Raw genomic sequence first — 129,196 nt, forward strand, 5'->3', positions numbered from 1 at the left:
GAACGTACTGTTGCCTTTTAGTTATCGTTTTGATCTTCACTTAACCTCTTTCAAAATGTGCCACGCTTACTTAGCAATACTTTTATTCATGGACTAACCAAAACAGAACACCTGCCTCAGCATTACACATAATGAATTACAGAAGCGTGTGCCCACATTCATAGAGCTTCTGAAAATATGATAGCTAAAGTACATTAATCAATCAATGTCTTTTTAAAGATACCAAATAGTCACCATCACTACAGGAAGTGTAACGGCTATGCGGTGGGAACGCACACACAAGTGTGCACTCGCCGTATTGTGTATTAAACACTGAGCCTAGTCTTTGGTCTTCTTGCTAAGCCAGAGCACATTCCTGGGATTTTGATGGCCAAAACTGATATAAAAGCATTTGGGCAAGGACCGGAATAACTGTATAGAGAGTGGAGAGGGGGTATGGGGCACAGGAGTTACCATGGTGGTCAGAATGTGTAGGGCGAACACCGAGCCATTGAACATTGATTGTGTCCATGGCCTGAATTCTCCCACGCCAGATTTAATTTTTATCAGGTATCAAAACTCAGCACACACTCTCCTACTCTTTTCCACAGGCCTTTGCTGTAAGAAATGAGAAAGGTTGACTGTGGTCAGAAAACCACTCTGTGCTCCGCAACTCCTAGGCTCAGTTTCCTTACCTGAGATAATAGTCACTATAACAAGTTGTCATAAATATTCAATGAGCTAATACATGTAAAGTGCTACACGTAGGACTTGGGATTCCGCAAGCACTCGGTAAAGCAAACTTCAGACACTCACTCTGTGCCTTTTGCTTTTCCATCGTCATAGAACCCCACTGTAATGATTATTTGTAAATGTTTACTTAAGCACCTAACCATTATCATGAAATAGTAGCAGAGGGGAGTTAAAATGTATGGGAGGATTTACTAAACAAATATAAGAGGCAGCGCACCATGAGCTGGAGGTCAGAGTCTGTGTGGAGTCCCTGCTCCCTGAGAGCACAGCCATACAGTGCTACCAGGTGTCTGTCATTACACAGCTTAAGGCAACATTGGGTTGCTTCTGAGGGCTGGTCACAGTGGCGTGGAGAGACAGTAAAGGCCGGTGGTGTGTGGGTTCTCAGGATGGCTGCTCTTCTCTGGGATCAAGAGGCTGGAGGGCATGTTCTTTGGTGAAGGTGGGAGGAGGCGACTTTCACACCTCAGTCCCTGAATAGAGGGTAACAAGCTCTGTGGGCTCTGAAGCAACGGTTCTCTCAGAGTTGTTGAGAGCAAGACAAATTTAGAAAGTAGCTTGGCTCTCCAGAGGCATTTGGATACACTTTCAATAGAAAAGGACCCAGGGGGCTATTTGGGAACCCCTTGTGTACTACTTATTACTCAGACCACTGTCTGCTCTTACTGTGCCCTTCATGAGACCAACTCTCTATGCCTGCAGCTTCTACTTTAGCCACTAAAGTCCTTCCCATTTCCTGACACGTTTTTCTTCTCCATTGACGGAGAACAGGACAGCTTTATCAGCCATTAAGACGCAGATTACCCTGGTCCTGCTTTTCTGCAAGACCCAGGCCAGATTCAGCCCTCAATGGGCAGCCTTCTTCATTCCCTCCACTGGCTGTCTAGTGAGTTCTGTGGTCTCAGGGCTTGTGGACACTATGGCCCTTGCTGGGCTCTCCTGTGTGTCTGTACACCTGGCCTTTTGCTCCTAAGTAAGTTTTCTGTGGATAGAGACCACATTCCATGAGAGAGTTCTTATTGTCATTATGAAACACCACGACCAAGATCAAACTGGGGAGGAAAGAGTTTATTTGGCTTATTCTTCCACATTATACTCCATAATTGAAAGAAATATTGGACAGAAATTCAAACACTGCAGGAACCTGGAGGAAAGAGCTGATGCAGAGACCATGAGGGATGCTTCTTACTGGCTTGCTCTCCATGGCTTGCTCAGCCTACTTTCCATAGGACCCATGTCCACCAGCCCAGGGATGGCACCACCCACAAAGAACTGGGTCCCTCCCCATCAATCACTAAATAAGAAAATACTATACAGGCTTGCCTACAGCCCAATGTTTTAGAGGCAGTTTCTCAATTGAGTTTCTCTTCTCTGCTGACTCTTGCTTGTGTCAAGTTGACATGAAACTATCTGGCAGAGAAACTATTCCTGACACTGCTTGGGTGGCCAAGAACCTGAGACATTAGGGGAAAACCAAAGACTATTGTTCTGCTAAAGGAACATAGCAATGACATGACTCCTAATGACATTATGCTATACCCAGAGTATGGTAAGACACAGGAGTGTCTGACCCAGCCACTATTAGAGAAGTTTCCTCCGCAGCAGATGGGAACTAATACAGAGATCCACAACTGAACAATATGCAGAGAGTGAGAGACCATGGAACACTAAGTCCTGAATGGGATGTTTTCATCAAATCTCTCCTCTCGGGGCTCAGTGAACTATGCAGAAGAGAAGGCAGAAAGATTATAAGAACCAGAGGGGATGGATGACAACAAGCAAACAATGTCTGCCAGATACAACAGGATAACACATATATGAACTCATGGACACTGTGACAGTATGAACAGGGCTTGCACGGGGTTAAGCTAGATGGGATCCCAGCACTGAGAAGAGGAAGTGGATATGACTTTTAGTCCTTGAAACTCTGACAACTGCATTCAAAGAAAAACTTAGTTTCTTACAGTCGAGTCTGTACTGGGTTTATAGACCATACTTAAAAACAGGGCCCATTACCAGCAGTTGATAGCACAAAATGAACTCGGTGGTATTTTCTGTAGAATTTTTTTGTCTCATATTGCTTTGTTTGAACATTTTTTTTTATCTGAATGGTCTTTTGTTTGCATATTATTGTTTCTGATTTTGTGGGTTTTTTTTTTTTTTTTTTTTTTTAGGTTTTGTTTGTATGTGCCTTGTGCTTTTATTTTTGGTATTTTAATGTTTTGTTTTTTTTTTTTAATTTGCCTACTTGTTTTCTAAAGAGAGAGAAAAAGAATAAAAGGTTGGAGTTGGATGGGTGGGGAAGTGGGGAGGATCTAAGAGGAAATGGAGGAAAGGAAACTGATAAGAATATATTATATACATTTTCCATTTAAAAAGTTTTTTCTAAAGAGCTTAAAAATTGTATATGAGCATAGTAACAATAGAACAGCTTCAATTCTTGCTTTTTTGTTGAGTAACTCCATAACTTGGGCCAAATTATGTTTCGTAGTTTAAATTTGGTTTCCTCGCTACCTCCTTAATTTAAGATGCATTCAATAATTTTAAAATGTTTGTTTATTGAACAACCATTAGAAGTCTGACACCATGATGGGTTTCATTTTCTTGGGCATAGCCTATTGATTAAAAGGAAATACAATAATTTAAAAATAATGCAATGCACAGTGAAACTGTCTTTACTAGTAAGATTAATAAGGTGTTGCCATACTTGAAAACATTGCTATTTATTCTGTTTGAGAAGAGACTTTTTACTGTTACTCAATTAGAAATTACTTAAGCTTAAGAGATATTTTAGCCAAGATTTGTCTTTTAATAAAACAACAGAAGAATATAGGGGGAAAATAAGAAGAAAGAGACATTCAGACAGTTAAGGAAGGCTTTGAGGAAGAGAAATATAAAAAAACTATCTAGTGCTTAATAGATGAGTAGAATGGAAATGACATCAAATGCACAAAACCCAGAAATTATGAGGAATTTGTGCTGTCCTAGAACTTAGGAAATGTTTTTAAAGGAGATATCAGCAAACATCTTATACTAACAAAGCCTGTGAATGAAAGTCTTTGTTGGCCCTGACACTCTGCTTCAACTGGCAGGGCCCAAATTTGGCCAGAGTATTCACACAGTACAGACGAAAAACTGCAGGCAGGTGCATAGTCCCAAGAAAGCTCTTCAGGGAGAAGAGTGGCACCAGACAACAGCGAGGAGTTTACTCTCCTCCTCCATCCTTTCCCCTTCTTCCCCCCCTTCCTGACAGACAAGATTAAAACCCCTTTAGAGGGTGTGACGTGGATCTGAGGATGAAGAGGCCATCCAGAGTGAGAGGTCACAGGCAGACATTCATTCTGCAGTAAGAACAAATGCCAGTTCTGAGAGTTAAGTAAAGGAAAAAAGGGAAGAGGCAGGGACCAGAGGCTTTTAGTGGAAAGAAGGGGGAAAAATTAGCCAGGGAAATGAGAGGATTTCTGTCTGAAAACCTCCAAGGTCTCTGGGCAAGATTTGGTTTGGGGGACATAGAAGAACATTTAGAATAATTACAGAAAAGAATGGGAGTGGGGAACAATAAAAATAGTTGAGAGGGATCACGTTGATGGGACATGAAATTCCCCCAGATCAGCTGTGGAGATGCTATCATTGGATGAACTTGGGAACAGCAGGAAGAAGCGGATGAACTGTGCAGTAATAGCAATTTGCCCATTGGGAGGAAAAGATCTGTAGTGTGCACAATGTGCAGATAGGACTTTCCCATAAGAAGTGCTTTCATTAGGAGCAGCTAATGTCAAGGCCACAAAGAAATAAAATTGCTGATTTTGAGATTGGAAAGATTGGCACCATTTGATTATTGGACCCAAGGTTGAAACAGCCCTTGTTCTGAAAACTAGTCAGGAGCAGCCAACTTCTTGTCCAAGTCCATGAACACATTGAGAACATTCAATAGATCCATTCCATTTGTTCTTGTACACAACCTTCGGTGTTCTAAAAATTACTAGATTAATAAGTTCTGGCACATATTCATGGGACATCCAGCAGCAGAGACACTTTTTTACACATACTATATAATGACAGAAGTTTCTTTCTTTCTTTCTTTCTTTCTTTCTTTCTTTCTTTCTTTCTTTCTTTCTTTCTTTCTTTCTTTCTTTCTTTCTTTTTTTTCCTCTGAGAAACGAGATCTGAATTCAGTTGAGGCAAAAGTCAAGGACAAGAGATGAATGAGACACATTGTCCCCTCCCCTAGCTAATCAAACTTCCAGCCATAGAAGTGTCAAGGCAGGAAAGGGCTATGGAGTGCAACAGGAAGGCTATCCAAGCATATGTGGAGAGAGTGTGGATGGCTATCCCTTGCAGTTGTAGTGGTTGTGTAAGCTTTCAGAGGGAGCCCACATGTGAGCCCAGGTGCAGAGATAGTCCCACACAGCCCATGTGACTTTGCGAGTGTCTTGAAACCCTAGTGTGAACTAACAGCTCACCTTTTCTAACTTGTTTTTGCATATCAGCACGGTGTCTTACAGAAGAGTTTTAAAATTTTCATAGAGGAAAGAATGCAGGACTCACAGCAGCATAAGAACACACCTGAGTTTTGCACACAGAGATCACGCTGGGTAACTCACACTTGTGTTGCGGAAATAGGCACTCCAGTCTGGGTCTCCAGCTCTGCCACTTAGCAAGCAGCCTAGGGCTTGGAGAACTAGTTTAGAGTAGTGGCACCTAGTTCATTGGTAAATGAGAATGCTGTTTTCAGTGTTGTAAACATGTTTTATAGATGCAATTAAGTCCTCGACCAATTGACTTTAAGAAGATATTCTAGATAAAATCTGGGGGGAAAATTAAAAAAAAATCTGGGGGAAAGGATTTAAAAACAGGGAAGAAATTTGGCTGAAGAGGAAATTCTATGAACAGCAGCTTTCCCCAGTACCCCAAATCCTCATTTGTCATTCCCATTAACCTCGGTGACAGGTCTCAAACTTTCCTATCCACGTCTTACATCTCATAAACCTACTACCTAAAAACAACAACAGCACACATACACACACACACACTCACACACATGCATACACACACATATGTATCATATTCTGCTTCTTGGGTTGATCTCTGAATTGATACTTCCCTGCTATGCATTGAGAAGGTTAAATGAAATCACATGGGAACGAGCTCACTCAGTGCTAGAAACACAAGAAAGCATTTTAACACCCCCCTCCCCCCGGCTCCTGCCCCGTGCTTGTTCTTATGAGGACTTAGCAAGCACCAGCTTGACGCTCCATCAAGTTGGCTTCTAAGCTTAACTCTTTACCCAACAGATTAATAAGCAGGCTAATGACTAAAGTTCCCGACATGAGCTCCCAACTCTATCACTCATTCAGTGTGACCTAGAATAAGCTTCAATACCAGTTTGCTTCCAACCCTGATGCTCTCTAGGTCAGTTTTGATATAATTGATCAGATTTTTATTAGGTCTTTTCTACTTCCTCCAGCAAGCAGACAAGCTCTATTCCATTACTGCTACAAGCAGGGCTGCTCTTACTAAATGGCCCTCTAATTACTGGGTGGTTTATGGCCTGAGAATGCAAACTAAGCTTAATATTAACCTGGCCAAAGCAACCCTGCCAAGTTAGTCAGTGGTTACAGAGCTCCCGTCTGCCCCAGATGGTGGGCCAGGGAACATAGAAAGAGACATTAACTGTAGTCCCTTCCCTCAGGAACCGTAAGGAGACAGAGAAATCTGACACTACTATGAGAGAGTATGTAATTAAGTCCAAGCGCAAGAGTTGGGACTAAGGAAACAATGAGACTGTTCTGAGCTGGAAAGGTACAACACAGGAGTCAGGAGATGTTCAATATTACGTACATTATGTATTCTAAGAGCCACAGCGAAGATTTGAGGGGCTCTTTAATTGCCTGTTGTCTTTACCAATGTACATGCTGGAGGCCTGGTGATTCTAGGCACTCCCTCTTATTTCCCAGACGGTCTTGCTGTCATTTCTGTGTGCAAAAGCAAGCATGCACCCTGAGCTACTGCATTCACACACGTGTACCTATAGAGGCCAACAGTGTATTTGGGGACCCATATCATGGTTACATTCCATGAAGACAGCTCTTCATGGAATGTTTCTCTCACCCATACTTTGTGTACAGCCTCCTATAAAACAGGCTTTCAGTGAATATTTGTAGGAAAATGGATGAAGGTACCTCTCTCTAATGACACATAGTGGAGCAGTCCTCCTCTGAAGCTTTCAACGGCGTTAAAACTGTAGCAATGGTGACTTTCGGATTCTGCATTTTGTTTCATTTAAATTTTAGCCCACCCCAACCTCCTGCTCCAACTCTGAAGAATGTTTTCTAAGTGCTACTGGCAGGATTTCTCATTCAAAGCCATTGATACAGCCACTGCCAAAACTTGCTGGAGCTGAACAAAAAGCCAGTGGGTGTGGGTAGAGGTGAAGTTATGCTTGGGTAACAAGCAAACACCAGAAGGATTAATTTTACAAACTTACAAATTTGAGATCAGATAAAGGCAGTTTGACCTTTAAAAAAACAGTATTCATTTATATCAGTTTAAGAAACAGCTCTTAGCAACATTGATAGTCATCTTTTAATGGTCAGAGGCTTTTATATAAAGCCTTATTAGAAGTTAAATGTAAACCATTCTCTGATCTTACTTTAGCTAATTGCCACTTTCATGATATTTTGCTAAATTAGTCTAAAAAAATACTTGGTGATATGTGCAAACAAGCCAGAAATCCTCAAGACTGTGGTATAATGAAAGCAAATAAACAGAGTTTACAAAATAATTCGGAACTCTGAAAGAAGCAGTGTTTGAAGCAGTGTAAATATAGATCTCTACAAACAAGAAGCTAATAATCATAAGTCAACACTCATAAGGATCACTGTAAAGACTGCAGAGGAGGAAAGTATCCTCCAGATTCACAAACCCTTGCCAGGCAATTTCAAAATGATCCTGTCCACAGAGTTTCAATGAGATGGTTATTGACATTTTTGTTCCATTAAATTTGTATCAGCATGTATTGAGCACTATTTCTACATAATGAATAGTTCTCAAACATATTGCAATTCTACATGAGCTTCTTGTGTGAGGCACAGCAGGGTTTCAGTTTCAATATGAAAAAGATGAGGGAGATCGCTGGTATTTGACAAGTCCAGCCACTTCATCTCTGGAATAAGTGACATTAGTAATTGCATGAAAGCATCACTACCAGCTGTGGTGGTTTGAATGCGAAATGACCACTACAGATCCATGTATTTTAACACTCGGTTCCCAGCTGGAACTATTTTGGAAGGGTGTGGGGGTGGAGCCTCACTGGAGAGAGTAGGTCACTGGGGAAGGATCTTGGGGTTTTTGTAACTCAGCTCTTCCTCCCTTCTGCTCTCAGCTTCCTGACTAAAGACACAATGGAACATGATGTTCCTACTTCTATGCTTGCCACACTATATTGGACTATATCCCTTCACATATGAGATAAGGCACTGTTTAGCTGACTCAATAGTTAAGGGCACCAGCTGCTCTTTCAGAAGACCTCAGTTTAATTCCCAGTACCTACTTGGCAGGTCACAAAATGTGAGCTAAAATAAACCCTTCTTATCCTTAAGTTGATTTTGGCAAATACATTGATTTTGTACACCAATAAATTCTGTATACAGTTAACTGTAATTTTACAACTGAGGCCAGTTCCAGTTTCTACTTGTTCATGAGGCTTACTTTATTATTATTAATTCTTAAGGAAAGAGTTTTAACATTTAGGGCGGGGGATACCAACCCATGCACAAAACCTTCGGCCCAAAATTTGTTGTGCCTACAAGAAGGATAGGGATAAAGATGGAGCAGAGTTTAAATGAATGGCCAACCAATGACTGACACAACTTGTGACCCATGCCATGGGAAAGAGCCAACCCCTGACACTATTAATGATACTCTGCTATGCTTGCAGATAGGAGCCTAGCATAACTGTCTTCTGAGAGGCTTCATCAGCAGCTGGTGGAAACAGATGCAGTGACCCACAGCCAGACAATAGGTGAAGTTCTGGGAGTCTTATGGAAGAGTGAGGGAAGGATTGAGGGAGCCAGAATGGTCAAGGACACTACAAAAAGACCTACAGAGTAAACTACTTGAGCCCGTGAGGACTCACAGAGAGTGACCCACCAATCAAAGAGCATGCATGAGTTGGACTACTACACATATGTACCAGATGTGCAGCTTGTTCTTCATGTGGGTCTCCTAACAATTGCTACCTTTGGATCCCTTTCCCATAGCTAGCTGGACTGCCTTGTATGGCTTCAGTGTGAGAGAATGCACTTAGTTCTGCTACAACTTGTAAGGCCAGGGTGGGTTGGCTCCCCTTCCCTGAGGAGAGGAGGAGGGGAGTTGTTGGGAGGAAGTGGAAGGGTGGGACTGGGGGAGAGAAAGGAGAGGGCTTCAAACAGGCTGTAAAGTAAAGAAATTAATTAATGAAAATAACGTTTAAGCAAGGGCATGGGGCTTATGGAGACATGTAAAAATAGATAGTAGTACATGCCCTACAGTTGGCATGAGTGTTTCAAGAAAGAGTCACCATGAGGCTCACTTTCTTGATCTTGATTTTTATGATATATTCCAGAAATTTAACTATAGCCACTCAGATTTTCTTGCATTAGTTTGATATGAATTTATATTAGGTGGGAGAAATCCCTAAGGTATTTATTAAAATGGTTTCAAAAGAGATTAGCCATTTCATTAGGGAAGAGGACTTTAATTTGTTCATGAGTAAAGACCATTTGCAGGAGGAAGCAGAGCTGTATTTTGTTTTTTATTAATTTTTTTTCAAAATATCATTGAATAATCCTATTGAAATTCCAACACAATTCTTCAAAGAAACAGTTCTAACTTTATGTGGAAACACACACCACACACACACAAAACACAGGATAGGTAAACCAATCCTAAATAATAAAAAAACTGTTGTAGGTATCACCATTCCAATTTCAAGATGTACTACAGAATTATAGTAATAAAAACAGCATAGTATTGTCATAAAAATGGACGTGTTTATCAGTGGAACCAAATGAAGGTCCAGACACAAGCCCATACACCTAAGGACACCTGATATTTAATAAAGTAGCCAGAAATATACCCTGAAAAAAGGAAGCATTTTTTAACAAATGGGGCATGGTCAACCTGATGTATGCATTAGAAGAATGGAAATATGCAAAGATCCATACTTATCACCTGCATAAAACTCAATTACAAATGAGCCAAAGACCTGAATATAAAACCAGATACACTGACCCTGATGGAAGAGGAAGTGAGGCATAACCTTGAACCCACTGGCACAAGAAAGAACTTTCTGAGAGAACACATAAACACAGGCACCTAAATGGAATCTAAGGAAACTGAAAAGCTTCTCTATGGCAAAGGACATAGTCAAAGCAGTAGAAAAAGCAGACAATGCAGTAGCCTATAGAATCTGGGAAAGATCTTTATCAACTACACATTCAATAGAGAGTTATATATATATATAATATATATTATATATATATATATTCTTTATATATACCTAAAATATATATAAAGAACTAAAGAAAAAAAACAACCTTGGATTTCAAGAAAACAATTAACCCAATTTAAAAACGGGGTGCAGATCTAAACAAAGAGTTCTTAAAGAAATGTTGTACATTCTCAGTCATCAGGGAAATGCAAATCAAAGTTACTTTGATATTCCTCTTACACCAGTTAGAATTGCCAAGAACAATAAATGATAGCTCATACTGGTGAAGATATGAAGTGAGGGGAACACTCATACATGGCTGATAAGTGTGCAAACTTTGCAGCCCCTATGAAAATTAGTGTGGCAGTTCCTCTAGAAGCTGAGAATAGATCTGCTTCAAGATCCAGCTATACCACTTTGGGGAACATACCCAAAGGGCTTTACATCTCACACAGAGATACTTATTCATGCTCATTGCTGCTCTGTTCATAATATTCAGAAACTGGAAACAGCCCAGATGCCTATCAACAGATTTTTAAAAATTAAATTCACAGGTAAATGCATAGAGCTAGAAAAAAAATCATTCTAAATGAAGTAACCCAGACTCCAAAAGATAAATATAGTATGTGTTTGCTTATATGTGATTGTTAGCTTTTAATTTTTCAGTAGAGATGCTTAAGTTTGTATAACCACCAAGGTCAGGTATAGAGTAAGGGATTAGGGGTAGAGGAGGGTCTCTTAAGGGAAAAAGAATGTAAGTTATAGAAGGGCAGGGGGATGACTGAATTGGGAGGATTAAATGGAGAGGGGGAAGGATGAGAAGGATAAAAGAGGAAATACAGGAGGGACAATTAAAATTAAGGGCCATTTGAGGAATCATATGGAAATCTACATATAGGAGCTTCTTAAAATATATACACATATGAAAGAAATGCAAATGGAGTTACCAAATAATATAAGAGCCAAAGCCTCAACTAGACATCCCATTTGTCGATCGTTGGCATAATCTCCCAAGTAACTAAATTTCTATTTAGAAAGTACTTTTCTGTGTTTATTTCTTAAAGCATTACCTCCACTTTTTTCCCTAAAATTTCATATCTTATATTAACTTTTCTGATACATTGGAAGTTGATTTTTTAATACAGGATGAGAGATAGAGATCTAGTTTCATTTGTTCATTTCCCAGCACCATTTGTTCCAGAGGCTGCCTTTTCTCGAGTATATCTTTTTTGCCATCTTTGTTAACCAAATGGTTAGATCTGTGTAAGTTTGCCCCTATTCTATTCTATCAATTTACATGCCTGTTTTGTGCCAGTATCATATTGGTTTTGTTTTTATGGCTCTGTAGTACAACTAGAAATCAGATATGGTGATGGATACCTCAAGCACTACCTTTTTTCTCAAAATTGCTTTGTCTATCAAGGGTATTTTATTTCTATCTTAAATTTAAGATTTTTTTTCTATTTCTATGAAAATTGGTTCTCATGGGGACCAAATTGCCCCTGTAGACCTCTTTTATTTAGTAAAACCATTGTTATAATATTAACTCTTCAAACCCATGAACATTAAGAGGACTGTCCAGCTGAGATGGTGGCACATGCCTGTAATCCCAGCACTCTGGAAAGCAGAGGCAGATGAATCTCTGTGAGTCTGAGGTTGTCCTAATCTACAAAGTGAGTCCAGGTCAGCCAAGAGTACACAGAGAAGCCTTGTCTCAAAAACCAAACAACAACAACAAAAAGAGGACAGTCCATCTTCTAATGTCTTCCTTAGTTTCTTTCTTCAGACTTTGAAAGTTTTCATTGTAGAGGTCTTTCACTTTCTTGATCAGCTTTATTCCATTACTTTTCTAAAAATCAACTGAGTAGATGTCATGTGTATGGCTTATGTTTTGGCAGTGCCATCAATGATGACTACGTTTAATTTCTTATAAGCAATAAAAGAAACATCAATGATGATTATGTTTAGCTCCTCACATGTAATGTATAAAACATAGACAATTATGTCCATCGCATTCATGACATATATGAAACAGAAGGACAAGAGTAAAGTCATCTACCTCCTTTTAATACAGCTAAAAAGTCTTAAGAATCCCATGAGGTCAGCTACTCCCATGAAAAATCTGACCTTAAGTTTTTTTTGAATTAATTCTTTTTTCCCCTATTCTACTGATTTGTAGTATCTTTTTGAAAAATTAAAATTTTGTTGCAAAAAAGATTAAAGACTAGGTGGACACAGGACTCAAGCCTCACCGTTTGTGGAGTGGACACTACCCATTGCGTGGTTCCTTTATTTCTGTTAGCAACTCCCCTCTGGAGAATGCATGGAATAGGCAATGACTGTGAAAAGAGGCCTGGAGTGTGTTTGCTCTACTGGACTTGACGTCTTGGTCTTTTCTGATCACTGTCTTCTGCTCTTAAGGAGAACTAGCCTCGGGGTACCTTCCAAAGCGAGGGGTGTGGTTCCAAAGTGAGAGACTCATGGGACAATTCTCACCTTGTGTCATACCTCAGAGCAGCATTGCTGCAGCTTGTGGGCAAATGGTCTGTCATTGCCGATTATTTACAATTTGTTACAGAGAATTAACACAGCATGAGATAATTAATACAGCTAACAGAGGTTTTTAAAGAACTGAAATTGAGGGGACAAGTGTGGGCCACGTGGACCGTGCCATTAGGGGATCCAACGTGGAACCAGAGCAGGGTGGAGAGGTGTGGAAACCCTGGCAACCTCAGTCTTAGAATGTTTCCTCTCTGTTCTGTGCCAGCACCCACCTCTACAATTCTTGGAGTAGTCACATATCCTGGCACCTGGAATTCCTTTCTATGCAAATGAAGCTTCTCCAGCATCGCAGCCCCACCCAGTGACATGAACCCACTTTGGGAATTCCTTTTCAATCCCCAAGGTTCATATAGCCCCTGTTCACCCCGAATAAAATGTCACCAGCTGTTTCACTGAACATCGTCTAAAAGTTGCTGTCTCACTGGGAGAGCTCTGAGCAAGGCGGGAACACCTGAAGAGGTGCTTTAAACAATGTATTCTGTCTCTGGGCACTCACCGCTGGACCGGACCCTCGGACTGCCTGCCCAGCTAGGCTTCGTTCCTTTGTCTTGTACCTGCAAGTTCAGATACCTGGATATTCCGAAGAGAAGAAGCGACCCAGGCAGCTGTTGCCCAAAAGAGCTGTAAGGCTAAAAACCGGGGAGAAGGACTGCCGGGATGCTCCCCTTCAGACCAAAATTCCTGGGACCCAGCCTCCTGTGCTGCAGAGCCGCATGCCCTGAGGGGCGGAGCAGAGCAAGGAACCACGCACTGGTAGGAGACAAAGTTGAGAGTCCTCTGGATAATGATTTGCTTTATCTAAAAATGAAATTAGAGTACTTCAAGTAACACTCCCATAACTAGAGTCTAATAGAGCAACCCTTATGCTGTACTTGACATCTAGTTTTAATATTTAGTGACAGTATTAAAAACGCAGGCAGTAATTATAGTTCTAGACAAAGTCCAGTAATGGAGAAACTCCTGGTGATGAGACTGAGATATATAATAAGTGTTAGAACTTTTTATATTCTAGGGAAATATATTTATGAAGAATACACAAGATTTAATGACCCACTCATAACTCGGTTTTTCTGATAAAAACTCGAAGGCAATGACCGAAGTAGACAACCAAGGCAAAGACTAATCTTGATTCTTACAAGAGAATACTGAAAAGTTACTCGTTCATCTTTGAAACGATAAGATTGGACCTGTTTAAGCAACTAAAGATAGAGTTAAAACTGCTTTTATAGCAAAATTGTTTGAATCTGCCAGTAATGGTTTAATTAATAGTAGCATTAATAATTATTTTACTTAGATACAAGAAAAATATTTAATCTCATGCTAAAGAATGCATCATATAATAAAATATCAAGAGAACAAAATGACTCAGTCTTATCCATGGAGTTAGTTTAAACGGTACTTGATCTGTGTTCAGTGACTACAGACCACTTTAGCAGGTTTAACTTGTTTGTCTGAGGCACTTTTGTAAAAAGACATTTATTTTTCACTTTTCCTGGCATTAACTGGGGACCCATTTCTACTTTACAAAACTAACAGGAAAGAACACTCAATTTGATGTTCATGTGAAATATAATTACCCACTTTTCTTCCTTTAGGACATGTACTTCAGAGACAGGATGACAGGCCAAGAAGCACATAAATACTGCCTGTCATTAATTGCAAGGACATGCTTTTGAAAGCATTTCACAATGACACTTATTCAAAAAATATCATTTTTTGATTCTTTGACTATTACAGCACCTCAGAAAGGATTGCTTATTTTATAGCAAAGGAATAAAAGGAATTTTTTGAATAAATGAATTCACAGTTTCTATCACAAGTACGTAGTCTACCTACGTTTAGCATCATTTCTTCCCTTGAGTCTCAAAGTTGTTCCTCTGGCATGATAATGCTTATTCTTTTGACAAGAATTTAAAATGAGGCGATCCTTTATCTTGTTTCGTTTTGTTTTTTTTTTTTTTTTTTTAAAAAAACATCTCTAATCCTTCAAGGTTTCTCACAATACTGACAACTGAATGAAAATTGTCTCAAGTATCCCATGCATATGTGACTCTTTTCTCCTTTCCATCCAGTTTGTGTCTCAATAACCTAATAAAGCAAATAGTGCTAAAAATCACAGTTTCCACTGTGCTTTCAGTCATGTGAATGATACATTCGGAGTCTCTTTTCTTCTTTGCAGCACTCCTGCAGAGTCAATACAACTTCCACAGTACAAAGAAACCATGAACAGATTTGAATGATAGTTTTAAATCCAAAAATGATAGCAACACAGCTTTAGTATTTGATTTACCTTTGCAAAGAGTGTGAGATTTGGCCCCCTACCCACTTGGCAAGTTCCTTAGGGTAAGAATCATTATGTAAACAGGTCTACACCCCCACACAGGGTTTTGAATAGAAAGTAGTCAAAAGATACTATATTTCTTGCCATCCAAAAGCAGAGTCCAGTCTTTTAAACTGGAAAATTTCTCAAAGCGATGTCTTGATTTATATGGCAGTATCTCTTTCTTTTCCTAAAGAATGTTACTAGTCCCCAAATGTTTCTGAAGGAATTCCATCTTAAGTCACCACAGAGGCAAACAAGTGTAATTCAATCCAAGCTGCTCCAAGAAAAGACTGTGGAAAGGTAGATTCCATAATGTTTTCCCATTTCTTGGCTGAAGAGAAATTTAGAGGGGATAGTGAAAGAGAAGAAGACTAGATGAGAGACTGTGAAGCCCATGATGCCAAGAGAGGACCTGGTTGGAGTTGTTGGATGCTTTTATAGCTGTAATCCCAACACTGACATGAAATGGCAACAACAGCCAGAAGGAGCACCAGGCTGGCTTGGATAGTCTGTCTTTTAGCTTGAAGGAACTCCTAGAAGACGGCTAGTGATATCATGGAGGAATAAATTAAAGTATTCCTCTGTTCTCTTTGTCTTGCTTGCGAATTTGTTCTGGTTTGAAGGGAGCCACAGTAGGCAATTCTTACCAAGAGGATGGCTTACTCAAGGAAACAGAGAATAAGGGAAGGTTTTTATATGATTTTACAGAAAAAGACCCAGTGCTTGCTTTGCTTGTTTGTTTTTCCTGAGAAAATAGAGGTTGTAGTTGAAATCAGCCTAAAGGGGTAACTGAAGGAGCAATGTCTCTCCAGCAGCTCAGGCATGAGGGGAGGCATCTTGGAAGGGATGCCTTTTTCCCTGTGCTGAAGGACAGAGGCAAGTGTAGGCACCCATGCAGTGCATTCACAACAGTGTGAAATGGGACTGAGAAAGAAAACTGACTGGCTTTTAAGTTCTCTGCTAACGATGAGGATGTGTGCAGGAGAACTGCCATGGGCTGAAGACATAGCTGATATTGGAGACTGTCCTGGTTTGCTTATGTAGCTAGGCATGATTCCCAAGATGGAAGACTATAAGTAATAGAGATATTTTTCATACTCCTAGGGGCTAGGGAGTCTCAGATCAAGGGACCAGGTGGTTGGGTGCATAGTGAGGCTACTTTGTGTTTCCTGTTGCTGTGTCCTCCAGTGAGATTAGAGTCATCACATGGTAGACAAACAGAGGAGAAAAGGAACCAAACATAGTTCCCTCCAACCACCATGAAGGGCATAATTACTTCCCCAAAGGTGCCCTCTCAATACCACTACAATGGAGAATCCAGCTTCACACATGAGTGTTTGGGAAACCTTTAGACCACAGCAGAGACATTTATAAAAGGAATGCTCTATGCAGTGTCCTGAGTTCCTTTTACGGGGGTAACTTGGTAACTCTTTGGGATAATCAAGAGGAGAAAGGGGAAGATTATTCTCATGGGTATTAGAAGTAGGGGAATTTTGGAGAAGATTAATTTGGTGGAAGAGTTAGGCCAGTGGGAATTTCAGTTTGGGGGAATGTAGATGTTCACAGTGTATGTCTCTTGTTTGGTTTAAAGCATTTCCAAAAGACCAGTACAACCTTGTTCCAAATGTCACAGATGGACTCTAGAGCTGAATATAAATATCTCACCATTCCTAAAATGTTTGCGTTCTTTAACTCACATATTATTTTCTATTCTTTAGAGGCTAGCCAGGCGCTATATAGTCATTTTACAGAGTCTATGGGTCATTTATCCCCTACTGATGGCCTAGTGGAAAGTATGTCTCTCTTGGTGATAACCTGAACATTGTATTTCTGTGACCACTTACTATTTTAACCTTTCAAAGCTAATAAGTTAAAAACAGTTAACTCAAATACTTTGGTTTCAAAATGTTTTATTGCAGCATGGCTGACATTATTTCTTAATAATGCCATTACACTGTTAAGAATTAAATCTGTGGTTGAAGAGATGGATGAGTGGGTATAAGAACTAGCTGTGCAGTCATCAAGAAGGTCTAGCACCTGTGTTAAAAATGACAACAAAAAGAACCAGGTATGGCTGGATATAAACAGAATCCCAGCACTCAGGGCCAGGGGCAGGGCCAGGTGGATTCTGGGAGTTCACTGGTTAGCCAACCAGTGAATGCTGAGCTTCAGGCTCACTGAGAAACCCTGTCTCAAGGGAATAAGGCAGCCTCTGGCCTCCATATGCAAGCATATCTTTAACCCCAACTACATACACATTGAATTTTGTTTGAGTGTTAATGCTGCATCTTTGTGGAGGAAATAATGTGATTTTTGTGAGTACATGAGGTGGGACTCACATACTGACCTATGTAGCTTTTGGATTGTACAAGCATGCTTACATTTCTTTTAAGCATAAGTAGTTTTGTTTGGGAAAGGGCCTGGGTTACAATGTACTTCTCAGGATGTTGAGTTTTCGTTACATGATTTAAAAGAGAATCCAGCTTTAGCCTCACAAAGGCTTGATTAAAATCTCAAGTACACAGTTTATTCATATCCATGGCCTGTTTTGTAGGCTGAGCCCTGGTAACTATTGGTGTGCTGTTCAATGGGTCATTGAAGTAAAATTAATAAAAGCATCTAGAAATTAAGGCATCAATTGTGTTTATTTATTAAGTTTTTAACATATCATGCCAGGACAAGCCCAAAGGATGGGAGTATTTACTAGACTAATATTGACATGAACATTATACTAAAGAGTACACAGCATTGGCAGAAACACTGGCAAATTTTTCAGAGAATCTTCTGTCTGAGAGGGAATAGGGTCATTTTTCCTGTAGTTTGGAACTGTTTCCTGGCCTTGTCTCCAAATTCTATCGGTGTAGGTAAGAGGTGGGCTGCTCACTATCTTGTGATGTAGTAAAGTTGTCAAGAGTCACGTTGCAATATAAGGCATCGTGTCACTTGTTCAGGTTTCAAGCATCTAGAGTCTGATTGCTAGAGAATGAGGATTTTGATTTTATTTTTTGAGTTATTATTTATTTACTTACCTACTTTTTTCTCTACATAACATTGTAAAAAGTGCAAAATAAATGGCAAGTGTTCTGTTTAACTTGAGAGAATCTTGAATGGATATACATAGACTACTGTTTTATCAGGAAAATAAAATAATTTGTAGGGAAAAAAACAACTAAAGCATAAGTGGGCTGAAGACACAGCACAGTGATAGGGTACTTGGCCTTGGGTTCAATCTTTGATGCCGCAGAAGTAGGAGGAGGAAGAAGAGAAAGAGGAAGGGAGGGAGAGGATGAGGGAGAGGGAAAGAAGAAAAGAAAACAATGAAAACCTAAACACTTTGAGTAAAGTTCATTACAGAACCAATTGTTTAAGTCTCTAGTCGGTAAAGACTTAGTTTCCTCCAATACATTTCACTGGTCTTGGGAAATGCCTTTAGAACATGTCTAGTATGGTGGATCAAGTGCAGTGGCATTCAAAGTGTGATGTCTAACATCAACCAACATTTTTGTTAAAAATGTACCATCTTGGGAGATGGCCTCTGAGTGCCTACCCTTTAGCTGAAGAGCTATTGGCATTTGATACCTACTGGGGGAGGGAGGGTTACTTTTCTTTGGCTATTCGGCTGTTGGTGAGTTGCTCAAGCCACAGTAGATGACCCCACACCCATTCCCACACTGCCAGCACTAATTGGACTAAAGGGCTTATTAATTATCATCACCATCACCATCATCATCACCATCATCATAAGGATATCACCAAGTCCAGAGAGATAATGTTGGTGGGACCCATGGAGAACTTGGAGGGAGATTGTGGCTTGGATAAGAGCAAAATAAGTTGTATACATCTATACAATTTTCATGAAATTAATAAAATATCAAAAATATGTCCCAGAGCTGGAGTGATGGCTCAGAGCTTAAGAGCACAGTACAGTGCAGAGAGCTGAGTTAAATTCCCAGCACCACATCAGTGGATTAATAACTAGAACTCCAGAGGGATTCAATGCCATGTTAAAAAACACATTCACAGAATTAATAATTTAGAAGTAAATGGATCAGGCGTAGGGGCAAATGCCTTTAATCGTACTAGTCAGAAGGCAGAGACAGGCAGATCTCTGTGAGCTTGAGGCTAGCCTGGTCTACCTTAGCAAGTTCCAGGACAGCTAGAATTACATAATGAGACACTATCTCTAAAAAACAAAACGAAGCCAGGTGAAGTGGCACATGCCTGTATTCCCAGCACTCAGAAAGGCGGAGGCAGGTGAATATCTGTGAGTTTGAGGCCAGCCTGGTCTACAAAGTGAGCCCAGGACAGCCAAAGCTACACAGAGAAACCCTGTCTCAAAAAAACAAAACAAACCAAACTAAAAACAAAAACAAAGCAAAAACCAAAACCAAAGAAACAGAAAACCAAACAAAAAGAAAAGAAGAGAAGGGAAAAGAAGGAAAAAAGTAAAGGAAATAAAAGAAAGGAAAAGAAAAGGAAAAGGAAAGGAAAGGAAAAGGGAAGAAATTCTGATTTGGAGTGCCTTCCTCCAAAACCAGAAATGTTGAAATGTTGATGGCCTGTTTTAATTGTTTCAGCCCTCTTGAAGTGTTGCTCAAACTCTTGGGAACTTCTGGCTAGTTCTTAAGCATTTGTGTTATCAGTATTCACTGGAGAACTTCTCCAGGTAGACAGTTATCCTTCCCATCTGCAAGGGCTTGGTTCCAACATCTCCAAATCCTTAATGTCTCTAGTCCTTTATTTACATGTAACCCCCCCCCTACACACACACACAAGGTGGTTCTTATCTTGGTGGTTTGTAGACAAGCGTGAGAAATTCTTGCTTGAAGTAGGATTTAAGTGTTGGCAAAACTAGCATTTGCCCCACAGAATCTGCCTTCAGGTTGAGCAATTCCCTTTGTTGTCATTCCTCATTTCCTGGAGAAAAGTCAGCTGACAGAAGTGTGAGAGTGTCACCATCCCTCTACCAGAGACTAGGGGTACATCTGTCCCAGGTGGTACTGGGCCAACCTCTGAGACAGGTAATATTTGAGTTGCATTATGGAGGCACATGCTAAACAGAAAAAGTGAGATTCATACTCCACAAAATATAGTTTGGTAGGTGCTCAGTCAAGGTGAGGTACATCTGAGGCTCATGTTTTCCCCCAGAGGTAACAGCTGGATAGAACTACTTTGGAAAAAGGGGCCTTGATCTTTGTACATACTGCTATGAGTACACCTAATCTAAGTAAGTGATTGTTAAAACAAGTTTTAGCAGATTGCTGATTTAGTGCAAGGTAAAGATATATAAACATATCTAGCCAATATAGACACATACTTCATTTCTGCAATGGCCCTTTTATAGATAAGTGATGAAAAGTCTTGTGTTTTAGTACAGAAAGGTCAATTTTTGATGGAAATGAAAGGTAGGTTTTGGGATTTGGTTAAGTCAGATGTATATTTGCAGTTAACTGTTAGGACAAAACTAAGGCATTAATAAACATTCCCTGTGTGTCATTGTACTTGTTTTTAATTTTTTATTTATTTATTACAATTTATTTACTTTGTATCCCTCCCTCAGCCCCTCCCAATCCTGCCCTCCCTTCCTCTTCTCCTCCCATGCTCCTCCCCCAGTCCAGTGATAGGAGAGATCCTCCTCCCCTTCCATCTGACCCTAGCCTATCAGGTCTCATCAGGACTGGCTTCATTGCCTTCCTCAGTAGCCTGGTAAGGCTGACACCCCCCCCCCCCGGGGAAATGTATTTGTTTGTTTTAATTATTATAAGACTTGATCATTGATGCTATAGTTCTGTTATCTAAAATACTTTGTCATTGTTTCCTTACTAAAATATATGAATTAATTTAAAAGAAAATATCAAGTAAACAATGTTTCTGGCAACATTCCAAAGATGGCAAACAATTGGCCAAAGTCCAGGAAACTTTGTTCAAAACAACATTTTCACGAGTTTAGCACATTCATTTTTACCACTTTTCTACTGTGGTCCTTTACTTTTTCTTCTGTTACAAGCAGTGCCTCACAGAACTCTTACATTGAAGGATTGTTCATGTTTATAATGGATCCCTTAGGAGAATTCACAGGTGTGGAATTGAGGTGAAGGGCAGTAATTATATCAGATTAAAGTTTGAAATTAGTATCCATCAACCATTTCTTTGAGTTTTTATGAAGGCATTTAGGAGGTTAGTAAAACAGCATTTCTAACCCATGGGAATGATTTCTTCATTACTTGAAGGGTCACTTAAAGCAGTTGCCTTTAAATATTTTTGGGACCAAATGACAATTCTGACCTAGCGCAAACACTATGTTGGAGAAAGTGCTTGGCTAGAAGATCTGGTTTACAGTTAATGTTAACCTTTCTACTTAATTAGCTTTGTGATCTTGTGCAAGTCATAACCACTTTAAGCTATAATTTTCTCATCCATAAAATTGTACTAAAAATAATATACTACCTCACTGAGATGTGATTAAATGAAATGATATATGTGAAAATGGCTTGTAAGTGTTGAAGCATGATATAAAGTATTAGTTGTTGGTATTACAAAAGTGTGATATAAGTCCCCCCCCCGACTCTCTGAAAGAACAATTCTGTGACTGCAGAGACACAAGTCGTCTCACCCAGTGAAGATAATCCCTTTATCATGCAGGAACTACAAAAAGGAGATGGAGACAGGAACCACACAGTAGAAAAATTGTGTCTTTACTGATATTCCTTTCTAGTAAATACTAGAAACTGATATGTCATTGCAGTAAATATGACTAGTAGCTTTTACTTCGTTATTCATCACCAAATCTGTGAAAATGTCAGTTACTCAGAAGTCACATTACTTGCTATTCTCAGTTTTAGTGGATCAAGATTTCTGAGTCCAGGTTAAGGACAAGCTCTTCCTGGCATCTATAGGTTGTCATAAATGCCACTGGTCTCCTCTATTACAGAGACTGCTCTAGTACTGCATTGGGTGACTTCTTGTCATGGGTGGGTGCAGGTAGTCTCTTGAGCTTCCTGCCAGGAACCCCTGTTGTTGACCAACTCCAGACAAGAGAGCAGGTGTAACTAAATGCAGTGTGTTCAAAAGGGCTAGAACTCAGCAGCGAGAGCCTCTGGGCTTTACTGAGCTCAGACACTTCATCATCCAGGGCCTCGATGTTGTTATTCATAAAGCTGGTGATGTGGATGGTATTCAGGTCTCCCCTGAGATTTCTAGAAAGGTTCTGAGTGATAAAGTAAATGGAAATTGAAAGATTGTCATTGATTTGGGCAGGAAGGTCTCAGCTGGACAGTGTGTGTATAGGGTCTACTCTATGACATCACAATACCCAGGATAGACTGGAGCTTAGCATCTGAGAAGAAAAGGCAACAGAGGTTCAGTTTTTGACAGAGTAGAGGTAGAACACTACTGGAAAGACCCAGAAGGATCAGCCAGCCATGCCTCCAGTTCAGGTAATTGCTAAGCTAATTATAGAACTTGCTAGCGTCTAAAAAAAAGGAGACACCCAGAGGTGAACATGTCTCCAAGCTCAAGAAGAACAGTATGGCTCAGAGCCCAGGCACCTACCATTTCTAAGGAGTGGTAGGACTCCAGAAGGGCTCCCAGCAGAGTCAGAGCTCAGGCACATCATACCTACAGACACCCAGGAGGCCATCAAGCTACAGCACAAAGGCATTTCCAAAGTTCTTAGACTCCCACTGGCATCTGCCCAATTACTGAGAAAATGCAGAAAGCACTGGTATCTATAGCTTAGCTTGTCTTTGCTGCTTTGTGAGTTCTTCTTTCTCCTACTCTTCTCCACCCCTTTTCTTCCACCCTTTCGATCCTTTAACGTTAGATAAGAGAAGAAAAATGGATAGAAAGGAAAGGAAAGAGATCCTTGAGTTCCCTGGGGCAAGTTTGATCTTCTTTGTCGGATATCTAATTTCTTCTTTCTTTGTGCATGACTATTAAAACTGCAACCAACAACCAGCAACCCACGCCCCCTCTCAGGACCCTAGCATTTATATGCCTTCTGAAAAGCCCACAGAATTCCAAACACTTTTGAAGAAATTAGCTGCAGCTGGCAAAATAGTGGCCCAACTAGAACGTGAGGCAGATCAGAGTCAGCTGCTGCAAAGGATCCCCATATCTCCACACCCGGGACTAAACAAAAATATAGCCTTATAATATTTCTTTGTTTTTTAAAGAAACCAGAATTCCAAAATTTTTACTCCGGGTATCTCCAGTGGTCAGTTCATAGTTACTTACTAAAGGAATTTACTCATTTGATGATATTCTTCTGCATAGGTGTTCTTTTGAACGACCTCTCCCAGAACGACAGGGAGGAGTAGATCTTTTAAACATTTAAGTGAAAGAAGCATTTTAATAGAGATAGTTTTTAAAAATTCAATAAAAATTAATATGAGGAAGAGAAAGCTGTGTTATGGGTTAACAAGAGAGATTAACTCCAAAGTCTAGTTGTGAAATTCCAGGACTTCAAAGGCAAAAGGCTACCCTGAGGGACAGTGAAAGAGAAGTCCAGCCTACAGCTCAGCTGGAGCCATCTCAAGGTAGCCCCACCCGACTCTGTCCATGGGATGCTCCAGTGAAATAGTTTCTGGACACGTGAACAGTTCTGTTTTCTTTACCTGGTCTTGGGGTTTTGGCTTCTAAAGTATTTGTTTCTTCCTGGAGGCCCAGAGAGATTCCAAGTGACAGCAAATAGCTGTTCTGTTTAGCAGCAGGGAGGAGCTCAGGGTTGGCGCCAGGCCCTGACTCATCTCTATTTGGACTCCCTTGGGTCTTAACGTAGCAACCTCACAGTCAGAGCCCAGGACTGCTCAGGCAGGCTTTTCTAAGCATGGTTGGTCGGCAAGATCCTTGTTACAGCACTCCACCCAGGGATCTGATGAGGATCAGTTACCCGCAGGGCACACCAGGCGCAATAGACAATAAAAGAGGCCAAGCACACACGGGGCACAGTTTTAACACTCTTTAGCCTCCAAGACATCATAAATAAAGGCATCCCAGCAGTGAGAGCAGTGCCCTGATGTTCTGTGACAGCAGCAGTTACCCTCAGTGTGTAAAACATGGAGGGACCCAGATGAAAGCAGATGTGCTTGCCTGTTCACGATATAGCACACATTCAACTTCTATCTGGAAAGTTACTACGATTTTTCACAACTAAGTTTTGTTCCAGTGTCTTAAGACTCTGAAAATTAAATTTTCATTAGTCAGTGTTTAGACTTCTTTCATTATGCCAACAGGGAGAGACTTAGGCTTAGGCTTTACCTAAACTAATCAGTGGAAAACATCATTTCCTAACTCATCTGTATCTACATTTGTTGACAGTAATGTTCTGTGAACTTTGACACATGGCATGGGATTTTAGAGTTATAGGGGAGATCATCTAGGACATCATCTCAGTAGCTCAGGAGATCAGCACAGAGAGGTTGTGTGCTGGCTAGGAAGCACAGCTCCAGGCTTGTCAGCTAGGTGGCTGGTTCAGCACACGAATTCATGTTCAGTTATTTCATATTTTAACTAACTCTTTGCATTTACAGGTTAAAATATTCTAAAAATGAGAATATCTCACTTTCCCCACCAGTCATTGGTAAATGCAGATGTCTCCAGAGGTGACATCATTCATCCTTCAGCTTCTGCATAACCCCCAGAGAAACAGACCTGTGGTCCAGGCCACACAAAGACCCCAAACCCTTCCAAAACGTTGAGATAATAATGAAAATAAACACATGGAAGTTAAGAAGCTACTTTGTCTTGAAAACTTATTAGATACAACCCAAAGAAAACAAAAAATGGGATGAGGAAATGGCTCAGTCTTAACATGCTTACTGTGCAATCATGAAGGCCAGAGTTTGGATCCCCAGCACTCATGTGAAAAACTGGGCATGTAAGCACAGAGATGGGGATGTGGAAGCAGAAGGATCTCTGGTATTTACTAACTAGCTTAACCTCAAGAGATGATGTTTTGATGATGATGATGGATTTGACTCAGATTTGACTTCTGGCCTCTACATCTTCATGCACACATATGTACATACAAACACAAACATGCACACAGGCACACACTGCAAGTATATGCACTATTAAGCATTTATACGACTTTTATAAGACTTCTTTGTAATAAAATAGTCTTCCTGTGGCTTTGCTTTTACAGTGTAGGCATACCATGTTCGTTTATGAATGTATATATGTAAGCCTGTATGTGTATGAGCAAATATTTTGTATGATGGCTGAGGCTATTACCATAAGTGGTGAGTGACCCATCTTTATTACCCAATATATTTGCTGAGTGAGGCTTCTGGAACATTTCCTATGACATCAGATTTTCTTTGGAATTATCTTGGTAATTTAGATGCTTCTTCAGCCTTATCCAGGGTTTTTCTGTAGCACTACCTATATCTTACATCTCCAATCAGCTTTTAAGTTTTTCATTGGCTCTCTCTGGACACAGGTACTCCAAGTTTCTAACTGAATTATTGTCAACATGTTAATATAGCTATCCAAAGATCTAAATTCCGAATGAAAATGAAGTGAAACCAATAATCATTTAATATAAATAAACCCTAACTGTGATGGTTGTCAGCTTGCTCCATCATTTGAGCTACGTGGCAAATGTTCTTATTGTTATTGGTTAATGAAGATGATTTATATTGTTTTAGAGGCAATTGAAACATCTATCTCCTAAAAGACTTCCATGTACTCTTGGCTTTCCATGCAGACTTGTCTGTGGTAAAGAGAATTATGAACATTCCTTCAGGAAAACAAAACAAAAAGTCCATAGGCTTTGAGCAGGGCCGTGGTCTCTTTCTGCTTCTTAGTTTCAAAATCAGTGTAATATATTGAGTAATTTGCATACACTATGACAGGAGGAAGCTGTTTGTGGGAAACAGGAAGAAAGGAAGGTTAGATTCAGTTTCTGCAGTGTGGTTGTGAAGTCCAAGTTCTCTCTAGTAAACTGAAAGGCAGGTATGCCTGTAAACTTTTGGAATGTTTCCCCTAAAATTACCCAAAAACTTGCAGCTTGGCAAGTGGTTCCTAAAAGCTTCAGAAGGGGATAATAGAAAGAAGTGTAACACCCGAATATCCTGAGACATTGGAAAAGTGAGTCTTGCTACCACCACCTTGGGTGCCATGGCGTCTGGTCACACATAGATCTCTGACACATGCAGGGCACACCCCTGAGCCCAACCCAGCCCCCATCATACCTACTCTTCTAAGGATTGTGCAACAAGGCCTTTGTAACCTGAGACCTGTGAAGTCTGAAAAGGAATGTGACCCAGAGTCAATGGGTGTTGGTGCCACCAAGGACACAAGGAGCTCTCCTGCTGTTTACCCTGTGGCTCTGGGAACCTCAGGAGGGAAAAGATATGCTCTAAAACAAGCTCTCTGCTCATGCTCACCTCCCTAGTAAGCCTGAGCCTCCCACCTTGGACACACTCTTCCTATTCTGTGTTGTACCCTGTCAGAAGCTATGTGTTGGAGGTCTCATGTGCCCCACAGACAGAGGATGTTCCCAGTGAACAGTATGAAAGGGTGTCACCAGTGGTAGAGTGCAAGAAGCTAAAGGCTGGCTGACCAGGGCTCACAAGACAAACCCTTTGTCTTCTCCCTTTCCCCCCACAGACAACTTTCTGCATCTTAGTGAGTCTTGCTGCCACCACCTGGGTGCCTTGGTGTCTGGCCACATATAGATCTCTGACACATTCGGGGTATACTCCTTTAGCCCAACCTATCCCCCATCATACCTTCTCCTCTGAGGATAGTACAACAGGGCCTTTATAACCTGAGGCCCGTGAAGTCCGAAAAGGAAACCATATTCTGGCCACCACAGGTGAGGAATGGTGCTGCAAACTGAGTCATGAATATCCTTCTTTTAAGTTGCCCAAACATCCCCAACAGAGCTCTAACCAAAACTAAGTTGTTTACCTCAAGTCTTGTCATTGTGCTGTGGGTGTCATTTACTATAAATGACAAGTTCTGCACTTTATGAGCCAATATTGTTCACAAACTAAGGGCAACCCCAGGAAATGAACTTTTAATTGTTTGACTAACTTCTTACAGACCTAATCACCAAGCTACACCTCACATAAAACGTTCTTCTATTTTGGGGAATGTTTACAGTGAAAACTCATCATTTTTAAGAGGCTCCTTGTTATATTGGGTTATGTGTTAGGAACTGATAAGCTGGACTTTTTCAAGGTTAAGGATTTAGTTAGCATGATGTGTACACCTGCAAAGAGTTCAAAGGCAAAGAGAAACTCTAACTATGTGAAAAATGTGGTCATTGGACTTCAAAGTGCCCATGGGGCTAAGCAAAGAAGAGGTGAAGTGGTGTGAAGCATTTAGGGAGCATTGAGCCATGGGAAGAATCTTGAGGAAGAGAAACAATATGACTGACTGACCCATGCTTGGGGAAGAAAAACATTTTGTAATGGAAATGTTTACCCATCAGGACCGGTCTTACTCACATGTATTCTTTTACAGCTCCACAAGCACAAAACACAATTTTCATCCCTTGATTGGAACATAGAAAATAGGAGCAATAGAGACATACAGCTACAGGAAAGAATGAAAAGAGTCTGAGCAGGTATAAATTTTTAAGGTGCTGCATACCAGAGCTAGGGCTAGGGCTGAACTAAATCTTGCATGCTGGCTTGGGAGCAAACACCCTACAGTCAGCATACTCCAGATCTAACTCGTTGTCATCCATGAATCTGCTCTCCTTGTAGATCTGCATCTCAACCAGTGATCATATTGGAAGCCCTAGTGTAGGTATCTGGAATATCCTTGGATACATAGGTCTACCAGACTCTCTGCCTTCACCCATCTTGCCTATAAGCTCACAGCTCCACATCTTCAAATCTGTCATTTCCAGTAAGATCTACCTGATATGACTTGGTCCAGTTCTGGTCATCTTTTTCTAAGTTGGCTCATCCCCCTTACTGTACTATTCTGGAACCCACTGGACACTACTTTCTAAAACATGGAGATTGTTACTCCCCAGTTAAAAATACTTGCAAAACAAGGACTTCATTTGTTTGCCTTTCAAAGGCTCTTTATACTTCTAGTTTTGCTCAGCCATCCATTCCGTCATTTCTCCTTCCCATCTTTCAAAAACCAGATGGATCTAGCTTCTTTCAACTTCCTGTCATCCCAGTATTCATCTCTGTGATCTTCACACAGTTTCCTTAGCATTTCTGAAGTTGAATTCCTAACCCATATCCTGTCACTACTTCCTTCTCTCTGCATTTACCACCATTGTTTATGACATTCTTGTTCTGGACAACTCTCTCAAGGTTGAGCCAAGTAATTTGGAAGACACAGAACTCAGAAGACTATTTGAAGACAGGGAATAGCATGTGCAAAGACTCAGTAGAAAGAATCCTGTATTTAAGGAACAGATTGGAGTCTGAGTGGACAGGAAGAAATTGGCAAGAGGTTACCATGAAGAAAGAGGCAGGAGCCAAGTTCTGGGCAGTGCTAAGGGCCTGCATTATTTGCTTAAGTTTAATGAGAAGTTTTAAAGTGTTATGAGCAGAATGATGAGAGAGTGATATTTACATTTTAAAAGAATGGTGAGAGCACAGAAAAGACTGGAATGGAGAGACTGGGGAGGGCTCCAGTTAGAGACTTGCAGGGTAAACCTAAGAGAAGCATCTGGTCTAGGGTAGTAACAGTGGGAAGGCAGTGGAATAGTGGACTTAGAGACCATCAGAACAAACAGTCAGGCCTGACTGATTGATCAAGTGTGGACCAAATAGCAATGAGGCCAATAAGTTTCCATAAAATAGTAAGATATAAAGCATGGTATCACTTCCTCTAATACCTACTCTGGAGACTGGCTTTGTTGTTATTTTATAGAAATCAACAGGTGTTTTGTTGTTGTTGTTGTTGTTGTTGTGAGAGTGTGTGTGTGTGTGTGTGTGTGTGTGTGTGTGTGTGGTTTAGGCAAACAAATTTTTGTGAAAAACAAAAAACAAAAAAACCTTTTTTTTTTTTTTTAACCCATGACAAAAAAAGGGCAGCCATTTAATTTTGAGTAGTTACAAAGTTGAACCTCCCTTTACATCCACTACAGGATTTAACAGTGTTTGGTGTGACATCTACCAAGAATTGGCCTGAGAATGGTGAACTTAAACCAGGCCTGAGCCTACTTGTTGCCTTCCGTTTAAGGCTTGTGTGTGATATGTGTGACACAGAGCTATGATATAGGAGGCCCCCAACCTTCATTAAAAAACATACTTCTCCGCTGGAACCGGAACTGCAAGATGCAGGGCAACCCGTCTTTAGTCAGGCAGGCCAGCATCTTCCAGGAGCCCATCCTTCTTGAGACGTTCTTGCTGAGTAGCAAAGGTTGGCCTCTGAATCATAGCTGTCCTCCTGTCTCAGCTTTCTAAGCACTGAAATTAGAGGTCTGCACTTCACGCTGGGCTACAAAACTATCGTGTTTAAAGAAAACACTGCAAGTGTTGTGGAGTAGACTGGAGAGACTGGTTTTGGCTGTTGAGGTGGGATTTGCTCACTGCTGCCAAAACACGGTGCTTAAAGCAGTGGGCCCATCACTGCTATGGTGTCGTGGTACAAACATGTTTTTCATGGGGGGAAAAAAAAAACTACGTGATTTTGTTGAGAAGTCTATGTTGCAAGGTTTTTCCTCCCAGCTCCAAGCTCCCAGAATAGTCACTCATGAGACTCTCTCTCTCTCTCTCTCTCTCTCTCTCTCTCTCTCTCTCTCTATATATATATATATATATATATATATATATACCTAAATACCTAGGCCATACAGTTAGGCTCAGTCCCTGATTATCTTATAACTTAACCTACGTTATAAGTTCTGCCACGTGGCTGGTGACCTCTGCTCAGGTAACATGCATCTGTCCTCCCTCATGTCTTCCCAGGCAAATCTCCCATGACTGGCTCTATCCCATAAGCCTTTCTGCCTGCTAGACACCTCACTTTCTATTCTACCCTTTCAGTTTTTTAATTGACAGGCAACACATCCATACAATATACAAGATACTCTCTCTACACCTGTATATAGCTTTTAAAAACTGTATTATTTTAATGAAAAAAATTCCTCCCTGCCCCATGACCCAATACACCTCTGTGAAACTTTACATGTTTTATATGTGCTCTAGAAATGTTCTATACATACACAAATGTTTCTAAGACAATAGTTGCACTTGTGTTCTCCAAATGCTGTACATATGCATATATAGAAATCAGTTTTCTTTTCATATGTGACTATACACTCTTCTATGATTAGTTTTAAAAAACTAATTCCTCTATGTGTTTGTTTTTATTGAGGTACAACTTATGTAAAATAAAAAAAAACACTTATTTTCGATGTTCACCGACGTAGGCCTTGATTAATTTATGTACTGTCGTAACTGCTACCCTAATTAAGACCTAAAACATTTCTATCACTGCAGTCAATTTGTTCTGTGTCTCCTTCTATTTAACTACCTAGGCCTTTATGGGTATTTACTAATCATTTAGCCTCTCTAGGTTAATTTTTCCGCACCCAAGGGGGGAAATAGATTTATATGGAATAAAATAAACTATACATTTTCCCCCTTACACAGGATGTTTTTGCAATCTTTGTTTTTGTGTATATTCCTAGTTTCTTGCTGATGGAAAACATCTCTTGTATGGAAATCATTAGATGTCATTATGGTGTGTGACTCTGTGTGTCAGCTTCTTTTTCTACTCTATAAAGATGAAGAAACAGAATAATTAAAATTGATGTGCCAAAATGGAATAGAGGATAGAGGTGGTATGTATTAAGATATTGACAGCATGGAGCAAAACAAACAAACAAACAAACAATAACAGGTTCATTGGTTATGTGTACTTGCTGGTTTTTCCAGAAGAGCCATGTTTAGTTCCTAGAATGCACATGCTAGTTCACAACCATCCTTACCTCAGTTCCAGGGTACCAAATGCCTTGTCTTGAATTCCATGAGCACAGACACACACCTGGTGGCACATACATGCATGCAGGCAAAACACACATACACATAAAATATATCACTAGACATGCTAATATGGCAGGGAGAAAGCTCATGGGGTCTCAGCCCTAGATAAACAGCTACAGGCAACTGGGAAATGTTAAGGGTGGGAGAGATGGTCTTCCCCAGAGAAGAGCCCCAAGTGATTATCCAATACCATAGTCAGCCTTGAGGTATACAATCAGGTAATGCAGATGCATTGTGTGTGTGTGTGTGTGTGTGTGTGTGTGTGTGTGTGTAACAAAGAAATAGAAGCCTTGAATTTAAGAGAGAGTAAGGGAAGGTACATGGGAAGGCTTAGAGGAAGAAAGAAAGAACAGGGAATTTATGTAATTATAATTTCAAAAAATAAAATAATATTTAAAAACAAGATAAATATAATTTTGAAAAGACAGTAACAGCACTCAAAAAAGAGACTTTTGTGAGCAACAAAATACCGTTTTCTGCAGTGAGCTAAGGGTGCCAGGCCATCTGTGCTAACGAGGGCTACAGACTCCTATACTATGACTCTCACATGGGCACTGTGACTGAGGACTGGGTGGTGCCTCCCAGGGTCACTATTGTGACTGTGATCTTTATTTTTCTGACTGTGTTTGCAGGAATTTTGGGTTCTGTGACCCCTGAAGCAAGCACAGTACCACGGGGTATATGTCCATCTATGAAGCTATTTCTTTCTGAAGGTTGTGTTTTGTTTTTCAGTGAATAAGACCTTCAAACCCTCCTGAGTCCTTGAGAATGCTCCTAGAACTTGCCTTTAGCAATGGCTCTCGGAGTCTGACACCAGATCTAGACATGTTTCTATGTTTAGTCCCAATAATCTGTTTTTTTTTAAAAACATGATTATGTTTCTATTGAATCATTGTTATATTAGCTTATATAGATCTGCTTTACTCTTAATCTCTATAATGGACATATATACATTTACTTCACAGCATGAATGTGTAAGCAAAGTATGGTTTTTAAAAGTCCTCTTCTCCTTATCCTGTGTAGAGCTCTCAGATCTTACAGGGCCCAGGACTTCAAACCACTCACTGATTTGAAGTCTTCCTGTCACTCTTAGGAAGGTGCTGCCTTCTTCAGTCACATGACTTTAGCTTTCTTCTTCCTTGAATCACATGGCACTGTAATATCAACTTGTCTTATAAGATCCTTCTTCTTAATACAAGAAATCAGGATGTCTTTTTTCTCTCCAAATATGTGATAAACTCCAAAAATTCCTGTATATATCCAGTTACATCAAGGGCTTAATTATAAACTAAAAACTGCCACAGCCCATCCATCCCTCCTCTAATCCTGCCCTGGCAATCAATGACTAGTTCTTTGTGAATCAGAATTAAACTCCAGAGAAACAAGGATCTCTATTTGTTTTCAGAGATAAAATTTTCAATAGTGCTGATGAAGATATCCTAAGATACCTTGATTTTTAGAACCTCCATCTGATGATACAGAGCCTGAACATCATTTTTTTCTATAGCCTCCAGGACACCCAGGAATCTGGTGAACCTTGGTGGATAAATGACTGCATGTAGTAAACTGTTTTTAAACAGTCTTGCTGCTTTTCCTGGGAAATGTTGGCACCTTCTACCTAATGTCTTTCATAGTATAAGTTGCAATAGTCCACTTTCTTCCCCCTCCAACTCAGATTTCAGTTGAAAGTTGGGAAATGAATCTTTGACTGTCCCAGTCCTCTGATAGTCTTTGTAGACTTCTTAATGCTCCTTGCAGGAGCTCTTTGTTTTTCCGGCCAAGATCATCAATAGGAAATCAGTGAACATGTTGACAATGTGTTCTTAGCACACTGACAGTCAACAGTCCATTTCCCACATCTTCCTTTCTTTGTCAAAGTCATGCCTAGACACACATGAAGAGAAAAGCCCAGGTAAAGTTCCATGGCCTACATTCCTTTTATTCCTTCCTTATAAGGCATTCAAAGCCACCCTTCTAACCTCAAGATACAGTACATCTCGTTAGTGGTATCAAGGATGCACTTGCTCCTCCTCTCCCTGCCCCCAAGGCCCTGCTGATATGTGTATGAACCCTGCCAGTGGGGACTGTCTCCATACTCTCTGTCCCCCTGCCCACCTCTCCTTCTGTGGCTCTTCTCTCTAGAGCTGGGATCCTGTGACTCTCCCTCTTGGGCCATGCTCATGAGCCTTCTTCACTATGTCTACACACTGCAGCAAGAGGCAGCCATAGTAGATTCTTCTCTCTAGCACAACCAGGTTTGCCTTTCAGTGATTTCATCATAACAAATGAATGGTAAAACCACAGCACAAAAATATTATCCTTAAAGTTCGGAGAACTCTACAAAGAGGAAGGAATTAACAATAGAAATCTAAAATGTCTTATTCAGAGCCAGTTTCCCTTTCCACCCTTGCTTTATACATTTTGGGTTTAGACAATCAGATGTACCCACTGGACAGCATAATATAGCCATTTCCCCTGCTTCTTAAACACAGAATTTCAAGTGCCTTTACAAACAGATGTTACTTTCTCCTTGATTTTGAGATTAAAAACAATCATAAAACTCTTTATTTAAAGTACATACTACATTGGTTGGAGTTTCTCAGAGCCAAGAGGATATTTTATAAAATGTATCAATTCTTATGATTTGGAAGCTGACAAATCCTAGGATCCAGAGTAAGCACCAAGGAAAGCAGGCACTTTGGTTTGAGCTGGAAAATAGGGAAAAGCCACATTTCTGTAGTTAAGGCACATCTGCTTTTTACGGGCCTATTGATTGAAATATTAACCTTATCCTTAACACAATCACACACAAACACACACACAAACAGCGATGTTGGACCATTTATCTTGGTACCCTGTAGCCAGGCAAGTTAGCGCATAGACTTAAGCCATCACACCAGAGATGTAAGAACTGCGACAAGGATCCTGAGTGGAGAGCCACACGGTGCATCTGAGGAACCCTGTGCACTGCACCACAACTGTGAGTTTAGAAAAGAGGAAACAGGCTCCGAGAGTTTTTATCTTAGCAGCCTAGCTCGGAAACGGCAGAGCTGGATCCCAACCCTCTTACGTGCCTCAGCTGGGTGTGGGCACTTTCCCATGTGTCCCGGAGTTCCTCCCTCCCTAAGAGAAAGAGCACTGAAGGCGCTAGCTGTTGCTCAGAGCTCAGGGAAAGCGGCGTGAACATGCTGGACTGGGTGCAGCCTGCAGCTTCTAGAAGCGCCCCGTTCTGCTGCTGTGCTTTGAAAGGGCTCCACAGAACATTAACGGTTACCATTTACTGAAAGCCACACCCTCATGCTTTGTTCCGACACCCACTGTTCAGTGTTTACCCCGACTCTGGGCTCTTCCTCTACCCACTCTGCTGTGGAGGGGCAGCATGCCAGGCTGCCACAGGCTGATTCTGAGGCATGCCTTCAAAACTACTGTCCCCGTTGGCCAGTCCAATCTTGTTCCATTCCTCCCCATGTCTTTTATAAACAGCTTAAAATGTTCATGAATCAATCATTGCGTAGGTGCACACTTCCTGCTGATTCACTCAGCATGGGTTTGGCCTTCCTCTATGGAGATGGTTTTTGTTTATTGTCTGACATGCTGCTGCTATTTCCCGTTGTCCAGCCCCCTCCCACTCCACGCTTTAAGCAAACACTGTCCAGTATCAAGCTTAACTAAAAGCCCCCAAACCCACCTTATATATAGACCCCTCTGTACTGTTTTCTTATAGCCCTCTGTGGTTGCTCCTGAGTCTCATCATGACAATAAAATTAGTCCCCACAGAGTTGTTGAGTTGATTTTGACAACAGCAAACACCTCATTTTTACAGAGAGAAATACTGGGACTGAAGAGAGTTCCTTACCCAAGTCCAGTTAAGAGCTACATCTCCTGGGCCCCAGCTGCTGGTGTAGCCTTCAGATAAGAGCTGGGAGGGAGTGGAGTGAAGGGCTCCTCCTGATCTACCCAGTGTGGACAGATCACAGAGCAGGCCACATTTGGGACCGGATTTGTTGGGAAGGCTTGGGTTGGAGGTCAGCATTGTGTCCAACAAGATAGGTGCAGAGCAAAGATGAATTAGAAGAAAAATGGGGACTGAGGAGTACATGTTTTACTGGCAAAGCAGAGCTACATAGTCTTCATGCTTCCAAGGAAAGCCCAGGAAAGAGCTGAGAATTCTCTCTGTCTGGAATTGTGATGGAGGACTCAGTCACATTCTCTATTCCCAGCTTTGCCTTCTTCTGTAAATACCATGTATTTATAGAGCAGATAATCTTTTGAGCGTACAGTCCTTAAGTTTGTGAGATCTCCTTGGCATTGTCACAACCTGTCCTCGTGTGTCCATGCTTCCATGAGAGCTTGGTCTGAATTTCCATATGGGCATTGGTCTCAAAGCTGTGGCCCACATTATTGAGAGCAGACAGTCAGGTCTCAGGCAAGGCCTCTGAAAACAGCAGACCTGGCATACGAGGAAACTCAACCCTTAGTAGGATTTTATGCTTTAAAGGCTGTTCTACCTTTTCTTTTAGACAGGAATAAATGAACCGCAGATGCTTTGCCAACAGTGTAGGCATTGTGGAGAAGTAGCACTCCCTAGAGGTGGGTAAAAATTCTGAGCAGTAGCTGCTCCCTCTGACCAAGGTCTCATTAGAGCCTGTGGACAGAGAACCCTCTTCATAAATGACAGGGATTCTCAGAGTTAGGATGCATATTCCTACCCAGGCTGTGTTAGCAACTGTGATTTCTGTGTGGAAGTGTTCTGGGCCTGGCTTGTGAGAAATTGTCTTAGTTATTGTGTGGGTCAAATGTATCCACATGAAATTGTTTTATTGACAATAGAATTAGTGTTTTTCCCTCAGATAAGAGGTGGCATCTTTTGCTAGAAGCAAGATGGGAATGGTGAGGAGAGTAGTGCTGAGTGGTGAAAGCCTGCATGCATCCGTGGAAAAGTGTGAGCTCTTCCTGGGATGAGAGACCAATCGCGTCTGGTGTGTTCCGTGGGGAGACATATGGTCAAAGGCACAGCTAGCTACACTTGATCTGAGAGTCTTAGCTGAACAGGAAGGTGGTTGAAGAAAGGGGCTCAGCTGACAGATTTGGGGAGCTCAGGAGCGTCCTTGAGTTATAGGTGCAATGACGTATTAGATGGGAGTTGGCTGGTGAGAAAGGTCAAGGTGAGGCCGGGGCTAAAGCCTGAAGAGACTGAAGATACCCAGGACCAGTGTACGGTACAGGACTGTAAGGAGGATGAAGGTGATGGCTCGAGGGACTTGTGATGAATGAGATGGAGAGGGTGAGCTCTATGCCAAGGTTACCCTTGGGGAGATGAAGAACCAGACTGAGGCTGGCTCAATCCGGATGGGAGTCTGTAGGTAGCAGGGATACCAAGAGGCAAAGCATCTGGATGAGCTAGAAGAAGGGTAAGGATGCCCACAATGTAAGGTGGCCTGGATACACACTCAGATTTAAAATTTGATATGAATTACATATAAACAGGTCAGTACACACATAGTTACCATTGTGGCTGCAGAATGTGGAAAGTGGTGATTTGGAGTGAGGAATACCAAGTGAGGTGTCCCAGAAGCAGAAAGACACACAGGGTATATACTTACTTGTAAGTGGATATTAGACATATAATATAGGATAACATACTAAAATCTGTACACCTATAGAAACTAATTAAGAAAGAGGACTCTGGGATGCTCAATTCCCATTCAGAAAGAAAAAAAGGATGGACATCAGAAGAGGGAGAAAATGGAACAGGACAGGAGCCTACCACAGAGGGCCTCTGAAAGGCTCTACCCTGAAGGGTATCAGAGCAGATGCTGAGACTTAAAGCCAAACTTTGGGCAGAGTGCAGGGAATCTTATGAAAGAAGGAGGATTTAGTAAGACCTGGAGAAGACAGGAGCTCCACAAGGATAGCAACAGAACCAAAAAATCTTGGCACAGTGGTCTTTTCTGAGGCTGATACTCCAACCAAGGACCACACATGGAGATAACTAGAAACCCTGCACAGATGTCGCTCATGGCAGTTCAGTGTCCAAGTGGGTTCCATAGTAATGGGAACAGGGACTGTCTCTGACATAAACTGATTGGCTTGCTCTTTCATCACCTCCCCCTGAGAGGGGAGCAGCTTTACCAGGCCACAGAGGAAGACAATGCAGCCACTCCTGATGAAACCTGATAGAGTAGGATCAGAAGAAGGAAAGGAAGACCTTCCCCTATCAGTGGACTTGGGGAGGAGCATGGATGGAGGAAGGAGGGTGGGATCGGGAGGGGAGGAAGGAGGGAGCTACAGGGGGGTTACAAAGTGAATAAGCTGTAATTAATAAAAATAAATAAAAGAAATAAAAACTGTCAAAAAAGGGAAAATTACTGCTTATAGTTCTCTTTCTTAACACTAGAGGGCAACACAGCCACATAGAACGGCAAGTCAACTTCGTGTTTGGCATGAACTGAGTTGTTTATCTGAATACCTTCCTTCAGTTTTTAAGTAAGTTACAGAAAAGGCTTTTTGACAGATGTGCATGCACAGGGGCCCCTGCTGTGGCAGAGAGACAGCTAGATAAGTACACTTAACTATTGCGGTCATGAAATACCATGGCCACTGAAACCAGGGGAGGAAAGGGTTTATTCAGCCTACACTTCCACAGCACTGAAGAAGGAAGTCAGGACAGAAACTCAGCAGGATCCTGGAGGCAGGCGATGATGCAGAAACCTTGGAGGGGCGCAGCTTACCTGGCTTGCTTCCACGGCTTGCTCAGCCTGCTTTCCTATAGATCCCAGGACCACCCTCGATAGGCTGGGCCCTTCTCCATCAACGACTAATTGAGAAAATGCTTTACAGCTGGATCTCATGGAAGCGTTTTTCTCAATTGACGTTTCCTGTTTTCAGAAGACTCTACCTGGGTCAAGATGGCATAAAACTAGCCAGGACATTGTACTACCTTTTCCAGGGGTCCAGGTTTTTACATGTAGGCCTAGTCCTGCACACTTGGCTGTGATATAGCATCTGAAAGTGAGGTCTGATCAGAGAGGCCCTGGGAGAAAAAAAAAACAAACAACTAAGGGAGTGATACTGTGTTATGTCTGCGTATCTGAGGGTTGGTGGTGACAGGAACAGCTAGACAGCCTGCATCTGTGGTGCGGAAAAATCCAGAAAACTTTGTAACATTTCCATAACACTCCAGAAGGAGGAGGAGCAGGGCTTGCAGTGGGTAGCATGTGGCTTGATGGTGACGAGGCAAAGCGCATTTGTCATCCAGGGGATGGAGACCTTCTAGGAAGAACTTGTGTAAGGGAGGCAGAGGGAACCCCAGGAAGAGACACCGTCAGCATAGGAACCCAAGCCATCTTGCGTGTCTGGGACCCAAGGCTGTGCGTGTCACTGTGGAAGAATCGGCAGAATATCACCCACCCTATTCGCCATTCAGCTGCGGTTTCAGAGCTCCAGTTGACACTCAGTCAGACTAAGCTGTAAGCAGCAGGGGTCTATTAACTCCGCAGGCCAGGCCTGGAAGATCAAGGACTGCAGTCACAGGAGGATGCATGCAGTTCAGTGAGTTCTGATGCAGGTTAAACTGTGTTGCTGTGAAGATCCACTGGGGACACTAGAGATTTATGCAGGCCCTCGTGCAGTGGGCCAGGGGACAGACAGAGAACCACTCAGCTTCCCAGGCTAGTGGCTATGGACACGGGAGGCAGATGTGTACCGAAAGAATGGACACATGTTGTCACTTAAAGCTCTCTTAGTCGAGATCAGCTTCTTTAACAAGAATATAGAAATATAATGTGGTAGCTGAATGCTGCAATCCCAGTTCCAGCTTTTAGCCTTTCACCACTGATGTTTGTCCTTGGGAGAAATCATATGACCACAAGTAACCAGATCTCTTTCTTAAGTGGACAGGGAGTCCTAAAATGTTTGTGACTTGAGAAAGAAAGCATTTAGGGAATTAGCAAGTGTGGCGTATGTGTGGTTTATCGTTAGCATTTCCTTCACTTTCCAGGACCATCTGTTACCTAGCTCTATTTGGAAGGAGGGTACAGCTTCAGGGTGGTCCCCGTAAGCCACCACTACAAACACTGTATCTTGGTTTCTGTGCTCTCTTCCTTTTGTAGGTGGCTTGACTAACATTCAGACGACAATTTGCAGAACGATCTTTATAAGTGAAATCTATTAAGAGTGACTTTTGCTCTGAGCAGGTAGTGCTTCCCCTGTTCTTGTAGTTGACTAACAGAGAGTCACTCGAACTAATCTGAACAGGAGACAAGGCCTGCTATGGAGTCACTAGTCAAAGTTCTGTTTACAGACACTGTCAAAGAGGCACATCCGTTGGGCTCAAGCGTCCTTGGTTTATTGCAGCAATTTCTTATCATAAGTAAGCAGCAACGTGTTTAAATTTCACACACATGAAATACATACTGCGTTTCCTAGCAGGTAACAAGACTCCGTCAATATTTTCTCAGTAACACAGTTCTCAGATTAGAGATTTACTTAAGTGAGTGGATGTTGTCCTTGACACAAGATTGCAAGGTTAGTCGTTAGTTCTCTGTTTAAAGCCGTCACGTCTAGCCTTCTTGAGCTCTAGCTCATTCATCACCTGCCTCAGTCACAGGTTCAAAAGAAAGGGAATGGCAAGTCTAGATTCCTTCTCCAATTATAAGCTCTTGAAGCAAAGCTCTTCAGTGAGTTAAACCTGTCTCAGAGCTGGCAAGCCTGTTCTCAAAGCCAAGTTCCCCTGTGTCCTGCCTGGAGGGAGACCTTGGGTAATTTCCTTAACTGCTCCCATCTTTGTCTTCTACTTTAAAACAATAGTATGAAAGGCCTCAATGAATATTTTCTTTTAAAAAGTAGTACAAGCATGCTTTATTCAGTAATAATTATAACAGGAAAAGGGAGTCTCTTATATGGAACTGGTTTCCACTCTGAGTCCAATATAAGCCAGTCAACATGCCTATGCGTGTTGCAGGGGCCAAGTTTGGACCAGCAGATGGAAAAATAAAGAAATTAAAAACAAACAAACAAAAACTAGGAAGGAAACATCAGGAATGGGATGGATTCTGGTGAGGTGGACCTTAGTGTTCTTATTGAAAGTAGCACAGCGTACCAAGTGTGAGGAGTGGGGAGTTTGATAAGATATCGAGGGTTATTGGACATTGAGATGGTAAGAGTCTCTTCTAAGCTTAGGTGCTGGCAAGATGGCTCTGTAGGTAAACATACCTGCTATCTCACAGTCAACCCCTGGAACCTCAACATGGGGAAAAACAGAAGCCCCTCCTGAAGCTGTCTTCTGACCGCCACATTCACAACATGACCCATGGCTGCCAGATAAGTGTAATGAAAAGAAAAAATAGACTGAGCTCTCATCACCGTACCCCTGCCTGGTGCAGGCCAGAACCAGGCACATACTCACACACCAGTTCTGAAGGAAAGGCCTGACTGATCCGTCAGAGAGTTTTGTCAATATTCTTATGAAGGCAATAACGCTGTGACTGACTGAGACAACACTGAGTTTTAGAAATAAGAAAGTATAATTTTTTTACTACTTTTTTTTTTCAGTGAGATAGTCTCATTGATGTCAGCTACTTCCTTGATGGCACTCACTGTCAGATCACCATCATCATGCATTCAGTAAAGTGCCTCGTATGACAGAGCAGGAAGCAGTTTCCACTTGTATAATTTATCCAGTTTAGTGGTGAATTAGAGACAAAATCTTGTTCAAGTTCTTAAAGCACTTCCAGTGTACTAGTTCTGATTAGGGGAGGGACAGTGACCTTCCCTCCCCCACATCCTCTTTTTGCGACACTATCTCTCTACATAGCCTTGGTTGTCCCTGGAAGTCACTATTTAGACCAGGCTAGAGGTCTACCTGCCTCTGCTTCCCGAGTGGCTGAGATTTAAGGCGTGTGCCACCACACCTGACATTATAATTACTTTTGAAATTTTTCATACAATGTTTTCTGATCTCAGTTTCCCTGCTTTCACCTGCTCCCGGATGTTCCCACCCTTTCATCCACCCAACTCCATGCCTGTTTCTCTCTCTCTTTAGGAAACAAACAAACAAAAACCCAAGCGAGGCTAAAAAGGAGAAGGCAACAGAAATGTGCACACACGCATGGCATGCATTCACACACACACACACACACACTTCTTAATCAGCCCAAACTAACCCCAGAGTGCATTGGGTTATAAAAGTCTGTAGTGTGGCTATTGATACTCAGTTTATAGTATGTAATAGTCTTGAGAGGTGTTAAAGAGCTCTTGTCCTATTCCTCTTTTACAGAGGAGACATTTAAAGAGAGCAGCTTGTGTAACTAACTGTAAGAAAACAGGTATATTATTTTTCAACTGCTGGAGCTTGAGCTAAATTCTGTGACACCAAATTTGACTTTGTGTTTAATCACATGGATGCTGTTATCTTCAGCAAATGTTTCCTCAGGAAACATGAGCTGTGGAAAATTCTTCCAGAGGGCACCCGGCCAGCAGGTGTTTTCCACATTACTTAACTGAAGAGCTCTCTCGAGTGTGCTCTCTCTGACATGGGGTCGACAGCAGTTCTCAACTGGGCAGCTCCCTAGACCCACTGGGCTCTTTAAAGCTGCCTGAGCCCAACCACTGTGCAATTTTGCTTTGGATAGTTTGTATGGCCCTAGGCTTGAGCACTTAGGATTGTGGCCAGCCATTCTTGAGGCATCTGAGAGAGCGCTTCTCCTTCAGCCTCCCAAGGGTCTACACTTTCTACATATTTTACCTTTGGCCAAATTAAAATGTCAGCCCCTTTGCAACTTTAAAATTAGATAAAAATATTTTTCAACGTTTCCAGGTGGGAAAAAAAATGGGCCTCAGCTTTGAAGACAGGCTGGTGGGCTTTGTAGATAAAGTTACCCAGAAAAAAAAATTTAAGAACTTATAAATATATGAAACTTAGAAGAATAACAAAGCACACTAGGACATCTAACCTGTTGACTCTGCTCTGACATGTAGCACTTGATTCTAAAGAGTCGTTTGGCAGCTATGCATGAGAACTTGTCACAGTGGTGACTGACAAAAATCTTCGCTTTACAGAATCAAAGGAATGACCTGTATTTTTCTTTCCAAATTCACTTGACATACAGAATCAAAGGAATGACCTGTCTTTTTCTTTCCAAATTCACTCGACACAATGAATTCTGACTAGACTGTTGATCTTTATAAAACTTTCAAGTGAAGGCAAGAGGCTGATATAAAGCCCAGTGACAAAACATTTGCATGCTATATTTGAGATCCTGGCTTCCATCCTGGCATCGTATTCGGATCACAGTTTCAACTCTTTCAACTGCTCCTCCATCTTCCCACCACCTCATCCACCCAACTTCATGCCCGTTTCTCTTTCTCTTTAGAAAACAAAGAAGCCAAGCTAGAATAAAAAAGAAAAGACAACAGAAATATGCATGTGCTCATGCACACAAAGCTCACAATCCGAACCAACAAAACAGCAGCAAAACCAAAGAAAGCAATGGTGGCCTGAGCTCTATCAAAAATAATGATGGTGGTGATGATAATAATGCTAATGATGATAATAGTGATGATAACGACGATGATGATGATAATTGTGAGGGTGACAATGATGAAAGAGTTGTTGCTAGTCAGACTTGTCATCTCTGTGATCTAATAAAAGAACTTAAAGAGGGAAAAGATTATTTTGGTTCATGGTATTCTGTCCATGGTTTTCTGACTCCATGTACTTTGCCAGGACATTGTAGAATCAGTAATATGTGGAAGAGGAGGCTGTTCACCTCAGAGAGGAAAAGGGACTTGGGGTCACACATGACCTTCAAAGCCACATCTCCAGTGAACTACTTCTTCTGTTCTCAAAGTGACAGAACCACCTGGAGATGAAGAGTTCAAAACATGGGACTGTGGCGGACATTTCATAGTCAAACTTTAGCAATGATGTTTAGAAGTAATACAAATTGTAACAGGGACTTGTTGTTACAATTAATACTTTTTGTTACAATTAATGTATTTATTTACAATAAATACATTGCCTTTATTCATGCTGTTAGGAAGCCTTTATATGAAGATGTTTGTTTTGTTTTTTTATTTAAATTTTTGTTTTTAATTTATTCCTTTTCTATCCCAATTGTAGCCCCTACCTTGTCTTTTCCCAGTCTCACCTTCCCTCCTCCCTCCTCCATCCCCCTCACCTAGTCCTCAGAAAGGGGGAGCCCTCTTTCCTTACCATCTGACCCCAGCCTATCAAGTCTCATCAGGACTGGCTGCATCCTCTTTCTCTGTGGCCTGGTAAGGCTGCCTCACCAGGGGGAAGTGATCAAAGAGCTGGCAACAGAGTTCATGATAGAGACAACCCCTGCTCCCCTTACTAGGGAACCCACATGGAGACTGAGCTGCCTATCAGCTATATCTGAACAGGGGATCTAGGTCCTCTCCATGTATGGTGCTTAGTTGGTGCATCATTCTCTGCAGGCCCCCTGGGCCCAGATTTGATGGCTCTGTTCATCTTGTGGTGCTCCTGTCCTCTGCAGGTCCTTCTATCCCCTACTCTCCCATAAGTTTCTGTGAACTCTGCTGAAAGTTAGGCTGTGAGTATCATCATCTGCTTTGACCTCCTGCTGGGTAGAGTCTTTCAGAGGACATCTATGGTAGGTTCCCTTCCTATTCCCTCTTGAAAATGTTTGTTATAGCTGGTGTCACTGCACATCTCATGATTGACACAAATCCTCTGAGATGAGAAATTTAAATGAAAGACCATGTCATGTACTCTCATACTCACATGTGAATTGTTCTAGTTGCATATTAAAGGACTTTGTCTGATGGATGGGCACTGTAGATTCTGTGCTAATGTATTAGCTCTTTCTTCAAATAATCCTAATTGTATGTTTTATTTGAGAACAATATAGAAAAGGTTCTGATGAACCTCTAAGAGAACAGCAAAGACCCTTCAGTAGAACACAGGGGAAATATTAGTGTATTAGTTTATCACAGTGACCAAAATACCTAGCAAACAACCTAGGGAAGGGCTTATTGTGACTCACAGTCTCAGTCAATCGTGGTGGGGAGGGCAGGACAGCAACTTAGTCTGTGGCAGCAAGAAGGTATAACAGAGAGCTGTCCACAGCAAGGCAAGCCCGGAGGTAGATCAATGTAGGACCAGGGATTGGGTATAACTTTCACAGGCTTGTCCAAAGTGACCTACTTTCACCACTTACCCCTACACCTCCTGAATCGCCCACGTGGCACTATTAGCTGGGACCAAGTATCCAAAACATGAACCTATGGGGCATTTTGTGTTCAAACCATGACAATTATCATTTTACACTCCCACCACCAACTCAGTTCTCATTTCAATCTTCCACCTCAAGAAATGTCCCTTTAGTTCCTCTATGGCTTTTCTAAGTCCTCCTTTAAAAAAAAGGGGGAATTATTGTCTTCAATTTCTTTCTTCAGAGACTTGAAGTTTTTTTCATACAGGTCTTTCACTTCCTTGGTTAGAGTCACACCAAGGCACTTTATGTCCTTTGTGGCTTTTGTGAAGGGTGTTGTTTCTATATTGGATGCCAATTTCTTTCTCAGCCCAATTGTCTTTTGTATACAGAAGGGCTACTGATTTTTTTTTTTTTTTTTTTTAGTTAATTTTGTAGCCAGCTACTTTGCTGAAGGTGTTTATCAGCTGTAGGAGTTCCCTGGTAGAATTTTGGGGGTCACTCTTGTATACTATCTTACCATCTGCAAACAGTGATACTCGAACTTTTCCTTTCCAATTTGAATCCCCTTGATCTCCTTTAATTGCCTTACTGCTCTAGCTAGGACTTAAAGAAATATGTGGAAGAGATATGGAAGAGAGTGGGCAGCCTTGCTTTGTCCCTGATTTCAGTGAGATTGATTTATGTTTCTCTCCATTTAGTTTGATGTTAGCTACAGGATTGCTAAATATTGCTTTTACTATGTTTAGGTATGTGCCTTGTATCCCTGATCTCTCCAAAACTTTAAATATGAATGAGTATAGGATTTTATCCAATGCTTTTTCAGTATCTAAGGAGATTGTCATGTGGTTTTTTTCAGTTTGTTTATATGGTGGGATTACATTGGTAGATTTCCATATATTAAACCACCCCCTGCATACCTGGGATGAAGCCTGCTTGGTCATAGTGGATGATATCTTTGATGTGTTCTTGCATTTGGTTTGCTAGTATTTTATTGAGTATTTTTGATTCACTATTCATAAGGGACATTCGCCTGAAATTCTTTTTCTTTGTTGGGTCTTTGTGAGGTTTAGGTATCAAGTTGACTGTGGCCTCATATAATGAAGTTGGTAATGATCCTTCTGTTTCTATGTTGTGGAATATGAAGAATATTAGTGTTAACTCTTTTTTGAAGGTCTAGTAAAATTCTGCACTGAAACCATCTGGCCCTGGCCTTTATTTTGGATGGGAGATTTTGTATGTCTATTTCCTTAAGGGATATAGGACTATTTACTTTATTTACTTTGCCTTGATTAAGCTTTAATAAGTGGAATTGATCAAGGAAATTATCCATTTCATTTAGATTTTCAAATTTTGTGGCATATAGGCTTTTGGCCTAATGATTGTTTGGATTGCTTCAGTGTCTGTTGCTATGTCTCCCTTTTCATATCTCATTTTGTTGATTTGGATAGTGTCTCTCTGCCTTTTAGTTTGGCTAAAGGTTTGTTTATCTTGTTAATTTTCTTAAATAACTAGCTCTTGGTTTCATTGACTCTTTGAATTGTTTTCTTTGTTTCTAATTTATTGATTTCAGCCCTGAGTTTGATTACTTCAAGCCTTCTACTTCTCTTGGGTGTGTCTGCTTCTTCTTCTTTTTTTTTTTTTTCCCTAGGGCTTTCAGGTAAGCCATTAAATTGCTTGTAGGAGATGTTTCGAGTTTCTTTTTGAAGGCACTTAGTGCTATGAACTTTCCTCTTAGCACTGCTTTCATTGTGTACCATAAGTTTGGGTATGTCGTGCTTTCATTTTCATTGAATTCTAGGAAGTCTTTAATTTCTTTCTTTATTTCTTCTTTGACCCAGCTGTCATTGAGTAGGAAGCTGTTCAGTTTTCCATGTGTGAGATGGATCTCCCATGCTCATGGAGGATTAACATAGTAAAAATGGCCATTTTACTAAATCTACAGATTCAGTGCAATTCTTATTACCAACACAATTCTTTACAGACCCTGAAAGAAAAACTCTCAACTTCATACAGAATAACAGGAAATCCAGAATAGCTAAAACAATCCTCTACAATAAAAGATATTCTAGAGGTATCTCCATCCCTGATCTCAAGCTGTACTTTAGAGAAACAGTAATAAAAACTGCATGGTATTGACATAGAATGAGACTGGTGGATCAATGGAATCAAATAGAAGACCCAGAAATAAACCCACACACTTATGGACACCTGATTTTTTGACAAAGATGCCAAAACCATACAATGGAAAAAAGATAGCATCTTCAACAAATGGTGCTGGTCTAACTGGGTATCTACATATAGAAAAATGCAAATAGATCCATATTTATCACCCTGCACAAAAATAAGTCCAAGTGGATCAAAGACTTCAACATAAACCCAGACACACTAAACCTGTTAGAAGAAAAAGAGGGAAAGAACCTTGACCTCCCTAGCATAGGAGACAACTTCCTGAACAGAACACCAACAGCACAGGCTCTAAGATCAACAATCAATAAATGGGACCTCATGAAACTGAAAAGCTTCTATAAAGCAAAGGACACTGTCAACAAAACAAAATGTCAGCCTACAGACTAGGAAAGAGTCTTCACCAACCCTATATCTGACAGAGGGCTAATATCCAGAACATATAAAGAATTCACGAAGTTAAACACTAACAAACCAAGGAATCCAACTAAAAAATGGGGTACAGAGCTAAACAGAATTCTCAACAAAGGAATATCAAATGGCAGAGAAACACTTAAATAAATGCTCAACATCCTTAGTAATCAGGGAGATGCAAATCAAAATGACCCTGAGATTTCACCTTACATTCAACAGAATGGCTAAGATAAAAAACTCAAGTGACAACACATGCCAGAGGGGACGTGGAGAAAGGGGAACCCTCCTCCATTGCTGGTGGGAATGTAAACTTGTACAACCACTTTGGAAATCAATCTGGCACTTTCTCAGACAATTAGGAATAGTGCTACCTCAAGACCCAACTATACCACTCCTGAGCATATATCCAAAAGTTGCTAAACCATACAACAAGGACATTTGCTCAACTATGTTCATAGCAGCTTTATTTGTAATAGCCAGAGTCTGGAAACAACCTAGATGCGCCTCAACGGAAGAATGGATACAGAAAGTGTGGTACACTAAGCAATTAAAAACAAGGAAATCATGAAATTTGCAGACAAATGGTGGGATTTAGAAAAGATCATACTGAGTAAGGTATCCCAGAAATAGAAACACATGGTTTATACTCATAAGTGGATTATCATTATCCTTTATTATTAATAAAGGATAGACATACTAAAATCTGTATACCTAAAGAAGCTAAGCAAGAAGTAAGACCCTGGGTGAGATGCTCAATCCTCATTCAGAAGGGCAAATGGGATAGACATTGCAAGAGAGAGAAAACAGGGAACAGGAGCCTACCACAGAAGGCCTCTGAAAGACTCTACCCAGCTGAGACTCATAATCAAACTTTGGGCAGAGTTCGGGGAATCTTATGAAAAAAGGGGGAGATAGTAAGACCTGGAGCACCACAAGGAGAGCAACAGAACCAAAAAATCGGGACACAGGGGTCTTTTCTGAGACTGATACTCCAACCAAGGACCATTTATGAAGAAGATAACCTAGAACCTCTGTACAGATGTAGCCCATGGCAGCTCAGTGTCCAAGTGAGTTCCCTCGTAATGGGAACAGGGACCTTCTTTGACATGAGTTCAGTGGCTGGCTCTTTGACCACCTCTCTGTGAGGGGGGAGCAACCTTACCAGGCCACAGAGGAAAACAATGCAGCCAGTCCTGATGAGACCTGATAGGTTGTGGTCAGATGGAAAGGGATGAGGATCTCCCCTATCAGTGGACTAGGGGAGGGTCATGGGAGGAGATGAGGGAGGGAGGGCAGGATTGGGAGAGGATTAGGGAGGGGACTACAGCTGAGATACAAAGTGAATAAATTGCAATAAAAAAGAAATGTGAATTATTCACAGCACAATACCTTTAGTTTAGTGCCTCTTACATGAGTTGTTTATGTGCCATCCATCAGTTCTATTAGGAAACTTATAGTTTCTATAGGGAAACTATTCCTTCTAGTAAGTCTCACCAGGCTCTGGCTGTGTACTTTGGTAATGTGTCTTCAACCCTCGGTGTATAGGTGCATGATGGTATCTTATGTATACTCATACATAAGTAAGCACCAGGGCCTTTCAGTATTCTCATCTACCTGTGTGGCATATACCTGCAACTTCTTCATGTGTTTTTTTTTTCTTTCTTTCTTTCTTCATCTGTTTGGTTGTTTTGTTCAGGGAAGTGCTGTCAGACCTGTTTGCTGCGTTAGATGACCTTGCAGCATCTATCCAACAATCTCACTTTTCCATGAATGACTTATGATTTCTGTCTCTTCTGGAAGTTGGTAACTCTGAGACCCACAAAAGTGCTCTTGTTTTTCTCCTTTTAAATCAGCATTTTTCTAGCATTCAGTCCTATGACTGGTATGAAGGAACAGGTAAAAAAGAACACGTGATTTCTGTTTTATTCTATTATTTTTGTTGTTGTTGTTGTTTTATAAAGTACTTCTTTGCTCAAACATAGCTACAATTCCTCTTCACCCAAGAGTTTTACAATACACTTTTAATTATGTAATTAATTATGTAATTATGTAATACTAAAATGTTAGTGACTTAAGAATAACAAGTGTGGAAATAATGAATTTTACTGAAATGCTTACTATTAAGTTGAGTTTGGAACACATACTGTAATTTTTTTTAAGATATACATAACTTGTTAATATAGCAACTATTTTCATTTCTTTAAAGGACATTGTCCTTAGGTTGAAGTGATGCCTGAATTTTAGGATTTAGCTCTTAAATCTTTTTAGAATTGTGCTCTCGTTCCCATTTCTCTGTGTAATGAGTTGCTTCCTAAACTGATGGGATGAGGGAGGACTAGTGAGATTTTTGCTCCTTGGTATCTAAAATACAAACGCCCCCTAGAGGCAGAAAGTGTTCTGCAATGAGCGCACAGAATGGCTTCAGTCTATTGTGCTAGGGAGAAGACTCCACCTTTAAAGCTCAGGAGCACTACAGGCTCCACCTGAGACTGTCATCAGTACGCTGTTCCTCCCACATGACTTTCTTGTGTGAGCGGTTGGGACTGTTTAGACTAGAGATTAAACGGCTGTTAAATGGGTGCTTCTTGACCAAAGTCTCTATGACGCTATGGAGAGAATTGTATCAATACGGTAAGCCATCAAAATGCCTCTTTATTATCCCCCAGTAACTTGAACTGACCCTTAGACCAAACCTTAGACCGTAAAGACAAGGAAATCTGAAAGAGGCCACTCAGCAGGTGAAGAAAACAGAAACACCGTGATGGAAGCACGGGGCCGTTCCACGGTTGAGCTGTCTGAGCCACGCTCCGGTTAACGAAGGGTGGCTGCTGCGTAGGTTCGGTGTCATGACGCTCTGTAATAGCAGACTCTATGGTCATGTATGTTTTATTCGGCCTTTGTTATGTTTTCCAGAGGGATGACCAATTGGCTGATAAAGTAACAAATGAAGAGTAACCCGACCCCACTGACCTGTGCAACCCGCCGGAAGGATGGAAAAGAGGGGCCCTTAGCCTTGCCGCGGCCGGTCGGGTATGGAGTAGAGCTCCTTCCCTCATTGCCTGTCTTCTGCCTCTGCACATCTGTTTCCAGACGTAGTGAAAACAGCAAGTTCTTCTCATCGGAGGACAGAACTGGATAGGAACAGGTACTGTGGGATGCTGAATTGCCTGAATTGCCCCATCTTCAGGTTGGGATTTGTGTAAATACTAATTCAATTTAGAGGCATGTATGTCCAAGTAGCAAATAGATGATTGTGCTAGGGATGGTGATTGTTTTTAAAACATGTTGTGTTTTGAAACACATCATGTGAGGTTTTGGCTCTACTAAATTGAATTCAAATGAAGAAATAGAAGTCACAACAAAATGGCAAGGCCTGTTGGTTTTCCCAGTTACAGCCACTGTAGGGGGGAGGGGCTGTTTATCTGTGTTTAACAAGCTAATCTCCCAGCCCACACTAATTTCTTCAGTTATGAAAGAACTCTGCTAAGAAATGCATAGTTTATTTTATTTTTTTATTTTTTTCCATAATTCACATACTACTCATAGGTGAAGCTTCCGCTTTGAGGAGAAAATCTCACTTTAACATGGAAAAAGAATACTCTTCGATCCCTGGAATTAGAGCTTTGAGAATACTAGTTTTATTGTGACACAATGCCCATCTCCAGTACTGTGCTGAACCTTCTTTCAGTTTTAACTATGACCCAGAAGCAGGTGAGCAGCCTGCAGTTTGGTGACAGTGGTCACTGCTTTGAAGATATCATGATGCTACTAGAATTATAATGTAGCCAGAAAGTAATTTTCAGTTCAGAAGATTAACTATAATACATTGGATGATCAAATGTCAGTTACTTGATGACTTTGCAAGGCAACATTTCTCACATTGGATGGCTTATAGCTAAAGGATTATGAATAAATTGTAAGGGTGTGTATTTTGCATTGGAAAATTAGAATTTAAAAGTATTAAAAACCAATTTATGAAAATCAAAATTACACACAAGATTAACTAATGTTCTGGCCCATTATTTACTTAAGATTGTTTCAGAAGGGGCTTTTCAGGCAATTTTGGCTACTGTTATCTAGTTGGTATCCCCTGGAACACAGTATCTTCATGTTCATATAAGGGTTTCTATGTATTACTCTATCTGAGATGAAGTGACATCTGAATCAATAATGCATGAAGAGTCTGGTTTTGAGCCCAGCAAGGAGATGAAGCTGATGTTGTCTCTGCTTAAGCATGTAAGTGCGCCTTTCAGTCTGCAGAACCAGCCAACTAATAACAGAATATTCAATATAGTGCAAATTCCTCAGGGCATTTCTGAGTATCTTAATTGAGAGACATATTATATGTCTCTTTTGGACATAAGGCAAGAAGGCCTAAAATACAACAAACTCCTCACCACCCATTGTGAATATCAATCAACGTATACCATAAGGCAATAGTCTACTGGATTTGATATAGCAAGAATAAATTATATTGCTAGTCCGGGGAGGACTTGTAGGCTGGCCTTCCTTGCTGCTCACTTTCTGCTTTCTGAGAATGGCCGAATTGTGACCAGCCAGTTTGCTGCTCCTGCCAGCATGCTTTCCCTGCCTGTTGCCATGGCTTCCTAGCCACGAGAGACTGTGTCCCTCTGAAACTGTAAGACAAAATGAATTTGTCCCCCCTTAAGTTGCTTTTGTCAGGGTATTTTATAACAGTAACAAAAAGTAAAACAAAGGCAATGACACTTTTTAAAAACAGCACAAAAGGGAATCTGGTTCTGTCAGTTTTATTATTCAGTTTATCTGCAGTTTCCATCTGGTCTTCAAAGCCCAGGAGACATTTATCTCTTTAAGATAAATTTAAGACAAGGTAGTTCTTCCCAGATCCATCATGCTCCCAGTCTGAATTTCTACAGTCTCCCTCTCTGACATTCTTCAGTGCTAATATCAAAATCAAGTGATATGACTCATGCACAGAAGTCCTTCTGACACACAGAAGATATTCTCTAAATGCTAGTTTCCTGTTCTCCATCCTCTTCTCCCCTGGTTACCTCAAACCAGGGCTGCAAACTTTAAGAAGCACAGAGAACAGTCATGAGGGGAGACTTGTGAGTCACTGAGCACCACAAACACATTGTTCCTGAACCTTCAAGCTGTGAACCTTCAAGGTAAACGTGGCCTCACTGTTTTGTGACTTCTGGGCAGTCTCATCTATACAACCATAAGGCCCCCATCATCATCTCCTGCAAATTCTTCCTGAAGGAGGGGTATGAAGATCCACTCTTCACTCTCATCATCTCCACTAGCATTATCACACCTCATCTAGTTTCTATTTATACTTGGTGTTTTCCTTATTCATACCTAAATTATGTACAACTTGATGCTCCTCCCACCCTCATCCTTCCTGCCTTTTCAGGTGTTACATCTTGTTGGCTTCCAATGCTCTCAAGTATTTCCAAGCATCCCCAGGGATATGACAAATGCCTTCAGAAGTAATATTGGTTCATCTAAGCCCTGTCCTTCTCTGACCAGGCCCAGGGGTGGTGGCAGCAATGCTACCTAACTGTTCTGCCTCTGTTTCCCCTGGAGTGAAACTCATGCCTATGTCTGCCTGCTGCTGTTTCTAACCCTGTGGTGTGGTCTTAACGTTCCAGACCTTTGTCCTCTTTAAATCCTTAACAAATGCATGGGAAACATCTCTTCCATTTCTAACTTCTCTCTCCATAGGAGCTCAGAAATACTTGGGTTAGGTAGGGGACCAGTGTCTAGATTCCATTCTCTCTGAGCTAGGTCCCATTTTGAAGTCGATTCTTAATACATTTTAGCCTCCAAACCCAAAAGTCCTCTTCATGATGGCTTATCCAAATAGATCATCAAGAGAGTCTTTAGGTCTGGGGAGATGGTTCATCAGTTAAAGCACTTGTGTCCAAGCATATGAATTTCCAGAACCCATTTAATGCCAGGTAATTCCAGGGCTCAGAGAGTGGAGATGTCTCTCCTGAGCAGAATGGTTAGGGAGATTAGCTGTGTGGATGATCTCTGGGTTCCACTGAGAAACCTCCTTCCATGAGGAGAGAAGAGAGTGACCAAAAAGACTCTATAGAAAGAGGGTATTAGAGCTCAGGCTTCGCCTTCACTGTGACGGTGTCCTGTAAATGCCCACTGATGTTTACTTGTTCTTGAGTCAAGGACCAGATGTTCTGTCTTGTAATGCTCAGTCTCAAACAGCACATGTCCGAAGCAGAACCACTCCTCTAGAGACTGAACAGGTTGTATTTATGTATTTAAAAATATGTGTATATACATATTTGAATGTAACAATAATTAATGAAAAGGGGGCCATTGTTTGAAAGAGAACAATGAGAAGTATGGAGAGGTTTTGGAGGGAAGAAAGGGAAGGAGGAAATACTATAATTATATTATAATCTTAAAAATATAAAATACTTGTTTAAAAAAGCTAGCTAAGTGTGAGATATGGAGTAAGCCAGTAAGCAGCATTCTCCATGGTTTCTGCTCCAAATTCCTGTGTGAGCTGCTGCCCTGACTCCTCCAATGATGGACAGTGACCTGGAACCATAAACCAAATACACACTTTCCTCCCTTTAGTTGCTTTTGGTCATAGTGTTTTATCACAACAGAACAAACTAGGACACATACCATCCCTCTCGTCTTGAAACAGATGACAAAAAATGCAGACATTTGTTTCTCCCTCAAATTAAAACCGCGTTGAATGCTGACTGTAGAGAAATGTTAATAAAGATGACTGGGCTGGGAAGACGGCTTAGTCAGTACCATGATTCCCTCACAGGGGTGAGGACCTAAGTTCCCAGCACCCACAGGCAAATCCAGGTGTGGCAGCAAACACTCTTAGTCCTAATGTAGGGGAGGCAGAGACAAGTGGATCCTGGGGTTAGCAGGCAAGCCAGATCAAGCTAGATCAGTGAGCTCCAGGTCAAGGAAAGGCCCTGTCTGATAACAGACAAATGGCTTCTTAAAAACAAAACCTGAGTCAGACTTCTGACCTCCCCAAGCACATGGTATATGTGCACTCAAGGATGGACATGTGCGCCCATACATTCACATACATCATACATAAACACACACACACACACACACACACACACACATGATCTGCTATACTTTGAGTTTTCCTTAGTTCTCTTGAATAGTTCAACACAGGCTTCCTTTACCCACACTAATCAGTTTCTCTTATCTATTCCAGTAATATCTACACAACAACCTGGATGTACTTGCTTCAAATATTTTAGTATATCACCTATTTTTTCCCAAAATTATTCTTTACCAAAAATCTGGTGAGTGCCTTCAACTTAAAGAACAGAGATTTAAAAAAAAAAAAATCTACCATAAACTAACCTGGCTGGGAGGAGATTCTCAGAAATTCCCATAGGTGTTTGCCAGTGTAAGGTACTTAGGAGTTGTGCTGGTTTGAATGAAAATGACCCCTGTTAGCTCATAAGAAGTGTCACTATTAGGTGGTGCCTTGTTGGAGGACACATGTCACTGGGGTGGGGTGGGGTGGGGTGGGGTGGGCTTTGGGATTTCAGAAGCCTATGAAAGCTGGGCCAGTGGCTCTCTCTCTGTCTGCCGCCTGCTGATCAAGAACTCTCAGCCACCTCTCCAGAACCATGCTTGCCTGCATGCCACCATGCTTCCTGCTATGACCATAAAGGACTAAACCCCTGAACTGTAAGCTAGCCCCAATTAAATATTTTTTTTTTATATAAAAGATCTGAGCCCAGGGGTTCCTGTAGAGACTAATGTACCAACTGAGGACCGTGCATGGAGAGGACCTAGACCCCCTGCTCAGATGTGGCCTATTGGTTAGTCTCACGTGGATCAGATTAGTCTCCACGTGGATCTCTGAGTGAGGAGCAGGGGCTGCCTCTATCACCAACTCAGTTGACTGCTCTCGGATCACTTGTTGCTGGTGAGGCGGCCTTGCCAGGCCACGGAGGAAGAGGATCCCGGCAGTCCTGATGAGACTTGATAAGCTATGGACAGATGGAATAGTGGAGAACTCCCCCTTTCAGTGGACTAGGGGAAGGGAATGAGGGGAAGAGAGAGGGAGGGTGGAACTGGGGGAGTTGAGGAAGAAGGGGCCTTCAATCGGGATATATAATGGCTACATTGTGAAAAAAAAATTTTTTTAAGTGGCTGTGGTTATGGTGTCTCCTCACAGCAATAACAGGAGTCTTAGTTGACAGTGACCAACCAAAACCTAACTAAAACATGTTCAGAAGAAGGTGGGGGAGTATGTAAATGAGTGAACTGGTATCTATTGGTTCAATCTAGAAAAAGGTTGAATGGCCCTGTCTGGTAAGGACCCAAAGTGTAATCATTAATAGGCCTAGATGACCCTTAATTCCAGACTCTATGATCTGGATTACTATGTTTATGCATTAACCAATTATTTAACTTGGCAAAATGCTATATATTTATTATGTACATGATGTTTTGAATTGTGTGTACATTGCAGAATATCTAAATCAAGGCAATTAACATACGTATTGCCTCATGCTTATCGATTCTTTTGTGGTAAGAATGAGCCTAAATTCTACCCTGGGCCTTATTTCCTATAGGTACCGAGCTATAGGTTAGGTCTTCTAAACACCTTCTTCCTGTCTTACTGAAACCTTATATCCTTTGAACAAAATCTCTCCAGCTTCTCTCTTCCAGGTCCTTGTAACACGCATTCTACTCTTTAATACTTTGGGTTCACGTTTTGGGGCATTCATTTCTTAATACTACATATAAACGAGGTCATATGTTTTTTGCTTTTCTGACTGGTTTCATCTGTTTAACATAATGGCTTCCAGGTTCACCTGTAACTTCACAAATGGCGATTTTTCCGTCTTTTCAAAGCACAGAAGCACTACTCCATTGTGGGTGTGCGCACCACAGGTCACACTGCAGCGTGTGTGTGTAAACTGATTTTATAGATCTTCGTGCTGTGGGCCGTGCTGCAGTAAGCTGAGAATGCGGACCTCTTCTCAACCCATGAAATCAACACACCCATTTCATTTCCTCTTGACATACACCCAGAAGTGGTATTTGCTGATGCTCCATTGTGTTAGCAGTGACTTTCAGAATCCTGCTACCCAACAAGATCTTGGGTCCCAGACAAACCAACAGCGGGAAGGTTATCTAGGTCAAACAGAAATTCCTATTCTCCAAGCCTCTTGATTCACAGCAGGTACATAGAGAAGCTGACTAGTTAGAAGCATCTGAAGCCAGAATAATACGTGTGGTATTATACCAGAGGAGGTCCCAGGGAGGTCCCTAGGCCATCATTACTGTGGCAGTTCCCCCTTCTATTGTGAATGCCAGCAGGGCTGTGATGCCGCAAACAGAACAAAATGGAGGATTGGAATAATAACTGAGCCGCAGGAAGAGAAGAGAGGAAGAACAGTCTTTCACCAAGTGCAGTGGCTGCCATGGGGCATGTATAGTTTTGGGGCTGTGGTGGAAACTCAGGATTTATTCTCCTGCTTTTCTTGTGTGGGGCTCTGTAAATTATGTCCCTCTGGCATTCAGGGGCTCCACTTCATGAGAGAAGGAAATGTACCAGGTTACATGACAAGCTTTTGACCCTGTGTAGTCTCACTCTTGGGTAGGCTGCTTTTCACCTCAGGGCCTTTGGAAAAGTAGGATTTTTGCAGAATCATGTTACTCTTCCTCTCTGAGAAACATTTTGAAATTAGATTGTTGTTGTTTTTATTGAATCCCTTGGGACCACCAGCTGTCACTATACGCTGGTGAAGTCTAGGATCACTGTGACTAGTTGACCAACAATTTGTAGCCCTTGCCTTTGTCTGAGGTGGTTCAGGGATGGTTCTCCTCCTTGTTGGAGGAGAACTGGGAGTTCTGCTTCAACTGTGCCTGCTGCCACTGCCACATATCATATCATATTGCTCTTTGATGCCTGCGTCATCCTTGCACTGCTTCAATGACTTGGCTTGACTGGGGCAGCAAGAAAATCAAGAAAAGACAGAAACACATACCCAGAAAATCTGGGATCAGGTGTCCTGCACTTTGTGATGGAGAAACCAAAGTGCCCCAGAAGCTTAGCAGTTTTCATACATTTGAAAAGAAAATATAAAAAGTGTAAGTATATTTGCACCAAACAGTGGGGCTCCCAGTTTTGAGAAATACTAAGAGGCACAGAAGAACAGCTGGGTTCTGATACAATAACAAGTGGTAACTTCAACACTTTACTCTCACCAATAGGTACATCATCCGACCAAAATCCACAAAGGAACTCTGGAGTTCATCTGCAACATGGATTAACTCAAGAAACATTTACACAGTGTGCCATCTAACAGCTGTAGGATGACTTTTTCTCAGGAGCCCATAAAACTTCTTCCAAATTAGAATTGAAGTGATCTCATGTATCAGATCATAATGGAATAAAACTAGAGAACAATAACAAGAGAAATCACAGATAACTATACAAGTTCTTAGAGGTTGTACAACATATTCTTGAATGGCCAATGGGTCACTTAAAAAAATATCCATCAGCCGGGCGTGGTGGCACACACCTGTAATCCCAGCATTCAGCAGAGGCAGGCAGATCTCTGTTAGTTCAAGGCCAACCTGGTCTACAAAGTGAGTCCAGGACAGCCAAGGCTACACAGAGAAACCTGTCTCAAAACAACAACAACAAAAAAATCGATTGAGAGATTGTTTTGATTCTCATTTCTTTTGCTACACTTGGGGAATTTCCTGTGATTTCATTAAATTGTCTATGCCTTTAGTTTTTAAAAATATTTTAGCTTCTCCTACACTACGGTCTAGATTCTGCTGGGTAGATGCAAGGAAGGGATAGCCAGCTGGATGTGTACACTGTTTGTTGTATGGTTTATGCTGGTGCTGAGCCTACACTGCTGTCAGGTGTTCATGTTAGTTCATGTCTTTCCTTCCTTGTGTGCTTAGAGATTCTGCTAGCCACGTTAGCTGTGCATGTTAACCTGGCCAGGTTCCCACAACTTCCCAAACATGCCTCAGTTTGTACTCTCTTGTGTGGCTCATAATCTAAACAGAATGTCCCCTAAGTGTACTGGTGGTGGAGAAAGCAAACACAGCACTGAGACCTATACAGATGGCCCTGTCTCCATACCTTCAAAACCTGCAGCTAAGTGCTAAGTCCCAGGTAGAGAGAGGCATTTGCAGATGTCTGGCAGTCCCCTGGGGTTTGAGAGTTCTCGGTTTGTACACCAGTGAACCTCATGACAAACAGGTTGGTCTACCTCTAGGGGCTGACCTATGACTTCAGGCTTGTGCTTATCAAACTCCAAAGTTCTCAGATGATGAGGCTGGCTCCTAGACAGTGTTGATGCCACAGTATCCCCTTGTATACCTCCCCACCTGGCCTGCTTCTCAGGGTTTGGCCTTTCTGCTTTCTGCAACTGCCTCCTTGATCTGTCTTTGTTGGGGCTGTATGGTTGACTTTAGACTGTCCCACTTACGATTATCCCTGTTTTCAGACCCTCAGGGTAGCTCAATTATTAGGACCCTTCAGGACTGTGCCTAACCATAGAGCTCTGAGACAAGGGAGGCATGTGAAATACAACTCCTCTCCACTGCTGACTTGGCCCGCTGGAGGAGTCTCACAGAAACCTTTAACTGTCTGGATTTTGTAAGAACTGTGGGCGTGGCTGTGGGTAGGGCTGTCAACCTCTTTTCATTAGCGCCACCAGGCTTGCCTTTTCAATGAAGTTTCTGCGTCCCCTGCTCCACACTGCAGAGCTGCTGTACTGGAGCTGTGTGGGAGAGTGCTTTTTGATGAATCACTCTTCTGCGCCTCATACCTTTCAGCTGTCCTAGCATCACCTCTTTGGAGTCTCTTTATCTCTTTGTTTTAGAATCTAGTATTTTCTTTTTAACATTTATTTCTTTATTTATCTATTTATTTAGTAGTGTTCCTGTGTGCACAAGAACATGTGTATGTGTGCATGTGTGGAGGTCAGAGGACAACTTGTTGGAATGAGTTCTCTCCTTTTACCATGCAAATCCTTTAAGTTAAGCCCAGATCATCAGGCTTGCTGGCAAGTATCTCTATCTATTAATCCTTCTCATCAGTCAGTTGAAATGGAATACCATAGATGATTCTTTCCATGGCTAGCTAAATTTAGAAAATATACAAAAGAAGACACACAAATTTTACACAAACAAAACACTTATATTTCTAGTCTATGAGAGTAGGTTTTCAACACTTCTGAAATAACTTTTAAAGCTGTGTTCCATTGATGTGGCTTCCCATGATCTTTGACTGGAGACCATTTTCTTCTCCTCATATTTTACCTAGCACACAAAGGCACTTCTGATTGTCTTTTTACCAAGTGTTAAAAAAATACACTTTCTTCCCTTTCAGGGGGCAGGATCCAATCACAGTGCATAATCTTCATGGCTCTTTTTTTTCCTTTTTGGCTTTGCAGATTGAGAAATGGCGTGTAACATACCTAACCAAAGACAGCGTACTATGTCAACCTCAGGAGAAACTCTATATGAAATACTGGGTCTGCATAAGGGAGCATCATGTGAAGAAATTAAGAAAACCTACAGGTACAATGGAAGTTCAGGGGGGACAATTCATGCACTACTCTTGGTGGTTTCTGGGGACCAGCAAGTGGTACCACATTAAAGACATAAGCTTCTTGCCAAGACCGGGTGATCTGAAGTTTGGGCCCATGGATATTGTGTATCAATAGTTTGGCATAGATAAGCATAGCAGTGATTTTTGAAAGAATTACTGTGCAATGCCCACCCTAATAAAGGAAATTTCATACTCTAGACTGGGAGGAGGGATTCATCAAGGCCGAAGAGGGAAGGAAACCCAAGCAGATCAGTAGCTGACCTTTAACCCATGTGACATGCTATCACTAGATCTGGTAGAAAGGTTTGTCACCAATGTTATACTCTTAACTACACTGTTGAGGCTTTGTTCTTTTTATAGCTGACTTGCTTCTAATAGTTACTGTAGGTAAAAAATGAAATATTTTACTTAAAACTTAAAATGTATAAAATACTTTGCCAATTTTAAACAATTAAAAATGAAGATAATATTCATCTTTAATTTTACCTTACAATAATTCTCCCAGAGAGATTGTTTCTTTTTTTTTTTATTTCCGTGTCCTGATCCCTCATTCCCTCCCAGTCCCTCCTTCCCTCATCTCCACCATACCCCTTTCCAAGTCCACTGATGGGGGGGACCTCCTCCCCATTCATCTGATCCTGTTTTATCAGGTATCTTCAGGACTGGCTGCAAAGCCCTCCTCTGTGGCCTAACAGAACTGCTCCTTCCTTGTGGGGTGGGGAGGTCAAAGAGCCAGCCATTGAGTTCCTGTTAGAAATAGTCCTTGTTCCCTCACTTTGGGAAACCAATTGGTTACTGAGCTACCACAGGCTACGTCTGAGCAGAGGTTCTAGGTTATATTCATACATGGTCCTTGGTTGAATGTCAGTCTCAGAAAAGACCCTGTGCCCAGATATATTTGGTCCTTGTGGAGCTCCTATCCTTTCCCCATCAGACTAACTCCCCTTCTTTCTTATGATTCCCTGTACTCTGCCAAAGGTTTGGTTATGAGTCTTTGCTTTGAAAACACTGCTAGTTAGAGTCTTTCAGATGCGCTCAGTAGACTCCTGTCATACGCTCAATGCACATCCCATCTGTCTTTCTAAAAGAGGATTGATCATCTTACTCCATGTCCGCTCTCTTGATTATCTTTTTTAGGTGTATAGATTTCATTATGTTTATCATATCTTATAGGTCTATATAAGTGAGTATATATAAGTGTATATATATATATATAAGTGAGTGTTTATCTTTCTCCTTCTGGGATATTTCACTCAGAATGATCTTTTCTAGATCCCACCATTTGCCTGCAATTTTCATGATTTCCTCCTTTTTGATTGCTGAGTAGTATTCCATTGTGTAAAAATGCCACAATTTCTGTACCCATTTCTCCATTGATGGACATCTGGGTTGTTTCCAGGTTCTGGCTATTACAAATAAAGCTGCTATAAACATGGTTGAGCAAGTATCCCTTTTGTGTACTTGAGCAAACTTTGGGTATATACCTAGCAGTGGTATAGCTGGGTCTTGAGGAAGCACTATTCCTAATTGTCTTAGAAAGCACCAGATAGCTTTCCAGAGTGGTTGTACCAGTTTACATTCCCACCAGCAGTGGAGGAGGGTTCCCTTTTCTCCACAACCTCTCCAGCATGTGTTGTCACTTGAGGAGATTGTTTCTTTCATTCTTTCCTGTGTAGATAAGATACTGAAAGGTTAAATTGAATTTGTCTTCAGTTTTCACCCATTTTTCTTTCTCCTATCTCCTGCAGTGAAAACATCTTGATGTTATTAAATATCCTGTTTTCATGCTTGCAGCCTATGGTTATACTCAACTTACCTAGTCATTTTACAAGCTATTTAACATGGAAGCTATTTTAGTTTCTCTCTGTGCATAGCATCCTGTACATAAATCACAGTATCTATTTCCAATTGTTTCCTAAAAGAAGAATAAAGTTGTACTTTCATAAGACAAAATGAATCAGAACATGATAATTTTAATTAGTATCTTTTTAGTTCTGTCTTGAACTTTTTTAACTTTAAATTTTTTTAAATGTATGGAATCATAAAAATTTGAAATAGACAAATTGTTAGTAACTTCTGTTACATCTTTGTCATACTTATTATGGCTAAAAAGCCTCTCTCAGTAACAATACTATAAAACTATTAGCTCCTTTCTTCTCTTAATACATTTATGATTTTGCTTTGACATTGCATCTTTGATCCTTTCAGTGTTTATTTTGGTATAAGGGATGAGGCAGGATTCCGGAGTCGGTTTCATCAAATCACTAGCCCACTAATATTTATTGACTTCTTCAGTTTTACCAATAATGAGGTCTTTGGCCTTGAACTTCACCATGTGATAAACTATGGGATCTGACGTGGTCTCAAGAAACTTATTCAAGAGACAATCCTGCAGATTGCCATTTAAACCCGGCCTTTTTAAATGGTGGAGGCGGATTAGCATCAATATATATCTTGTAATTCATGTCTCACCGGAAGAGGCGTAAGGGGAGTGCTGGGGACAGGGGCGTCTATACTCTTCGCTTTGGCACCACAGTTTCAGAACTAGGCCTCAGAGTTAGTTACCCAGACCACAACTGATGCATGACCTACTTGGACCACTTCCTTTAAGGCTCCAGACTACTGTTGTGAGGACCTTGGATATGGAATCCAAGAGCAATTAAATGCATTTTAGGCTTAGTAACTACAAAAATGTCCTCCAAAATGAGGAGTAAAAAAGCTGTATCAAACTTCCTTGCCATTCTTAAAGCTCAATTTACAAAAAGACTTTTAATTGCCTTTATTAATTTTGGAAGCTGAGATTTCAGGTCATATCCTAATTAAGGCATTAATTATGCCGAGCTGCTTGCAAGTTTAATAATCACAACATAAAATCTTTTCATGTAATCAGTGTCTTGCCATTAATTTTGTTTTAATGTCATACAAATATTATTTTTCAGCTGATTAGGATACTAGCATGCTGCCCAGAGCATCTACTTCAATCTAAATTAGGCATTTGAATTCTGGAAGCTTTTCAAAATGCAGGAGCAGGCTGCAAATCCACTGAGAATATTATTCCTATATTCAGAGATCTGCATTGAAAGAGTGACAACATAGTGAGGTTAAAGCCAGTAAGATGTAATAAAATACCAACTGTTGATCCATAGCTGTTTGACATGTTAGGATTTTTGATTGTTCTCTTAAAAAAACGATCGAGTTGGAAAGTTTCTTCTTTTATCTTTATGCTAACTTTTGAATAGATATTAAATATGTTCATTTTGTTAAAATGAAACATACACATTCCAGGTCATCTCCTTAGGGGAAATAATATTATTAATTCCTTGCCTACCTTTGTAAAGAAAGCTCATGCCTATATGAGCACATAGAACTTCCAGACCGAGCAAGATAGAATAGTGCTTCTTGATACACTTGGTTGAAATTTTTGAGAATGATAGAGAAGCAACTAAAGAGAACTCTGATAGCCAGAAGATAGGTTGAACAGGCTAATGACCCCAAGACCAAAAGAAGAAGAGCCACAGAGCATCTTATGACTCTTCCACTCATTACCCATCTGAAAATAAACCAAAACAGGTGCTTTCTCAATTCTCACCTGTTCTTCCATCAGAATACATCCAGGTTACCTTAATCTTTCCCCATCTTAACAACACATCACCCAATAACCCTAGACAATCTCTGCAGAGTTTGTCAATTAGCACTCTTGTTATCAATAAGGACAGGGGAAGCATTTTCAAGTTCTGTAGCCTGAGACTCTCCTCTTACACTCGGGCTCCATCTGACAGAGGAGTCTGGAAAGAGAGTCATATGGTAAGAGGGCTTCTACAGTAGCCATATACTCCTGGAAGTGCACGTCTGTTGGAGGAAGTCGGAGATTTCCTTCTTGCACCTAAAAGCACTCAGCCAATCGGAACTCCTTCTCAGATTCCCAGGTGCTATAAAGAATGCTGGAAGTCACATAGGAGGGTAGGGAATTGGCTCAGCAGTTAAGAGCACTGCCTGATCTTTCAGAAGACCCAAGTTTGATTTCCAACATCCACATGGGAGCTCACAACTGGCTGTAACTCTAGTTCCAGGGGCTCCAATGCCCTCTTCAGGCCTCAGTGCCCACACCAGTCATACATCTGGTACACAGACATACATGCATGCAAAACACCTATACACATAAAATAAAAATTAAAAATATTTAAATGTAGAAGAAGAAAAGCTTATAGGAGACAAACTAGTAAATCTAAATAGCACCATAAAGGCATTAAAAGTCAGATTCTCATTGGAATCACCTGCAAAAGTAAACTGAGACCTGCATGCTAAACCTAAGCAGGTGACTATTTGTTATAATAAAAAATAAATAAAACCCAAATTCTCCCAAAGTTACAGTCAAAATATTCACACATGACTAAAATCACCCATCATAACAAGAACTAAGAAAGTCACAGCATGAAAGAGAAAGGTTGACGCCCACACTGACAGGAGACAGATGCCAGAACTGTCTGCCGAGTACTCAAGTTAAAACCATAAAGGGTGGAGGAGAGAACTCAACAATAATCCACAAATTATTATGAAGCAAACAAAACTGTAATTAAAATAACTGGAAGAAAATCCCGTAGCAAAAGAATCAAATAGATACACAGCTGAGAAGTAACAGAAACCATGCTACCAGGCTGAGCTCAGTAAAAGTGGAATAACTCTGAACAGAATCACTGGAGAAGAGGACGGATCAGCAAAATTTACCCCTATGAACAACGGAGAGAAAAATTGAAAACAACCCAATTTTAGGGACTATGGCTCAGTAACAGAAGATTACTGTGCAGCATTAGAGTCTTAGGTGGAAAGAAGAGAAAGAATGGACAGAAGGAGTATTTGGAGAACTAATGGCTGAAATCTCCTCAAATTTGGCTATAAGAACACAAGTGAATCCAAGTAGGCTAACAAAAGAAATCTAACCCAAGCACAGAGTCCTTAAACTTTAAAAAAGCTAAAACCAAGAAAAAAAACACCACACTATCTGCTGGGAAACAGCAACCTGAGTGACAGGCCTGAAGCAATGGAATCATGGGAGGAAGCAGGTACATCATTTTCAAGTGCTGGAGAACTGAAACTATAGTGTCTTGTAAAAAATGTCTTTCAGCTACCAGAGGAAGTTAAGAAATGCTCATACAAAAGACGTTCAGAAGAATTTGTCACTAGTAGATTTACTCTTGGAAAATGGCACTATTTATTTATTTGTGTATAAACACACACACAAATAAAATAAAAGATTTTAAGAAGTTCTTTATAATGTAGGAAATAACAAAATGTATGTCATTATGAAGAAGAAATAACAATGGAGAAAGTTAAAATCTAGGTAAAATAAGACTATCTTCCCCCCCATGAACTACTCCATCAAAAGTTATATCACCACATGACACTTGATGGTCCTGGATGACAGTAAGATTTACACACTTTATAAAATCAGAAGACACTGATACAAATATATCCATAGATCATTTCAAAACTCCCACACAACACTACTAAGAAAACTATGTAATAACACTACAAACAGACCAACAAGTAATCCTTAAAAAATGCTCAGAATAATCCACAGGAAGACAGAAAGTAGAAAATGGGAAAGAAATAGCAAACAGAAACAAAACAAAACAAAGGAAGAAAAATAAGAAAATGACTTAATCCTTAACATAAGACGAATATTGTCAATAGCCAATATATATTTCCTTTCTTAAACAAATTTGAATATACTATCCATCCCACTTCATTTATTACATTTTAGCAATGTAGCTCAGCAATGACCAGCCCCAAAAGGTTCTTATTCTTTTATTTTACTGCCATGATACAGATGTTCCATGACTTCATCACTTTTCTTTTGGCAGTGTGGTTTTAGTGTGATCTGTGCCCCATAGTTTCAATCTTTGAAAAGTTGGTCCTCAGCTAGTGGCAAGGTTTTGGAAGGTTGTAGAACTTTTAGGAAGTGGAGCCAGGTGGAGGGAGTGTGTCACTGGAGGTGGTCCTTGAGTACCTGTAGTCTGGCTCTACTTCCTGTCCAGTCACTGATTCCTGAGTCCAGCTGCAATGTAATCAACCACCTCCTATGCCTGCCGCCATGCTATCCCTACCGGTAAGAAGAGCTGTGAGCCAAAATAAACTCTTGCTCCCTTTCACTGCTGATAGTCAGGTATCTATTTGCTCACAATAGCAATTAGGTGGTTATCCTACAAGGCTTTCTTTTTAAACAGTAGATAAGCTTCTCATGGAAGGGAACTCCATTGCCTCAAAAAAGTTAGGAAGAGGTGAAAGAAATAAAATAATTGTGGTTTCCATTCTTTTCCCAGTTATTATGTGTTCTGGTCCCATATCCCTGAAACAAAAATCCAAATAATCCAGAAAAACCATTTGCTTATTCAGTTCTGTTGTTTCTGATTAGGGATTTGAACGTATAGCTTCCCACCTGTTAATAAACAGGGACATGTGTGGATAGGAAAAGGAAAAATGCTTTCTAAGAGAGTTAAACAAAGTCGGAAAGGAAAATTTTGGCACCTTTAGTCCTTTATTTCTTTAGAGAATTATCATAAATAGCTGCTTCAAAAACCTTTTCAAAATCCTTTTCCTGCCTGGGGATAAAAGCTATCAGAGAGTCTTGTAAATGTCTTTTCCATTTCATTTCTGAAATTCAACTATGCTTCCTTAAGTAGCTGATCTAGTAGAGTTCCTTACTACCTCAAAAGACAGTGGGGAAAAGGTGACAATAGGAAGGCTTTCATTGGATCAGTCTCTCAGTTACTTACGCTCTTGCCTTGTTGAGATTTTGTAGAAAGAAATGAGACCATATTCTCAAAGTATGTGAAACCCTTTGTGCAAAAGCATAATGGAATAACAGGTACCATTGGGACAGATCGAATATCCTCATCATTCCGCTCAGTCTAAAATTAGCCTGGCACTTGGTTCTGTTGTTCAAAGACCGTTTATCCAGCTCACACAAGGTAAATTTGCAGTCTGCATCTCAAGTGATATATCATAGAATGAAACTCATGTTGTCTCTTCCGGCACCCTCAGTAAGGAATAAACTGTCTTTGACACTGTAGTTTTAGCATTCCAAAGACCTTAGCATCCAAGGTTCATTCAAACCACTGTTCTTACTGGTAGGCAGAGTCATTTCATCCTCACCAGTGTTTGCAGGAGATGAGAAATGCCTTCCTTTTATTCCATTGAGTAGCAGTCCTACCACCTACTTAATGTATTGTTGGAAGGAGGCTGATGCCCCAAATGTCAAAGTCTATGTTCCCCTCCTTTGTTCTAACTTTACGCTAGCATGCTTGCCTTCCTGACTTAGTTTCTCTGAGTCAACAGAGTTCTTAGGAAGTTCCAGAATGAAGCTGGTGAAGGGGAGTCAAGGTGGGGCAGGGATGTGGGAAAGCTAGACAACTGGGGATATAATAGGGACTTGAAATGAGGGACTCGGGGATTTTCAACTGACCCTTCAACTAACTCAAGAACTTGAGTTGCAGTTTCTACCACCTAAGTTATTCTCAGGTTCTCTTTTGAGAAAGTCTTTGGGACCAAAGAGACAGATCATTCCTATTCAGTGGTTCCTCCAAGCCAAGTTTCCACCCTGCAGATGCCACCACTTTGCCTGCAGCTTGGTGGGTTTGTTTGTGGTCACTGCTACATCCAACCGGGGCTCTGACCTGCCACTGCAGCTCTCCTGCCACTCAGATGGACACAGCTTCTCTGCATCTGTTCTGAATCTCTCATGCACAACAGAAAGGGCAGGTGCTCTGTAAGAGACACCCCAGTCTTCAAGTCCTCTGGTTACTCCTGGCCCAGGAGTCCCATCTGTTGTTGAGACTTGAGCCACTAATGCCTGGTGGGGGGCCATGACACCGGGAGGTATGGAGACTGATTTCCTCCTCCTATGTTCTGTTGAGCTCCCCGGAGGGCTAGCTTCCATTTTCTATAGGACCTATATGGGTATCCACGGATGAGTTAGAGACTAGTAGCAGGGATGTTCTGTTCAGAATCCCAGTCCTGTCTGACAGGTGAGTCTTTGTTCCTAGGTCAAGATCATCATGCCTTGTTCTTTCCTTTAGACAGATTCTTTTCCAGCAGATTTCAGTCCTCTGCCATACTTAGGCATCAAGGCTGTCCCATTGCTTCTCTATGTACTCATTTGATGGAAATCCTGGTGGTGGCTTAGATTCCCTTCTCAAGGTTGTTGCCACTGACTTTCCAAACGTGCTCTGATGTGTCAAATTTCCAACAGTGAGTGACAAGAAGGTGCACAATAACTCAAAGATGTCATCCACACATAGTTCTACAGCAAGGCTACCTTGAGTAACTTGAATTGGGTAAATTTGCCATCTACTGATGCTCAAAATACATTGTGTGTGTAATTAAAAGTCCCTCTTTTTGTTGACACCGATTAGCATATAAGATTCTTCTCTGAGGCCATTGGATTGTTGCTCGGTTCCAGGTCAGGAGGGCTGATGGAGCACTTAGAGATCCCAGTTGGGTCTACAGAGTCCCCGACAAGTGCAATACTTTTGCTCATTATTCAGTGAGTGCTCACTGAGCACCACCTATGTTCTGGACAGTCGTCTAGGTTCTGAGAGAATGGCAGTAAACCAGGTGAATCAAATGCTTGGCTTATGCACCTGTACTCTGGGAACGCTTAAAGTAAACAAGTGAGACATGCAGTCAAACTGGTGTTAAGTACTGTGGAGAAAAGCAAGGCATGGCAGGAAGTGGGAGAGTTAGGGGTGAGCCTGTTCTCTTTAAAGTATTTTCCCACTAAATTATTCTAAGTATGAAGCTGTGGTTAGGAGAATCCAGACTCTTTCTCTTAGCCTCAGTCAAATGAGATGCTATTTGTCAAGCATTTTGCCCAGGTTTGAGAACAAGCCAAATAAACAGTCCTATTGGACAGACTCGGTACATGGCAGCTGTGCTAGGAGCATGTGTGTGATATTATGTTTTGAGATAGTTAGACTTCACAGGAGCACTTGCTGCTCTTGCAGAGGACCTCAGGTTCGGTTTCCAGCAGCCACATGGTGGCTCACAGTGGGTCACAATGCCAGTTCCAAAGTACCTGACACTTTTTCAGGCTCTATGGATACCAGGCATGTAGGTGGGGAAGATACCTACATGGGCACAACACAAACACACATAAATCTCTGAAAGATTGCTACAGTAGTTAGGGGTATAACTCAGTGGGGGAGCACTTGCCGGCCTTTGTTTGATTCCCTAAACCAAACCACATAAGTGAATCAGTAAGCATCATAGCTGCTTTATTTTAGCATGCTAGTGCTTACAGAATTGTGAAAATCACATCCTTTCCATGTTTAACCTTCACTTTTTTATACTAGGCTAAAACTAATGACTTTCTCAAATTTAAAGGTATTGTCAAGCAAAAAAGAAATCAGAACTCAACTGAAGGAGTTAAATAAAGGAAAAGGAAGAGGAGAAAAAAGAGAGAGCAGAAGCATCAGCCTAGACCTTTCCTAAGTGGCTAGGAGGCACTCAGCCTGTCTCCTTTTCTATGGGGCAGAACATTTTCTGTGTCTTTTTTTAATGTTTTTTTATTTTAAATTTTTTCACAATGTATTCAATATATATCCCAATTGAAAGCCCCTCCCTCAACTCCTCCCAGTCCCACTCTCCATGCCTCTTCCCTCCTATCGCTTTCCCCTAGTCCACTAAAAGGGGGAGTTCTCCTCCTTTGCCATCTTTCCATAGCTTATCAAGTCTCATCAGGACTGCCTGGATCCTCTTCCTCTGTGGCTAATGAGGTCAAAGCTCTTCCCCACTTTTACTTCTAACAGATTTAGTATGTCTGGATTTATGTTGAGGTCTTTGATCCACTTGGATGTTACTTTTGTGCAAGGTGATAAATATGGGTCTATTTGCATTTTTCTACATGTAGACATCTAGTTAGACCACCACCATTTGTTGAAGATGCTTGTATAGTTTTGACTTCTTTGTCAAAAATTAGGTTTCCATGTCTGATTGCATGCGGGTTGATACCCCAGGTCCCGCCTCTGAGAAAAAGGTATCAGACAGGTCTGATGCTCACTCACTTGGGTTGATGACACCTAAATGAACATCGGTACAAAGTCCCAATTTATTTCTAATATCAGAGATCAGACCTCTACTCTTGCCTGATGCGTCTAAAACAAAAAACTCTTGCCTGATACGTCTAAAACAAAAAGGGGGAACTGTAGAGAGCTGCGTAATGCCGCGCCTTAAAGATGGAGCTGGTTTCCACCTTCCACCTTCCCGATGGTGAGTGCTCTCTGTCACAAACAACTCCATATTTGGCTAAGGCTGAGGCTCTGGCTTGCTTCCGTGTATGTGGACCTATCTGCATTGCCCACGTGGCACGCTGGGGTTGGTTACCCAGAGGCTATTTAAGCTGTGGGCTGGCTTTCCCCAGGGTCAGATGATTGTTCAAGGTTCCTGAATAAACTGCACTGGAAAAAAAAAATTAAGTTTCCATAGGTGTGTGGGTTTATTTCTGGGTTTTTGATTCGATTTCATTGATCCACCAGTCTGTTTCTAGCCAGTACCATGCAATTTTTATTACTGTTGCTCTATAGTACAGCTTGAGATCAGGGGTGGATATACCTCCAGAAGATCTTTTACTGTGAAGAATTGTTTTAGCAATTCTGGGGTTTTTGTTATTCCATATGAAGTTGAGAATTTTTCTTTCAGGTCTGTAAAGAATTGTGTTGGTAATTTGATGGGAATTGCTTTAAATCTGTAAATTGTTTTCTGTAAGATAGCCATTTTTACTATGTTGATCCTTCTAAGGCATGAGTATGGGAGATCTTTCCATCTTCTAATATCTTCTAATTCTTTCTTCAGAGACTTGAAGCTTTGTTTCATACAAGTCTTTCACTTGCTTGGTTAGAGTTACACCAATATACCTTTTTTTTTTTTTTTTTTTTGTGACTTTTGTGAAGGGTTTTGTTTTCCTAATTTCTTTTTCAGCTTCATATTTTTGAGTTAATTTTGTATCCAGCCACTTTGCTGAAGGTGTTAATCAGCTGTAGGAGTTCCCTGATAGAATTTTTGGGGTCACTCATGTATACTATCATATCATCTGAAATAGTGATACTTTGACTTCTTCCTTTCCAGTTTGTATTCCCTTGATCTCCTTTAGTTGTCTTATTGCCCTAGCAAGGACTTAAAGTATCACTTCAATGTTGAAGTGATATGGAGAGAGTGGGCAGCCTTGCCTTGTCCCTGATTTCAATAGGATGGAATTAAGTTTGGCAGAACACTTTTTAAATGCTCCATGACCTGCTATCCTGTTCCATCAGGCACCTGATCCACTTTTTCTTTTCTGCTCCTCCCACTCCATCAATGTTCTTCAGGGAAGACGCTGCCTCTCCCACTGTGCTCACAGCCCCATCACCATGCTAACATTTGATGAATGCAAAAGTGAAGTGATTAGCAAAGTACATTTTGATTGTGTGGTTTTGCCTGCTCTCTCCTCGATTGTGTTTTTATTCTCAGCTCTTCAAAATCATTTCTCAAATGATATACTTAGTTATCTTGCTGAATGAGAAGTAAGTCTACTGACCCAGCAAATGCAGATGGGGGCAGATGGACAAGGAAAGACCCTGTCTTCTGTTCAGGACACAGTATATTTTCTGTGACTCCACACCTTCAAGTGAGAAGTAAAAAAGGGACGAGGGAAAGGACACAGAGGCAATTTAGAGTTTGTAAGTTTTAAGCGTTCAAAATCTCGCATGTTAGTGTTGTGGCTTACACCCGTAATCCTGTGTTTGGCAGCAGGATGTAGAAAGAGAGCTGTGAATTCAAGGGCAGCCTAAATTACACAGTGATTTCTAAAGCCTGTCTTAAACAACAGCAACATCATCATCCATGTAACATAGATGTTAAATAAAATGTTTAAACAGCTTATGTGGATATGTGTGTGCCTGGGTTATATAATGTGTGCATGTGGGAGATTGTAGAGGTCGGAAGAGGGCATTGGATCTCTTGGAACTCAAGTTCAAGGTGGCTGTGAGCCATTATATGGCTGCTGGGAACCCAACCCATTTCCTCTGCAAGAGCAGTAAGTGCTCTTAACTGCTGAGCCACTTCTGCAGCCAAAATTATTACTTTTTTATACCAATATTTATACTTTCATTGTTTTACAGAAATAAGATTAAGAAATTCAAAAATACTAGGTGTTCATGGTATGCTTGGTAAAAGAGTCTAACAAACTATCCGTTCAATGATTAAGAAATTACACAAAGATCTAGCTCTTTATTAGCTTCTCAGAGGACTGCAAAAGTAAAGGACAGCGGTTTTATACATCACTTAAGTTCCTATGCTTTGTGTGTGGACCACTTTAACTTCTTGTTGACAGGGTCCCAAGTATCTTTGTTCACATAGCAGCAGGGGGCTCAAACAATGCTTTTATTTCATTCACTGTTGTATGGAACTTTCTGGAAAAAATATCCTGAATTTGAAGTTGTGAGTCTCCTGAGTGGACCAAAATGAAGAAATTGCTGGTTTGACAAGGAGCAGGAAGAGTATCATTTCTGTGGCAACCCCAATTTGTGGTGTTTTTACCCATCTTTATTAGCAATTACAGGTAAAAAGGGAGGCTGCTTATGAATAAAGTGTTACTGTCAGGGGAGTGCATAGCTAATAGAAGAATTGTAAATATTTACAAGGCAGAGTGATGATTCAAGCTCACAAGATTAATTGAAATTAATCTCTATCAGGCACTAATTTGCTTCCTGAGTTCTAAAACCTTCCACTAAGCAGTATGTAAGGCCATGCTGGAGTTGTTTTCCCAGGTCTACGTGACCTGTCTTCTCCCGGATACTGTCATCTCCTTCATCATCTTGACCCTTCAAGGAACAACTTCTGCTTCCTCAGAAGTTGCTTGCTTCCTACAACCCATGACATTTCCACTCCCTTAGTGTTTATTCTATATCACATGCTTGTTTGTATAATATTGGGGAGCATATTTATGTTTTCATCAATATGAACCCTATACCTCATTGTTTCCTCTCCTCGTGGTCTCACTGATTTTTCTTATTATGGACCATGTGGCTTACTAAATTTGTTTCTGCACAGTAAGCTCTTCAAACAGGTTGAACTACATACTCAATGGCAAACAAAGGGAGGCTGTGGTGATTGGTGGAGAAGAACAGAGTGCACAATAATTAAAACCAAGTGCTTCTCATCATTCATTCCTACCGTACACACTTTGCTAGATGCTAGAGAGGAAATCACATGAAATATAGCTGATAATTGAATAATGGAAAAAAGTGTATTTTCACTATTAAGTCAAGAAGGAAAGAGAGTATGTAACAAAGACAGAAATCTACACTAGAGGTTAGAGACAGCTTCCTTATAAAAGTGAATGCAATATTAATTTTAATACAATAAAGGCCAGTTTATGTTGAGGGTAGCCAAAGAAAAGCCAGAATAGATATCCACAGCCATAATCAGTCACTAATCGCAAGACTAATCAAAATGGCCAGCATTTGTGGAAAGCTCATGGTGTGATGTCAAGCACTGGGCTTTGTGACTTCCATTCACCATTCTATTTGTTCTTATGTCTTCTTAATCCTACAAGCCAATACGAACAAACTGAGGCTTAGAAAGGCAGACTAAGCTGGGCGTGGTGCCACATACCTTTGATCCCAGCACTTTGAGAGACAGAGGCAAGTGGATCTCTGAGTTGGAGGCCAAGCTGATCTACAAAGTGCATTCAAGACACTCAGGGTTACACAGGAAAACCCTGTCTCAAAAAAACAGAAACAAAAACAAACAAACAAAAGACAGACTAAGAGGCTGTCCGGTTTCAAGAGCTGTGGAAGTAGGTCCTCGCCCATGGGTTGTCTCACCCAAAGTCTGTTATCCCCCCACCTCTCTCTCTCCTCTCTCATATGTGTGTATGAGGGCATTTTGTGTGATGTGTGTGTAGAGGACACAGCCTTGAGTGTCCCTTGCTCTTATGAGTTAGTCTCTCACTGACCTGGCATTTGGGTAAGTAAGATGATGAGCTAGTTCCAGGGTTTCTCTTGCTGCATCCTTAGGGCTAGGGTTATTAGTAAACACCAACCAGGACTCAGGTTTTGGTTTTGTTTTGTGTTGGTTCTGGAGGTGAGCCTAGGAAAGGGAAATGCTTTGCCAACAGAGCTACCACCCCAGCACTTCATTAAAAGATAAATATCAGTATGGCAATACATCTCTTAGCATTTTCTCTTTTCCTCCCTCCATACTTGCTCATGAGGTCAGCAGTAGCCTTGAAAGAACTGCTCACCATTCTAATTACCACTAGGTACCAGAATGACCGGGGGGGGGGAATTGTTTGCAAAGAAGTATTCTTGGTTGATTTGTCTAGTGACCAAAGGATTTATTAGAATCCACATAATCTGATTAAGCAGTTATGGGGCTGGATCATGGGGGCTGTGAAAACATTTTAGGCAACTCACTGCATATGGGGGGTGGGGCAGCTGGAACAAAAGGCAGATTCACAAACAGAGGCTCTGAAGAGGAGAGGCAGAGTTTTCGAGGGCTGCTGGCTAGGCCAGCTACAGACATTCCAAGGACCTTCAGGGAGCTACGTGCAGTTCAGTGTTTGCAGCTTGACCCAGAAGGGTGCAGCAGTGCTGGCCTGCTGGGAGACCCCCCAGGGCCAGGGGAGGGAGCAGCAGAAGGAGGTAGGAGACACAGCTATCAAGCTGAGAGATGTGCCAAGTCAGGTCGTCCCGGTAGGGTTCCTGTCCCTTGACAGCTCAGTAGAGGCTGTTGGCCCGAGAAAAGAATACACTTTTTCTCCAGAAAACAGTGAAGTTAGAGGCCCAGAAACTGTTGTAGGGGCTTGTTTCCTATACCAAAGTGAGTACGCCTATTCAGCCTTAAAACTAAACAAGCTGAGGCAGGGGGCACTTTGAGACCTTGGTGGTGGCAAGACTTCAGGGGTCCTCAGGCCAGCCGTTTTACAACTAGCATATAAAGAAGCTTACAGAATGGGGCTCATATTTATCTCATACGCTGATGCAGATAATCAGAGTATTCCTCTTTATCAGGGAAAGTAAAGACCTAGATCTGAGAACCGTACAAGAACATGGTGGTAAACACAGCTCCGAAGCTCGACGCCACCAATGGGCATTTGAAATCTCGGAAAACCCGAGTTTGGGTGTATTTTTAAAACTCTTATCATTAAAAAAGAAAACCATAGTATTTTGAAAAGCCAAATTCATGAACACCTCCGGTACAGTGGCATCACCTGTCACCAGAGGGCAGCACTTGACTCTTAATGCAGTTCTGCAGGCAAGAAGGGAGCAGCCCCACAAGCAAACAATCCTTGCTTCCTTCCTGTCCTTGTCTCACACAGCACAGAGCCTGAATCGCAAATGTGACTGTGGGTCCCACAAGTGAGGACAACTCCCAGAACAATAGTGGGTGAACTGCTCAGCCGTAGCGTCTGCGAATGTGGGGAGTCAAGTGGCTGTGAGGTGTGGCCTTCAGACGTTCCTTTGGCACCATGAAGGTCAAAGCACTTGAGTCACGCATTGTGGTAGCAGGTGCTCCAGAAATAAGCACACAGCAGGGGGTGGGTTTGGCATCTGTATCTGCAACGTGAAGCCAAACGGTGCCCTGGCCTTTCTTGTGTCCTGGTCTTGTCCTTATAATGGACTTTATACCAGTTTCATTCCAGCGCCTCCTCTCAGCAGCCCACAGTGACCGAGGATCCATCCTATGATGTGGTTGCCGTGGGTTCTGGGAGTTTGGAAACCAAACAAGGGAAGGTATGGCCATCATACCAGAAGGCATAGCCATCAACAGCAGTTGACTGCTTGGTACTTGGACAAAGTTGCATGAAGTCTACACGATGACAGCTAAGACAAGGGCAGAGAGGGTCAGAAAAAGGACGACGTGCCCAGGCAGGCACTACGGCTCGGCTCAGCCTGGTAGGAGAATTCCACGCGGTCTTGCACCTCAGGAGCTGAGACACAAAGCCCTGTGGTTTGTGTCAATGGCCAGCAGATGGGGAGTTCTTGCAGGGTGTGTAAATTCGGAAGTGGCTAAAAAGCTACTTGTTAGGGCTATTTTTAAAATAATTGGATGTGTAAAAAATTTGCCGTTGGCTCTGGCAGGCTTTGAGCTAATGGGCCTCAGCTGCAGTGAAGGAAGAACCTGAGGCCAACAGGCAGACTCATTCGTCCCGCAGGCTAGAGAAGCTCTGTGAAATTAGCATGGAGTTGAAAGGAGATAATCTGGAAGTTCGTGGCCTCCACTGGCTAAGTACCTCCTACTAGTGAGAGAAACAAGAAAAACTGAGAGGAAATAGGTGTCTAAAAGGCTTTTGAGGGTGAAGAGGGGCTGATCACCCCATGACCTATGGGGAAAGAGGCTGCAAGGCTGAGCAGGCTTCAAACCACTCCACAAGGGAGGAGAAAAACCTTATAAATGGCTCAAAGATGGAAATTCTGAAATTTATTGAGATTCTGGAGTGTCACAACTCAGGCCCAAGACTACTGGAAGCAAACCATCTGCGTTTGAAAACACCATAGGTGGGCCTCAGAAGAGCTGGCCTTTGGTGACTTCTTGAATCAGGTCTGGTTTTCTGAGCTTTTGTCAGCAGTGTGTCAGAACTGATGTTGGTACAGGTTTGTAATCCCAGAATTTGGAAGGTAGAAGGAGGAGGATCAGGAATTCAAGGCCAGCCATTACCTTGAAGCTATTGAGTTCAAGGCCAGCCTGGGCTAGGACAGCCTATTTAAAAATAAATAAATAAATAATATATAACGCTATTTCAGATCTTGAAATGGCCTACATACATGCTTCTTCTTTGTAATCTGGTTTAAGTTAACAAGGCTAAGGGAATCTGACTTCTCTTTAGTCATGTGGGGACATCACATGGAGAGAAAGCTGAGTACTTAACTGAACCTCCTCAGAAAAGGCAAGTAGAGCTATGAAAACTATTCCTGCCTATCCATGTCTGACTATAATATTGAAAGCAAATAAATAAAATGCTATTGTTTTAAGGGCATTAAACTCTTTTTTAGGCTGTTAGAAGTGGGTAATTGAAAGAACATTCACCTATGGGCTACCACTAAACTTTTAGTTCCCTGTGAAACAAAGAAAATCTTGGTTCATTTTGTTGGGTTGAGATGATCCCCCAGGCATCTAAAAGAGGGAGGTAAAATGCTCTGTGTTGTGAAGTTAGGTCGTAATCTTCACATTGCTTCTGGGAAAGTTTTAAAATACAGTATTAATCACACAGAGATCATGAAAGCCAAGACAGAGTTAGAAGTGAGTTAAGAGAACTATGGGAAATTGAAATGGTACCAAATTATCAGATATGGACTTTAAAACAAATATCATTAAGAAGATGAAAGACGAGATTGAGAATTTGCACACAGAATCTCAGCAAGTTATGAACATATGTGTGTGCATAAGTTGACAAGCTAACTCAGCCAGCTGTGCCCAGAACTCTTCGTTCCCTTTGTTGGATGCTGACCCAGGAATTCAGCCTTACCTGTCACCACTCCACCCAAATCAGAACGTTTAAAGAACTATGTGAAAGAACTTACTCTGTAAGGTGCAGAGAGATGACTGAGTGACCAAAGGGATATAATGGATTCTAGAAGTCCAGAGGGAAAGATCTTTAAAGTAAACAATAGTGTTGTCCAAAAGATAGCATCAAGCAGCAATGCAACAGAGGGAATTTGAGATGGTGCTTACTTGAGATGGTATGTCCTCAGTATAAATAACCAATGAAAGATTCTTATGCAGAACATAGAGAATATTTTCTTAGAACCTACAAATTAATTTTAAACTGCAAGTTGTAAAAAAAAAACCAGAAATATGCTATTTCCAAGTCTCTTTCTATATGTAATTATAGATAATATATTCAGCTTTATTACAAATTGATAATAATATATATGTACACATGTAAAACATGTATAAAGAGATAGAGATTAGTTTATATAGGTGTATATAGACTCAGACGGACAAACATTAAAATGCTCATTCTTCCCAAGTGTTCCGGCATTGGTTTCCTGTATCTTCACTTGGGCCTCATCAGAGTCCACGAGGGCACAGGGGTCTTGCTTCTCCACCATCACACGTGGCTTCAGATGTTTGTGGTCATGCTGTTAGTCGGTTTCTAATTCTGAAAACTGTGGTTATGGCAGCTCATCTTCGTGTCTGCCAATGGTCTCATTCTCACCATGGGCAATCTTCTCTAGAAAAAGGTCTATTTCTAATGTGACCTCGGTTTGGGCAGTTTTTCTCCCAGTTTTCTCTCTCAATCCTTCCCTTCTCCTTTCCCACTTAACTTCATGTTCGCGTTCTACCCCACACCATGCAACACTTTCCCTCCCTCAAAAAACAAACAAAACCCCCAAACACAAAAATAATTTAACAAAAATCCAATAAGATAAAAAAAAATGTCAAAACAAGAATCCCAGTTGGTGCAGGCTTTGCTACTGGATTCTAGAACACAGGAAGAAATCAGTGGCTACTCTATCTTCTTTTCAGCAGCTGCAGATAGATTTCTTCTGGGAGGTTGAAGAGGGTATGAGTTTCATGGCTGAATAAGGTAGTCAGAAAGAAATGGAGATATCTTCGGAATAATAAGCAACAGAAAGAAACTGAGTTAAGATGCAGAAATGTATTGAGCAGGAGGAAGGCAGCTGGAAAGCCATGTCACAGTGGAATGTGGCTAAGTACGCTGCAAAAGTTCTCTTGACATCCCAAACCGGGGAGGGAGAACTGGGTGAACAAGTCAGAATCTGCCCTAGGTGGCTCAGATGCTGGAGGAGGACAGGAGGTAGGTGTTCTCAGAGGGTTAGTTATGATGACCTGTTTGTGTCTCTTATGGGCCAGTCTTGGAAAGCACACAGAGGTTTGGAGCTGAAGACTCACATTCTATTTGAATACCATGTCACTTGTACATGTAAAATTAGAAGTGTTAAGAAGTACCTTTAATACAAACAGGTAATTGTTTTGTTTAAATGTAGTCCTAGCACTTCCTCAACCTTTGCTTTCACAGTTCCCTACATGTTTGCTTGCTCTGTAGATAATCCCCAAGAAGGGGGAACGCTCAGTGATTTCACCTGCTTGAGCAGTTGTGTAATTTTGGCAGCTGTCCCTACTTTGCCATCTGTGCCAAAGAAACTCAGAGCCAAGAGTATCTGCCAAGAGAAGTCAAAACACTGCTGACAACTGGGGCTTGGATTTGCTACAAATGGAGGCTTTCCAGCCCTCCAAATCAGCCAACACCATTGTTAGAGGAGTGTGATAAGGTTTGAGTGCATCTGCCCTTGTGAGCTGACAAAGAGCCAACAGGGTGAAAAATGACAGGAAGCCAGGCTCCAGGCACACCAGGTAGGGTGTGTCACCGAAGCCTGGAAACAAGGCAGGAACATAAAACCCTTTTCCAGGGAGTTTTCCTTTTCTGGGCAGAAGTCATGGCCCTTCCATTTGGATGGATAACACAGTATCTTGAGCACACAGTGAGAATTCCAGTACCATCACACCATAAAGAGACATGTGCTTTAAGAATCCACTTCAGGGTTTGAGATCATGGGAACTGTACATATTCTGAGGATGTTCCTTTTATCTTCTCCAAACCCCCTCTGACTCAGGAATATGTCCTGTAAGGCAACAAAATCTGAATTTTCAGATGGTCCAAAAGAACAAATTTTGTCACTGGAGCTTCAAAGATGTTTTGACCAAAACATATAAGTAATATATATGTATATTTATAATAAGCAAAAATAAGGCAAAAAATTATCTATACTCCTGATGTACACTGTTAAATTTGGTTATTACCATTAATTTTTCTATTTGCCTATTTTTTTTCTACTATTTTTTATCCTTACTTTCCCCCTTTTAGTGTGTGTGGGGGGGGGGGGGCTGTGTCTGTGGCTATGTCTGTGGCTGTGTCTGTGTGTGTCTGTGAAGGTCATCAAGGCTTTCTGGGGCATTAAATCATGTAGTCAGTTCTCAGTCCATCACTTGCACAACCTCCCTGTATCAGCCATCTCAGGAATTGTTCCTTTTTGAAATAACACTTTTCCTTGGATCTTAAGACTATGCATTTTCCAGATTTTTTTCCCTTCTGTTCCATTAATCTTTGCTTTTTAGTATTTGTTTTAAAATACAGTTTTTTAAAAAAGTTTTGAGACAGATTGGCTTTGAATTCAAGACCCTCCTGCTTAGCCTCTAATATACAAGGATTGTAGGTATACCCGCCCTGCATGGCTGTTTTTCCTTTTTCTTTTTTCTTTTTTAATTTAAATTTATTTTTTTAATTTATTTACTTTACATCCTGATTGTAGCCCTCTCTCTCATCTCCTACCAGTCCCACCCTCTCTCACTCTTGCCCCTATCTCTCTCCCATAGTCCTCAGAAAGGGAGAGCCCTCTTCCTCTACCAATTGATCTCAGCCTATTAGATCTCATCAGGACTGCCTGTATCCTCTTCCTCTGCGGCCTGGCAAGGACCACCCTCCCCTTCCAATGAGGGGGGAAGTGATCAAAGACTGGGCAACAGAGTCCATGTTAGAGACAGTTCCTCCTCTCCTAACTAGGGTACCCACACTTAAAAAATAAATAAATAAATAAATAAATAAAATAGAAAGAAAGAGAAAGAAAAAAGCATTTGCCATCAAACCTAACAACCTAAGTTCAATCCTTGGGATCCACATAATGGAAGAAGAAAACTCACTCCCACAAGTTGTCCTATGACCTTCACGTGTGCACACACTGAATAAATCAGTGTGAAAAATCAGCATGCACTGGGCCCTCGGTTCAATCCTCAGTTTTGGAGGTCAGAAGACTGAAATAGGTTGTACAGGCCTAAAAGCAAAGGACATGTTTGTTAGTGCTAAGGGGAGTATTTCTCTCCTCCCAGTCCCTCATGTCCTCTCCGTTCTTCCCCACCCCCATCCATTCTTACTCATGTTCTCTTCAGAAAAACACAGACATCCCATGGATATCAACCAGTCACAGCATACCAAGTTGTAGGGGTACTAGCCACTCCCTCTCCTATTAAGGCTGGACAAGACTAACCAATAGGAGGAAAGGGTCCCCAAAGTGGCAACAAAGTCAAAGACAGGCCCTGCTCCCACTGTTAGGAATCCCACAACAAGACCAAGCTACCAAACTGTAATAAATATTCAGAGGGCCTAGATCTGTCATATGTAGGCTCCCTGGTTGGTGGTTAAGTCTCTGTGAGCCACTATGAGCCCACATTAGTTGATTCTGTGGGTTTTCTTGTGGTGTCCTTGACCCCTTTGGCCCCTACAATCTTTCCTCCCCATCTTTCTCAGAATTCCCCAAGCTCCACCTGATGTTTGGCTATAGTTCTCTGCATCTGTTTCTGTCAGTTTCTGGGTAAAGCCTCTCTGATAACAACTGGGCTAGGCACCAATCAGAATATCATTAGGCATCATTTCATTGACTTTTTTTCCTATCAGGTTTGGTTCTATCATAGGTCTGTGGGCTATCCAGCCTCTGGGTCCTGCACCTCCAGGAAGTATCAGGGTAGACTCCCTCTCATGCCATGGGTCTCAAACTGGACTTTTAATTGGAATTTTAATCCAGCAACACAGTTACTCTGATCACATCCAAATACCTTCTAGGTCTGTATGATTGGTTGGAATGCAGACATGCCCTTATAACATACCTGTAATCCCAAACAATGAAGGTAAAGTTAGTTTATAGAAGGAAGTACCCGTGTTTGAAAGTAATGTCTAATTTAGCAGTAGACAACATGATGAATCAAAGAAAGATTTGAAAAAATAGGAGATGCCCAAATCTCACAAGAAGAGAGAATAAAGAGAGACAACTTAAGATAAAACAGAGGAGGGGGTGATAGTTTTCCCTGGAGAATGGTACAGAGACAGGTTGCAGAGAAAGAACAAGCTAGGTACAGGTGAAGACAAAATGACCAGAGAATGAGAAGGAGCCAGAAGATTAAAACATATTGCCAAAGTTAGTGTGAGGGCACACAGAGTAAAATGAGTCAGAAGCTGAAAGAAGCCGGTTTGAATCAGTCAGCTTGGAGCCAGAGCAGCTGAGTTGAACCAGCCAGTTAGAAAGAACAGCAAAGAGTATGTTTATTCAACAGTATGTCTCAGAGGCTGAAATCATTCTAGGCCTAGATAAGATTGTACAGAGGCAGTAAGCCTCAAAGACAACAATTACATCTGGCAAACAAAAGATACATTTACTGCCACTGGTTGGCCACTTCCACAGTTTCTGTGCTATTTTACCCAAGCATGTCTTATAGGCAGAAGAAATTGTAGATCCAAGATTTTGTGGCTGGGTTGGTGACCCAATCCTTCCACTGGAACTCTTGCCTGATTACATGAGAAGGCCAGTTCAGGCTCTGTATCACCCTTTGCTAGGAGTCTTAGCTAGGGTCACCCTCATAAATTGTCCTAGGTTTCTAGCTTGTCACAAATATTTTCCCCAATCCATTTATCTCTCCCATTACCTTCCTCCTCCATCTTCCCTCTACCTGATCCCTCCTGTTCCCATCCCCACCTCACCCTATCCAGACCTCTCCCCCATCCACCTGAGATGTCTATTCTGTTTCTGCTTCACAGAGAGATTCACCTGTCCCCTTTTGAAACCTCGTTTTTACTTAGCCTCTCTGGGTCTGTGGGTAGTAACATTATTATTGTTTCCTTTACAGCTAATATTCACTTATAAGTGAATATATACCCTATTTGTCTTCACAGGTCTGGATTACTTCACCCACGATGATCTTTTCTAGTTCCTTTTTTTCTGTGAATTTGATGATTTCCTTGTTTTTAATAGCGGAGTAGTTTTTTTAATAATTGGTACACTGTGTAAATGTACCACATTTTCTTTGTCCGTTTTCCAGTTAAGGAACATCTGGGTAGTTTCCAGTTTCTGGCTTTATGAATAAAGCTACCATGAACATAACTGAATAAGCATCCTTTGGGTCTATGCATAAGAGTGGTATAGCTGGATCTTGATGTAGATCAACTCCCATTTTCTGAGAAACCACTATATTGATTTCCAAAGTGATTGTACAAGTTTGAACTCTCACTAGTAATGGAGGAGTGTTTCCCTTGCTTCACATCCTCGCCAGCATGTACTGTCACTTGAGTTTTTGCTCTTAGCCATTCTGACTGTTGTAAGATAGAATCTCAGAGTTCTTTTAATTTGCATTTCTCTGCCGGCTAACATTGAACATTTCTTTAAATGCTTCTCAGCCATTTGAGAGATTTCTATGTTGAGAATTCTCTGTTTAGCTCTGTACTCCATTTTTTTTAATTGGGTTGTTTGGTTTGTTGGTGTTTAATTTCTTGAGTTCTTTATATATTTTGGATATTAGTCTTCTGTCTGATGCAGGGTTGGTAGAGATCTTTTCCCATTCAACAGGCTGCTAGTTTGTCCCTTTGAAGGTGTTCTTTGCCTTATAAAAGATTTTCAGTTACATAAGGTCCCATTTATTAATTTTTTATCTCAGTGCCTGCACATCTCGTGTTCTGTTCAGGAAGTTGTCTTCTGTGCCAGTATATTCAAGGTTCTTCCCTATCTTCTATCAGGTTTAATGTGTCTGGTTCTATGTTTAGGTTTTTGATCTAACTTGGACTATAGTTTTGTGCAGAGTGACAGATATGGATCTATTTGTAATTTTCTACATGACAGCCTCCAGGCAGACAAGCACCATTTGTTGAAGATGCTTTCTTTTTTTCCCACTGCCTAATCAAATGTCCGTAAGTGTGTGGATTTATTTCTGGTCCTTGACTTGATTCCATTGATCAACATGTCTGTTTTTATACCAATACCATACAGTTTTTATTACTATCGCTCTCTAGAATGGCTTGAAATCAGGGATAGTGATACCTCCAGAAGTATCAGGATTGTTTTAGCTATCCTGAGTTTTTTGTTTTCCACATGAGGTTGAGTTTCAAGGTCTGTAGAGAAATGTGTTGGTATTTTGATGGGAATTGCATTGAATTTGTAGATTGCTTTCGGTAGCATGGCCATTTTCACTGTGTTAATCTTACCAATCCATGAGCATGGGAAATCATTCCATCTTGTGATATCTTCTCTGATTTCTTTTTTCAAAGACTTGAAATTCTTGTATACATGTTTTTCACTTGCTTGTTTAGAATTACACCAAGATATTTTATATTATTTGTGGCTATTGTGAAGGCTGTTGTTTCCTTGATTTCTTTCTCAGCCTGTTTATCATTTGTATACAGGAGGGCTACTGATTTTTTTTGAGCTAATTTTTTTTTAACCAGCCACTTCATTGCAGGTGTTTTTTGCTGTAGGAATTCCCTGGTAGAATTTTCGGGTTCCCTTATGTATACTATCATATCATTCTCGAATAGTGATATTTTAACTTGTTCCTTTCCAGTTTGTGTTTGCTTGATCTCCTTTAGTTGTCTTATTGCTCTAGCTAGAACTTCAAGTACTATGTTGAAGAGATACAGAGAGATTGGACAGCCTTGTCTTGTCCCTCATTTTAATGAAATTGCTTAAGTTTTTCTTCATTTAATTTGATGTTAACTGTTGGCTGGTTGTCTATTGCCTTTATTATGTTTAGGTATGTCTTTTGTATCTCTGATCTCTCCATGGCTTTTGTCATACAGGGGCATTGGATTTTGTCAAGGCTTTTTCAGCATCTAATGAGATGATCATGTGGTGGTTTTTTGTTTTTGTTTTTGTTTTTTTTCAGTTTGTTTATATGGTGCATTACGCTGACACTTTAATATGTTGAACCATTCCTGCATTTCTGGGATGAAGCCTCTTTGATCATGGCGGATGCTCTTTTTGAAGTGCTCTTGGTCATTTGGTTTGCGAGTATTTTATTGAGTGTTTTAATAGGTATGATTTTTCAGTTTGCTATACAGGTTGGTTTTTACGATATATGATGCTCTTCTGTTCTGCATATGGGCTTTTATTACAGCACTGAAGTGAAACATTTTGTCTGAATCATCACAGTAAAGAGCAGTGTTTGACACCCGTGCACCAGTATGGGCATAAGAGGGAAAGCAGTCACGTGGGATTCTCACTGCTATGCATACAGTTGATGTTTTAGTGGATAGAGAAAGTGAAGGCTCAATTTTGCATATGGCTTTCATCATTTGAATTGTTTCTTGAGGGAAGTGAGAGAAATGGCTATGGGCTAAGCGGCTGCATGGCTGACTCGATAATCCATTATATAGGTTGCTGAGTATACTTTAGAGCAATCCGACCAACCCAGAACACAGATGGTGCTCACAGGTGCCCACAGGCCCTCCTTTAAGTCCCCATGCGGAGGAGGAAGAGCCTTATACCCACAATTCTATATGCCCAGACTTTTGGAAGCGGAAAGAACCCTGTAGAAAGAAGTCAAGTGTGCACACAGAAAGGAGAAATCATGAGTTTGTTTAGGAACATAAAATTTAATAAAGACATATAGGGGATTTATGAAGGAACCCTAATGTTTGTTCATAGTAATATAAATTTAAGAGTTTTGTCTTATATATTAATGTTGAGAACATGTAACATGAAGTTCTGCCATCCATTCTAGGTAGCTCTACAGCTTCTAAGTGGAATTTTACTATAAACCAAAACTCATAAAGCCCTCCATGTGTTGGCATGGGGCTACCGTCCTTCATGAACCAATCATAAGGTGTCTCAGCCACCACCTTTATCCCCTAGTGAGAATTTCTTTGAGGATGTGAAGGGAGAAGCAATGTGGTTGTTTTTGCACACTGGGACCAAATGACACCATTTAATCAGAACTGATTTTTTTTTTTTTTAGGAAACTTAGCATCTACCTTTATAAAGTGTTGTTGTAATTTTTGATAAATAGTTAATGCTTTTTCTCCTTGCTTTTAATTTTAAAAGAAAATTAGCCCTAAAACACCATCCAGACAAGAATCCAGATGACCCATCTGCTGCTGAGAAGTTTAAAGAAATAAACAACGCCCATACAATCCTCACAGACACATCAAAGAGAAACATATATGACAAGTATGGATCACTGGGACTCTACGTGGCTGAGCAATTTGGAGATGAAAACGTTAACACATACTTCATGCTGTCAAGCTGGTGGGCAAAGGTAAATCGCTTTTTTTCCTTCAAAACAATTTCCTGGAAGATCACAGTATTATTCATCCTTTAGACCCTATCTCACAGAAAGATCAACTTCCCTTCTATTAAACTCCTGTAAATAAAATGAGACATCACTTCCACTGAAAGCTGTTATTGGGAGACCATTTTTTCTTTAGTTTTCAATTAATTATGAAATTCAACATGACTTAACAGACTTCTAGACATTAATTATATTTGAGTTTGGAGCTTCATGTTAATCCTGACTGCTCCCCTCTTCCCCCTGTGATGACTAATTAAGAACTGACTCATTTCTCAAAACCAAAAATAATTTATTAGTGTGACAACTATTTAATAAATTATTATAAGACAAATTTAGCCATGTACTTTACTATCTATAGCATAGGATACGTCAGCAAAGACAATGCCTAGGAGAATGTCACAGGCTCAGCTGGAGCCTGCCTTGTGGTAGGAGAAGAGAGGTAAATGAGGGGAAAGGTGAGAACTAAGAAGTAGAGGGCAAGGGACTGATTAGATACCTGGTTAAGAAAAAGATAATATGTTTAATGACTCCGTACAATCAGAATTTTAGTAGTAATTTTGTTTCTTTTCCCAGGAATCCCTAATATATGTACATTTGGTGGTGGTTTTATATTTTTATCAATTTTAATATTCTTTCTGATAAAAGTAATAGTTTTACATGTAGAATACACATATGTTCCATTAATGTATGTTGTGGGCAGTTGACAATCGTATAAGTTGTGGTAAATATATTAATTAAAAAAAACACTTAAGAAAAGGCAGATTCAAGTTGAATAGAATTTTGTTGTTTTCTCCCACTTAAGAATTTGATAGGCATTAATTAATTAATTAATTAGAAAAAAAATTTAAAAAAGACTAGCAGGTCCATTGAAAGACCCAACTTTACTTGCTATTATGAATCTTCTAATATTTACAATCCAGAACACAAATATTTTAAATTTCTAACCTAATTTCCCATTAATATCATTCTTTTTAATTCTCTTCCACATACAAAAAAAAATAAATAAAAGCATCAAATTCTTTTGATAAAAAAAAAGAATTTGATAGGCAGCGAGGTGTGGTGGCACACACCTGTAATCCCAGCATTCAGGGACACAGAGGCAGACAGATCTCTGTGAGTGCAAGGCTAGCCTGATCTACAAAGCAAGTCTAGGACAGCTAAGGCTACAAAGAGAAACCCTGTCTTAAGAGAAAAAAAAAAAAAAAGGAAAGAAAAAGAATTTGATAGGCAAGAAAATATGTTTTTATAGGTAAGCATGGAGAGACAATCTGTACCACAAAGACCCATTTGCATTCTGCTAACTATCTGAAATCCCCGCTGACCTTTTTCTGTGAGGAACTTTGGGGAAAGAGATGATGCTCAGCGAATTTGAGCGTGGAGTGAGAAGGTAGATTCGGACAGTGTCACTGATGAGACAAGTGCTCCCATAACAAGCTGGGCTTTGTGGAGTTGCATGGGAACCTTACATCCATATATGACACTATCCCCATGGAAGGGAGCATCTACAGCCCAGCTAATCACTCACATTTACTGAAACTGTACTTTGTCTTTCTAAAGATGAGAGTAGATTGTCTTGTCCAGGAAGCTGAGGAAACTGACCAAGATTTCTATAGACAAGCCTCATTCATGCAGTAGCAAAGGGATATGACACAAAGCAGTTATCAGGAATGGCTCTTTAAAAAGAAGCATACTTTCCCTTTCTGCTGTCCCAAAGCTCATTTGCATGGCACTCATCAGAATGGCATTAAATATGGAGGAGTCAGCACTGAATTCTTCTAGGTCACTGGAGAAGTGTGCATGGACAGATGTGATTTTGTCCCCCTCCACTGCCCCACCCTCACTCATTGATTATATAGAACTTGCATTAAAATAATATAACGTGTACAAACTTCGTCATGTATTCTAATAAATTTGACTTTGCTCAGTTGCTAAAAAGAAAAAAAAAAGTCAGTTTCTTGGAATTTCAGATTGGGGAAGTGAGGCGGAAGTGTTTTCTGTTTAACGAGCAAGTCATTTATGTGTGTTCCCTGGAAGAAACAAACCATTTGTTTGCCTCTTATTTTGTATACTCATTAATACTGTAGGAGCTGGGTGTCTGCAGCATGTCAGATCTTAACCAACTTGGCATGTGAAGCTGAAGGATGACTAATGATTGTAGCCTGTAAGACAGTCCCGTCAGCCAGTCTGTGTTCTAAACTGCCAGCAAGAATGAATTCGAGATCTGAGCTGATACGGCATACAGCTTGGGATACAAAGGATAGGCGTGTGGTTGGGAAAGGCACCATAAAGGTGATCTTTGAGGTGATCTTAGGCAACAGGTGGGTATAAACTGAAGAGTAGGCAGGGATATCTCGATAAGTAAAGCCACATGGAGCATTGTGTGGCAGAAACGGGGAGAGATGGGCAGGAGATGCGCTGCATCTTCCGGGAACAAGGATGTCAGAGCGTTTCCACCCCCGGCCTTGAAGGAAGCAAGAGTGGAGGCAGAGCGGCCCATAGGAGGCTGCTGAATGTCCACACCAGACATGAGCAGCGTCTGCAAAGCCCTTTGAGCCAACTAGAGAAGAGAGGGAAGGGGAAGAGATCTTTTGGAGACACTGTGCACGAACGTGTTACCAGCAGGCGCAGGCACGTGGCAGGGAAGAAAGTGCCTTTCTGTGTGGTGACAGTTCACTCTCACTGAACACTTGAGCCTCAGGAGCTGGCTTGACCAGTGAGCCTTCTGTGCAGTGCTGGGCTGGTCTCTATTTTGCCTTACTTGCTCTTAGTACTCACAATGCCCAAGAAAAAAAAGAAAGTTCCAGACTTTATTACTCTGACTGAAAGTAATTTCCTCTAGGTCTTATTTGTACAAATGTTTGTGAGAAAAACAGTTATTTCAAAGGAACTTAAAAGATGGTTTACAGGGAGTAAGGATGAGGATGAATGTGTAGCATACAGGGTATACTGGGATATCTTTAAGCCTCTGAGATAAATATTTCCAAACTCTGTTTCTGGGGTCATCTTCCGTTCCATGCCACTGACTCAGACTTCACTTGGTCTCTCTGTACCCTAGACCCTCTTTATCATCATCGGCCTCTTGACCGGCTGCTATTTTTGTTGCTGCCTTTGCTGCTGCTGCAACTGTTGTTGTGGACATTGTCGGCCCAAATCATCCACACCAGAAGAGGACTTCTATGTGTCACCAGAGGACCTTGAGGAGCAGATCAAGACCGACATGGAAAAAGGTAAGGAGAGATGATCATGGAGGTCCTGGGCACCGTTACCTTGGACTATGTACCAGGTCTTATTGAAGTGAGAGGTCCACCAACCATTCGGTCACTCTCCCAGACTACCAGCTCTGGTGGGCATTTGGGAGAAGACAACAGCATTTGTATTGACTGAGCATAAAGAATGGCTAGATTTCACATTATTAGAGAGAAATCATAAAATGCCCATGATGCTGTAAAACAAATATGTTTTGCTGTCTCTTTATTAAGAGAAATGAGCTCTGGGTTGGGGGAAGTTAGGATGAGAGGGCCGAGGGTCAGAGAGCCAAGGTAGAAATTTCTCCCAGAAGATACACTTCTGGGAGTATTAGAAGGCACTGATGAGTCACAACTGTGGCTTTTCTTCCTTTGTATTATTGTGTGATGATTTGGGAGTGCAACAGGAGTTAGACTCCTCCTCTTCCTCTGGAATGTAGCTTCTCTGCCCCTATGCACACTAAAAGATAGCCTTAAGGCAGCATGGAGAATGAACTCTGCTCTCCTGGCCACCTCTGCCTGTCCGTGTGCATCTATCTCTGTATTGCATTGTGTCATTCTTCAAGTCCCTTCTACCCAGAAAGAAAAAAAGGAAGAAAAAAAAAACTGTAAAAAAGAAAAAAAAAAAAAAAAAAAAAAAACCTCACAGAATTCAAATACTCGAGATAGTTTTTAGTCTTTGGACAATGTCTTTGTTTAGGCAAGCCAGGACCAAGCCTGCCATTGTACTGCTGTCTTGAGGCAATTCTCTTTCATTTTCTCCTGTGCAGTACATTATTATCATCTTGGGTTTCAGACTTTATCACTAAATCCCACTTTCAAGTCCCCAAGAAACAGCCTAAAGAATTGCTTGATAACTGAAAGGAGCACACTTCTTTCAGGACTGCTGGAACCAGGATGGTGTACTTCTCTGGTTCTGCGATCACACTGGAGAGCACAGAGACTATTTGAAGGCTTCCACATACCTCCTATTTCCCATTGCACACAATGCTAAGTAACAGCTTGTGTGATAGAACCACCCAGACCTCCAGCAAATGAATGTCTTTAATAATGTGACTGGTGCTAAATCCCAGGCCCTCATAAATGAGAGAGAGCCCAGAGAAGGCAGAGGTTTTTGTTTTGTTTTGTTTTTCCCTTTTTGCAGACTGCAATGTCTTGCTATGGGCATGGTTATACAGCTAGAAGTATTCTGGGCCATTTCTTGTTATTGATCAAACTGTGGGCTGATGATGAAATACAATTATTGTACTTTTGCTTTGCATTATTTTGTGTAGAAAGTAGCAAATATTAAGTTTTTAATGAGGGTGTACAGAACAAACAGCTCACAGGATCACTACCAAGTGAATTGAGCAGTGCTAATTACACAAAAAAGGCCTTCTCATTAGTCAAAGGTGGTTTGTGCCACAACTTGCTTATGTTTGGCTCTTCCTGGCCATGGTTACATATGCTCTTGTGAGGCAGGTAATGAGGAAGAAAATGCCACATGCCCTTCTGTGGCTGTGGCTCATTTTCTCTGTGCGTAACTTGAGGTGACAGTTCCAAGAAGGAGAGAGATAGGTGCTTGGGTGGTCTATAGGGTCTGGTGTGATGTCTCTGTGGGTATGTCAGGGACTACTGGCTACTCTGACCACAGGATCTTCCTATAAAGTCAGCGGTTAGTCTAGTCCTCAGCCACAGAAGGAGGGACAGTCCCACACTGTTGACTTTGTCTAAACATTTTCATCTTTGTTTTTCATTCTAGGTTGAATCGTGTTTATACTTTTTAAGTCAAAATGCAAAGTAAAGAGTTTCATTATGGCATCTTCATTTACACACCATTGTACTTCTGGATCTTCCTTGGCTTTTCATTTGTAGTAGGAAAACCTAAATCTGGGTGAATTGAACCAAAAAGCCTCATTGCTCTTCCTCTGTTACATTGGATAAAAGCTTCAGCAGGTCATTTCAGTAGACCTTGGTGAAAGATCTCTTCTCTGGAACAGAAACTTAGAGTAGGTGCCAGATTCTCCCCAGGGCTTCTCCCTGCTGGGTGATTGGTGATGAGTCTGTGCTCTTTCTTCTTGCTGTTCTGACACTCCAGAGCTAGCATTGTTGAGGTCACATCTGTAATCCTATCCTACAACTATCTGTCTTCCTACTATGTCATTTGTAAAGAATCTCTATCGCACAGGAATAGCTTTCTCTTACTTATAAATATCTGAAAGAGTTTATTCTGGGCTGACCCAGGTCTTATGGTTTCTGCAATTTATGCAGTCTGGGCAGGCCTCTTTAAGAAAATAACACAAAGTTCTGACACGAATAGTTGCTTAAAATGAAATAATCACAACAAATTAATGAGCTTAAAAATGGACAAACACCATGTGTATCACAAAATCAGGGGGTAAAACAGTCATTTAACCACCTAGCTCATCTATGTGCTATATTCCTATGGCTGAATATTTTTTTCTTGTATATTCATGTAACATAAATTTGCTATATCATTTCCTGTAGAAAAATATGAAAATTAACTCTCACTTTCCTCTATTGTATTGACCAAAATTTGTTATTATTATTGTTGTTATCCTTATTACAATTGATGAATTAGAACAATTTTTTCTAGCTTTACAGCTAATGCTGACAGGGTTGTATAGGACTAGAGATTATTGTCAAATTTGGGACACCTATCTAGTTTACTCAATACACGTAAGATGTAAGATATAGAAGAATTTTCCTCGAACACCTGTTTTACTCTGTACATTTCCAACTGTGTTGTCATTACAGCACCTAATTCTCCTGGAGTCAGAGTCCAGAGGACACATTCATATGCTCTGGCACAGGTTCCAACCTCATCCCAGCACATGGACGGGCAGAGTAAGCTGTAGGAGTACTCTTTAAGCTGTTCCTATACCTAAATGTATAACAATCACGAGCCATACCCAGCCTTACTGCAAACAACAAAATCAAGTCTCATTGAACTTAAACAAAACTTCTCTCTAATTCTGTTTTTCTTTTACCAAATCTCTCTTTCTCCCTCTTTTCTGAGACACGGTTTCTTTGTGTAATAGCCCTGGCTGTTCTTGACTTTCTTTGTACAACAGCTTGGCCTTGAACTCATGAAGATCTGCCTGCCTCCAGAGTGCTGGGATTAAAGGCCTGTGTCACCACACCAGGCAACCAAATCTCTTTAATAGGTCTTTTGTATCCACTGTCAGAAAGAGATGCCATGAGAAAAGTCAATGTGGAAAGAGCAAGTGCTTTTCCTGGTTTTCATAAAAATTGCTTTTGATTCTAGTCTATACAAATGTACTCTTAAAAGGTTCTTTATTGGCTAAGGTTTTTATGGCCTAAGTTTCACTAACTGTGCACTTGATCCACCATTGCTCTCGCAGCATCTGGTTGTGAGAATCTGTGCTTCATTGTGGTCAGTTGCAATAGTTGCGTTCAGATTTACAGTACACTAATTTGGAGACATGTGTAGCTTACTGGCAATTTTAATGCAAATTAAGACTGGTAAGGAAAACTGGGGCAGTGGCACATGCCTGTAATTTCGGCACTCAGGGACACAGAGGCAGGTGGGTGTCTGTGAATTCAAGGTCAGTCTGGTCTACAAGTCAAAGCTACACAGAGAAACCCTGCCCTGAAAAACAAATATACAAATGAACAAACAAAGTCTGGTAGGTAGGAAAAAGGAGACTTTGTCCAAGGACTGTGCTTTTGCTCTGTGATCTCAGTCATGGTGATAGAGAACACATTTTTTTGGGAAGGGGAAAGAAGAGAGAGCTAACTGAGATCAATAGAATAGTAGTGTGTGGATGAATAGGAGAACCAGGGGTTTGTATTAACAGTTCATCTCAGCGCTGCACATCTCATTATCCTGTGCTTAGAGATTTGACCCAAAGATGAAGACTATAAATGGAAAAATTATTTTTTTTGTGCATGAATACTGATTTTAATCAAAGGCAGCATTTCTTTGTCCTGTTAAATTCAGAAATGCTGAAATATGAAATATAATGAAACTAATATGAGGCTATTCTCCCTCCAGAATAAAAGTTAACAACTGCTGAACTTTTCCCTTTTATATCCTGCTATGCCAACCAAAAAGAGAACAGGAGTTAGCAGGAGTTGGGACTTCACAATTCTTCCTCATTCCCCATGGTTGGCTTAATCTTGTATACGGCTTGTAGATACAGCTGGAGCCTCTGTGAATTCACATAAACATTGTTCTTTTCATGTTCAAAAAAATATCGCTTCCCGGCAGAGGTCCACTACTTCTGGCTGTTAGAATCTTTCCAACCTCTCTTGAGTAAAGATCTATGAGTTTGGGGAGATGGAGGTCATGCTCTAGTCCAGTGACTCTCCACCATTCTAGTGCTGCAACCCTTTGCAGTCCCTGTGTTGCGATGACCCCCAGCCACAGCATTATTTTCATTGCTACTTCATAAATGCAGTTTTACTACTGTTAGGAATCATAAGTAGATATCTGTGTTTGCGGATAGCATTAGGTAACCCCTGTGAAAGGGTCGTTTGATCTTAAAGAGGTAGCGACCCACAGGTTGAGAACTAGTGCTCCAGTGTACACATAGGAGCAGTAAGTGTGCTCCATGAGTTGAGAGAAGAGAGTGCACATGAAAGCTGGAGGGAAAGGCAGGCAGGGGAGAGGTTGCAGGGAAGTGAGCAGTGGAGTTGCTCAAAACACATTATATGCACGTATGCAAGTCTCAACAGTAAAAACAAAACAAACAAATAAACAAAAAAACCCAGCCAACCGAACAAAAAATTGCCAAAAAGAAAAAGGGAAATTAGAAAAGTGCACTTCTGGCCAAATTAAGTGGTTAACCACTTCAAATTTCAGTTTAAAAACATATTATAGAATGTTACATTTCTTAACTTATAAAAATTCAAATTGGAAATATCAAATCCGTTTTGCTCATTGACTTATCTCTTTAAAAAAAACACAGTTTACTGGCTTTGAATAGCACAACAAGTGTCATTTCCACATGAAGCTTTGTTCTTTGCACATTTTTCTTGTACGTGTATTTCAGGCTCACCTGCTGTTTGCTGCTGCTGCTGTGTTGAGCCTCTGTGGTTGTAACATGGAGCAAACCTCCGCTTAAGTGTGCTGGTGCTGGCTGGCTATGCCAGCAGAAGGCAGAGGGCTGTTTGGGTTGTTTTGTTTCTTTAAATGATGTGGAAGTAAATTACCCAACTACTGTGGTTAAAAAATGAAGGACAGACAGTTCTAACAGTGCTACCTTCAGAATCTGCCTGCCGCCAGCTAGAGAACTCGCAAACAGGTCCTCCCAGTTCAGACCTAGGACTACACTGCTCTTAGAAGAAGCCAGTCAGCATTACAGAGCTTGTCCTCGGTAGGGGTTTAGTCTTTGAAGAATTAAAACGTGAACAGTGAAATATTATTTCCCCTACTCTCACATGTTTCCATTTAGAAACTCCACTATGGAATTTTGAGGGACATGATTAAAACAGACCATTTAGACCCTGCACTCCTCTGACAGCTGAAGGCCAGAAAAAAAAAATCTAAATTCTATTAGTTTGATAGAATCTTATTATGTGGTATTATTTCTCTCCCCACTTCCCATCTCTGTTCACATTTGCTAACAGACAAAAGCAACAAAAGCCTAAACTACAGCCTATCATTTCTGAACACTCTGACAAAGCAGACCAAACTATAAGCACTAAATTCAGTTTTGTTTTTTTTTCCTCTTCTATGCTGAAGCCAATAGAATTATATCCAACCAAAACTGTTCAGGTGAACACTAACAGTTTCCTGTGGATTAATGTGTTTTGTTTTGTTTTTTTATGGAAGAGGTGGAGGTGTGTTTCTAAAGGACAGGAGTCTTTACAGTTCTGACCTTGGTTATGATTCAGAGCATGGAAAAATGTTGATTGCTTCATTGTTATTGCCACTCACCTGGATAGACTCAGATAAATTCACAGCCACCAAGCAGAAGCAGCCATATGGCTCTTGTTCTCAGCCAAGATCTAGACACACATAATGCACTTGCTGCTTGGCATTCATCACATCTGCCATTCCAGGAAAAGGGCAGCAAAGGAGAAGAGAATTCATCCTCCCTCTTTTTGTACCCTTACTTAGTCTCCTTTTCCCTGCAATGAGGAACCAATGTCTATGGAGGAACTATGGAAGGAAAGTAACACTAGAAACCTGTGATGCTTCATAGGAAGATATCCTCAAGCATTAAGGTACCAGGCCAGGGCAGTAGGACAAGTGCGCCAGCCTAGAACGCTGCCCAACAGTGCAGCACAAAGCGTACCGTCAATGTTTGTATGTGTGTTTACTGAGAATACCTTTCTATATCACATATTTATTGAGCCCTTGGTGTCTGTTGGACAGTATGTTAGCAGACCTGGCTTCTGGAATCTTGAGTATTGTAATCTAGCAAATAAGATTTAGAGGCAAATAATAAACAGAAACACAGAGAGCTAGCCAATTGGCAGCCACAAAAAAACCTACCAGGGGAAAAACACAGAGGCTATGAAAGCGAACAGTAAGGGGTTGAGTGGATTCAGGCTATTACAGCTTCCCCAGGGAAGTGACATTTAATGCAGAAACAAAGCAGATCAGGAAAATGGGACGTTTTGAAGGGGTGAATCTTGGTATAAGAAATGTTTGGTACAGTCTTTCTGTAAGTCCTGCAGATAAGGTAGTGAATGGTGTTCTATATGCCAGGCAAGGCCTCCATGACACAATTTTATTGCTGAATTAGTGAAGCAGCTTCATGAAGGCAGTATTTGCAAAGATCCCAGAACTAAGATGTGTTTCTTCAAGGAAGGGCTCAACCCATAAGAATTAACTATGCTCAGCAGGGGCAGTGGGTTGTCCTTACAGTGGACTGGAGAAGAGCAAGAGTACAAGGAACAGCTAGGAGAGAAGAAAGGAAGTCAATATAGAACTGCAGAGGGTTGAAGGGAGGCATGAGTACACTCTGTAAACAGACAGACTTGGGAATATGATGCTAAGTGAAAAAAGCTAGGCATAAAAGACAAGTTCAGCTCTTATTTTGTCTGAATTTCATTTATTTATTCTCACTGTACTAATATTTTGAGAAAGCACCTCATAATTTAATATCTACTCTACTGCTGATGAACATTGAATAGACTCCACTTTATTTGTGATTATAAGCAGCTTGTAGGAATGTTCTTGTGCTTACATCTTGGTGCGTGAGTGCTAAGGAGTGTTTGTGTTTGTGCATAGAAATGGAATTTGTTAGACAAGGGGTACTCATATCTACAATGTATTAAGTAGCACCAAGCAGTTCTGCAAAACTGAGGGGTTAATTTACATTTCCTCTAAGAGCTAATATCAGCACAGAAACTCACATTTTTGCCAACATTTGACATTAACTGACTGGAAATGTGTGTCAGTCTAGTGTGGGGGATTTGACACAGTGCTGTGGCTCTAATTTTTATCTCTTCATTTACTAGAAAGGTTGAGCACTTGTGTTCATGCATGATGTATGTACCTGTATGTGTAGGTTCAGTACGTGTGTATATGCACGTGTGGAGGCCAAAGGTTGACCTAGGTAAATGGCTCCAAGGTTGTCTTCAGGCCTCCACATGCATTCATACACACATTCATGTTCACCCACATATACAGACACCTGGCACACAAATGCACAAAAACACCAAAGAAAGAAAGAAGCAAGCAAAAGAAGATACATGAGTTTATAAGAAAATCCAGTTGGTTCTTAGACCTGGGGATTCAAATATTACTCTCCTACTTCATTTATTTCTTCCCAAAAGGCATATTATTAGGTGTAGGCAGTCTTAGCACCCTGTCCTTTATAATTTTTAATCTTTTATCACATTTTCTTTTTTGTGTCTGTGTTACATTCTGAATAATTTGTTCTAATAAATTTTCTATTTCATGATTTCCCTTTTTGGCTTTTTAAAGCTCTTTTGTTTTTAAAGTGTATTTTCAGTGTATTTAATCACTAGACTTTTAAAAATATAGTTTATTTTTATTTTATTTTCATTGGTGTTTTGCCTGCTGTAGTTATAGACAGATGTGAGCTGTTGTGTGGGTGCTGGAAATTGAACTCAGGTCCTCTGGAAGAGCAGCCAGTGCTCTTAACCACTGAGCCATCTCTCCAGCCCCTAATTGCTAGATTTTTAAATAAATTTTAAAATCTGATAACTTTAAAAACTTAATTTTTTTATATTTTTTGTTTGATAAATGCAAAAATTGAAGAATCTCTGAATATTATTTTGTCTTTTGTTGTTAGTATAAGCTTTCCCCCAGTGCATTTTCCTATGTCTCTCTCTTTTCATATGAGTGTGAGGTGTGTGTGTGTTTACTATAAGCTTAAGTTTCTGGCAGTTTTATAGAGACTCCTTAGTGTTAAGCTGAATGTGAAGTCATTCATGTCCTCTGGGTTCCTGAGATTACTCCTTTCACTGAACTTTATGGTGAATGATTGTTGGGTATCTTCTGAAAGACATGGGTACTGAAAAGACATGGGCTGACAACTTGTGTGTTCATTGGTTTGTCATCAAACATTTCTAAGGAAGCTTCTGCAGCCCAGCACCAGATAAGGCTTCACGTAGGCTTAAGAGCGACTGTGGGTACTTTGGATACTTTCTGTGTTAAACTTCCTCTTAGGTTCTCCACCAGAACAAGCCTTTAAACTCTTGTTCCTTGTTTTCTCCTACTTCCCATGTCCATCCCATTTGTCTTTCTAAGTGAGGACTTATCATCTTATTCTGGGTCCTCTTTCTTGTTTATCTTCATTAGGTGCACATATTTTAGTATGTTTATCCTATCTTATAGGTCTATATAAGTGAGTATATACCTTGTGTGTCTTTCTGCTCCTGGGATACCAAACTCAGGATGATCTTTTCCAGTTCCCACCACTTGCCTGCAAATTTCATGATTTCCTTGTTTTTAATTGCTGAGTAGTATTCCACTGTGTAAAAGTACCACCATTTTTGTATCAATTCCTCCATTGATGGACATCTGGGCTGTTTCTAGTTTCTGGCTATTACAAATAAAGCTGCTACAAACATGGTTGAGCAAATGTCCTTGTTGTGTACTTGACCTTCTTTTGGATATATGTCTAGGAGTGGTATAGCTGGGTCTTGAGGAAGCACTATTCCCACTTGTCCGAGAAAAGGCCAGATAGATTTCCAGAGTGGTTGTATGTGTTTACATTCCCACCAGCAATGGAGGAGGGTTCCCCTTTCTCCACATCCTCTCCAGCATGTGTTGTTGCTTGAGGTTTTAACCTTTGCCATTCTGATGGGTGTAAGGTGAAATCTCAGGGTCGTTTTAATTTGCATCTCTCTGATGACTAAGGACATTGAACATCTGTTTAGGTGTTTCTCTGCTATTCTGTATTCCTCTACAGAGAATGCTCTGTTTAGCTCCATACCCCATTTTTTAATTGGATTGCTTGATTTGTTGCTTTTAATTTCTTTAGTTCTTTATACATTCTGGATATCAGCCCTCTGTCAGATAATAGGATTGGTGAAGATCCTTTCCCAGTCTGTAGCCTGTTGTTTTGTTCTAAGACAATGTCTTTTGCTTTACAGAAGCTTTTCAGTTTCATGAGGTTCCATTTAACGATTGTTGCTCTTAGAGCCTGTGCTGTTGGTGTTCTGTTCAGGAAGTTGTCTCCTGTGCCAATGAGTTCCAAGTTCTTCCCCACTTTTTCTTCTAACCGATTTAGTGTATCTGATTTTATGTTGAGGTCTTTGATCCACTTGGACTTTAATTTTGTGCAGGGTAATAAATACGGATCTATTTTCATTCTTCTGCATGTAGACATCCAGTTGGACCAGCACCATTTGTTGGACAGGAGCCTACCTCAGAGGGCCTCTGAAAGATTCTACCTAGCAGTGTATCAAAGCAGATGCAGAGACTCATAACCAAACCTTCGGCAGAGTGCAGGGAATCATAAAATAAAAGGGGGAGTTAATATGACCAGGAGAGGACTGGAGCTCCAAAAGAACAAAATATCTCAGGGCACGGGGTCCTCTATGAGACTGTTTCTCCAACGAAGGACCAAACATAGAACCCCTGCTCGGATGTAGCCCATGGTAGCTCAGTATCCAAATGGGTTTCCCTAGTAAGGGGAACAGGAACTATTTCTGACATGAACTCAGTGGCTGGCTCCTTTACTTCCTACCCCCACCCCACCTCCGAAGGAGGAACAGCCTTGCTAAGCCACAGAGGAGGACATGGCAGCCAGTCCTTGAAGATACTTGATATGCTAGGGTCAGATGGAAGGGGTGGAGGTCCTCCCCTAGCAGTGGACTTGGAAAGGGACAGGGAGGAGATGAGGGAGGGAAGGGGTGGGATTGGGAGGGGATGAGGGAGGGGGCTATGGCTGGGATACAAAGTAAATAACCTGTGATTTAATATAAAAAATAAAAATAAATAAAAAGAAAAGACAAAATAGAAAAAATAAAATAAAAATTAATAAAAAAAAATAAACCCTTTTTCCAATTAGAGCCATGCATGCAGTTAGGGACTACAAAACTCTAGCACTCATCCTCTAAATAAATGGTATTTTCCATACATGTAGTTTTCATGAAAAACGAAACCTGGGATATGCAGTGTCCAACTTGAGTTTAGTTATAATCCTGTATACAATTCACAGAATTTGAAGAATTCAGGCAATATCTTGTGAGCATGCTTGCTATTTCAAAAGAACGCCTACCGTTACCGCAGGAACTTGGTAAAAATGGGTTTGATTACTGCTTCTCTGTGTTTTCCCCCCAGATATGGACTTTCCAGTTGTTCTCCAGCCTACAAATGCAAATGAGAAAACACAGCTAATCAGAGAAGGATCTCGAAGTTACTGTACAGACTCTTGATGTTGGACCCAAGGCGGGTTCACCACTCCTCTGCTTGGTTCAGCCATGTCTCTGGGTGGTCGTGGGGGAGTCGGGAACATGAAATGCTGTGAACATATTCACATTTGTATTTTATTTTAGGTTAAGGGGAAGATGATTGCTACATAATTTTCTCAGACTTTCTCTTTCAGTAGAATTCCTAATGAAAAGCATTCAGTTTGATGAATAAAAGCCTGAAGAGTCATTTTGTGCTGCTTTCATGAGGTAAGACGGTAGCAGTGGACAGGTGTTCTGATTCTGACCTTAAGGTAAGCCATATGTTATTCCTCAGAGGCAACTAACGTTGTTTCAGACGAAAAGACACTTTTTCTTAACTAAACTAAACCCAGTTGTCATGCTTGCCACAAATGTCAGAAGCAAAACACTCCGAGGAGCTGAGAGGGAGTTTAGTTTGTGTTTGTGGAGCTCTCTGCTGCTGTTTAAAATGTTACAGAAATATGACCTAAAAGAGAAATGGCATTTACTGAAAATTGATGACTAAAACTGGAACAGATAGGTTTAGTGCATGCCGTTAAAAATGCTTTGAAAATGACAAACATACTCAACATTAGTTAAATCTTAGAACTGAGCCAGGTAATCAGCTTAAGCCTGACCTAGCCCCAAACAGCACACTGACCATTTTCTTAGTACAATGATCTGTGTTTAGCCTGCCCGGATGAGCCAGAGAGGAAGACAGACACAGGAAGTGAGGGATGTGGCTCCAACTCCACGACATTGCATGGAAAACATGGCACCCATTTCACTGGGCTTCACTATGGGACAACTCTGTAGGTGAGGCATCTTGAGCTCCAAAGTCACCTCTGCATTAGCTTGTTTGAAGTCTTTACCTCACCATGTCGAAGGAACAACACACTATCTCTAAAATGGTATAGCAGCAAGGTGATCTGTTGCTTTTTCCTGAGCCTTTCTTAGTTCTTTATGTAATACTTCATTTTCGAGTTCTTGTTATATTTTTGTATAACATTGCATAAAATGCCATCTTGTTCTTTTGTTTCCTCTCCCCACCCCACCAAATTATAGACAATTACTGCTAAATTTATATTGTAAGTGAAAACTTGGTGTTACATCTCTGACAGTTCTAGAGTCACTAAAACTCTGCAGTTACTGGGATTTCTCCCCCTACACAATAAAGCATAAAGAGATTTGATTTGGAAATTAAAAAAAATAAAACAAACAAACAAAAAAACCCAAAACAGGTTCTATCCTATGTTGTAACTGGCCCCTTTGTCACCATCAATACGGATACAGATTCACACTACACTGGAAGCTTCCTGAAGAGTTCTTTTCAGAAATCTCCAACCAGACAAAATAGAACCTGTGCTTGAGACAATGAATTTTAGGGTGAGCCAAATGTGGAGCTAGTCAGACTGATTGAAACTACAAATGTGTTCTGTGAAGGAGTCAAGCATACCACCTGGGACACATTGGGCTTCTCTAAGGGACTGCTGCAATTAGCTTTCTTTACAATGGTGTTATATATGGGATTTGGGTGGCCCTCGAGTTATGTCTCTAAAGCTTGCTAAGAAACAACTCCCTCTCTAACATTGCCTAAAGACTTTAATTTGTAACAAGGTCAAGGTGCTCTCTGTCACAAACAACTCCATATTTGGCTAAGGCTGAGGATATGGCTTGCTTCCGGGTATGTGGACCTACCTGCATTGCCCACGTGGCACACTGGGGTTGGCTACCCAGAGGCTATTTAAGCTGTGGGCTGGCTTTCCCCAGGGTCAGATGATTGTTCAAGGTTCTTGAATAAACTGCATTGAAAAAAAAAATTCAAACAGAAAAAAAAAAAAGTTGAAGTTTTTTTAAATCAGTGTCTTATTTAGTTTCTATTGCTGTGAAGAAAGACCACAACTCTAGCTCTTATTAAAGGAAAAAATATTTAATTGGGGCTGGCTTACAGGTTCAGAGGTTTAGCCCATTATCATCATGGTGAGAAGGACAGTGGTGTGTAGGCAGATATGGTGCTGGAGACATGGTGCTGAAAGCTCTACATCAGGATCAGCAGGGATCATGAAAAGAGAGGAACACTGGGCCTGGTCTGAGCATCAGAAACCTCAAAACCAGTGGCTGGCTCTTTGATCACCTCCCTCTGAGGGGGGAGCAGCCTTACCAGGACACAGAGGAAGACAATGCAGCCAGTCCTGATGAGAACTGATAGACTAGGGTCAGATGGAAGGGGAGAAGGTCCTCCCCTATCAATGGACTGGGGAAGGGGCATTGGAGGAGAAGGCATGATTGGGAGGGGATGAGGATAGAGCTACATCTGGGATACAAAGTGAATAAATTGTAATAAATTTAAAACATTATATTACAAAAAGAAAAAAAAGAAAAAGAAAACCTCAAAGCCCAGCGATACACTTCCTCCAACAAGGTCAAACTTCCTAATAGTGCTATTTCCTATGAGCCTAAGGAGGCATTTTCAGTCAAACCACCACATTCCACTCTCTGGCCCCCATATCATAATGCAGAAATGCATTCAGTCCAACTTCAGAAATCCCCATTTATCACAGTCTCAACACTGTTTAAAAGTCCAAAATCTCTGGAGACTCATGGCAATGTTTTAACTGTAACTCCTGTTAAATCAAACTAAAAAAACAGATACTTCCAACAAACAGTGGCACAGGATATACATTAGCACTACAAAAGGGAGAAAATGGGGCATAGTGATACAAGACCAAAAACCAATGGGGCAAACTCCGACCTCTGCATCTCCATATCTGATGTCAAAGCACTCTTCAGATCTTCAACTCTTTTCAGCTTTGTTGACTGCAACATATTTCTCTCTCTTGGGGTGGTTCCACTCCCTGTTAGCAGCTTTCCTTGGGCAGGTATCTCAAGAATCTGGCATCTCCAATATCTTGGGGTCTCTAAGGCAATCCAGGCTTTACCTTTACAGCTTCACACAATGGTTTCTCTATGCCTCCATTCAGGGACAGACCTAGCACACGCCTGGCCTCAGTGACTTTCCTAACCACTTTTTTCTATCCTTGACTCTAAAGCAGCCATATGGCAGAAGCTACCAAGCTCTGCTGTATGCTGGGGATGGAACACGGGCCCCTTGTTCAATTACATCTTCTTTGGCTTTTTGCTTTCGGTGGTTTCCTTCACTGCCTAAGCTTGGCTGTCATGGAACTTGCTCTGGAGACAGACCAGGCTGGCCTTGAAGTCAGAGATCTGCCATCCTCTGCCTTCGGATTGCTTGAACTAAAGATATGTACCACCATGCCAGCCCTAAGCTTTTCTTTAATTTCTTTTCACTTATCTTTATTTCCTTTTTACATGTTGGAATCTTATCCAGGTAGGCTCTGAGGGCAACACTTCCTTTATTCCACTTAGCATGAGGTTTCTTTAATCTGTTTACACTTCCTGGTGCTGCTTTTTCACCTAAAACTGTACATTTTGTATTTTTTTTTCTTGCTCAGCTTGCTCCTTTTCATTATAGATCTACATATAGGCATGGTCACTAACAGCCAAGCAACATAGTCATTATTAGACTGTCTGGAAATCCACTGCCAAAGCTGTTAATCTATAACTCTTCAATTTATTTTAAGGCAGACTTTTTTGGACAAAGGCAGAAAGCCACATTCTTCATCAAAATATCTGAAGAACATTCTCTAGATCACACGGTAATATTCTTATCCTCTGAAACCTCTTGAGCTAGTCCCTACAGTTGAAATCATCCTCATCATCACTGTCTTTCATGCTCCTAGTAACATGACCCACTAAATCACACTGAAAGCATTCAACTGCTTCCACAATCCAAAGTCCCAAAGTCTACATTCCTTCAAACAAAAGAATGATCAGGCCTATCACAGCAAAAACCCAGTCCCTGGTACCAACTACTCTCTTAGTTGACATTTCCATTGCTGTGAAGAGACACCATGACCATGGCAGCTCTTATAAAGGAAAACATTTCAGTGAGACAGGCATATAATTTGGAGGTTGAGTCCATTATTGTCATGGCAGGAAGCTTGGAAGCATGTAGGCAGACATGGTGCTGTAGAAGGAGCTGAGAGTTCTACATCTGGATCAACAGGCAGCAGAAAGAAAGAGGCACACTAGGCCTGGCTTAAGCATCTGAAACCTCAAAGCTCACCCCCAGCGACACACTTCCTAATAGTGTGTCACACAACAAGGCCACACCTCCTAATAGTGCCACACCCTATAAACCTATGGAGCTATTTCATTCAAACTACCACAATTACTAAACAAAGTTAAACATTATATTTATGATGGGAATCATCTAGGTAAAAGTGAGGAAGAGTGCTAGGAGCATACCATTTGTAATAGCTGTTCTTGGCTGTCAACTTGACTACATTTAGAATTAACCAGAACTCAAAAATGGAGGATAACCCTGTGAGGGATCTTTCCTAAATTTGAAGTACAAAAATCCATTTCAAATTTGGATCTTTGAGGTAGGAAGACACACCTTTTATGCTGATCTTTTGAGCTGGGAAAACCTACCTCTAATTTGGGCCACAGCTTTTGCTAGAAGCCTATGTAAGGACATAGAAGGAGGAAGCTTTTGCTCTTTGCTTGCTTGTCCTCTCCTTGCCAGTAAATGTATTCCTTCACTGGCATTAGAGCCTACTTCTTTGAGATTTCAGCATGTACTGGTCAAGCCCAGCTAAGACATCTGGCCTTACAGACTGAGCTACTACTAGATTCTTGGACTTTCCATTCACAGCCAGCCATTGTTAGATAAGCTAGACCACAGCCTGCAAGTCATTCTAACAAAAAAGAGAGTCATTCTTTAAATTCTGTTACTCTAGAGAACCCTGACTAATATGCCACTATCTATCATTTTAATCCCACTTAGCATAACCCAGTCACTGTCCTCAGCATCTTTGATTGAGAGGTATTTGGGACTATATCACCTGGCCCTACTTGAGTAAACTTTATTTATTGCCTTTGTTATAAGATACCTTTTGGAGAACATGTACACCTTGAGTGGACCATTTGACACCCCCATCAGTGTCTTCGGAAGCATGAAATGTCCTGCCTTTCTGAGCAGCAAAAGCAAAAAAGCAAAAGGAGGCTCAGGACCAGAGCCTCCTCCCTTTCCAGACTGGTCTCTCCATATCACCATAATTCCCTGTTTTACTATCCTGCCTCACTTGGACCAAGAGAGATGAGAATACCATGATTAATCTGTCTCTGACTTCATGTCTCCCCTAAGTTGCTGGGGACCAGATGAAGCTTCTGTCATGAAGCAGCTTCTGGATCATCAACATTTAGCAAATGTGAGCTGGTTTTATACAAACTGTGATGTACCACAGCACACAAATGCAGTGTGGTTTCTTATGCATATAAACTCTCTCACCCAACAAGACCCACAAAGATACCCAGTATTAATAGCCTCAATAATCAGCTAGTGCTTGAAATTCTGTGGCCAACAAATAAATACTACTTTGCATTTGGAGGAAACAAAAGGCTAAATAGCCCAATCTGTGGGTAATTTGGGCTTGACATTTCCTTCCTGTGTTCTGGCTACAGGAAGGCTGGGCTTATTCTGGACAGCAAGTTAATGATCACAAAGCTCACCTTCTCTCTCTGATTTTTTTTTTCTTTCTCACATAGAATTTTTAACTTCTATTTTCAGTTTGCTGAAGCATTTGGTCCAAAGTTACTAAAAGTGCCAGGCATTATTTGGATCAGAATCAAAGGCAGAATCAAATCCTCAGAGGGCTTCTGGCCATTATTGTCAACCCCGCTTGATTCTGGCTATAGTGATATGAAGCAAATGCCTCTGAATGAGAGAATGAGTTCTTAAGAATGTGCCTCAGCAACAGAGAAATAAGGATGGCTCTTCACCTGAGAGGGAACAACAGTCCAAGAAGAGTGAGATGCTAGCCATTGCTTTTGCAATGGTCATTCAGAGTCAAGTAGCTTTCTTTCAGTGGCTTCTGCCTAATCCTGGCACCGTGCTACCACAATGGAAGATTTCAGTCATATACTTATTTCTATTTTATACTAGAATATAATGCTTTAAAATATTAATTGTTTGAGAATGTTATACAACATGCTTTGATCACATTCTTTTTCTTTCCTCCAACTTCTCATGATCCTCCCCTTATTATCCCATACGACTATATATTCTTTCTCTCTTTTAAAACAAAAACAAAACAAAATTTAAATCAGAGCAAAACAATGGAGTCTGTTTTGCACTGGCCAACTACTCTGGAGCAAGAGGCCTGCTGCTCTATCTATAATAGCCAGAAAATAGACACAACGTAGATGCTCACTAACTGATGATAATGAAAATGTGGTGCATAGTGAAATATTATTCAGCTAAGAAGCATGAAACTTAAAACAATCATCCAGAGTTATGTAACCAAGACCCAGAAAGACAAATGTTGCATGCTTTCTCTTATTTAGGAATGTTAGTTTTGATTGGATAGAACATATATATATATATATATATATATATATATATATGTGCACAAGAATGTATGTCACTGTTTAGAGTAACTGGTATTTATTTCTACATTATAGATGGTATGTAGGCTAAAAGCCATTTGGAATAGCTAGCCTAGAAACCCATGTACCTAAAAGAACTCTGCTTGGGTCTCTCTGTAAATCAGAGACCCAAGGGTTCCAATTAAGGGTGTATGAGCTTTGCGATATGCATAAGCCACTCCACCCTCCTGCGTATGCTGATTTCGGGCATTTGTGAACAAAGGACATTTTATAAAAGGTCCAGGCAGATGTGATTACATGAAATTTGAGATAAGATTATCATGTATTTTCAGATAGATTCAGTATAATCACAGAAATCCTTAAACTGTAGAAAAATGCTCAGAGATTTGCAGCAAAGGTTTTTTTTTTTTTTTTTTTTTTTTTAATGATTGGCCACAGCAGCAACATTTCTGAAGTAGAGATCTCAGCAGCAGACCACTGGGAAAAAAGATGGGGTAAGGGACTTGAAGACAACACGTGGCCTATACTAAAGGGTATCTGAGACAACACACACATGAGTAGGATTACAATTTGAGTTTTATCAGGCTGAGCTGGGCAACTGCAAGCAGAAGTTGGTTGGGCTCCCTTCCCCCCCCCAGCCTACAGTCACAGCAGGAAACCTGTCAGTTCTTTACATTGCATCTGAAGCAAGAACAAAGAACCAATCAAGATTGCAAATCTCCCCTCCTCCCCCTCAAAATCTTGATTGGTTCTTTTTGCTTTGTTCTGACTAGACTTCCCTCACACACAAACATCTGTAGATATACCTTGATCTTGATCTAGCAGAGCAACTTTGGCCTGGGTTATACTTCCTGGTTACATCAAACTATTGTGAATCAATGCCAACCAGAGTAAAGTATTTAGCTAAAAATAACCTTGAACTCTTTGTTCATTCTTCATTCTCTTGCCTCCAGTTTCTAAGTGCTTGAATTACAGGTATGCATGCACCCACAGTGCTAGTGATTGTTGAACCAATGGTTTCGAGTATATTTGGCAAGCCAACCCAATCACACCTTGTGGTGTCTGACCTGTGCTTGCTTATTTAGCTCACATGCAGCCTATACCACCCAGGCCTCTGTTTAGGAGATTGATCGGTTAGAAAGTGGCTGCTGAAGTGTGAGAAAGGGCTGGATCATTAGGGTCCTTAAAACTCAATGTGGTTTTAAGTTTTTTTGGAAGAAGTTCCTTGCAGAAGTCCAGACTTGTGGTCCTACAGGGAACAGGTTCAGTGTGCAGATGGTGCTTGGATGCCTGAGTGACGAGATAAGTTACAGTTTCATAGTCCTGTCAAAAGACCCTCATAGAATCACACAGGTTTAAGACACCGAGTCCTCAGAAATAAGCAGTCCAGAGCAAGATGAGGACAGTAAGGTCACCAGAAGAGCAAGCTGCGAACCTCTGCAGACCAGCCGCACATCCTAGCAGAAAGAACTTGAAGCTTCCTTGAGTGAAATGCCACTCTGCTCTCTTAGGCTTCCAGCTGTGAGCTAGAGTTAGATGCAGAACACTTCATAGCTTGATTTGGAAGCTCAAGATGAACCTTCTAGACCAGTGGTCCTCAACCTTCCTAACGTGGTGACCCTTTAATATGGTTCCTGATGTGATGAACCCCAACCATAAATTATTTTTGGTGCTGTTTTAAAACTGTAGTTTTCCTACTGTTATGAGTTGTAATGTAAATGTCTGTGTTTTTTGATGGTCTTAGGTGACCATCAAAGGGTTCAAGGTCATAACCCACAGGTTGAGAACCACTGTTCTAGACCTTTTCTCAAATGTCTTTTGTGTGAGCCATGCTCCTCATTATGGGGGCTTCCCCCTCTTTTCCAGTAATGTATCATCTCTACACTTTGAAGATAAGGAGTTATGTCTGCTTTTATGCCTGACACATAGTAGCTAGTCAGGGAATATTGTGAAATGAGAATTGAGCCTCTATTGAAGAATGGAAAATCGTCCGTCTACTAGAAATAGAAGGCTGCTGCAGGCTTTGCTCTTAATGAAGCTTAGCATGCTACTTTTTGCAATATTAATATTTTGTGATAGGTTTCTGAAACGAAGCAGGATAGAAATGTCCTCTGTCACCTGATTCCTGGCCACCTGGTTACAGAGTTCTGTTTTTCGAACCCTTGAGCAGTATGTCTTCCCTCATTCCACATCTGTACTAAGAGCTATGTCCTCTTCAAGAACACCATTCTTCTCTAAGCAGAGAAAAACCACTGAGAAAACCAAATCCTCCTGGAAAAATCCTTCCTTCCAGGTGTTACAGAGATCTCAGCATGAAAAAAAGCAAACAAACAAAACCCAAGCCAACCAGACAAAAACATTTGTCTTCACTCAATTCTCTGGTGGTTCTCTGTAGAGGTATTTTAACCCACCAACATGGCTGCTCTGGCAAGGGATCATGCCACAAAACCTGGGTCTGTGTGATCCAGCTGGAATGCAGACACACCCTGGATTATAGTATGATCTAGCTAAAGTATAGACACAACTTCAGTACACATCTTCAATCTTAGTCAAGGTAAGGTTAGTTTATAGAAGGAAGCAGCCATCATTAAAAGTGATGTCTAACTGAGGGGCAGACAAAGTGACAAATCAGAGAAAGAGTTGAGAGAATGAGCCCAAGATATTCTATTCCCAACTAACACAAGAACATGACAGGGAAGAAAGACTAAGAGCAGTGAGGGAAGAAAGAAGAGGGTTTTTTTGTTTTGTTTTGTTTTTTACTGAGTTTAAAAAAATTTATCCATTTTTATTTTATGTACATTGGTGTTTTGACTACATGTATGTCTGTATGAAGGTATCAGATCATCTGGAACAGGAGGCACAGACAGTTGTGAGCTGCCATGTGGGTACTGGGAATTTAACCTGGATCCTCTGGAAGAGAAGCCAGTCCTCTTAGCCACTGAGCCATCTCTCCAGCCCCTTACTGAGAGTTTTTTACTGGGACAGTTTTACAGAGACTGGTTGCAGAGAGAGCAAGCTAGGAACAGGTGAAGACAGAGCAAACCAGAGAATGAGAAGGAGCCAGAAGATTAGAACATATTGTCAGAATTAATGTGAGGCCAGGTAGAGTAATTCAGTCAGCCAGTTTGCATCAGTTGGCTTAGAGAAGAGTTTAGGCCAGAACAGCTGAGTTGAACCAGCCAGTGAGATTTCAGAAAGAGCTAGAAAGGCTTGGGAACAGCCCTCATCTCTTCCCCTCTTCTGAGGAAATAAAAGCGACATTTATAATTCTCAGCTGTAGATGCCAGAACTGAGACAGAGTCCTGACAAAAACCAAGCTCTGGTTATTGTCAAGTTGCACCTGATTTAAAACTACCTGTGATTTTGAGTACTGTATGTTAAATCAGAGTTTAAGTGGAAACTAATGCACACTTGCCTGTTGGTTATTTCTCTTAGCGTATGCCATCTCTGAGAAAAACCTTTCTCTCTAAGGAGACTTAAATAGGATGATGTTGAGTGAGAGGGGAAGCATGGTTTGACTTTCTGGATTTATCATGCTGGTACAGGGCTGTAGCCAAGAAGCCAAATTACATTCTGAGAATAAAATCGGCAGTTTTGAGGCAGCTGTTAACACATTCTGCTCACCACTGCCTGCCAGCAGAGCTCCCTAAAACCTCCAAATCTGTCCATCAGCTGCTCCAGAGCCTAAAACCCACCAGGCACAGACTTGTTGCCAGGCCAGAAAGAGGGGTCCAGCCAGCAAGGTCTTTCCTTTCTCTGCTGGGTTGTCTGCTTGGATGCTGCATCTTCACTCCCAATGTATCTTGGTGCTGAGCTTCATTTTATCAGTCTTTATTTAATCAGCACATTTTGGGCTTAGTGAAGAGTAATTGTTGGTTTTTCCTGATGCAAATTTCACTCTGGGGATGAAACTGTAACATTTCTTAGATTAACAAGTGATCTGCTTGGGTATGAATACACTAATGAGGAATATTAGTTTATTCCTCGTTATTATTTTAGAAGCAAGCCCTTGAAGCTAACCTAAGTTTAAAAGCATTGCTTAAAAGATACCAGACAATGAGGGAAAACTTTGTCTATGTACTGACTGATTTATTAAATTCACATTTAAAAAGCGGAGAATTTGAGGGGCCAACAAGATGATTCAACTGTAACAACCTACGAGTGAGATATTTTGTTTTTTATTTCAAAAGCAACTTGGGGACCTGCCATGATGGTACATACCTTTACTCCCAGCACTCAAGAAGTAGAAGAGGCAGATATGTATGAGTTTGAAGTCAGCCTGGTCTTCATAACTCCAGGTCAGCTAAGTCTACATAGTGAGACTGTCTTTCAAAATAGAAGACTTTGGAGTGATTGGTTATATAGAAATATGGTGCTGTGAGTGTGGTTCAGTGCATATTATACGCAACGTCCTGGTCCCATCTCCAGTACCAAAAATAAAACTAATTATTTAAAAAATTCTAATATGTCAAGTTCCTTCTGTAATTTCACAGAAAGTTTAGAGGGTGCTAATAAAACCTGTGAACATTTTCAAGCATCAAGCACCTTTTGTCAGTCATTTAATCTAAGGGTCTTGTATAAGTTGACTCATGCAATCCTTACGGAAACTTTCTGAGTTCAGCACTATACTTATTTACCATTCCACAGATGAAAAAACTGGGGATCAGAGAGCCCTGAATACTAATAATAGAAAGCCAGCATTATAGGACTAAGGTAATTGGGCTTTAAGGTCTATGTGATAGATTACAATATTCCCTGATAGTGAATTCTGTAAAACCAGACACAACTTCTTAATTTGAGAATAGTACTTGCATTCAATACATCCTGATTTATGCCTCCTCAACTTGAAGTGATTATCACAGGTCTATAAATCTAACTTATTGTATTCTGTTCCATTATTCCAAGTCCATAAAACTGGGATGAGAACATTGCTATGACATCTAAAAGCAAGACATTTCAATACCACTAATACAATGAGATGCAAAATCTTTTTATGACTTTAAATGTTATCCATGATAAAACTGAAATTATACCCAATTTTTCCATTGTACAAAATAAGGTACAAATTGTGAAATTTCCATTAGTAAAAATATATCATCCTCCTGTCACATTTCCAAGTTAGTACTCTTTTATTAGTTTTTCATAATACAAAGGAAATAGAGCTTTGCAAACTTACTTTTTCTTAACTTTAATGCTTTTTGCCCTTTGGAGGAAGAAATGCACGTCAGCGTCTGTGTGCGTATTGATGTGTATACATTTTCCAGCAGCTGGCTTCGCCTCTGGGCCTCTGTGCTTACATGCCACTGTGATAAGCACATTTCTTGCCGCACCCCGGGTCTCTGTGCTTCCTCCGTGGCGTTGGCACTCAGCTTTGTTGAATGTTTATTTGCACCTCCAGAATCTGCTCAACAAGGCTAGGCATTTGTGCCTTCCTTTCCATTGTCTGGAATAGCCCAGCAGTTGTCAAGTAAACTCTGAATTCTATGTAAAATCAAGACATCAACAGATCTCAACGACAACTCCCAGCTCCCACATCCTTCAAGAAGATTGACCCTGAAGAAGAGATTCCTACAGCAGCCCCCTCACAATCCCAGGCAGACTGAGGACGATGCAGAGGAAGCGAAAACTCAACTTTTCTGAATAATGACTACAAATGAACACGCGGGGTTCTGTGATGCCCTGGGAACTGGACAGGGTCCGTCAGTCTAGCCATCTGCCTGTAGAACAACAGATTCTTGTTAATCTTGTTGAAGGGTGTGGGAGCTGGGAGTTGTTGTTTGGGATCTGTTTTCTTGATTTTATATAGAGTTCAGAGTTTAGTTATAACAGAAATCCTCATTATTCAGATTTCACATTTGTGGAGACAACAAACATCTTTTATGCTGACTAGAGGGAAGACTTCTGTCTGCTGAGGTTCTATGGCTAGACCTCCGAGTTTGTCCACAGCAGTAACGAAGTGTTACCCAACGCTTTGTGCACACGTGTGTCTTCATAAAAATAAAGACCTAAAAAAGCCATTAGGTCCAAAATTTTCCCTACTTCTTTAAATAAAACTGATAAATTGTGGACATGTCACATACTTGTTGGTATGATGTTCTTTTGAAATGTATACACCTTACCCTTGTTCATTCAAATGCTGATTTCTACCCCCCCCCTCTGGTTTCAAACTTGATATTGCACTGTGATACTTATTCTAAGCATCCTGTACCAACTTTGTGTAAACAGGCGAAAATAAAGCAACTAGCTACAATGTTGTACAATGGGAGGACAGAGGACAGGAAAGAGAGGAGGAGCAAGGGGGCAGGAAATGAGTGGGAGGAGAAAGGGCGAGAGTAGAGCTTGGAGAACAGAGCTGGAGGAGAGATCTTGGAACCACGACGTGGAGAGATGGACTGGACCTACTATATCACTAAAAGCAAGTATAATGTGGGAAATCTAAATGTTAGGAAACTATGAGGGCTTGGAGGTTTAAGAGGGAGTAACTGTTGCCCAGCATTGTGTTCAAGGTTATCTAAATAAATCCAGTCTCTGTGTGGTGATTTGGTTATACAGCTTTTTAGGACTAATAACAGCTTTACTAAAAGATATATCAATAGTAAATATTAATAGTCGATTACAACACATGCTAAAGAGGCTTGGGCTAGCATTAGTGAACTGTGTGACAGTGACCTGAAAATATCTGGGGTGGGGGTGGGGAGCTAATGAAAAGTAAATTATTTTCATAGGTTTATTCTGATGTCAACTCCAAGTCTCCAATGTTAAGAATGTGCTCTTGCTGGTACAATGAGTGTTCCTTCCTCAGTTGTTTTGTTCTGCACACGCACTTCTGTGAAATATGTAGAACTGTGTTGCTAGGAAAGGTGTCACTGTCCAGCTGTAAGTATAACAGTTAGCAGAATGTTCTGGATCCTCCAGATGTTATTAGCCTCTAGCCAGTGCCTGAGCAAGGTAGTGGTACAAAGGGCCTAAACATTTCTGCTCTCCTTAGGACTCTTCTTCTAAAGGGCAGTTCTTCTGAGGACATGCTTCAAAATCCTTGTAGCTTTCTGCTAAATAGGCCCTTCTAAAAGACCTCATTACTGTCTGCCAATATTAAGGGTGGAGTCCAAGATTCTAACACCTTTCTTTCTTTTCTTTTTATGAGACAGGGTGTTTCTGGGTAGCCTTTTCTGTCCTGTACTTGCTTTGTAGACCACGCTGGACTTGAACTCACAGAGATCCCCCTGCCTCTGCCTCCCTGATTGCTGAGATTACAGGCGTGCACCTCCGTGCCCAGAAACACCTGCACTCTTAAGTGAATAAATAACATTCAAATCACAGCAAGTCAGCCTGAGACTTAGAGCTGTTTGGTTGGCTCTCTTTTTTCTTAAATACTGCAGTTGTGTTTTCTGGCTATCTTTTCTATTTTTACTTTTATACATTGTTTGCTTTCCATGGTCTGGTGTGCTGCGACATATCTGTTCTTGTATTTACATCTTCACACTCGGTCTTTAGCTATGACTGATAAACAAGTATTCACCTGAGCAGACACAGTTTTAGGTTTTAAGAACTCAGTTGTTCTCTTCTTTTACTGTCTGTGTTTTGGTATTCGTTGTTGCAATCTTGGATTGCTGGAGAACCATTAGCATTTTGAAGCATATCTTTTTCTGTTCCTCATGTTATTTTTAATTCTCTTGGGTCACTTGCTTAATTTGTTCATCTTTAAGTTTCCCTGTAAGTACCCAGTAAATGCCCCACCCCACCCCATTTCAGGAGGCAAGTGAGCTTTCTCATTTATGCTGAAAGGCCGAAGAACAGTAGCTAATCCAAGATCCTCTAGAGTGCTCCACTGTGAAAGTGGAGTCAGGTGGGCGCTCTGCCCTCTTTCCATGTCTATTATTAGGCTCCACTCCTCAGCCCTATCTCCATCCCATAGGCTCTCCCAGGCAAATCTACTCAGCTTAAGCACTTTTCCAGGCAACTCCGCTTGGGCCAATGTCAACAACAGCTGTACAGTTATTTGGGCCACCGATCTCTCTGCTGCCACCTCTACTTGGAGATCCCTTGAGATCTCTTTGTAGAAAAGAGTTCTGTCTTTGTGAGGTGCCTTCCCATTCTGTGTGTCTCCAATTCCCAAATACTATATAACGTCTCTGGGCGCTGACTGTACTTCCTATAGCTTTTGCTGTAGTAAAGGTCCTCTGTCCTTTCCCTCCTGCTGCTCCTCCCACCCCCCTTCTAGTTATATATCTTTATTATTTTTTTCAATGAAGTATGAGGGAAAGCACCTCTATATGCACAATCACGCATGTTCTTCAGACACATCATGAAAAAAAAATCCCAGAAAAAGGGAGAACTCTGTAGTGAGCCTGAGGAAGGGAACGAGGTCTCTCAGTGATAGACAGGGTATCCATAAAGCTTGGGGATCTGGAGTTGAGGCATGGAGAGAGACTTTATACTTTATCCTTCGTTTCCTAGGGATGCCCTGCATTACTCTGTCTTGTAGCTCACATGACACTGTTATAAGAGCCAGAAATCACATGCGCCCTGGTCCTCCTATGATTCCTGTTAAGCTGCTTAAGGGTGATGGTTTTTATCACACTGCAATGATGGCCATGACAGTGACCTGCAGATAATCACCTTGTTTGCCACCCTTGCAAAATAAGAAAATAATAATAATAATAATAATAATAATAATAATAATAATAGAATAAGATAGAGGCTCTTTGCTCTTAAATGATTTAGTTTGTCAATGAACTTAAGGGAAGGAGAGCAACAGTCCCCCAACTTCCATGAAGGTGGTTTTGTTTTACAAATTCTATACAGTTTTAAAGACCAGCCCCTTGTACATAAACACTGACAAATTTCTTCAGGAGGAAATACAAACTTACATCATTTTCAAATATGTCTGTGTTTTGTTTACCCTCTTAAATCTTAAGGTTCTGTTAGCCACTTTTAAGGAAGTTGCTACATTTCCATTAAAAAAATTAAAACAATTAGCTCAGAATGAAATATCTACATCTACATCTATATGAACATGACTGTCAAACTGAACCTAGCCATACATGTGAGGAGAGCTGGGAGGGGAAGGAGGAGAGCCAGAAGTCAAGAGGCCAGGATAGCTGGGACCAAGAGGCTAGAGGCCAAGAGACCAAGAAGCAAAAGGCTGGTGTAGTTAAAATGGGTTACACAAGCAGCCCAGTCACTGGGCTAATGAGGTTGAGGGTAGGGGCGGTGTGTGTGTGTGTGTGTGTGTGTGTGTGAAGTGCAGAGGAGCCAGGACTCTGGAACAGTTAGGGAGGGACAGAGAAAGAGGCTGGAGTCAGCTGGCTTAGATATGCTAATAGGTACCTTAGCCATTCACAATGGTTTGAGACCTATCAGGTCTCTCTCTATTCTAACTTCACACCTTTAATTTTTTTTTTTTTTTTCAGAGTCCCTCTGTGGTAGTCTCCTGTCCTGTTCCCTGTTTTCTCCCTCTTCCGATGTCTGTCCCATTTGCCTTTCTGAATGAGGATTGATCATCACCTACCAGGGTCCTCCTTCTTGCTTAGCTTCTTTAGGTGTACAGATTTTAGTATGTTTATCCTGTATTATGTCTAATATCCACTTATAAGTAAGTATATACTATGTGTTTCTTTCTGCTTCTGGGATACCTCACTCAGGATGATCTTTTCTAGTTCCCACCATTTGCCTGAAAATTTCATGATTTCCTTGTTTTTAATAGCTGAGTAGTATTCTATTGTGTAAATGTACCATAGTTTCTTTATTCCTTCCTCAGATGAGGGACATCATAGCAAAAACATAATCCCTTTTTACATTTAGAAAGGGCTTCTCTCATACATCTCTGAAGCTGCTTGAATTGGAAGACTAGATGTCACTTTTATATGTAATGTAAGTTACTGCAAAAGAGTCAAATCAGAAATTCTTCCAGAAGAGCACTGCCCATTCTGTTATAATAGAGCCCCTTACAGAGGAGCAGTTCACAGGACATGGTAATTAGTTACAAGAAAGCAGAGCACATGGAGTTAAGATTCACCACTGCATAAAGACACTAGAATTGAGATCAGTGTAAACTTCATCATTTCCTTGTTTTTAATTGCTGAGTAATATTCCATTGTGTAAAAATACCACAATCCTCAACTGAGGGACATCTGGGTTGTTTCCAGCTTTTGGCTATTACGAATAAAGCTGCTACAAACGTGGTTGAGCAAATGTCCTTGTTGTGTACTTGAGCATATTTTGGATATAGGCCTATCAGAACAAAACGACAGGCTACAGACTGGGAAAGGATCTTCACCAACCCTATATCTCACAGAGGGCTGATATCCAGAATATATAAGAACTCAAGAAGTTAAAGAGCAACAAATCACGTAATCCAATTAAAAAAATAGGGTACAGAGCTAAACAAAAAATTCTCAGTAGAGTAATATGACAGAGAAACACTTAAATGTTCAACATCCTTAGTCATCAGGGAAATGCAAATCAAAATGACCCTGAGATTACATCTTACACCCATCAGAATGGCTAAGATCAAAAACTCAAGTGACAGCACATGCTGGAGATGTTGTGGAGAAAGGGGAACCCTCCTCCATTCCTGGTGGGAATGTGACCTTGTACAACCACTTTGCAATCTGGCGCTTTCTCAGAAAACTGAGAATAGCGCTTCCTCAAGATCCAGCCACACCACTCCTAGGCATATAGCTAAAACTTCACACCTTCAAAATGCCAGACTTTAGAGTGCTGATATCTTGTCGACTTGGTAATGTCCACATAGCTCATTTTGCTCAACATCTTGCTTGGTGAAAATTCTCAAACCGCTGTGTGGATTTAAAAAACAAAACCAAAAACCCCTAACAACTGAAGTGGACACAGTGTCATGGAAAATGGCTTGAGGACTCTAGGCGAATTTCCCTGCACAGCCTATGTGGAGGGAGGTTCAGCTACTGCACAGACACCAGGCAGCTCTACAGAAAGGCAAACTGCATTACTATCTTTGAGGTTTTCGTGTCTTGGGTTTTATTCAGGATGTTAATTTTAAAAGGACGAGCTATCAAAAGCTCCGAGCCAGGTAGGAGTCGAACCTACAATCTTCTGATCCGTAGTCAGACGCGTTATCCATTGCGCCACTGGCCCGTCGACGAGCAGACATGTGGGGGCATTTAGGATCACAAACAGTCCACCCGGGCGGCAAGGGCGAGGAAGGACAGGGTGCTGCGGGCGGGGGCTGAGAACCCGCGCCTGGGCCTCCCGGGGACGCTGTGCTGGAGCGCTTCCTAGGCGGCTCGGGGAGGGCGGCCCCGGAGCGCTGCGAGCCGCGCACGGCGGGCCACGTCCTGCGAAGCGCGCATGCTCGGCTCCGGAGGCCTTCGCGGAACTGCCGTGCCGTACGTGTGTTCAGGGTCAAAGGGCACGGCCGGCCCCCGCGTCCCTTCGATAGCTCAGCTGGTAGAGCGGAGGACTGTAGCTGATTCCCGGCAGGAGACATCCTTAGGTCGCTGGTTCGACTCCGGCTCGAAGGAGACTGTTTTGCTGCGGCAGGGTTCCTCCTTTTACCCCTCGCTGCTGCGAGCGCACCCAGACAGGGCCCAGCCCGCCGCCGCGCCGCCTCTCGGTTTGGCCCCTCGGGCTCCGGTTTTCCCGTGCCGGCTCCGCGGAGAGGGCCGCGCGGAGGCGCAGGGCGGCCTTATAGAGCCCCGCCGCCCGCGGGCCGTCCGCTCCCTTCGATAGCTCAGCTGGTAGAGCGGAGGACTGTAGGCGTGGGTCCGCGGGCATCCTTAGGTCGCTGGTTCGACTCCGGCTCGAAGGAAGGAGTGTCCCTTTTGCTCTCTCCAGCCTCTATGAATTTTCTCTGACTAGCAGTGCTCTCGCCGTCCTCTAGAGGACCAGATGAAGAGAAAGAGTCGCCGGTGGGGGATTAGCTCAAATGGTAGAGCGCTCGCTTAGCATGCGAGAGGTAGCGGGATCGATGCCCGCATCCTCCAGTCTTTTTTGCAGTTTGGGTTTCCTTTTCGTTTTGAGAATCTACCAGGAAGAGGGTCGGGAAAAGTCAGCGAGGTGCGTTTTAACCCTTCATTTTGTGTGGTGTCAGAAACTCCCAGGCAGGCATCAAACGCAAAGGAGGGACTCGGTCTGTAGAGGAAAACAACAGGGAGCAGAACCCGGACCCGGAAATGGGCCCAGCTTTAGGCTGGCTCAGCTGAGGCTCTGGGGCTGAGCGGCTCCAGGAGGCAGCAATGGTAAGGCTGGTGGTGCCGCTTGGACACGCACAGGCACACGCACACCACCGTAGTCTGAAACAAACAGTTTTAGATATTTGGTAATCGGTTATTCCTCTACTGTTTTCTAGCATAGAGTCGCAAAAGTGACTGAAGCCAGAGCTGTCTTGTAGTTCTCATAACAGAACGCTCATTTTTTTCAGACAAAAGGCAGAATTATTATCCTTTTGAGGATTATAATAAATCATGATTCTGTTTTAGAGTCTGGGCAACCTCGTGCACTTTTGTTTCCTGTGTATACAACCTGCTGCAGTTTACTGCCATCTCCCACTTTCTATTTTTCTGTTTCCTTATTCATTCTGTTATTTTTAGTAAGGTTTTACTTGAATCATCGAGTCATTTAAATTACGTATTTTAAAATGTTTTAGTGTTGACACAGGACTTCAGTCCCCTGGCTGGCCTTAAATTGCCTCCCAAGTGCTGTGATGGAGGGGGCACCGCATGACCTCCAGCAGGCCTCAGTTTCATTGTCTTCCTCGGCTTCCCCAGTACTGCTGGTGTTCACAGCCACAGCGCACTGCTACTTCCCTATCATTCCGGAACAGTGACGGTAACCCTTCTAACTGTATATGAGGAAAACACTGAGGAGGGGACAAGGCAAATAGGAAGGACAGCATCTGGGCCAAAATCAAGTCACTTCCTGAGGTCGGCAGCCCAGACAGGGGAGTCAGAGAAGCTCACCAGTGTACACAGGATGACCATAGTGGCATTTCCTCACAATTGAGCTAAAACTCGGAATCTTAGTACAGAGCCTGGGGCACAAGAAACACTGCTGTTATCACTAGGAAAGGAGGAAAGGGCTGTGGAGGGGAGGGGAAGAAAAGAGAAGAGGGAAAGGAAGGAAAGGGGGAGGTAGAATGAGGAGCATAAATAGGGCCTTTCATTTTGCTGGCATGCTGCAGAGACTGGGACAGATTTCAACACCTGGAGGCCTAGTAAACCTCCTACACCTGCAGCGCAGCCCTGAGGATTTACTTGAATGTTCGTATGTGTGGTGTATAAATACGTGAGACAGCGCAGCAGAGGGCTGCATGGATCTCCCAAACAAGGGAAGACTGAAATTATGGAACACTTCGTGGCAGGGTCATGTAATCGTGTGTGTAACCACAGACATTTTACTAGCTGTTCAGGCAGCCTGTTTCTAGTTTGCCTAGTAACCTTGTCATCATGTGTCACCCACCAGGTGTGTGGCAGATGTTACTATGAAAGGACCAACCCACCACTTTGTCTCTCTTGCCCTCTTGCTCTCTCCCCTTTCTCTGTGGGGCACCGCCTCTATTCCCCTACCACGTCTCTCTCCCTCTCTCCTTCCCCCTCTCTCTCCATCCAATAAACCTCTTTCATGTAATATCTGTTGTGCGCATCATTGGTACATTGGGCCAGGAAGGGCTCTCTGGGTAGCGTCTTGTCTGGTCTGGTCATGCCAGGACCACGTTGCCTGCAACAGATTTGTCTTCTGTTCCACCTATCACTAACCACTACTCAACCACATCTGGCCAAACCTACACTTTCTCTCAACTGCTCTGCCTTGCCTTTTACCTGCCTTTTACCATGAGCACCTGTCACTCTGCTCACAGCCGCTCAGATGTGGCTCCCTGCCGTGCTCCCAGCACCAGGAACTAGGCTGAGGCTGGCCTACTTCCTCACCCATCACCTACACTGCACTAGAACTGGCTTGGGGAAACTGGGAAGGTATAGCACCTTTGCCAGAAGGCTGGAACCTAAAACGCATACTACCCACTTCTAAACCCTCCCTATTAGGTAAGAGAATTTCCAGTTGTGCTCTTGCAATTAGGTGCAGAACCCGGGACAGCCATCAGGCTAGCAAGCACCCTGGGTCACAGGACCCCAGTCCTGTCATGCTGCTGAGGCTGTGCACAGCACAAGGTGAACTAACCTGTTGGCTTTGGTATAAGGAGGGCAGAGCCATGTCTCCATCCTACTGACTTGCAAAAGTGCAGTATCTTCTGAGTCAAGGCTCCCTTTCCTCCCTTTACTTCCGTGACTTACTTTTCTTTTCTCAAAGTCCTATCTGTTTGTTTCTGCCTGCTCTTCCATTAAATAAAAATCCTCTAATTTCTTTTTCTGCTCTCAAAAAATATTTTAAGATGCTGTAAGTTCTTATCTAATTATTTAATAATTTGCTCATTGGGTTTACATTTATAAGACTTCCTTAGTCATAATTAACTCTCCTTATTTTATCTCCTTTTAGACTAAAAGCAACAAGTCTCATTTTAAATGGGTACAGATTTTTAAATTTAAAGTTATATTTTTACAACATGCTGTATATATGATTCAGCCCCGGTTCAACATAATTATTATATGATGCTAAACTTTCAAGATTATAAAGGTCTATTCAAATTGAGCTAATTTAAAATGTGTATCTAACTGCCTATGTCTTTTACCAATTTCTAAATTAATGAATAAATGCTGTTTCTCCCACCATGAGCTGTCTGTGGTCCAGATTCACCACTAGACTTTCTGGCTAATAGGTTTGATATAAATTCAAATGTAATTTAAAATTGTTCTATACTGCTCTATACTATATTGTTGGTTTTAAAACTCATAACTCGAGGGTTACTAAATAAAAGTTTTGCCTAGATACCTTTACACTATATAATATAATATAATTCCAATTGAGATCTATTGATTTTAGAGGCATTTATTTGTTTATGTTAAAACTTGATCATGTTGCTATATCTTCACTATCAAAAGGTTAAAATACACTTGGTCCTATTTTCTAAAAATGATAATATTATTAATCTATACTATAGCCTAGACTTTTATAAGATATAGACTTTTTAAATACTAAATCATACAGAAAACTGTTATGCTCTCTCTTTAGTGGACTATGTTTATGACTTTCAAGGCTCCAACTTAACAGGGACAAAACCTAAAGTCCTAATATTTGACGGTTAACAAATGCAAGTTACTAGTCAGTCATCTCATAGATTATCAAGTTCTCTAACATGTCCAAAAATATATGAATAGTCCTACAGATGCGGACATGGTCTCACTGCCACCTTAACTAAACAGTTGAGGATGGTCCCATACAAGAGTTGGTAAAAATAACTTTCACCATACAAGAGTTGGTAAAAATAATTTTTAAAGCCGGAGAGGAGCCTTCCCGATAGGCTCAGCTACAGCATAAAACTATGCTCCAGACCTTGGCTGCTGCCCTGAGACTGTCAGAATTCCCGCAGAGAAAACAAGAGGTCTACAATCCCTCATCCCTGGAGGGTAGAGCCAAAACTCAACTCTGCCAGGTAATTGTTTCAAATGCAGCCAGGAGGCAATCTGGTCCCACAGCTGCCTCAACAAGCCATGCCTTGCCTGCCTTTTCACTAGCCTCTGGAACTCAAAATGCTCCCATGCAGGCTGGTCCTCTGTGCCCAGCCATGGAGGCTCAACCAGCACAAGTGCCACAAACGCTTCTAGCTCCTTGGCCTGGTGGAGGACAAATGGCTCCTAGATTCAGCGACCTCCACCACCCTCACCCAGCCCAGAGTAACACTGCAGGTCTGCTTTAACTTCACACTCGGGTCCCACGGACATATTGCCAATTTCTCTTCAGATATCTTCTCAGTCCTCTTCATATTCAGGAGACCAGGCCTTAAGCTTCACTCTCTAGAGCTGTGACTGCCAGGTCTAGACATAAGTCTAATTTGTTACCAAACTCAAAAAACAGGCCTTTTACCATCCCTCTAGTTAAAGGACAATGAATGATCACAGCAGTCTCACCCATGTCTCATGGTAAATAATTGGGTACAAGGCCAAAGGATACAGAAGTTTAAATTCTGAGCTTCTAAAAATGTGTTTTAGGGTCTAAAAAAGTGTTTAGGGTTAATAAGTGGGAGTTATGAATGTTTGGTGGTCTAATAAGATGCATCGAGGTTGGTAAATGCAAACTATGAAGGTCTGGGATGATTTAATGATCCTAAAGAGCTAGAAGTGTTTCACATTTCCTCCACTTGCTACTATAATATTAACTGTCCAGAGTTCTGACATTTATCACTAGAGCTCTGATTTATTAATCTAACTCTGATAAAAAACATTCCACTGTATCATCCACTATCAAGGTTCCAAGCTCAATATTTTAAATTTCCTTTGGCTTGTCTTTTCAGTACAGACTTAAAAAAAAAAAGTTTCTAATTGTGCTACATTTATATATATCCAGTCGTCTGGATGTATATAAAAAATAAGCTTCCCTTCTATAATGTGTAATCATATTAAAAGTTAATATCAAGTGGGCTTTTGCCCCTTCTGCTTCACAGAAGGCTTTTGCCTTTTCAGAGCTCGCCTTAAAGAGTGTTTACGCTGTTAGCACAAATGTGTATGTCTACTGCCTTTTTCCATAATGCATATTTCACTGCAAATTACAGTTGTGATGCTAACCTGTCTGAACTTTATCTGCTTTGTAAAACTTAAAAGACATTCTTGGAAGCTGCAGAAATCAAGCACATGGAGGCAGGGTGTGTGGTTAGTGTTCTGCTAAGGATGACCTGGAGCCCAGGTGACAGGTTCAGATGTGTACCATTTGTTGGACTGTCACTGTATATTTCTAGCACATAAACTATGCCAAGAACTGTTCAGAAGAAAGTACAATATGTTAGTTTTCACACATTTCCTCAGAGAGCTTTATGACGAAGAGAAATTTATAAAGAACAGCTTTGAAGCTGGAGCAATTATCAAGATAAAACACAGCTTCCAACGAGAACTATATAATCAGCTTAATAGAAGAAATGCCACAGCGTTCAAGCACTTTTCAAATTAGTCACTTCCTTGTGATTTTAATTTTCATGAAATGTTATTTCTCATTAAAAATTATGTGTTCAAACTTCTTCTTGCCAGGTAGCAAGAAAAACTGTAAAAGGCCACATAGGCAGAGGCAGCATGGCAAAGCGCTCTGCAGATTACCCCCCAGGCCCTCAGTGTGGGTGATGACAGTCACCGTAGCACAGAAAACAGAGTAATTTATTCAGTTACAGGAAGGCAAACCCTTAAAACAAACGATGACTGGGGCCCTGCTTCCGCTGTTGCTGTAAGGGCTCGTGGTTTTGTGTAGTGCAGATGGCCTTGGCTCCACCTCCCAAATGCTGCAAAGACAGCATTCGAAAATCACTTACAGCTGTCTAGGAAGTTCCTCTTAAAACCATATCTTTGGCTATAGGAAACCAAAGGAAGAGCCGTTATATCTGGGAAACCTGATGGATGGAGGCTTGTAGGAGCAGATGAAGTCCCGACTGACCGACCATTGTTAAAATGGAGTCCATGTTAAGGACCCCAGTGCTTCAGACCTATAGAGTGACAAAGCCTTCCCCAGGAGAGGCTCAGAGGATGACCAAGTCTCCTGGTCCAAATACTAGTGAGAAACAATTGTCTGTTAGTTGAAACCATTGTACACAGAAATTATCAACCACAAGCTTCCTCCTCCTGATGTTTGCAGCCTGAGGTTGCTTCCTTCAGAGGTCCCCAACTCAAGCTAGGTAGTGCCTTCCCTTTGGGATACGCACAATAAACTTTCTGAGTTTTTGATTGTACAGAACACCCAGCCCTTCTGTATGCCTGTCATTTCTTCATTCCTGTGTCCCCTGAGTCATGCTTCCAGGTCCATGTTGTGCAGAACACAGCAGAGCATGGTGCCTGGCAAAAAACAACAAACAACAAACAAACAAACAAACAACAAAAAACCCAGTTCCTCTAAGTTTCAAATAAAATGTAGCCTTGTTTATGAAACGTGTATTATGCTCATAGTAGTCATGGGAACGAGGAAGGGATGGATGGCTAGATATGGTAGATGGATGTGTATTGCCAGAAACTAACATTTTTTTTCCCTCATGTTCCCTTACACGTGTGTGTATTACCTTCTAATTGTTATACATGTGTGTTGATGTGGGAATGAGGGTGGGTGTAAGTCACGAAACTAGCAGTCAGGCTCACAAAGGGAGAGAGAAAACAGGAGTTGGAGGAAGGAGGCAGGCGGTAATAGGACACATGTGACATGAAGTGGGGAGAGGAATGCTTGGGAAGGAGAGGAGATGGGGAGATGAGGAAAGAGTTGGGGAAACCAACCAAAACAAAGCACTTGTTAAGATGTCATGGGTGGACCTGCTACCTTGCACACTGATTTAAAGGAAGATTGAGGAGGCTCCCCTAGGCCCAGGCCAGAGGACAAGACCATCCTGGGTAATATAATCAATCATTCAAGAGCTTCAGTGTAGGGCCTCACAGGCTTCTAGATTCTCCATAGGATGTTGTCACTCATTGTCACCAAGGAGACAAACATCAGGTCCAGCTTGTGTCTCCTGATGCTTCAGCATCTGCTGTCTCACTGGGAGGAAATGCTTCGAGAGAGAGCCGTCTCTAGCCCTTTCTGGTACAAGCTCAGTTCCATCTTTATTAATAACAAAACTCTCTAAGCTCTTGAGCAACCACCTGACAAGAAATGCCCTGGGTTGTTCACAGATACATCAGAAGTATTTAAAGGGCACAAAACACACCTTAAAACACCCAGGCATAAAACATATTGATGGATAAAATGGCTTCCTGTCACAGAAAACTAAGTTTGTTTAAGACAGTTAAAACATTAAATTCCAGACTAGTCCTATACACATTCTCAGCACTCAGCAGAAAGGTTGGACAGCACAGAGAGAGCATCTCCATCATCCTAGAAAGTCCTGCTGGTGAGAAATCCTGGGATCCAGAAGCCTCCCCCTCCCCAGGCTACTGTGCTGTATTCACAACTCCATGAAGGCCTTAAATGTGTAGTTCCAGAATGGTCTCTGTCTCCTGAACTTTGAAGATTTGTCAGTAAGCTAAATGTTCCAGCTCTTCTCTAGTGTATATGCCTGTGTTTCACTCCAAACACACAAACTGGCCATGTAGATGGCTGATCTTTGAAAGAAGGCAGGATCAAGGTATGGAAAAAAGAGGATGAGGGTAGAGTGAAGATTATTTAACACTTGGTTGTATTCCTATCCCACATGGCCTACATGGACAGTTCTAGGAAAAAAGTGAAAGAGAGCCCAATGAAGAAGAGGATAGGAAGGGAGAAGGCTGGGAATTGACTGTATATCAAATAATGGAGGTAGGGTTTTAAGATCAAAAGTAGTACTGTTTCTGAGCTATTTCCCTCCTACAAACACTGATAACTTATTTATGAAGCTTGGTCATTTGTAGATGACAGCATCTACCTCCAGCTGGGTGAGGGTCCTTTTCCCAGGACCACAAGGTGAGGGAGCCACAGAACCCAGAGAGTACGCCTGCTGACTCACAGTGGCATCCTGTGCAGCAATGGCACTGGAAGCTCATATAAGTATCTGAGTCATCTCCAAGCAGCCTACTTTCATAACCCCAAAGGACATTCTTACTGCCTGTCCCGGTGATGCCTGATGCAAGAGCCTTCTAGCCTCTTACTGGACTATTGGAAGCTGCACTGTCATTTGTCCCCCTAAAGGCAGGAAGGTTACTCTACCAACACACACCTGAGCTGCTGAAAGCATTCTCACGAGAAACTTTTAATGACTTCTTGGTACCCAATTTTAGTAAGTACTTAAGAAACAACCTTTTGTTACAGTATTCGTGCGACGCGTTGGGAGAGGATTCTTCACTCTAGGCTAAACTACTGAGTGTTCTGAGGCTCCCTGTATGCTGTGCCTCTATGTCTCTGCAAACGTGCCTCTCCTGATTGCATTTAAAAGCTGCCCAATGCACGAAGCCATCCCCATTCCTGCCGCTCTTCACCATCTCTCTCTCGCTGTGGTTCTTACATGTTTTATGTGTTCTCTTCATCATGCTAGCTCCTTTCAAGCAGTAGCCTGGTCTTTCCAGTTTTTGGGTTTGCAGAGCTTTGTACAATAGGAACATATGGTGAGTGCTCAGTGAATTCTCTTAGGAGGGATGGATTATTTCCATCAGAGGCTCTGCGTCAGTGTGCACTCATGACAGCTTTTCAGTCAGTGCTGGGGCAGTGCCATATCCTCTGGCGGCTCATAGGATTATAGCACCTGGTGACGTTCCTGTGGTTACAGTGCCACGCATGGTGCATTATGGACACATTTGTAGCCATGTTGCTGGAGAGGACTCTAGACCAATGTTGCGTATATGTGTCATAATTTTCAATAAAAGGTTCAAAGATAAACATAGAAGAGGCTTGCATAGTGAAGATGTGAAGAAAGTAGTTTATAGCTGTGTTTAATAAATGTTTAGCTCAGAAAAGTACAAAATTAAAAGTATACAAGGTAAAAAAAAATCATAGTAACGGAATTGGATATATGATCATCAGTTAAGAGTACCGGCTGCTCTTCCCGAGGATTCAGGTTTGACTCCCAGCATCCATATGGTGGCAAACAATTGTGTGAACTCCAGTTCCAGGGGATCTGACTCATTTCTTCTGGTCTCCCAGGTTATTGGGTGTACATGATACACAGATATACATGTAAGCCAAAAATGCCCATGCACATAGAATACAAATAAATAAACCTCAAAAAAGAAGATTATAGTAAGCTAATGCCAAATGGTGTTTGAAGCAGTAACATTCATTTCCGTATTCACTTTTTTATTTGAACACCCCTGTGCACAGCTCTGCCGCGGTCTACAGGAGTCTGCCCTCCTACCGCAGGCTTCAACTAACTCACTGCTCAGCCAGAGCAGCTTCCAATCTTTTCATCCTTTCTATCAGCTTTATGTCAGTGCACACATGTGTCACTGTGCCATAGCTGCCTGCAGCACTCTGCACGAGAGTGTGCTGTTTCGGAGTGTAGCCTAGAAGCAATATGACATGTCAAAGAGCCCAAGTGCATAGTTACCTATGCCAGCTAGGTTAGTGGAACTCCAGCCTGATGGTCACACACTGATAGACTTGCCTCAGGATGCAGTTCTCAGGATGTAGCCCTGTGGACAAATAAGTCATGACTATGCTATTAACTTAAAGAACGTAGTGGTTGATCTTGGTTACTAACCTGACTAAAGAAACCTAGAAAGTCTGTACACTATCTGCTGGATGCATTGTGAAGCTCTCTCTAGAGCCAATTTGCATGTCAGTCTTCGAACTGATAGGCAAGACATACTCAGAATTATGGGCGATTGGAACCTAGGAACAAAAAAAGGAGAAGGGTGCATTTCAAATTTGTGTACATGCTGGGCTCTTTTTGGGTGGTTTGGTGTCTGCTCCTTCTGTCTACCCCAGACATTAGATTTCAGATTTTTCAGCCTTTGAACATAAACTTGTATCAGTGACTCTTTAGGTCCTTTCTGTCGTTCTGCCTTGGACTGAGACTGCATCATTGATCTCTCTTGTTCTGAGACTTCCAGATTCTTGCATTAAGAAGCTATTGGTTTCTGAACATCTCTAGTCTTCAGAAGGCCATTGTAGGACTATACAGACTTTGGTTATGTGATCTAATTTGGTCAAGCTTCTTACAATATGACTACTAGTAGTAAGTTACTCTATATAATTATATATTTTATATATTATAGTTGTTAGTATTTTGGAAACAAACTTGCTTCTGGGTGTTCCTCAGTCCCGACCTGCTGCCTTGCATGGCTGGCAACTCTCTACCTGCAACCCTCTACCCTAAATTTTCCAGGGCAGAGGCTTCCTTTCCTCCTCTTGACCATGGAATCTGACCATTTTGTTGCTATTATTTCTTCTCTCTCTCTTAACCCCTTGCCAGACAACCAAGAGCCGCTTTTAATGAACCTACATTTATATACTTTAACTTACCTTACATGAAAAGCAGCCCATTTTTTAATTATAGAAAAGGGGAGAAATGTTGGTATTTTGGAACCGAACCTGCTTCTGGGTTGCCTAGCAACCTATGATGTCATTGTGTGTCACTGGCCAGGTGGCCACACCCGGAAGGCGTGGTTACCTTGACTCTTAAAGGGAGCAACTTGACACATGGTCCCTCTCTTGGTCTCTCTTGGTCCCTCTTTTGCTCTTGGCCTCTTGCCTTCTGGCCCTCTCCCCTTTCTCTGTCAGAGTGCTCCTTCTCTTTCCGCCATCATGTCTTGCTCTCCCTTCTCTTTCTCTCTTCATCTCCATCTAATAAACCTCTTTCATATAAAATCTCTTACACACTTAATCATCATTATTTAAATTATCCCCATCAATAGTTATATATAGTTATTACACACACACACACACACTTATGCTGATTCTAAGTGTTTTTCTTTAGATTGCAAGGTCTTTTAGTTCCTCAGTAGAAACTCCCCTAGAAATTATTTCATATATTGAGCTCAGAACTCCATAGCCAAAGTAATTATAAACAGAATCTAATTGCTAAAGTGAGGTGACAGGGTACAATTCATCAGGAGAGTGGTATGAATTCTCTTCTTCACTGTAGTTGCTGAATAAATATTGAAAAATTTGAGAGAATCCTACAAAACTTCCCCTGATGTTTATGCATTCATGTAACTTATTGTTAGACAACAGGACTTATATATATTGCAAATAAGCTGACTGTGCATATAGAACAAGACTGCACAAACAGGTCACCATGGCCTGCCCTTTATTGTAATTAACTGAACACGGGGGATTTTTTGTGTTTTGTTTGGGATTTTTGAAATCATAGAGAAATAAGATTAAAAGGTTTCACATAAAAACTGACATAAATTTCCCCTTTGCTTTTTCTCTGATTTAAAGTTTTACATGGAATACACACTGATTAAAAGAAATTTACAACCAAACAATAGGTCAAGCTTAGGGAGTTTTGTGGTATAGTGAGAGGAAGGCTTGAGGGAGCTGGAGGGATCAAGGACACAGAAGACCTACAGAGTAAACTAACCTGGGTCCATGGGGGCTCACAGAGACTGAGCCACCAAGCAAAGAGCTTGCATGGGTG

At 41.3% G+C, this 129,196-nt stretch overlaps 1 protein-coding gene and 4 non-coding genes across 7 annotated transcripts; 4 read left to right on the forward strand and 1 right to left on the reverse strand.

Annotated features, from left to right (window-relative positions):
- Positions 1 to 22,420: 22,420 nt before the first annotated feature.
- Dnajc5b (DnaJ heat shock protein family (Hsp40) member C5 beta) lies at positions 22,421 to 99,930 on the forward strand. Of its 3 annotated transcripts, XM_060384602.1 has the most exons (6): positions 22,421 to 22,528; positions 35,689 to 35,692; positions 59,295 to 59,421; positions 85,309 to 85,522; positions 88,611 to 88,782; positions 99,536 to 99,930. In XM_060384602.1, exons 3-6 carry the CDS (start codon positions 59,303 to 59,305, stop codon positions 99,628 to 99,630), a joined length of 600 nt encoding a protein of 199 aa, XP_060240585.1. In that variant the 5' UTR covers positions 22,421 to 22,528; positions 35,689 to 35,692; positions 59,295 to 59,302; the 3' UTR covers positions 99,631 to 99,930. The 3 variants fall into 3 exon arrangements, with proteins under 3 accessions (XP_060240585.1, XP_060240586.1, XP_021508415.1); XM_060384603.1 differs by lacking the exon at positions 35,689 to 35,692 and having other exon boundaries at positions 22,421 to 22,525; XM_021652740.2 differs by lacking the exons at positions 22,421 to 22,528; positions 35,689 to 35,692 and adding an exon at positions 49,886 to 50,002.
- Positions 99,931 to 117,137: 17,207 nt separating this feature from the next.
- On the reverse strand, positions 117,138 to 117,210 carry Trnar-acg (transfer RNA arginine (anticodon ACG)). Its single transcript has one exon. It is a non-coding gene; the product is annotated as a tRNA-Arg (tRNA).
- A 294-nt stretch (positions 117,211 to 117,504) lies between these two features.
- Positions 117,505 to 117,596, forward strand: Trnay-gua (transfer RNA tyrosine (anticodon GUA)). Its single transcript is given in 2 exon segments — positions 117,505 to 117,541; positions 117,561 to 117,596. It is a non-coding gene; the product is annotated as a tRNA-Tyr (tRNA).
- A 198-nt stretch (positions 117,597 to 117,794) lies between these two features.
- Positions 117,795 to 117,883, forward strand: Trnay-gua (transfer RNA tyrosine (anticodon GUA)). The gene is given in 2 exon segments: positions 117,795 to 117,831; positions 117,848 to 117,883. It is a non-coding gene; the product is annotated as a tRNA-Tyr (tRNA).
- Positions 117,884 to 117,985: 102 nt separating this feature from the next.
- Positions 117,986 to 118,058, forward strand: Trnaa-agc (transfer RNA alanine (anticodon AGC)). Its single transcript has one exon. It is a non-coding gene; the product is annotated as a tRNA-Ala (tRNA).
- Positions 118,059 to 129,196: the final 11,138 nt, after the last annotated feature.

Source organism: Meriones unguiculatus, chromosome 6 (genome assembly GCF_030254825.1).
Source record: "Meriones unguiculatus strain TT.TT164.6M chromosome 6, Bangor_MerUng_6.1, whole genome shotgun sequence".
NCBI classification, from domain to species: domain Eukaryota; kingdom Metazoa; phylum Chordata; class Mammalia; order Rodentia; family Muridae; genus Meriones; species Meriones unguiculatus.

Bases quoted from the DNA above. Each gene is read 5' to 3' on its own strand.
- Dnajc5b (XM_060384602.1), top strand. From the start codon at position 59,303: ATGGCGTGTAACATACCTAACCAAAGACAGCGTACTATGTCAACCTCA. The intron at 59,422-85,308 runs GTACAATGGAAG...TAATTTTAAAAG, and splicing joins GAAATTAAGAAAACCTACAG to AAAATTAGCCCTAAAACACC. The intron at 88,783-99,535 runs GTAAGGAGAGAT...TTTTCCCCCCAG, and splicing joins CAAGACCGACATGGAAAAAG to ATATGGACTTTCCAGTTGTT.